The 144179-nt window shown below is 37.4% G+C and overlaps 11 protein-coding genes and 1 non-coding gene across 13 annotated transcripts; 2 read left to right on the top strand and 10 right to left on the bottom strand.

Annotated features, from left to right (window-relative positions):
* Window positions 1-3232: 3232 nt before the first annotated feature.
* LOC141641752 (protein FAR1-RELATED SEQUENCE 5-like) lies at window positions 3233-3778 on the top strand. The gene has a single exon (XM_074450401.1). It carries the CDS (start codon window positions 3233-3235, stop codon window positions 3776-3778), a length of 546 nt encoding a protein of 181 aa, XP_074306502.1.
* A 7019-nt stretch (window positions 3779-10797) lies between these two features.
* Window positions 10798-16604, bottom strand: LOC141643618 (glycine-rich domain-containing protein 1-like). 2 transcript variants are annotated; one of them, XM_074452834.1, is made up of 9 exons: window positions 16516-16604; window positions 14568-14733; window positions 14084-14204; window positions 13733-13987; window positions 13189-13650; window positions 12455-12954; window positions 12186-12384; window positions 11952-12107; window positions 10798-11543 (listed from the first exon to the last, which is right to left on the bottom strand). In XM_074452834.1, the coding sequence occupies exons 2-9, from the start codon at window positions 14723-14725 to the stop codon at window positions 10995-10997; spliced, it is 2400 nt and encodes a 799-aa protein (XP_074308935.1). In that variant the 5' UTR covers window positions 14726-14733; window positions 16516-16604; the 3' UTR covers window positions 10798-10994. The 2 variants fall into 2 exon arrangements, with proteins under 2 accessions (XP_074308935.1, XP_074308936.1); XM_074452835.1 differs by lacking the exon at window positions 16516-16604 and adding an exon at window positions 15196-15359.
* Window positions 16329-17964, bottom strand: LOC141643619 (mediator of RNA polymerase II transcription subunit 32-like). Its single transcript, XM_074452836.1, has 2 exons — window positions 17828-17964; window positions 16329-16966 (listed from the first exon to the last, which is right to left on the bottom strand). The coding sequence occupies exon 2, from the start codon at window positions 16933-16935 to the stop codon at window positions 16516-16518; it is 420 nt and encodes a 139-aa protein (XP_074308937.1). The 5' UTR covers window positions 16936-16966; window positions 17828-17964; the 3' UTR covers window positions 16329-16515.
* Window positions 17965-41353: 23389 nt separating this feature from the next.
* Window positions 41354-46503, bottom strand: LOC141643614 (glycine-rich domain-containing protein 2-like). The gene is made up of 9 exons (XM_074452829.1): window positions 46295-46503; window positions 45713-45878; window positions 44807-44927; window positions 44477-44731; window positions 43945-44406; window positions 43127-43626; window positions 42523-42721; window positions 42284-42439; window positions 41354-42170 (listed from the first exon to the last, which is right to left on the bottom strand). Exons 2-9 carry the CDS (start codon window positions 45868-45870, stop codon window positions 41478-41480), a joined length of 2544 nt encoding a protein of 847 aa, XP_074308930.1. The 5' UTR covers window positions 45871-45878; window positions 46295-46503; the 3' UTR covers window positions 41354-41477.
* Window positions 46504-48241: 1738 nt separating this feature from the next.
* LOC141643612 (glycine-rich domain-containing protein 1-like) lies at window positions 48242-52147 on the bottom strand. The gene is made up of 6 exons (XM_074452828.1): window positions 51215-52147; window positions 50019-50518; window positions 49497-49695; window positions 49253-49411; window positions 48995-49097; window positions 48242-48913 (listed from the first exon to the last, which is right to left on the bottom strand). Exons 1-6 carry the CDS (start codon window positions 51593-51595, stop codon window positions 48429-48431), a joined length of 1827 nt encoding a protein of 608 aa, XP_074308929.1. The 5' UTR covers window positions 51596-52147; the 3' UTR covers window positions 48242-48428.
* Window positions 52065-53155, bottom strand: LOC141641751 (glycine-rich domain-containing protein 2-like). The gene is made up of 3 exons (XM_074450400.1): window positions 52692-53155; window positions 52438-52558; window positions 52065-52340 (listed from the first exon to the last, which is right to left on the bottom strand). Exons 1-3 carry the CDS (start codon window positions 52847-52849, stop codon window positions 52065-52067), a joined length of 555 nt encoding a protein of 184 aa, XP_074306501.1. The 5' UTR covers window positions 52850-53155.
* Window positions 53156-55099: 1944 nt separating this feature from the next.
* Window positions 55100-74496, bottom strand: LOC141643610 (organellar oligopeptidase A, chloroplastic/mitochondrial-like). Its single transcript, XM_074452826.1, has 18 exons — window positions 74090-74496; window positions 73751-73918; window positions 67748-67871; window positions 65558-65634; window positions 65153-65296; window positions 64722-64952; window positions 64549-64639; window positions 63807-63928; window positions 61868-61975; window positions 61539-61784; window positions 60921-60973; window positions 60688-60780; window positions 60018-60135; window positions 58363-58522; window positions 58234-58265; window positions 57045-57110; window positions 55622-55693; window positions 55100-55520 (listed from the first exon to the last, which is right to left on the bottom strand). Exons 1-18 carry the CDS (start codon window positions 74213-74215, stop codon window positions 55434-55436), a joined length of 2118 nt encoding a protein of 705 aa, XP_074308927.1. The 5' UTR covers window positions 74216-74496; the 3' UTR covers window positions 55100-55433.
* A 4664-nt stretch (window positions 74497-79160) lies between these two features.
* Window positions 79161-85856, bottom strand: LOC141643611 (serine hydroxymethyltransferase, mitochondrial). The gene is made up of 16 exons (XM_074452827.1): window positions 85478-85856; window positions 85285-85323; window positions 85019-85105; window positions 83698-83819; window positions 83534-83610; window positions 83184-83308; window positions 82953-83045; window positions 82531-82623; window positions 82190-82387; window positions 82001-82105; window positions 81219-81284; window positions 80976-81053; window positions 80411-80522; window positions 80213-80323; window positions 79722-79888; window positions 79161-79414 (listed from the first exon to the last, which is right to left on the bottom strand). Exons 1-15 carry the CDS (start codon window positions 85565-85567, stop codon window positions 79743-79745), a joined length of 1542 nt encoding a protein of 513 aa, XP_074308928.1. The 5' UTR covers window positions 85568-85856; the 3' UTR covers window positions 79161-79414; window positions 79722-79742.
* A 6018-nt stretch (window positions 85857-91874) lies between these two features.
* On the bottom strand, window positions 91875-91945 carry TRNAG-GCC (transfer RNA glycine (anticodon GCC)). The gene has a single exon. It is a non-coding gene; the product is annotated as a tRNA-Gly (tRNA).
* Window positions 91946-93239: 1294 nt separating this feature from the next.
* Window positions 93240-95827, top strand: LOC141643617 (glutaredoxin-C3). The gene is made up of 4 exons (XM_074452833.1): window positions 93240-93654; window positions 95036-95109; window positions 95205-95303; window positions 95475-95827. Exons 1-4 carry the CDS (start codon window positions 93494-93496, stop codon window positions 95528-95530), a joined length of 390 nt encoding a protein of 129 aa, XP_074308934.1. The 5' UTR covers window positions 93240-93493; the 3' UTR covers window positions 95531-95827.
* Window positions 95828-96117: 290 nt separating this feature from the next.
* LOC141643615 (putative methyltransferase PMT24) lies at window positions 96118-100505 on the bottom strand. The gene is made up of 8 exons (XM_074452830.1): window positions 99027-100505; window positions 98693-98842; window positions 97912-98182; window positions 97678-97788; window positions 97365-97539; window positions 97011-97283; window positions 96718-96912; window positions 96118-96638 (listed from the first exon to the last, which is right to left on the bottom strand). Exons 1-8 carry the CDS (start codon window positions 100323-100325, stop codon window positions 96431-96433), a joined length of 2682 nt encoding a protein of 893 aa, XP_074308931.1. The 5' UTR covers window positions 100326-100505; the 3' UTR covers window positions 96118-96430.
* A 678-nt stretch (window positions 100506-101183) lies between these two features.
* Window positions 101184-110502, bottom strand: LOC141643616 (uncharacterized). Its single transcript, XM_074452831.1, has 13 exons — window positions 110212-110502; window positions 109919-110077; window positions 108475-108726; window positions 108274-108393; window positions 107870-107950; window positions 106436-106531; window positions 106155-106250; window positions 105644-105697; window positions 105355-105558; window positions 103852-103977; window positions 103117-103182; window positions 102176-102478; window positions 101184-101997 (listed from the first exon to the last, which is right to left on the bottom strand). Exons 1-13 carry the CDS (start codon window positions 110272-110274, stop codon window positions 101524-101526), a joined length of 2094 nt encoding a protein of 697 aa, XP_074308932.1. The 5' UTR covers window positions 110275-110502; the 3' UTR covers window positions 101184-101523.
* Window positions 110503-144179: the final 33677 nt, after the last annotated feature.

The raw sequence follows: 144179 nt of genomic DNA, 5'->3' as shown, positions 1-144179 counted from the left end.
GGGGGAGGAGTTTATTTATGTTGTGTGATTTATTTCTGTTGTGTGCTTTTATATCAAAAATACATAAAAATTAAAAAATTTCAAAATACAAAAACATGTTTTATTTATTTATTTTAGGTCGAGTCTTGGTGAATTTAATAACTATGATGTTAAATTGCATTGTTTTTGCATTTGAATCCCAAATAGTTGTCCATATACATTGTTTTGACTCGTTAGCCATGAAAACAAAGCTCATAATTCAAGTCTTAACCATATTGACATGCCTTATGTTGATTAGATTTGACACAATTACGTTGGTAAACTACTTAAATTCTGAGGTCTATAGAGCTTCCTAGGCCAGGAACATCAATAAACTGGTCTCATTGTCAATTAGGCTTGAGTGTGGTTTCTCCTTGTGGAATATGTAATATCAAATTGCATAAGTGTGATATTGATTTCTTGATACTTTTATTGCTTTCATTTGACTAAGTACATGTGAATAGGCGATTCTTATCGTTCAAATAAGCCTTACATTACCTTTTGTTAGCCCGTTTGAACCCTTGTAGCCAATCTTAAATTACATCTTATGAGCTACAATCCAGAATTTGCCTACCTTTTCGGGACAGTCGCAGTTGCTTATTTATCATGTCTATTTTTCTATTATGGTTGGGTTGGGACTTATTGTTGTCTTGTGGGTATAGCAAAATACTTTTAGCGATTGTGTTGTATCCTTGTGTTGGAAAAAGAAAAATATGAAGCAAAAGAAAGAAAGAAAAAAAAAAGAAAAAGAAATAGAAAAAAGAAAAAAAAAAAAAGAGAAAAAAGAAAAAAATCGAAAAATAGAAAAAGAGGAAAGAAAAGAAAAGAGATTGCTTCATTTGGTTTTGTCAAGGATAAAAAAGATGGTTGTTAGAGTCTAATGTATAATTGGAGAGTAGTTTGTTAGCTCTCATATGTTGTAAAGTTGAGATCATTTCTCTAAGTTGGGTTCATTTGTTATTTTAAGATTTAGATTTGGTTTGGGTTAGCGCTGCGACTACCGTCTTAGCTCCACATATCCATAACGTGCTTTGGCACAAACCATTTCTATCCCTTTAACCTATTTGCCACCCTTATTGTTCTTGATACATGTACTTTTGTCTACATATGTGATTGCATATTAGTTGGGGAAATCTCTATCACATTAGATTGCATGCATGTTTCATAAGTTGAGTGAGTGTTTCTACTTCTTTCTATCTTCACATATAACTCACCCTATATACTTATGAGTGCATGAGTGAATCCGCGAGAATCCGACTAATTTGTCTTGCAAGATCGAAAGGTATTTGGCATTTGTATCTAGTATGGTGACTTGAGACTTGAGCTACGTTTTCTATTTCCCGTACCTTTGAATTTGTTTTATTGGTACACTTTAGTCATTACTTTGTTACAAATATGGATAGCTTGGGATTTGTATGTGCATTAAACATTAGCTCTTAGTCGTTTATTCGCCATTTGTATGATTGCCTTTTGTATTGTGTGTTGCTTTGCTTGAGGACAAGCAAAGAGATGGTTTGGGGGAGTTTGATGAGTCATAATTATATACATATTTATGCCTCCCCCTAATTACTTTTGATACGGTTTTCGTGCTAGTTTATAGCATTTACATGCCTTTTAAGTTAGAATGTCGATACTTCCGCCTTTTGATGTTTGATGCAGGATTGATGCATTTGAGGAGCAAAGGAATGAAATGAGCATCGCGGAGTGGGCATGAAGGGATACACGAAGTATGACACGAGAATCCATAAGAATTAAGGAAGAGAAGTTAAGAAGAAAACACGAAGAAAAGAGCTTCTTATTACAAGTGCCTACTTTGAAGAGCCATATCTATAGTTCTACAATATATTTTCAAGTAGTTCCAATTGGAGGTGAAAGCTTATCTTCTTAGCTTTCCAACGCCGCAAAAATCGCTTGTTTCTAACAAGTAACGAAGAAATGACAGTCGTTTGAAGTTCAGTGCGCGAAGCAGGAAATTGGTGCCTCGATCGAGTCAACCTTGGCTCGATCGAGGAACCAACCTAATCAATAAACTTTGCAATGTCGAGAGTTGGGTGTTCTTGAACTTTGGTGCCTCGATCGAGCCAGGCCTGGCTCGATCGAGGAAGTGGTTCCTCGATCGAGTCCACCTTGGCTCGATCGAGGAACCTTCCAGTTTTATAATTCCCGCAACTTTCCTTAAGTCGGTTATGTATTGATATAAATACCAAAACTCGTACCCTAGGTTATTTATGCTTTATTTTACATAGGTTTAGTATAGCTACCTTAGAAAACTCTCTCAAATACTTAGTTTAGTTTATTTATTGTTCTTACTTCCGGATCTAGCTATTTACGGTATTGTTCTTAATCTTTCCTTTATTATTAATCATTTATTTCATTGTTCATCTTTTATGCTTGCAATCATGTTTCTTATTATTGTTATTGTTGTTCTTATTTCTATTATGCGTAGCTAAATCTCTTATCTAGGGTGAAAGGGGATCTAGGTTGTTAGAAAAGGGGTTACTTATGAATTGATTGTTAAATTGCTTTCTATTGTTGTTCAATTATCGTATTACTTCTAATTAGTTGATTACTGATCAGAATTGATTAATTAGTCTTGCATAAACTAGGATTATCACCGACCGGGCTAAGACTAGTATAGGCCACGATAATTGAATTAGACCAACTTAATGATAGCGATCGCATGTTAAGTTAGATCTAAAAAGACATATTAGAATCGACCGATCATATGACTTTCGACAATATAAATTGCTCAATCAATGAATTAAATTCTACCCTTTGATGACTACCTAGTGAACCCAAATCCCTAGACTCTTTAATATTATTGTTTATCATCTTTATTTAAATTGCTATTAGTTGTTTAGAAATCAAACTCAATCAAACCCCATAAAATTGTTACCTTTAAGACAGATTTAAATAACAACAAACTAGATAATCACCGCCTCCCCGTGGATTCGACCCTAACTTACCACTAGCTATTTTGTTAGTAGTAGTATAGGATTTATTTTGATTAAGGCAAACGACTGAAAATAACCTTATCAGTGGGAAGAGCAATCTGCAATGACATGGATTTTATGACAGACATAAATGCTGTTGTTTGGGATGTTGACTTAGAACAAGAAGAATTTAAACAAAACTGGCAAACCGTAGATCTGAAAGTTCAAACAGCTATTTCAAACGGTTTGAAAGCCACTTTGGAACCCTTGTTGAGTTCTGGATGAGGTACAATTCTGCAATAGAACAACAAAGGCATTCACAAAGGCGGATGGACACTGCTAACGAGCATAATATGCTCGAGAAAGTAGGACCAATGAAGGTAGAGATGCATGCGTCACTTGTGTACACACATCCTATCTTTACAGACTTTCAGAAGGAAGTCATACATGCGATATGCAGCATGGGGGTCGGGGGTTTGACAACAGTAGGGATAGTGGAGTACCATGATGTTCGTGATGGACTGAAGCACATAAACTTCCGAGTGGAATTTAACATCCAAACTAACGAGAACAAATGTGCATGTAAGCTGTTTGAGAGGCATGGCATTGTCTGTCGACATATATTGTGGGTGTGGAATGGTAGGCAGGTATACAAGATACCTGAGCCTTATGTCCTTGCTCGATGGACAAAGAAATCCTACAGATCAATTGTCCAAGATGAAACTGGAAAGGTCATAGAAGACATTGACGAAGCTGACATCAAGAAAGCTGAGATGTCAAAGGTTTGGTCTGAGATTTATGCAATTGTCGTTTGTCGAGGTGATTGATGAGTAGTATTTTACCCTTCATCTATAAATATTATTAAAAGGGTAGATCTTAAAAGCCACGTAGACAATGCCATCTCGCATTAATAAATGCCACCTTGCATTACCAAAATTCCACGTCACCAATCCTCCATATAATATGACGTGTTTAATTAAGAGGATAATTCGTGTTCGTATAATCTATAAAATATTATTAAAAAGCTAGCATTAAAATGCCACGTAGACAATGCCACATAGGATAAAAAAAAGCCACGTACACAATAATAATGTGACTTGGCAAACTAATATGACATGGATTATCAATTTATTATTATATTGCATTAATTTAATTCACTTATTTCCTTTAAAAATCTATCCATATTCCATTAGTTTTAAGTTTAATTAACTAAAAAAAATACAATAAAAAAATCTATATGTATATATAAAAGAGAGTTTTTTCGAGCGATCTGAGAGCGTCCACATCATCAAAAATTAATTTAGGAAAGTATCATAAATAATAATTTTTGATGTAAAAAATAAAGTGAAGAATCTTTTAATTATTATAATATATATATTTCCTAAATTATATTCAAATGATATTTCCAATTTTTATATCAAACTTTTACATTTCATTTGGCAAAAAAGTATCGTTTAAAAAATTATGAAAATAATATACTTAGCTTCGTGGTAAAAAAATGTTATCATTAGAGTATAGATTTCATATTATTTGCACATATTAAAGATGATGTACTTCTTAATATGTAAAATTGTGTAATTTTTAGTATGTTTTGTCCCACATTGGAAAATAACGTAGATGTGGTGAATATACTACATATAAATAGTAGAATTGTCCCACATCGAAAGATTAGTATAAGGTGATGTGATCCTATAATTATAAATAGGAGGCATATTTGGAACTTATGTATCCACCCAAAAAAAATTGTTTTAAAGAGCTCTTAAGATTTTCTATCATTATTTACGATATGATATAAAAAATAAAGTGGAGATCGTGTATACAATAGTGGTGAACATACTACGTGGTTTTTTTAAGAAGAGACATGTACTTCTTGGTATGTTATATCTTTCACATTGAAAAATAATGTAGGCGTGGTGAACATACTACGTCTAAATAATTAAATTATATATCTCACATCGAAAGAATAGTATATGGTAGGGTGATTATATAAATATAAATAAGAGGCATCCTTAAAACTTAGGTATTAACCCAAAATTTTTTGATATAAAAGATAAGTACTTTTTAGTATGTTATATGTCTCACATTGAAAAATAATGTAGATGTGGTGAATATACTATGTATAAATAATCGAATTGTTCCATATATATACATTTTCTATATTATATTAAAGTGATGTTTATAATTTTGATATAAAAACTTTATATTTCATTTGACAAAAAAGTATCGTATGAAAATTATATAATTAGATTGTGACAAAAAATGCTATAATTAGAGTGTAGATTGTATTATTTTCTCATTATTAAATCGGGTTGATGTCAAAGTAGATGCCAAAAAATGGTATACTTAGTATGTTATTTGTCCCACATTGAAAAGTAATGTAAGTGTGGTGAATATACTATGTATAAATATTAGAATTGTCTCACATCGGAAGATTACCATAAGGCATGGTGATCTTATGATTATAAATAGAAGTCATCCTTGAAACTTAGATATCAACCCAAAATCTTTTAAGTCTCTTAAGTATTTTCTTATAGAGAGCTCTTAAAAGTTTTTAAAAGCTTGTTCTTATCGCATAATAATCTATAAATGGTTGGTAAAATTTTTATGAAAAATAATCTATAAATGGTTGGTAAAAATTTATTTGTATTATTACTTTTTTGTATATTTTTCAATTGTCCCACATCGAAAGATAGCATAAAGTGGGTGATTCTATGATTATAAATAGGAGGCATCCTTGGAACTTAGGTATTAACCCAAAATCTTTTGAGTCTCTTAAGTATTATCTTGGAGAGCTTGTAAGAGTTTATATCATTATATTTTCTACCCATAGATTTTATATGTCTCACATTGAAAAATAATGTAGGGGGTACCATGGGCAAAAAAATGGAATCTCAAGGGTACTATAGGCAGATTCTTAAAAGTATGGGTAACATGGAAAACCTGACAAAATTAAGGGGTACCACGGGAAATTTCCGTATCTCAATTATGATAAAAATTTTTTTGAAGAAAAACAACGTACAAATATTAATGGAGAGTATTTGATCATATTATTAAATTTAAATATAACTATTAGATATAATGAGTAGCAATTGTCCGTATTCGGTATTCGGGATCTGGTTGGATGTCGAACTAAGTGCAAAAAAGATTGTGTAATTCTGAGTATGTTATTTATCCCACATTGAAAAATAATGCAGGTTTGATGAATATATATTACGGATAAATAGTAGAATTGTCTCACATCAGAAAAATAATTCAAGTTTGGTGAATATATTACTTATAAATTGTAGAATTGTCCCACATCAAAAGATTAGTATAAAGTATAAGGTGAGGTGATTATATGATTATAAATAAGAGTTAACAACCCACGTATATATTAATCTTCATTTTTTTAAAGAGATATTTTAATAATATGTAAACAAATCATTAGACATAGAATGTAAACATTAAACCCTTATAACGTTTTCTTCCATTATAAATAAGTTAATTACCCCGTTGCAACGCACGGGCATTCAAACTAGTATGCATTAACTATAAGTTAATAATTTCAAGATATTTCATATGGAGTAGTATTATATGTATTCGAAATAAAAAAACTGAATACATAAGAAATTAAGAACGAAGAAGAATAAATGAAGTTGAAAAAAAAAATTATTGTTACTAATTCACTACTTTTTTTTAAAGGCACTAATTCACTAGTGTTTTTACTATAACTTTGTTGTATATAGAAGATATTTTACAGAACTAATTAATCAACAAATGAGTATTAAAGATCATATAAAATATTTTCTTAGGAAAATATAAAATATATGGAAAAGAAAATATTTATTTAATTTAAGTAATTTACAAACAAATTCTTTAAATACTTAAGTGAAATTAAACACTAATAATAGAATTTTAAAAGGGTATAATACCACGTATTTAGTTCATGAAATTATTTCACGTAAAGGATAAGTTTTTGTAAAAAAAATTGCATTGTTTAGCAATATATTTAGTAAGTAAAACTAAAATATTTATATTTATAATTTTGTGTTTATGGTGAATTTGAATGAGACCTTCTCCATTCCACTTTTATTATTTAATTATCCTTTAAAATTTATTCCAAATTAATTGTTTTTTTTTTAAATTTAGTATGATAAATGACTTAACTATTAGTATCTGTACAATATAATAAAAAGACAAGATGAGTAGTTTATTATTTGACGTGTGTCATGTTAAGCAATTTTAAGTGCAACATTTTATGTTATTTTTCTTTGCATTTTATTAGGAATAGTAAGAGACTATGAGTTGGTATGTATAAATTATGACACAATGATTTATTATAATTAAGTTTATTAGTGAAATTATGATGCAATGAATTTGCATAATTAAGTGTATTAGTGGTGACTTTTCAGTTGCTCACTGAGTTTGTATAAATACCTCCTAATTAATAGAGAAATAAGAGAATCAAGCAAATACAAAATCAATATTGTAACTCTCTAAAGTCAAACACATTTTATACCACTCATTCTTAATTTTCCACGAGTCATGTGAAATGTACATTGAAGACAAACATTCCATCCGCCTCCGTTTTATTGTGCTTTGAAAACCAATGGTTCAATTTCAAATAAATTTTGGATCTCAAAGTCGCTACATTGCTACTAAAGTTTAAACTTTTTAGTTTGTTTGCATGTTGATTTCTTCTGATTGTTCATAGTTTTCATAGTATAAAGCTACAAATTTTAAAAATTAATATTTAAGTTCTGCGTAAAATAAAAAAGTTTAACTTCATAGTTATGAAGTCAAATAACCAACTCTGGTTCCTTACTTTCTAATCTCTAGATCATGTGATTAGTATTTGTAATCTGCTTATAAGGTGATTAATTTGCTTACATGTATTTTTTTTGTTGACATGCAAGTAGTACGTATAGATTATGTAATTGAACAAGCCAATATGGAAGATGTTGTGCATTCATTAAGTAGTTTGATTTACATTGCTAAGACAAATTCGTCATTCAAGATTCCGACAGATTTACAGTATGTGATTAGTCACAACAATTGGTTGGTTTGAAACGTGATGTAGAATATTCGGTTGTTACCCTACAAAGTAATTAAATACAATAAAAATGATTATGCATATGACTTGAGCCAACAAGTTACGTCATCATGTTTAGAATGTTATGTAGATTAAAACTGTAATACAACTCAAATTCACAAGATAGTCCACCAAAATGAATTTAAGTTTTCATACTTTGTCATTAACATAAGAATTTCCACGTAAATAAAATTATGTCTTCCTTATTTGTTTATAATGTCATCAAATTAAGTACACGTCGACTTACTAACAAAAAAGTACATTTCGACTTCGTAACCCACTTTGAACAAACATATGCATGAGTAAGTTTTAAGAAGGATTATACTGTGTATTAAGTTCTTCCCTATTTTAAATCTTAACACAACATGAATTATTTCACAACATATGTCAACCATTTTACATTTTATCTTAAAATCTTTTATTTATAGTTGAAAAAAAAAAATTGGTCTCCATTTTCCTTCCCTTTCATTAAATTTTCATATCATAACAAAGTTTTAAGCAAGCGTCTTGATAAAACCCGTGCATTGCACGGGTCACAAAACTAGTGATTCATTTAAAACGATACACAAATTAAAAAATATTTACATAAAAAATAAATTAGTATAACAAACATTAAATTTTGGCCTTTTTAATTTCTAGATAAATTAGAAAACAATTAAAAATCAAAATTCATACTAAATTTTAACTTTCTACGTTTATTCTAATTTTACGCCGTTTATGAAATAATAAAAGATTCGTAAATATTAAGGGCAAATAATAACATGCTTAACATTAAACATTGACATTTTAATTTTTAAAAGTAGAATTGGTTAACCGGAAAATAAAAATTTACATCACTCTAATTTTATATTATTTATATGTGCAACTCCTTCTTAAATATTATTGCAATAAACTTGCTCAATTTCATTAAATTGAATACATATGTAAATCTATAAATATGATTTATAAATTAAAGGGAAGACAAAATATCTATCATTTTTTAGTTCGTAAGATAACTCCCTAAACAATTCTCATGCAATGTGCATTTTGTAAAAAAAAAAAAAGTAAACCTTTTATATTTCATTTCTCATTACTCTTTATTTATGTCTATATTAAATTTGCTAATAATGAAAATGAATGCTCAAAAGTCATAAAATATTTATACATATTTATGAAGATATTAAATCTGGTAATAATAAAAAAAAAACCAAAAGTCATAAAAGACATCCTCATTTGGCTATAAATGTTTGATGAAAGGCAATATTTTTGAGCCAAAATTGAAGCGAATATTTTTTTACCCCATCGCCAAAAGAATTATATATATGTGTCAATAATCTTTTTTATCATTGTATCAACATCAAGATAAGTGTACTAAGGTTTTAAATTAATAATTTATTTATTATTTTTAAGTCCCATTGGTTATGAAGTAATCTTCACATTTTTAAACCTTCACATATATGTTGTTTTGTTCTCATTTAGGAGCTATCAAGATTTGTGGAGTCGTGTTATTCATAGGTAAATATACTTAATTACATCTTTATGATTCAATACCCTATTTCTTACATTATTTAAGGAAAAACTTAAATTAGTAACGATAATGTTAATATTACATAAATAAAATTCCACCATTTTATTTTTTATTAATCCCTCAGTGGATAATTTTTTTAGGGATAGTTCATTGGAGAAAGAAGACTATTTGAAGAAGAGAAAGACTAGAATTGCTTAAACAAATATTCCCTACATTCTACTCAATACTATGTTATAAATTAACTACAAAATTGACTACATGAATGTGAATGACTAATTGTTTTTCGTTCATAAATAAAATTTAGTATTTCAGAAACTTTCAAATGTATGTTTTATTTGGGTATGTGTTCATTTTTTATTCATCATTTTTCCTTTGAAAAATAGCTCTCATAGAATGAAATTGGAGTTACGAGGATCTCAGTCTTATTAACAAGTTGGACAAAAAATTCTGTTGACATAGATAATGGCTAAATGTAAATTATTATCTAATATTTATGCGTACATGTCATATTATCTAATACATATGTCTTATAAAACATAAGAGATTGCAATGAGATTTGTAGTAGACTATTATTTAACTCATTTTATCATTTATGTAAAAATATAAAATTTAGAATTTTTGAAAATTGTTATAGATGGTATAGTAAGACTATGATTTATTAAAGTTCATAACTATGCTACTATATGATTTATGACAATTAAAATATTGAGAAGATAAAAAAACTTATAATTCTATATCTTTTAAGCTCCTTACATTGTGAGATTTATTATTCTAAAAAAAAGAGAAAAAAAAAAGAAATAATTCACATTATGCATTAATTTGCCCTTTGTCTCTACTTACTAACTTTATTTGCCGGAAGACAAAGCAACGTTTAAACTTTTACATAGAAAATTGAGTACAAAATTTATACAATATAATAAAAAAGCAACCTTAAGCATTTAACTTTTTATACATGGTGTCATGAATTGAACTCAATGAAAGGTACCTTTTTTTAAAACCACATGTTTTTTAGTATAAATCAAAATAACAACTAAAATACAATATATAGTTTTGAAAATAAACCAAAAGTATCAAAGAAATAAGTCATTAACCAACTAACTTTTATGTATTTCAAGACTATATTTTTTAAATGGATCAACTAATTGCTCAGACAAATATATAAACAATACGATAAAAGTAACAAAACTAAAACACATAAACCCGTGAATCTCACGGATCACAAACCTAGTTAGATAATTAAAAACCCAATCAATTTTCAGTCAAAATTATTACCACCAAATTATTATTCTTTATTCTTATAATTATTCTTTATTAATATCTTGGCCGTAGCAAGAACATAGAACATTAGATAATATAACAAACTAACCATCTGGTTTATTTTGGTAATCCAACTTAACATAGCAATAAGTACAACCAAAATACAACCTGAAAGATAGACTTGTTTGCGGAACTTCAACAGTAGCACCTAGCAGCAACACCAACACCTAGCAGCAACACCAACACCAACACCAGCGGCACTGAAGCTCTTAGCACCAACACCAACACCAGAGCCACCATGGCACCAACTGCACCTAGCACCAACACGAATGCCGCTGTCGATAGCAGAATCCTTAACCACGCCTCCATGATCACCTACCTCGTATTCTTCATGAACACACCGTACATTACATAAACAAATAGCATAATTTAACTTAACTCCATGTTTTACCATGTTTTCATTTTCACCAGCAGTAACAACATTCTTTACCATGCCACCATTTTCATCACCAGCATGAACACCACAAAAGTAACATTTGGCACAGTCAGCAGATGCGTCCTTTTTAACCATGGTTCCTAAATGATCACCACCTGAACCACATTCATTACAGAGTGGGATGCTTGAAGTTACCACAACTCCATTTTTCACCATTTTTTCATTTTCACCAGTTTCGGAGATGCCTTGTACGATATTTCCTGTTTCAGATAGTACAAATGCCATGGTAATTCCGGGTAAGATTATCCATTCTTCTGTTGCCTGTTCACATGGATACATGTGAGGAATAAGGGTCGTTTAGGATTCAAAACAAATATTTTCGTTTTCAATGAAATAAAAGACTCGTTATTATTTGACTTATGATAAGACGTAACATTCAACAAGTTACTCGGAATAAAAGACTCGTTATCATATGTAACCGCGTCTTGGATAAGTTTGGATGCTATTGTCAATGAAGGTTATCATGTAACCGCGTCTACACATCTTATATCATGTAATAGATGATAGATGCAATTTTGGATGCTATTGTCAATGAAGGTTATCATGGAACCGCGTCTTGGATAAGTATGCATACATCCTAAGGGAAATCTTGGAGGTAATGAATAAGGTAATAATGTTTTTGTCGTAGGGCTTAGAAACAATATTAGTTATGAAGGTTCGAAGAAAAACCTTGATAGTTTGCGACTTGAAGTCGATCAATGCAACAGCCTTTCCATAAGGGTCTTCCATAGAGAATTCGACCAAAGTCATGAAGCCTTGTCCAAGGGCTTGCTTTTCTGTGGGTACGGTTTCAAAGTCTAGCCTCCTTCCAGGAAACATCTTCACCTACAAATATGTTTTATTGAACAAAATTATATTTCTATGTATGCTCAAGTTCAAACAAGATTATGAAACGGATTTTACCATCTTATAGCCAACAAGCTCAAAGAGGCTATCGTCATTTCCAGAACTGTTTTGAAGCTTGAACGACCCGTTGGATCCCTTTACACACCAGTGATTCCCCACTAATTCAGCTAATTTGCGAGTTTCACCAGCGTCTGTAATGCAGTAAACCTCCTTCACAAGATCAGGGGTGCATTTTGTTATATCCTTCTCGATGTTCCTGGAAAACAATAATTATTCAGACATATGGAGTAACAAACAATTTATTAACTTATAAACATAAGGTTTACCTCATGTCAAGCGTACAGACTAGTTTTCCGTCTTGGTCCAAGACTTGAGTAAGTATCTTAGCATCTTCACCTTTCGGGAAAGACTGAGGCCTAGCCAACCGAAATACTTGAGGTGCTGGAATTGGAGGAGTAAATGAAATAGAAGCCTGAAGAAGAATTGGCCCAGAACTTGTAATGTTGTTAGACACAGGTTCGGGAGATAGCCACATATCAGCCGAAAGTTGAGATCCAGAGGCCGTTAATTCTTGCAGAGAAAGAGAGTATGATGCAAGAAGCTTCAACTTATGTGAACCAGGATCATTGGACATCAACTCAAAGAGAAACTCTCCTGTAGGTTCACATTGAAAAGAAGCAACCTCTTTTTCACCAGACTCGGATGAAATGCTCACAGATCTCATGCCGTTGAAAAGCTTATCAGGCTGTTTCTTACTCAAGCGGACAACGAGGTTTCCTTTGTGCCCTTCTGGTAAATTCTTGATTTTCACAAATTCTATAAATACCTGTATACAAATATCACAATTTTAGTCTCCTAGGATTCGGATTTACCAACATAAATTTTTTATCAGTGACTCAAGGGTTCCCGTCTAAGTAGAAGTGAGGGACCGGGTTTAAGCAGCCTTATCCCTATGTTAGAAAACACACAGACGTTTCCGAACAACAACAACAACAACAACAACAATAATAATAATAATAATAATAATAATAATAATAATAATAATACTGTTGTGATTTACCTCCACAAATTTCATTGATGGAAACTGAATTGGGTTGCCAAAATTGTTCGAAGAGCTTAGCTTCTTGTCCTCAATATTACCAATGAAACGGACAGGCGACTGAGTGACTGGAGTTGAAGGTTTTCCTCTATGAATTGTACCAGCCATCCAATAATTTTTGCCATAAGTCTCTTCCCACAGCTTAGTAATCTGCGAAAATCCAGATTCAAGTGGGTTCTCTGATTCTCGATCAGAAACATTGTCATTGTGGTGGCACACCCTGCCTACAGCTTCAGTCAGATCTTTGCAGTAAGAATCTGGATGTAACTGGTGTGTGTGCCACATTAGGTCAATATCGAAAGTAGGGACACAGAAACATTTTCTGTTTAGCTTATCGTTCGTTCTGATCATATGCAAAAATCCTTTGTATCTGCGCACTGCTTCTTTGAGATACAGATCATCTGTTGCGTATGGTGTGGATATCTGTCACACAGGCATTAAATTAGTCTCGCAAGTATATGACCGCCGTTAAAAAAAAAAAAAATCTGTGCATAACTTTTGGTACCTGGTATTTGAAAGACATTTGTCTTTTGACAGCGGCAAGCAGATCATATTTGGTAAATTTCGCATTTTCAGAACCTTTTTGCAGGTCATCCTCCGAAAAGGGTTTGGTCATGTCAAGCTCATAGGGTTCCTCGGGATACATTCTGTTCCATATCTCCTCAGTTTTGCTCTTTGATGTCGCTTGAACAGACGATATGACATTCTGATTGCCAAGAGTTTTTCCAAACAGCTTCTCGCAGTCAAATCTGTATCTTAACTGTGTCGCAAATGCATGTCAAAGATAAACCATCATTTCGATTCCAAATATCTAAAAAGTGACACAGTAAAATCTAAATGTATTAAGAAATCATACCGGGTTTAGCCTATGGCAATGCCATATCCATTCACAATCAAGAGGAACAACCAATGGTTCTTCCCCGGTAACAGGGTTCTCCAAATGTTTGGCAAGCAAAGGAAGCCAAAAGGCATTGTACCTGAAACAGACAATGTAGCACGACACGAGAGATCAAGAACAAGAAACAACAATTATCTTACAAAGTATTAAGAAAACAATCAGATTATTGCTTGCTCCATTGAATCAGTACAAACACTAGAAGGCTTCACTCGGAAGTCACATGAGATCTACGGACACTAGAAAGTACTCCAATCATCCCAATCATTTGTTTACCTTTTTTTTTTTTTTTTTTACTTCTTTATACTCCGTAAGTGGTATTTTAATTAAAGATAAATAAATAAATTTTCAGGGTCCGTCACACAAATTGGGTTCTAATTTCTCACTCAAAATCGAAAATTTGTCGAAAAATTGCAGATAACCGAAACAGATAACGATGCTTCACCTGAAGATAGCTCTTTTTAAAACATGATCTTCATAGAGATCACGATTTCGATCAACAGCAGCAAGAAATTTCAGGTGTGTTTTGGCAGCCTCAACCAGATCAATACTAAATGTTATTGTTTGTGCCTCAGCCCACTCAATAGCTTGCTCCTTTTCCATTTTGCAGCCTACATCGAACAAAATCTCAGTATTTTCAATCTTACTCTGTTTTAGACACAGTAAAGCCGAGTGCATACAATTTTCTTAACCCGCCACAGGCGAAGCCTGGGCATTTATACTCTTATCTAACAAGAAAAATAGAGAGAACCAATTTAAGTCGAGTACTTTCAATTTTATGTGTGTTAGACACACGTAAATTAAAGCCGAGTACATTCAATTCTCTTAACCTGCACAGGTGAGAGCCTAGCTAGGCATTATATTTCATGTAACAAGAAAAATAGAGATACAAAATTTATTAAGCCAAGTACATTCAATTCTACTCAGTATGTGATTTAGACACGCGTAAATTAAAGCCGACTATATTCAATTCTCTTAACCCGTCACAGGTGAGAGCCTAGGGAGACTAGGCATTATACTCTATATAACAAAAGAAACACAAATAACAAATTTAAGTAGGTAAAGCGACTCACAACGAAAGGTAAATATTAATAACTTTTAGAGTAAATTGCTTGTTTAATTATTGTATTTGTGGGTGTTGTATGAAAATGTTGGTGAGTGCATGTGTTTATATAGTACAGAAAACGCAAGAGTTAGAGAGCAGAAGATGTAGAATGTGAACTTGCATGTAATTCCTTTTGAAAAACCAGATAATAGGGCTTTTCAACCTTGTTTTAGGCAGTTACAATGGACACTTAGGTAACAATTGCTGTCCCTTGTGATTATGGATAAGTACATCCATCACACTTTCACACTAGATCAAGTTTCTTGGGGATTTTTTTTAAAGAATATAGGGGAATTTGGTTGGTTAAGAGTTTGACGGAAGTACGGAACTAAATTAGATAATGTACGATTTGGAAATGCGGAATTGATTTTATTTTCATGATTTCTACATATCCTGAAATTCGATTTCGAATTTCAATTTCTCAATGGTGTTATCGAATTTCAATTTCTCAATGGTGTTTGGGAAACCCATGGAACTGAGCTCACACAACAATTTTTACAATAACATTATCCCAATGCCTCAATGACTCCCGCAAAGGCACAAATTGTGGGAGGGGGGGTAGGATGTATGCAGCCCTACCCTTGTATTAGTGACACAACGAGGCTATTTCTGAATGACCCATGATGAAAATTGCATCGAGAATGACATTGAAGGACCGCTACTTCATAAAAGAAAGAAGCGCATTCACTTTAGTGAGCCATTTTTATTTATTCCATTATAATCTCCATAACCAAAGAGTAATGAGTCTTTGACTGTATTGGAAATATGAAAAAGTCGCATAATATTTTTTATTTGAAAAATAAATAAATATTGTGACGAAAAATATATGCGATTGGAAAAAGAATCATAAATAAAAATATTAAATGAGAGAGGATCGGAGCCTACGAGAGAAAGCAATTCCAGAACACAAAAACTCCGGAGAGACGGTCTCTCAATAATGTTATTGAGAGATCTCTCACATGATGGGGTGAGGGGTCCACTAGATTTATTTTTTTCCCTATTATATCTCCCACTAAATTAGTGAGAGACGGTCTCTCATGAGACCTGCTGGATTCCAGAAACCCTTTCCCACGCTCTTGGTCTCTAAATACTCCGAATATCTCAAGATAACTTTCAAATTACATTTCGGACAGTAAGGAGGTTGTCGGGTTTGACAAAGGATTAATGACTAGCAGTTGTAATACTGCTATATCATAAATTCATAACTTACATTCATAACAAATTGAAAGCCAAGCCTTTTCTTTACTCGAAGTTACACTGCTTTGCTATAGGGTGGCATACCGCATACCTATTGAGTTGTATCCTCTTGAAATCTGGTATCAAAGGGAGCAGAAGGGATTGCATTTGATGCCCCAGACCCGGAGTCCTGCTGCAACTCAATAACAAGCCATCTCACTGCTTTGCTCATTTGCTCTAATCTCACAGCGCTAATTGGTGGAAGGCCAGGAACAGGTTGACCGGACTTTGACCCAGTGGCCTCGTCCACCAAACACTCTGACCCAATTCTCTGCTTAACTGACTCCACAAATTCCTCTGCTTGATCGCATGCTATCCTAAATAATTCCCATCGCTGTTTCAAGTTCTCGAGAGCAGCATCAGTCAATGCTGTTTTCTGACTTCCTGATGCTTCTTTAGCTTCTAGCACCCCGGCTGCAGCAACAATAAAATTCTGATACGCGTTACTTAATGCATCAACATCGTTGTCCATTACCACAATCCCGAGCTATTTTCAGTCCCACCTGAAATAATATTAAACATGAATCGGTAACAGAAAAACAAAGAATAATCAAAAACACTGGTGTACATTGCCAGAATCCTAATCTGCCGAAAAACAAGTGAAATAACATAATTCCGCATTATCTTTTTAACATAAATCACTACTAAACAAAGTCAATATAAAAGTAATTACAGCTTACAATTGATACATATTTTTCTCATTAAAATCCACATTATATTTTTCACATGTTCCGGAATGTTACCGAGAGGCTGACGAATCGAGAGCTAAAGAAACTGCCAAGAACGTGGCTCAACACAAGGTAAAGAAGCATCAGGAAGAGTAGTCGTTTTTAGCAAATGATTGGGACGGAAAGAGTAGTCGTTTTTAGCAAGGCTATACTATATCTTCTTTAGCTCATGACATTTGGTATCGAAATAATGAGAACCTAAGAAACAATGGCTCTTACTGCCTCGCAATGTGTACAAACGTAAACAAATGACCAGGACGAAGGAAATATTTTTCTCAATTGTAAACAAATGATTAAGACGGAGGGATTTTTTTCTCAATTAATAATTACTCCTAGTAAATAAATGACTAGGACAGAAGGAATATTTTTCTCAATTAATAATCGTCTAGAACCCAAACCCTAATTAGCATCGTCTTTCATGATCATCCTCCCTAGCGCGATTTCTCGACTCGATGAATTTTAATTTATTAACAATTACTGAATTTATTGAGTTAGAACCCAAACCCTAAATTAACATCAGTGTTTTGCTCGAAACTTGGAAAAGCAATCAATATCCATTAATTATTATTCAACTAATAATCATACAAAAAGAAGATAGCAAAATCAATTTAGTTACTGAGATAACGAATGAATTACCGATCACAAGCTCCAATTCTGCAATTGATTGAAATTGAAGGACGAGGGAAAGAGTTGATTGAAATTGAAGGATTTGGGAGAGTCGGAGAGAGTTTATCAGAATTGACGGCAAAAGGGTAATGTTATCCGAAGTCCCAACGGTTGTGATTTTACAATTAGTTGCACATAATTTTTTCACAATTTTTAAGGATCCGTCAACATGTAAAATCCGTGTATGAAAAAAAGTAATTCCTTATTGTAGTTGAGACTTGAGAATCTTGGGATCACAAGAAATCAAGGATCGGAATCAAAAATTCCGGACCAGAACCCTTGACAGTGTCACGGACTCACGGTAGAAGGATTTGTACTAAGGTTCTTAACAATTTCATGGCTTAATGACGTTAGTTTTACAAATGTTCGGAGATTAACAGTAAGGCCCCGTTCTTTTGGACTTAAAGTTACTCTCTATAAGTTAAGTTCAGCAAAATTAAGCTAAGTTCAGAAAAGTTCAGCAAAATTAAGTTAAGTTAAGTTCAGCAAAATTAAGTTCATAAAAGTTTAGCAAAATTAAGTTCAGCAAAATTAAGTTCAGAAAAGTTCAGCAAAATTAAGTTCAGAAAAGTTAAGCAGAATAATAAGTTTCATAATATTGACGAGTTTTAAAAAATAGATACAATTTTCGTTCAAATCGGTTGTATAAACGATCCGAGATTAATTATTATTCTATATAATTTTTTCAAAAAAAAATACATTTATTTAAAGCCGAATTCTTACCTATCCCCCGAAGGTATGTTAGAGCATTTTAATTACCGACATTCGTCATTGAGAATGAAAGTTGAAATGGGATTTGGTCAATTGAAAAAAAGGTGGAAGGTGTTAAAAGTTATGCCTCAAATGTCACCTAAGTATCAAATGTTCATTATTGTTTCTAATTTCACACTTCATAATTTTATACGGATGCACACTCATGGGATACCTGTTATACAACATGAGAACGTTATAGGGACAAAAGATTTAGGCATGTTTGATAAGAAGCGGAAAAAAGCTATGTACAAGGTGCGAAATAACATAGTCAAGAACATTTGGCGAGGCAATGGATTTGACGGGGTGAGCTCAAATGAAGATGAAGAAAATGACGAGGAAGATGATAATATGGAACCAGATGATTAGAAAGAAAAAAAAAAGTAATGTGATTTACTTTTTATTTTTATGTATTAGGTAATGTGTATGAAAATATTAACTTATATAAACAAAGTATTTTATAATCTTTATTTGTGTTTTTAGTTATATTTCTTTATTATTATTATTATTAAATATTATTATTATTATTAAATATTATTATTATTATTTTTTTTGAAGGGAATTATTATTATTATTGTTCCGGGTGTAATTCCAGAGCAAGTATCGTTACCACCCGTGGCTTGTAGAATAATGTCTTGAGTTGAACCCTTCTTGCCTTTATCGTTCCTCTCGGCCTCTCCTGCAACAATGAACGAACTGAGGGCTTGGCTTTGTGCCAAGCGTACTCACTCCGACGCTCAAGTCAGTAAACTTAAAGGATTAAGTTGTGTTACTTGGCTAGGTATGTATTGTAGAGAGATAAGGAAGATATTACCAGATGAATAGTGTATTTAGGTTCAGTTGTGGGATCCTTTCCTCAATGAAGGTTGAGGAGTATTTATAGGCTTTCACCTTTTGTCACGTAGTGGCCAAGTGGCCAAGTGGCTAGCGGTGGAAAGATCGATCTACCCCTCGGCCGAGGACCTATGGCGGCCGGCGGGCCATGTTGACTCACCGCCGAGGGGTCTTGGATATGAGTACGCGGTATGTGTCCCGGGGCGGTTGTCACGCCGAGACCCAGGCTATCGAGCCGATGGGTCGCGGCGGCTAAGCGATGCCTGGTTGTTGACTTCTTGGGATATCTTTGACCTTGTTCGATATGTTGACTTGGTCAGCGGTGCAGAATATGCCCCATCAATTTGCCCCCAGCGTAGTTTATGCCGTGGTATGGGCTCCGATGTACGTTTGAGCGTATATTCTGCGCGCAAGTAATTTGTAACAAGTGTTACTCAGATCGGCTTCTTCTGCGGCGGCCTCTTTTACCTCGGCCTGGTCTACCTTAGGCCGTACCATATTCCCCCTCCACATGGATGCGTAAAGGGCATCCGATGTGGAAAAGAAAGTGACGCCGGCCGAGACCAGGGTTGAGAGTGCCGGTTGCTTTTGATTGCCCCGGCCGCTACCTAGCTTGGTTGATCGAGTGGACGGCGGAGAACAGATGCTTGGGAATTTGTTGAGGAAGGTGAATAGGCGGAGAGATATGAATGGGCGTGTTGAAGACGCTTGGTCACTGTTGCATTGATTGACGTCTAACTGTTGCAACGATTGACATCCCGTGGTTGCATGTCCGACACGTGTCTCGCACGCCGATTGGATGACGCTTCATGAGCATTTCACGATTGGTCCTTCTTTATGGGCTTTTCCCTATAAATAGGGCGATTATTAAAGTGAAATTGGCCACCAATTTCAGTTTCTCAAATTTTTCTCCAAAACCTTCATCTTTCTAAACTTTCAAGAGCTTCCTTTTCTTCCAATCTTGAGTCTCGATCCGTGAGTGTTTTTCTTCGAGGTAAACAAACAAATTTCTTCACTTTTCATTTTGTTAAATAATTATTGCTATTATGTCTTCAGCTGACGCCGGAACTAGCACTTCTGCGCCGGAGGGTTCTCCGTCGCGTCTTGATGTGGAGGGGATACTAGACGCCATCCCGATAAGGTTTGGGGGCCCTAGGTCTCCTTCTCCCGTAGTCGATCCACCAATTTTGGAGGAAAGGGAGGATGAGGATGAGAGGACTCCTTCTGATGGTGGGAGGCTGTCTATCCCGGATCATGGCGAGCCCTGCACGACTGGTCTTGACCGTGCTTGGTCTTATAAGTTCGCCAATTGTTCCGTGAGACATTTTTCGGAGGCCATTTCTTCCTCGGTGAGGGGTACAAGATCGTTATCCCTAAGAAGGGTCGGGTGATGCATTGCCCTCCACCGGGTCACACCGGCGTGTATATCGGCACCGGAGTATGGGCTGCGGTTTCCTCTGAATAAGTATGTCATGCCCATCATCAAAGCTATGAACGTCGCTGTGGCCCAACTACATCCGTTGGCCATGAGGACGATAGTTGGCTTTGTGTGGCTCTGTCTTTTTAGGGGGGAGATCCCGACAGTCAACTTATTCCGCCGCCTTCATCATTTACGGCCGTCAATTGCCGGTAAAGTGGGGTGGTACAGCGTGCGACGGAGCTGGCTATATCTCCGTGAACAAGCTTACTTCTTGCAAAGACGGCAACGGCGATGGGTGTACGTTCGGGTGCCGGAGGACTACCCATTGCCTCGGTCTTTCGAGCCCCCTGTTTACTTGCGGTGTGAGACCCGGAAGAATACGAGAAATGTATCTCCCGGGTAAGGTTAAGATGGACGCTTCGTTGGTCCCCTACCGCGGATGAGAAGCGGGCGATGCATTTGTTTGACGAGAAAAGGATGGCTGCCCCCAACTCAGATCATTCTTCAAGACGAGCTGCTTTGCCGCGTCGGCCTCATACCGACCCTCAACCAGGGTGAGTGGGGTCGGTGTGAGGCCCACCTTTGCTTGCTATATTCCTGTTTTTGGAGCCTTGTTTTACTTCTTTTATGTAACTTTTGTTTGATTTCTTGCGGATCGGTTTGGTCGGGATCATGTCGAGAGGGACTTGGAGAGGTTAGGGCTTGACAAAGACGGGAAGGTCGTTATACTGACATCCTACGGTGACTTGCGTGATCGTGAGACCGTCTCCCAACGAACTCATGGATAAGCGGTGAAGTCGGCCGATCCGGCGGCGGCCCAGCAAGGGTTCTCGGGGCGTGCCAAAGAGAACAAGGAAGGCGCGTCCGAGGTTGGCGGCGGCGTCGCGCCAGCTCCCTCTTCGACCCCAGTGGTTCGGAGCTGTGGAGGTCATCGAAATCGGATGGGGCGGTGATCCGTTGCTAAGGCCTTTTCTCCGAAGAAGAGAAAGAGCCTCCGTCTGCTTCCATCGCTGGGGAGAAGATCGACTCACCCCCCTCGAACGAAGAGGGTCCAGACTGGTACGGATCTAACTTGTGGTTCGGATTTAGCTGGTTCGTTGGACATCCCGGATGACCGGCTTTACGATGTGTCAATGCATGGTGACATGGATTGTCTGTGTAAATTTTTTGTAGATCCTCCTTCGGCAGCCGCCGTTCTCACTGAACGGCAATTGGGGAAGCAGCCTGAGAAGGCTATTGAGAAGGCGGGTGACAGAAATGTCATCGTCGACTCCTCGGCTCAGAAGATTCCTCCCTCCGAGCTTGTGGCGGAGGGTGTGAAATTATATAAGAGGATGGCCAAGTGGACCCAACAAGCCGGCTCCTACATCTTGGAGCGAGGAGAAGACCATGGGCCAAGTGCGCCACCGATCGCGAAGCTTAAACTTGATCTCTCCGCCGCAAGGGGGAAGCCGCGAAGGCTAAACTGGATCTCTTTGCTGCCACCCGGCGGAGGAAAATTGAGAAGGCGCTAGGGGCCGAGAGGGCCAAAGTGGAGGAAGGCGATGCCGCCACCGCCAAGATGATGGGGGAGCGGGACAAGTACAAGGATGCTTATGACGCCGTGGTTGCCAAGGGAGAAAAGTGGAAGGATCTGTTCCACAACCAGGCGGAGGCGCTCGGGATGCGCAGTCGCCCTTGCTCAAAAGGAGAAGGATATTGAAATGCTTCAAGATGTTCTTCTCCCTAAAATGTGCGCCAGATTCGGGACCGGGCCGAGGAGGCGGCCAGGGAGGCAATAAAAAGACTCGTCCCCGAGGGCTCTTTCCGTGGGATAAATTTGACCAGCTTTTGGACGAGATAGGCGATGCGCGAGGCGCGGAGGCAGCGGGCCGCAGAGAAGGCGGAGACAGCAAGGCGGCTCGGATAGCCGAGGCCAAGGCGGCCTATGATGCGAAGGTGAAGGAGGGTGAGAGGTCAAGTTACTTGAAAATGTTGAGCCTTCCTCAAAGTCCACCAAGATCTGCTGCCACCGACGGAGGGCGGAACGAGCATAGGGAGACGGGCGGTCGTCACCGGACTCACCCGGCGTCTCGGATAGCTTTAGCTGTTCGGGGGCCAATTATTGAGCCTTCTCTCCCTGCCATCTTTTTGGCGCTTCAAATCCCAAGTCTGTAACCTTTTGTTTTTTTTTTGTTTCCTCGCTTTTTGTAAAGCTTTGGTAGGTAGAGTTTAGGCTATCCTTATGGGGACGGCCGTCGTCTGTACTCTCCTTGCAATCATCTTTAATAAAGTTTCATCTTTTTGGTCCTCGGCTTGGCCGGGACTCTGATCACGATCCTTTACTTGTCTTCTTGCGTTATTAATTGAGTGCCTTCGTTTTTACCGTCGGCATGGCCGAGTCAGTTAGAATGCACATCTCAACTGCGTAACGTCTTTATCATTTCTTCTAGCGTATCGGTCATTGTGTCCCCGTCGCTCTCGGCTAAGGCCGAGGTAATCGGGGTTATGGCTCGATAGCAATTCTTCTAGCGTATCGGTCATTGTGTCCCCGTCGCTCTCGGCTAAGGCCAAGGTAATCGGAGTTATGGCTCGATAGCAATTCTTCTAGCGTATCGGTCATTGTGTCCCCGTCGCTCTCGGCTAAGGCCGAGGTAATCGGGGTTATGGCTCGATAGCAATTCTTCTAGCGTATCGGTCATTGTGTCCCCGTCGCTCTCGGCTAAGGCCGAGGTAATCGGGGCTATGGCTCGATAGCAATTCTTCTAGCGTATCGGTCATTGTGTCCCCGTCGCTCTCGGCTAAGGCCGAGGTAATCGGAGTTATGGCTCGATAGCAATTCTTCTAGCGTATCGGTCATTGTGTCCCCGTCGCTCTCGGCTAAGGCCGAGGTAATCGGGGTTATGGCTCGATAGCAATTCTTCTTTTTGAGTTCCTGCCTGGTGGCAATTTGTGGAGGGGACAAACACTTTGATGGAAAACTTGGGCGATTAATTTGTTTGTTATGATCGTGCGTTGGGGTGTCCACAATGGGTTTGGACACCTCCGCCGCTATACAAAGTATTTTCTCAAGTTATCGGTGTTTCAATGGCTCATCAAAGGCACACCTCCCATGTCTCGGCCCGGTATGTACCCGCCTCATCTCTTCGACCACTTTGTAGGGACCCTCCCAGTTGGCCGTCAGTTTACCATGAATATTTCCTTTGTTAGTGGCGGCCGACTTCCTTAGGACTAGGTCTCCCATTTTTAAGTCCCTTTTGTGGACTCTTTGGTTGTAGGCTTTCTTCATCCGGTTTTGATATACGGCCAAGTTGAGGCGTCTTTGTATTGGCTTTCTTCGACCAGGTCTAGGAGGCTCTCGAGCCTTCCTCGTTTTCAACCGGGTTAAAGGTAGCCGTTACAATGTTGGTACCGCCGCTTCAATTGGTAGGACTCGCCGGAACCGTAGACTAGGTGGAAGGGGGTGTACCCCGTTGCTTCTTTCTCCGTGGTCCGAAGGGACCCAGGACGCCGGGTAGTTCATCGCCCACCTTCCTTAAGGTCTTCAACTGTCTTCTTCAAACCGTTGAGGATTGTTTTGTTGGCGCCTCCGCCGCCCGTGCTCGTGGGTGGCGGACGGAGGAATACGCAAACTTGATGCCAAGATCTTCTAACCAGTTCATTATCGTCGCTCCAAAACTCTCGTAGTGGTCAAATACCATAACTTGGGGTAATCCGGCGAGTTATAACATTTTCCCAGTTACCTTTCGACGGCCGTGGTCTTCGCTGCATCGCTACGGCTTCAACCCATTTTGTGAAGTAATCAACGGCGACGATTAAGAACTTCCTTCCTCCGGAGGCCGTTGGGAACGGCCCTAGCATGTCCATCCCCCACGGTGCGAAAGGAAGGGGACTAAGCACCGGTTGTAGGTCCCCGGAGGGAGCGTGTATCACCGGGGCATGCATCCGACGATTCGTGCACTTCTTGGTCTTCGTTCGGAATCTTGAAGCATGGTGGGCTGTAAGTAGCCAGCTCGGAGAGCTTTGTGGGCTAGTGTTCTTGCCCCCATGTGATGTCCACATGCCTTCGTGAATCTCTGTCGATGCTCGATTCTGCGTCAAGGTGGACCGACACACTTCAAGAGTGGTCTTATTACGGATCTTCCGTACGCCTTCCCCTTCGAACACCAAGTACCCGCGGCGATCCTTTTTATTTTGGCCGAGTGATCGGGTCCTCCGGCAATTCACCTGTAAGTTTGTATTTCATTATCGGAGTCATCCACGTTGTCTCGGTCTCTATGTTACCCACCATGCCGACGGTCTCAGTGATGCTTTTCGCATTCCTGATATCTACCAGCACGGTTCGGCTGACATTCTTGATGGTTGAGCTGGCCAGTTTGGAGAGAGCGTCGGCCCGGTTGTTCTCGGATCTGGGAACGCACTGGATTTGGAAAGATTTCAACTTTGCTATGTCGGCTTTTACCCTCTCTAGGTACCTTACCATTCCGTCGTCCCGAGCCTCAAACTCCCCTCGATTTGGTTAGTAACCAACAAAGTGAGTCTATCTTCAACACAATGTGTTCTGCTCCGTGACCCTAGCTAGCTCGACTTCGGTTATCACCGCCTCGTATTCGGATTCGTTGTTCGAGGCCGAGAAGGTGAATTTCAAGGCGTACTCAAACTCGTCCCGTTTGGGGCTGATGATAAGGATGCCGCTCTCTGAGCTGTTCGTCGTGGAGGAGCCGTCGGTGTAGACCTCCCATATGCCTGGTTTGGCTCTTCCCGATACGTGCATTCGGCCAGAAATCTGCAAGTGCTTGCCCCTTTATCGAAGGCCTTGGTTTGTCCTGAATGCCGAAACCGGAGAGTTCCACTGCCCATTTGATGAGCTCGCTTGGATTGTTCGAATTTTTCCAAAGCTTTCTCCAACGGCTGATCGGTTAGGACCGTCACGGGGTGTGCGTCGAAGTAGGGTTTTAACTTCCTTGTGGCAACGACGACGGCGAAAAGTCGCTTTTTCAATTAGTGGGTAATTTCTCTCGGCGGCAACAGTGTATGGTGACAAAGTAGATTGGTCTTTCTTTGCTTGTCTTCTTCTCGACGATCACGGCCGACAATTGTTCCGGTGTAATTCCGAGCAAGTATCGTTACCACCCGTGGCTTGTAGAATAATGTCTTGAGTTGAACCCTTCTTGCCTTTATCGTTCCTCTCGGCCTCTCTGCGCAACAATGAACGAACTGAGGGCTTGGCTTTGTGCCAAGCGTACTCACTCCGACGCTCAAGTCAATAAACTTAAAGGATTAAGTTGTGTTACTTGGCTAGGTATGTATTGTAGAGAGATAAGGAAGATATTACCGGATGAATAGTGTATTTAGGTTCGATTGTGGGATCCTTTCCTCAATGAAGGTTGAGGAGTATTTATAGGCTTTCACCTTTTGTCACGTAGTGGCCAAGTGGCCAAGTGGCTAGCAGGTGGAAAGATCGATCTACCCCTCGGCCGAGGGACCTATGGCAGCCGGCCATGTTGACTCGCCGCCGAGGGGTCTTGGATATGAGTACGCGGGTATGTGTCCCGGTGGCGGTTGTCACGCCGAGACCCAGGCTATCGAGTAGATGGGCCGCATCGGCTAAGCGATCAGGTTGTTGACTTCTTTGTGATATCTTTGACCTTGTTCGATATGTTGACTTGGTCAGCGGTGCAGAATATGCCCCATCAATTATTATTATTATTATTATTATTATTATTATTATTATTAGTAGTAGTAGTAGTAGTAGTAGTAGTAGTAGTAGTAGTAGTAGTAGTAGTAGTAGTAGTAGTAGTAGTAGTAGTAGTAAGTGAAATTAAATTAAGTTAATTTAGTAAGATTATTTTAATTTAGAAAAGTTAAGCTATTATAAGTTAAGTTTAGCAAAGTTCAGCAAAATTCAGCAAAATTAAGTTCAGAAAAGTTCAGCAAAATTAAGTTCAGAAAAATTAAGTTCAGAAAAGTTCAGCAAAAATAAGTTAAGTTCAGCAAAATTAAGTTAAGTTCAGAAAAATTAAGTTAAGTTCAGCAACTTTAAGTCCAAAAGAACAGGGCCTAGTGGATTATACATCTGATGTAGTACATTAGATGGTATAGTTTTTGAATATTAAGATAAAAATTTTGAGTTTTAATCTAAATTTTTTGAGTTTTATTATAAATTTTTTGAGTTTATTTACTTAAACTTTAATATCAAAAAGTTACATTATAACTCAAAAAAATTACATATAAGCTCAAAAAAAATTGATTTTTGACATCATAAAACTAAAATGTAATTTATAAACTCTACAGTACTCGAAAAAAATACACAAAAACTCAAAAAATCATTAAATATGATGTAGTACATCTGATGTACAATCTTTTTTCTCGGAGACCAATAGTACAAATATGTACTCCCTCTGTCCCGGTCATTAGGGCTGAGCAAAAAATCTGAGTATCCGAACCGATCCGATATTCAATCCGCATCCGATCCGAAAAATCGGATACCCGATCCGAAAAAGACATTCGGATCGGATATCCGATCCGAAAATTTCGGATACGGATCGGATATCGGATATCATTTTAAAAAGTTTCGGATATCCGTATCCGATCCGAAACTTAACTTTTTACCTTTTTTCCAAAAAAAGTTGAAATCTACTCATCACTTTTGGGCCATCAAAAGCCAGGAATTTATTTACCTTAACTACGTTGGGCCTTAATCTAACAAAGCCTACCTTATATCCTGGCTGCTAAAGGTCGTCGACAAATTACTAAATATCGTCGACAATTTTAATGAACTTCCAAATTTGCCCCTCCCTCACACTCCCCCTTATATTTTCCTTTTTATTCAATAACAACCTTTCACATTCGAAATTTTGAAAAAAAAAAAAACCCGACTCAAATTTCAACAAAAAAACGTATCGACCGCATAATTTCCGTCACAAATTCAAACATTCAACAAGGTATGTGATTACTATTAAAATTTTTTTTGTAGTATTTTGTTAAGGTTGTAAATTTGTGACGGAATTAGGATAGATGCCAAATTAGTGACGGAATTAGGATATGTGCTATGATTTCAATCGGATTTAGTCGTGTTTAGGGAGTATCAAACGCAATTATCGTATGAATTAATCGAAAAAAAAAAAAAAAAAAAAAAAAAAAAAAAATACCTGAATCTGGGCCTGGACGAGGGGGTTCTTCGTCCAAGGCCAAGCCCAGACGAAGGATTCTCTCGTCTGATTTGGGCCGTGGACGAAGGAACCCTTCGTCTGGGCCTGGTCTGGGACGAAGAAATCCTTCGTCTGGCCCAGTGTTCACGTTTTTTTTTTTTTTTTTTTTTTTTTTTGTTTTAGAATTTCTCGAGACTTTTTTTTTTTTTTTTTGAAAATAAATTTTTTTCCGTCTTGTTTTGTTATCGTTATAAAGTAATAAATTATTAATAATAATTCTCGTCCGTGCCGAAGGCGTTGTAAATATATATTATTTCCGTCTCGTTTTGTCGACGTAAAATATTAATTAATTATTACTAATAAACCCCTTTTGTTTTATTAATTTAATTAATCAAGTTGTTGTAAATATATTTTTGTTGCGTCTCGTTTAGTTTACGTAAAATATTAATTAATTATTATTAATAAACCCCGTTCCGGGTTATTTTGTTTTTTTTTTTAATTTTTAATTTACTTAAACTTATATTTATAAATTGTTTGTTTTATTTTTTGAATAGATGGCCGGTGGAGGAAATGACCGTCAAGTTCGAGCTCGAAAGGGGATCCAGTTCGAGTCTGAGGTTGGAGATGGTAGTACCGATTCGTGGACTGATGAGCGGTTGGAGGAGGAGCTGGTTCGGTCAGGTGATGTGATAGGTGAGGAGGGGTCGGGTTATGAGCGAGTGCGTAGGGTGCCACGTAGACGGAATGAGGAGGGCCGTTTCCTGCGGAGGTCGGATGGTAGTTCTAGTAGTGTGGTGGCTCCGAAGAAGAAGTCGGGTAAGGATGTCTCTTGGTTGATCGATCATCGTGTTCCTGGTGGTCCTGACTTTCCCCACGTGATTCCTAGCTTTGGGGGCCACATTGCCAACACCTTATGGTCGACTCCTAATGAGGTCGGTCGACCCGCTTTGACGGTTACCACCGGTTTGGTAAGACGAGGTTGTTGAGTTGTTGGCAACTCCCTCCGGCCGTTAAGACTATTTATGACGGTACTGGTCTTTCTCACCTATTAGATTCCATGGCCGAGAATTATAACATGCCCCTTATTTCTGCTTTTGTTGAGAGATGGCAACCCGACACCAACAGTTTTCACATGCCTTTTGGGGAGATGTCCATACTCCTTCACGATGTTGCGCAGATCTTAGGCGTTCGGGTTGATGGTAATCGTTGTAAGGTGGAGAATAATGACGGGACGTTGGCGGATCCCCTTATGCATGTTTGTGGCTTTTTTTGGATTTCATCGAGCGTTGAGGTTGCCGTTAAACTCTAAGAAGAAGGTCCCTATTTGCAAGAGTAGGGGTATATTGGTAGATGCAGTTTGTGAAACGGCGAGAGCTAATTGTGATGTTGTTTTTGCTCGGGGGTTTTTGGTCAGGGTGTTGGGGTCGACACTTTTTGTCGACAAATCGGTGATAGGTTACGTCCTCGCTTGTTTTCTTTAGTGTATGATGTTGATGATGTACACCACTACGCTTGGGGAGCCGGTGTACTTGCCTTCATGTACCGACAGTTGGGGGTGGCTTCACGTGCTTGTGTGAAGACTATTGGTGGTTGCTTGACTTTGTTGCAATCGTGGATCTATGAGTATTTTCCTATGTTCAGACCCGGTCCACCTTTGGCAATTGACCCTACTCAGCCTCGGTCGTGTTCTTGGAGATCCGTTGGTCCCTTCGATCAAAATGCGGAGAAATTGTTGGAGTATCCGAGGTTGTTAGATGGGCTTACTTGTGCTTCCATTAGGTGGGATCCGTACGGGCCGCGTCAGGAGCAGTATCATCCTCGTACTTTGTATACCGGTTGTATTCGTTTCATGGACATAGCGGAGCCGCCGTACCACCGATCGGTGTTTACGACAGTTTGGGTATGTGCAGATCATACCCAATCCCATTATGAGATTGACAGCGCATCGTCCTGCTTCGGGGATAGGGTACGAGGTTAGGGCTGAGGTTGCGGAGACTGATCATCTTTGGGATTGCTGGGAGGATCACGTGGTTCAGCTTTCTCGTAAATCGAGACCAGTTACTATCCCGGGTGAGACGGAGCCAGATTATGTGACTTGGTATAATGGGAATTCTCACCCGTTGATCATTGATCCCGACCACCATGACGCCCTCGCGCCACATGAGGATTTTGATATCCCTGCTGAGGTAATAATATTACTTACAGTTCTTGTAATTATTGTTTAACTTTCTTACTGTTCCTCGATAATGTTTATAATGTTTTAGTTGTTCTTGTCAATTTGCAGACTGCACGTGCTGTAATGTTTCAGTTTTACGAGGCCAAAAAATTAAGGATGATAAGAAATGACTTGCCTTCCTCCGCAAGATGATGAAGAACGTCGACCCATTGATTGAGAGGGTCAGGGATATCATACGTCAGCGAGGACCTCGTCAAACACCCGGTGATGTTGTTCAGCGTAGAGCAGATGGTGTTTATACTGATAGCGAGGAAGAGGATAATCAGTAGTGGGAGACTAATTTGTGTTTGTTTTCATTTATTTTGTACGTTTTTGAAGACATTATTTATGTTGGATGATTATGGTAGTTGACTATTTGAACGTTGTTTATTTCAAAAAAATTGACGGTTTTAAATTCTGAAATTTCTTAAATTTCTTGAATACATAGCAACTGATGCAAATTCATACATTTCTGGAAATAGTAACTACTTCATGACAATGGCCAACATAATGAAAACAAACAAATACAAGATACACTTGAAATAAAACTTCATCATCCTTGTCATTTCCGAAATCTCCTTTTTTATACCTATCACTTGCTCTTTCATGACATTTCCACTTGATGCATCATCACCTTCATCTTGACATGCTATATTCAACTTTTTTGTTATTGTTAAATGATCTTGATCAACCACGACACAAAAACGATCGCAAGTTACGCACTTAAAAAAGCTTTCTTCTGATTAGTAGTTGTCCCGGAAATCATGATGATAGCGTTTCTTTGACAACGATTGCAAATTTGATTCTTAAAATCAAGGCCTTCAATTGGTCGGGTTCCCCACCTTGAGGATGATGTTGACATAAGTAAAGATTTGAAGAAAAAAATGGAAGATGATGAAGATGATTGGAAAATAGAAAAGGTTGAAGATGAGTGCAAAATTACAACATTATGTAGATGTTTATATAGGGAAAAATGTGACCGTTATAATATTATAATTCAAAATAACCGTTACAATTCAAAAACAGCCGTTATAATTCAAATTTTACCGTTATAATTCAAAAATAGCCGTTATAATTCAAATTTTACCGTTATAATTCAAAAATAGCCGTTATAATTCAAATTTTACCGTTATAATTCAAATTTTACCGTTATAATTCAAATTTTACCGTTATAATTCAAAAATAGCCGTTATAATTCAAATTTTACCGTTATAATTCAAATTTTACCGTTATAATTCAAATTTTACCGTTATAATTCAAATTTTACCGTTATAATTCAAAAATAGCCGTTATAATTCAAATTTTACCGTTATAATTCAAATTTTACCGTTATAATTCAAAATAGCCGTTATAATTCAAAATAACCGTTGTAATTCAAAAATAACCGTTACAATTAATAGGTTATAAATAGGCCATTCTATGTCAATTTCAATCACAACATCCAAATCATCTTCACTCACTACAATACTAATTATTCACTCACAACATCCAATCCTAAAATGGTTCTCACAAATGCTCAAAAAATCAGAGTTTATCAAATAAGAATCGATTTAATTGTTCAAAATTTACCAATTCTAATTGAGCGTCTTGAATCAGTGGTTCCTAGTGACACTGTATGGCACCTGCTTGAAGAGCCTCCAATTGGTACCCTTTGTATAATTTTACAAGGAAACCCGGATCATGTTCTAACTCCAGCAGTTAGAGATGAGGTTGTTTCTGATGAAGTACTAAACGAGAAGATGTGGGAGTTTCGTAGGTTAAAAAGTGATATCTTTACATATTTTGAGCGCATTCTCACCGTGATTGATTACCCAAGACTATCAGACTTATGTGCTGGTAGAGTGCCGGGGCAAAGAATTCTTTATCTCTACTTGAATGATTTATTGACTCAATATATGTCTACCCAACCTGAAGAAATTGAGATTCAAGATCATGAAGAAGATGAGGAATCGTCATCTTCATCATCGGAAGATAATTAAGTTCGGTAGTTATTTAATTATGTTATGTTTTAAGTAATAATCGTTTATGGTATGGGTTTGGGGTTTGGGGTTTAGGGTTTGGGGTTTAGGGTTTAGGGTTTGGGGTTTGGGGTTTAGGGTTTGGGGTTTAGGGTTTAGGGTTTGGGGTTTGGGGTTTGGGGTTTGGGGTTTAATTATGTTTTTATTGGTTTATGTTTTAAGTATGTCAAAACGCGTTTTAAGGAATGTTTTTATTAAAATATGTCAAATTATGTTTTAAGGATTGTTTTAATTAAATTACGTTTTAAGTCAATTAATCGGATGCAGAGGATAATAAACTACAATAATCGGATAATTAAATAAAAAAAAATATAAGGTACAATATTCAGATATATAAAATAGAAGGTACAATAATTGGACAAATAAAAGCTAAGAACACCTCGCGAAATCGCGCCATAATCGGATCTGATGTCGATACAGGCCATTATAATGATCTACGCTTGCATCATGTACCCAACAAGGGGCTATTGGAGGCATAGGTGACAAGGGGCGTACTCGGAGCCGCAAATAGTGGTTTCCCGGATGTAATACCCATAAGACACCATATGGGGCACGTACTCCGGGGGGGGCTCGTAGAGGCAAATAAGTAAAACTACCATTCCAATGTCGCTGACTTAACTGATCGTCAAATGCAGAAATACAACATATCACCCAATTGTACATCGTAGCATAACCATATAGATCGAAACCGTCCATCCAATTACCCGAGCCACACGGTATCTGATCCATAAATGTAATTCTAGCTACCTCCGCATCAAATCTCCCTGGGCCATAGATATGATCACGGTAATCGGGACTAAGAATTTCCCTAAGTAAATCTGTTCTAGCCATCGTGAAATGAGATTGGTAGACGGTGTACCGGGGGCCCGTTTGAGTGGACCGGGGGGTTCGATACGGAGTAAAACGAACCGACGGAGTAGAACGGGGAGTAGACGACGGAGTAACAGGAATCGTCGGAGTAGAACGGGGGGTACTAGACGGAGTACGTTGGGAAGACGAAGTACCTACTCGAACACGAACCCGTGCATGCTCAACGGCGGACGGATCTCTACGAGTTCCCCTACTCGGACGTCCTCTAGGGTTCTCGTTGACCCGAGGCTCGTTTACATCCTCCTGATCCGGATGTATCTGAGAGTAAAGGGCATCGAACATGGATGATCTCATACTCGGATCTGCATTCCGAATTTCATCGAATAACTCCTCCAATCGATCATCATCACAAGTCGGCATTGCCTCCGAACCATCGTACTCCAACTTCCTCCAAAATGCATGTAACACATCAACAGGGACCCGAGATCCGTTTCTAGAAATGCGGTGAAGTGAACAAGCACATAACAAACCAAGTGTAGTAGCCTTTACACAACCGCAATCGATCGTCAAGGCATCTTCCGTCATCTTGGCACCTCTTTCGAATTCTTCACGCAATTCACTGATGGCATTCTTTGATATTTTGCAAGAAAGTCTGGAAAATAATCGCTGAATCCCCGTCAACCGCCTCGATCTAGATAACTCCAACGAGTGTCGGATCTCAACATGTTGCGTTTCCATCAAAGAATGAAACCGACTCCAGATGCTATCAATCGCCGCCACATATTCACCATCTCTTCAAATTCGCATGAGCCGACTCAACCCGGGATGTAGAAGTATTGCCAAAATGAGTTATGTTGTTCGTTCTATACTTGGCCCATTTTTCCAAGTGCGGGAACCATTGCCTCTCAATATAAGCCGCCACTCCCGCCCATTCCCTTGCCAATTTGCCCCACGCAACATTAAACTTATCTTCGGTCTCCGCCTCGACAACCGCAAAGAAACAAGTTAAAAGTTACGTGCTTAGCCCAATTATCCTGTTTCGTGATATCAAGTGCTTTCGTCTCCACGTTAGAATATATATGCCAAAGACATAGCAAGTGAGACGAACTGAAAAACAATGGGAATCGCGTTCAACAAACCACCCTCGCAATCAGTAACAATAGCAATAGGTTGAACGACATCATTGAGCAGGGCCTTCAGTTTCCGTAGGACCCACAGATATTTCTCCTCCGACTCATGCGTCACAAGAGCATACGCGATGACAAAGCTCTTCCCGACGGGTGTGACTCCAACCATCTCAACAAGCGGAAGACGGTATTCATTTGTCTTGTACGTGGAATCGATCTGTACCACATAATAGTATGATCGAAACATCTTAACCGCTTCTGGATGAGCCATGAACACGTGGGTTAGCTCATCGGTCTCCTGATCAGTGACCCAATAATGAACGTACTTATGCTGAACCGCAAGTGCTAACATCTGTTGTGCCGGGTTTCTCCCATCTCTTTCTGTTAGGAATTTGTGCCTTGAATTTGTGTCGAAGACGGAATAAACTGAGTGTAAGAAGAAAATAAGCAAACACTAAGGAGTAAGTGTGAAACGTGCGAGTCGAGTCGCTCGTGTATCTGATGCAAAGGTTGAGTTCGTGCCCTGCTGCTACGTACATATGTTTAGGAAGTTGGTGGAATCTTGGTTTCCTATTATCTTAAGCATAGGTTGTTACGTGATTCCTTTTTTGTGGGTAGTCTTTAACTTTGCATTGGTTTTTACGGTAATTAGTGCTTGTTTTTATATTAGGAAATTAGCTTAATTTCCTAATAGTTTATTTCTTATTTAGTCTAGATATTTTATCTTGGGTGGAATAAATATATAAAGACCCAAGTATTATTCTAGGTTAATTAAGAGGGAGATTTGAGAGCACAATAAAGAGGGTCAATTTGTGAGGTTCCTTCTGGAGAAGAAAACTCAGTTTGTTCCGGGCTCTATTATTGGTGTTCGTCTGTCTTTGAAGATCGGAGGAGTTTGTTCAGATCTTGCTGATCTCAAGATTATTTGTCCTTCGTCTTATTGGGGTAGTGTCTTTTATTCTTTTGAGACTACTATATTTGTTGGTAGAATAGGGTATACTTTTGGCTCATATTGAGCGCGTGTGTACCGGTCTACTGTTGTACTATTTTCTCCACAATAGTGAAATTTGATCTCCTCGCAAGGTGGACGTAGCCAGTTATTTTACTGGTGAACCACGTAAATCTTTGTGTCAACTTTATTTACATTCGTTATTTATTGTTCTTATCGCCTTATCAATTAACTATTTGGGTAACGGGACGCCTCCGTTACAACAATTGGCACCAGAGCTAAGGTTTTGATTTGGGATCTGCTTCCGCGTTAGTTGTGTTTTAGGCGTTATTTGGGTTTCTTGATTTTCAGGTGAAAAGATGTCGTCTACGAATGTTTTGAATGTTGAAAAGTTCACTGGGAGAAATAGTTTTGGGTCAATTTGGCGATTAAAGATGAGAGCTTTGCTTAGACAAAGAAGGCGTCTGGTCCGTTATCTCAAAGGGAAATTCAAAGCGGTAGTTAAATCGATGCAAAAAAGACGGCAAAGACAGATGCAGATGTAGTCTTGGAGGAGAAGGCTCATTCTTTAATTCTGTTATGTTTAGCTGATCATGTTATGGTTGAGGTTGCCGATAAGGAAACTGCTATAGGTTTGTGGTTGAAGTTGGAATCTTTGTATATGACAAAGACTCTAACCAACAAGTTGCTTCTTAAGCAGCGTTTGTTTGGTCTTCGTATGCAAGAAGGTACGTCTCTCAAGGACCATCTAGACCGTCTTAACTCTATTTTACTTGATCTTCGTAATTTAGATGTTAAGGTAGATGATGAGGATGCTGCCTTGATTTTGTTAGTTTCTTTGCCAAATTCGTTTGAGACTTTTGTGGAGTCATTTGTTGTTGGTAAAGATTCTTTGACCCTAGAGGAAGTGAGGTCAGCGCTTCACACTAGGGATTTGCGCCGAGTAGCGTCTGGTGGTGTTGTAGACAGTAGTCATGTAGGGCTTGTTGTGAATTCGGAGGGTTCTAATAAGGGTAAAGCAAAGTCTAAGGGTCCTCGTAAGAATGTCTGCAATTACTGCAAGGAACCCGGTCATTGGAAAAAATCAGTGTCCTAAGTTGAAGGAAGCTGGTGTTTCTGCTGTTGCACAAAAGGTTGCTAAATACGATTCTGAGGAAGATTATGCTCTCGTTGTTGATGTTGTTCCACGTTCTTCGGATAGTTGGATTTTGGATACGGGATGCGTTTATCATATGTGTCCTTTTAGGGAATGGTTTACTTCTTATGAAGCTTCACATGGGGCTAATGTTGCTATGGGTGACGGGTCTATTTGTGAGGTGCTTGGAGTTGGTACTATTCGGGTTAGGACATGTGATGGTGTTGTTATCTTTCTAGAAGGTGTTAGGCATGTTCCACGTTTGAAGAGAAATCTTGTATCACTTGGAATGTTAGTTGATCAGGGCTACAGTTTTCAAGGTGATAGTGGATCGTTGTGCGTTGGTAAGGGTTCTTCTGTTACTTGGAGGGGTGTTAAGGAAGGAACTATTTATGTCCTTCAAGGCACCGTGTCTTTGTTGTTGAGCATCGTAATCATTCTTCTGTCTCTCTCGAGTCTAAGTTGGGGCATATGCAACTTGGATATGTGAATGATACTTTGAAGCACATCCAGTTTGGGTCACTTGGGTCACTTGGTGATATTCTGGATAATTCGGGTTTGGATAGCTTTAGTGAGAATGGTAGTGTTGACAGTAAGGTGGAGTCTATTCCGGTACAGGTCAAGCTACAGGGTTCTCAAGACAAGCTATCTACTTTTGTCTCTTCGCCTCAATGAGGCGGTCTGCGCCCCAAGAGGTGGGGCGGTTTGGGGCTCCAGGTGGAGCTGTTGTGGCTCTTGAAAGAGAGCCGTTTGGGACCTCGTAAGGGGTCATTTGAAACTTCGACGGGAGTTTATTCTTTGGAGCTTTTGGGTTGGACTATCTTGTCTAACAATTTGTACCTTGATGGAGGTAATTTGTGCTCGCTTAGAATGTTGTTTTTGTTTGGTTTCGACTTGAGTTTTGTTGCCTTGGTGTAGGCATTTTCGTGGTGGTCATGACACCTAGTATACTCAAGTGAGACATTTGTTTTGTTCATGGCGTTTGTGTTCTTTTTTGGACAGTTTGGTACGACGGTACATTTAGCCATGTAGTTTGGAGGAGATTTTGTTTTGGAGTCTTGTGTGTGTTGTTTTGGTACACCGTTCCATCTTAGTGACGTTTGGTATCTCATATATTTGTGTTGGCGTTATGGTAGCTTTTGTCCTCTTCGGAGTTTGCTGCGTTTGGCCTTCCTATTGGTATGAAGATATGTTGGGTACTTAGTACAATTGGTAGTTTTTCAGCTTACTACATTGGGTACTTCATATATTGGTCACATTTGTTGCACACTTGGTTCGTTTGTCCGTTTTGAGAGTTGTGTTCAAGTCAAAGTGGAGACTACCGGGACAGGTAGTGACTTGAGGATCGACTCTATTGAAGCTGATTTGAATTTGATTCGGTTTTTTGGGTAATTCAAGTCAAGGTGGAGATTTGTTAGGAATTTGTGCCTTGAATTTGTGTCGAAGACGGAATAAACTGAGTGTAGGAAGAAAATAAGCAAACACTAAGGAGTAAGTGTGAAACGTGCGAGTCGAGTCGCTCGTGTATCTGATGCAAAGGTTGAGTTCGTGCCCTGCTGCTACGTACATATGTTTAGGAAGTTGGTGGAATCTTGGTTTCCTATTATCTTAAGCATAGGTTGTTACGTGATTCCTTTTTTGTGGGTAGTCTTTAACTTTGCATTGGTTTTTACGGTAATTAGTGCTTGTTTTTATATTAGGAAATTAGCTTAATTTCCTAATAGTTTATTTCTTATTTAGTCTAGATATTTTATCTTGGGTGGAATAAATATATAAAGACCCAAGTATTATTCTAGGTTAATTAAGAGGGAGATTTGAGAGCACAATAAAGAGGGTCAATTTGTGAGGTTCCTTCTGGAGAAGAAAACTCAGTTTGTTCCGGGCTCTATTATTGGTGTTCGTCTGTCTTTGAAGATCGGAGGAGTTTGTTCAGATCTTGCTGATCTCAAGATTATTTGTCCTTCGTCTTATTGGGGTAGTCTCTTTTATTCTTTTGAGACTACTATATTTGTTGGTAGAATAGGGTATACTTTTGGCTCATATTGAGCGCGTGTGTACCGGTCTACTGTTGTACTATTTTCTCCACAATAGTGAAATTTGATCTCCTCGCAAGGTGAACGTAGCCAGTTATTTTACTGGTGAACCACGTAAATCTTTGTGTCAACTTTATTTACATTCGTTATTTATTGTTCTTATCGCCTTATCAATTAACTATTTGGGTAACGGGACGCCTCCGTTACAACACTTTCCTCGACCCTTACTTTCTGAGAACGGTTGTAGATTTGTCGCCGATTAGGTCTTGACTTTTCCGGATTCCGCTGATGTAAACCCGCACTAATAATTGCCGGTCTAACGTGAGCTCTAACTTGGGCATCGATATAAGCCAACTCCTCGTCATCAAACTTTGCAAAGTATCTGTCGCCGTCACAATACAACGTTAAACCATGATTATGAAACCCGGATCTCATCACAAGCTGCCACTTATTCTCTTCTAATTCAACAACTTTCATTGAAAATTTGCAATTGCACCACGCGGTAGCGGTGTTACCCCTCATTAAAGAATCGGCATCCTTTTTTACGGGACCTTTTCCACCCATCCGACAAACAAAATAACGTTGTCTCAAATTCGTGTTACGACCAACTTTCTTGTTGCTTGATTTTTTTATACCAAACCCGAGTCGGAGCCCGATCTCATATGCCCAATTAAACGCTTCAGTACTAGATGCAAAAAATCTGGTTGTCGTAAAATGATCTGAGTAATCAACACCGTCTCCATCGTTAATCACCTGCGCACGTATTTCAACAAGTTCGTTATTAATTCAATTATTTGCTACGGGACTAGTCGAAGTAAATATAAAATAATATAAAATTAATACAAACACGGTAATAAGTTATTTTTTACAAAACGAGTCGGAAATGTTAAAGATAAAAATTTCATATAAAGACGGTAATTAATTAATTCAATTGTTTTATAATACAAAAACGGCATTTAATTATTTTGTACACAACGAGTCGGAAACAAAAAAAAAAACAAAGAAAAAAAAAAAAAAAGTAACGAGAAACTCTAAAACAAAAAGAAAAAAAAAAAAAAAAAAAAAACAATGGGCACGGGCGAAAAACCTTCGTCCAACACTTGCTTGCCCGCACGGCAAGGAATCCTTCGTCCAACACTGCCCCGCACGAAGGATTCCTTCGTCCATGGGCCATATGAGACGAGCCCATGCTTCGTCTGGCCTGGGTCTGGGACGAAGAACACCCACGTCTCAGCCCAGTTTCGTCTTCTTTTTTTTTTTTTTTTTTTTTTTTTTTTTCCGATTAATTTTTCATATAAATCCGTCACAAATTCTATCATAATTCCGTCTACATTCATGGCATCTATCCTAATTCGGGATTCAAACGATAATAAAACATAAATTTTTAACAAAACTAAATCGTAAACTAACCTCGTTACTATCTTCATTGTTGAAATCGTTGTTAAAATCGTTCCCGTTCATGTTGTTAATTGCAAAACCCGACTTTTTTTTTTTTGTTTGAAATATTTTAGTGAGACGGTGACTTGTGTTTTAGTGAGACGGTAATTTCATTTCTGTTTTGAGACGGAAATTGCATTTTGGTGAGACCAATATGGAGTCATGATATGGAGGGCAAACTTGGAATTTTACGTTAATTGTCGACGATATTTAGTAATTTTACACATGCCTTAACCCTTGAATTTACTTTCACTTTTACAATTGTCTAAACCTACATCAGCCGCACTTCTCTTCACTTGTGCTTTCTTCTTCTCTCTCTTCACTCATTCACTTGTCTCTCCTTCACTCAATTTTTTGTATTTAATCATTCGAATGGTTTTAGCAAATTGATCGCCATTTCCAGATTTTCATCCTCACCATGTACAATTTTACATTCGTTAGAGGTTTCCAGTTGGTTTCTCGTCACCCCTCTGCTCCGCCTTTATACATCACCATCCAAGGCGGCACAACCAGATTTCACCAGCCATATCATTTAATTGATGGTTTTGTTTTAGAGTTTCTATAACCCATTAAATTCGAGTAGATTTAGGTTTCTTTGTATTATAGTATTGTGCCAAATTCAAGCAATATGTAATTTAATTTGTTTAAGTTCATTTAAAAAAAAAAAGAAGACCGTGTGTATGATAATTTCTGGGAAAAGGAAGACAAGCTCTTGTAGAAAAAGACGAAGGATTTGGGAAATTTCAATTGTAATTAAAAAATCATTTTTTTTCTCATAATCGGATCAGATATTGGATAATCGGGTATCCGATCCGATATTTTCGGATACTTAAAGTCGGATATCCGAAAAGTTCGGATCGGATATCGGATAGTGAAAATATGAATTTTCGGATCGGATATCCGATCCGAAAATCCAATTCGGATCGGATATCCGACCCACGCTCTGCCCTACCGGTCATTTGTTGTCCTTTTCCATATTGGGGTGTCTCAGTCATTTGTTGTTCTTTTTATTTTAAGAATGAATTTGATGACTAATTTGATCATTCTCATTCAATTTGTTCCACTTGTCATTTAGTTATTGGTCCTCATCTCTTTCCTTGGTCTTTGTGCCAAAACGAAAGGACAACAATTGACCAGAACGGAGGCAGTATATGTCATGGATTTCAAATTGTTGCATATTGTGTTTTACTCCAATGGATTTTAGTATATTACATCGGAACACCGTGCATTAAGTGTCATATCGTACCAATAACTTGAGTTAATCAAAGAGCTCAAATGTGCAAATTTTGTATACCTTAGGTGTACCTGAGATTTTTTAGAATTTTGTTTTCATACTTAGTACTCCCTCTGTCCCGGTCATTTGTTGTCCTTTTTCATTTTGGGGTGTCTCAGTCATTTGTTGTCCTTTCTATTTTAAGAATGAATTTGATGAGTAATTTGATCATTCACATTCAATTTATTCCACTTGTCATTTAGTCATTGGCCCCCTCCTCTTTCCTTGGTCTTTGTGCCAAAACCAAAGGACAACAAATGACCGGGACGGAGGGAGTATCTTATTATTTTGCTCGTTTTAATTAATTTCGATTATGTAGTTAAAACCCATTAAAAGTACTTGAAACTAGATACTTAAAACTCCAAATCATTTTTCAACACCAAATTAACACCACCATATTATTGATCTCTGGCTTATTATGTTGGTAACCTAATATAGCAATTAGTATAACCATAATACAACCAGAAAGATAAAATTGTTTGTTGAACTTCAACTCAAGCACCTCGCAACACCTTCGACGGTGGGTACGATTTCAGCAGCAGCAACAAGGGGACTAAAACATTGGTGACAGTCAGCACATTCGGAACCACGTTTACTATCATCAACATAATTTATAATAACTCCGTTCTTTACCATGTTTCCAGTTTCACCAGGAGTAACAACATTCTTTACCATACCACCATTTTCATCATCAGCAAGGGGAGAAAAACACAAGTAACATTGAGCAAGTCCAACCTTTTTCACTGTATTTTCTAAATGAGCAAATCCTGAACCACATTCATTATCGTCAGCATAATCAGCAGCAGCAATGGGACTAAAACATTGGTGACAGTCAGCACATTCTGAACCACGTTTACTATCATCAACATAATTTATAATAACTCCATTCTTTACCATGTTTCCAGTTTCACCAGCAGTAACAACATTCTTTACCATGCCACCATTTTCATCACCAGCATGAACACCACAAAAGTAACATTTGGCACAGTCAGCAAATGTGTCCTTTTTAACCATGGTTTCTAAATGAGCACATCCTGAACCACATTCACTACTACAGCGTGGGGTGCTGGAAGTTACCACAACTCCATTTTTCACCATTTTTTGATTTACCTCTTGTTTCATAATGTCAGATAGTAAGAATGCCATGGTAATTCCGGGTAGGATTATCCATTCTTCTATTGCCTGTTCACATGCATGGATACATGTAGTTAAAATACGATACAAAGTAACATTCAACATAAAGGTTTTTGACAGAGAATAAGGTAATGATGTTATAAGAAGAATTGGAGAAAAACCTTGATAGTTTGTGACTTGAAGTCAATCAATGCAACAGCCTTTCCATAAGGGTTTTCCATAGAGAATTCGACCATAGTCATGAAGCCTTGTCCAAGTGTTTGTTGTTCCATGGGTACGGTTTCAAAATCCAATCTCCGTCCAGGAAAGATTTTCACCTACAAATATGTTTTGTTGAATGAAATTATATTTCTATATTATATGCTGAAATTTGAACTAAGATTATTAAACTCATGTTTACCATCTTATAGCCAACAAGCTCAAAGAGACTATCATCATTTCCGGAACTGTTTTGAAGCTTGAACGACCCGTTGGATCCCTTTATAGAGCAGTGATTCCCCACAAATTCAGCTAATCTGCGCGTTTCACCAGCGCCTGTAATGCAATACACCTCCTTCATAAGATCAGGGGTGCCTTTTGTTACATCCTTCTCAATGTTCCTGCAAAAAAAAAAAGTAACAATCAATTTATTTCCGCTAACCGGTTGTGTAACACTCCACGTAAATTGAAGAGGTCCAGTGATAGGCTTAAATGACTAGTGCTTAAAGGGATTGGAGGTACTACTCATATCAACAAAGTGCACTTTCTTTTATGGTCATCCATGCAAAAGAACTCCATAGTTAAGCGTGTTTGGCTGGGAGTAGTCTGGGTGACCTCCTTCCTATAAAAGACCCGTGTTGATCTGTGGGCCATGTACACAGCCTGGTAAGTCATCATAAGTAACCGCTCCTGACCCTAGGTTTGGGCCGGGGTGTTACAGGTTGTTCTTAATTTCTAATCGCCAAGTAATAGAAAAAAGCTACTAGTTAGCTAGAATTCGTAAAACTCAAAAACAAAAGGTTTACCTTATGTCAAGGGTACAAACTTGTTTTCCGTCTTGGTCTAAGACTTTTGTAAGGATGTTAGCATCTTCGCCTTTTGGGAATGACTGAGACCTAGCCAATCGAAATACTTGAGGTGCCGAAATTGGAGGAGTAAATGAAATTGAAGCCTGAAGAAGGATTGGCTCAGAACTTGTAAGGTCGCCAGACACAGGTTCGGGAGAAAACCACACATCAGCCGAAAGTTGAGATCCAGAGGCCACTAGTTCTTGCAGAGAAAGAGAGTATGATGCAAGTTGGTTCAACTTATCAGAACCAGGAGCATTGGACATCAACTCGAAGAGAAACTCTCCTGTAGGCTCACATTGAAAATAAGCGACCTCTTTTTCACCAGACTCGGATGAAATGCTCAAAGATCTCTTGCCCTTGAAAAGCTTATCAGTCTGTTTCTTACTGAAGCGGACAACAAGGTTTCCTTTGTGCCCTTCTGGTAAATTCTTGACTTTCACAAACTCTAAATGAACCTGTAAACAAATATCACAATTTAGTACTCTCCTAGGATTTTGATTTTTTTTTTTGATGACGAGGGGTTGAATCCCCCGGGCCCATGCATTCCCGCACCACCACATGGATCATGTAAGCCACCCCCTTCGGGGATTGCAGTGACCAAGTGATCATCGCCTCAGCTGGTAGTCGAACCCGGGACCTCTCAACTCCTGCATTTCTGCAAGCTTTAAGGTTTAACCCGGCTACCACTGGACTAACACCACTTGGTTAAGATTATTATTTTAACTACCCAGCGCCTGAAAGGCAGGGGACGGATCCATAATAGTCGAGATTACCTCCACAAGCTTCATTGATGGAAACTGAATTGGGTTGCCACAATTGTTGGAAGAGCTAAGCTTCGTGTCCTCGATGTTACCAATGAAATTGACAGGAACCTTGGTGACTGGAGTCGGAGAATCTCCTCTATTACGTGTACCAGCTGTTGAATAACTTTTGCCATAAGCCTCTTCCCACAGCTTAGTAAATTCCGAAAATCCAGTTTGAAGTACGTTCCCGGGGGATCGATCAGAAACATTGTCATTATGATGGCACACCCTGCCAACAGCTTCAGTCAAGTCTTTGTAGTAAGAATCTGGATGTAACTGGTGTGTGTGCCATATTAGGTCGATATCATAAGTAGGGACACAGAAACAATGTCTGTTTTTCTGATCATTCGTTCTAATCATATGCAAAAACCCTTTGTATCTACGCACTGCTTCTTGGAGATACAGATCATCTGTTGCGTATGGTCTCGACATCTGTCACACATGCATTAAATCAGTCTCGCAATAGGAAAATCTGTCACACAGGCAATAGATCATTTGGTACCTGGTATGTGAAGGACATTTGTCTTTTGACAGCGGCAAGCAGATCATATTTGGTAAATTTCGCATTTTCAGAACCTTTTTGCAGGTCATCCTCCGAAAAGGGTTTGGTCATGTCAAGCTCATAGGGTTCCTCGGGATACATTCTGTTCCATATCTCCTCAGTTTTGCTCTTTGATGTCGCTTGAACAGACGAAATGACATTCTGATTTCCTAGAGTTCTTCCATACAGCTTCTCGCAGTCAAATTTGTATCTTAACTGTATCACAAAATGCATGTTCAATATAAATTGGATTCCAAATATCTAACAAGTGACAGTTAATTCAAATCATACCGGGTTTAGCCTATGGCAATGCCATATCCATTCACAATCAAGAGGAACAACCAATGGTTCTTCCTCGGTAACAGGATTCTCCAAATGCTTGGCAAGCAACGGAAGCCAAAACGCATTGTACCTGAAACAGACAATGTAGCACGACACGACAGATCAAGAACAAGAAACAACAATTATCTTACATCCATTGAATCAGCACAAACACCATCTAAAGTCACATGAGGTCTAGGTAGACCTGGCAAAAGCAACCCGACCCGATTGACCCGTCCCAAAAAGGCTGACCCGAGACCCGAACTACATCACCCGAAGCCCAAAATGACCCGGCCCGACCCGAACAGGACCCGAGCTTTCTTGTCCCGTACCGACCCGGCCGAAAATGACCCGATCCGAAACCACCATACCCGAAAATGACCCGACAAAATATAAATCTAATTGAACCGAAAAGACTTGAAATGGCTAATTCTCTATTATTCATTGACCCGGAAATGATCCGGCCCGAAACTGACCCGACCCGTTTGACCCGAAACTGACCCGACCAACAACCCCGAAACCCAAAATGACCCGTCCCGGCCCGAATTAACCCGAAATCAATGAGAAACCCGAATTGGCCCGACCCGTTGACCCGTTTTGCCAGGTCTAGGTCTAGGTACACCGGAAAACTAGTTTTCTTTTTTTTCTTTCTTTCTTTTTTTTTTTTTTTTTTTTTTTGGTGCGAGGATTTGCTAAATTTCGTGCTAGAATTTTTCCGAAATGTACGACATATGAATAATTAGTTTCCAATTTTTCACCGGAACAGCATAAACAAAATTTTTCGAATCTGTCACATTAACCGGTTCTTGTTTCTTAAGCAAAACCGAAAATGAGACGAAAAATTGCAGATGACAGAAACAGATAATGATGCTTCACCTATAGATAGCCCTTTTTAAAACATGATCTTCATAGAGATGGCGATTCCGGTCAACAACAGCAAGAAAATTCAGGTGTTTTTTTGCAGCCTCGACAAGATCAACACTAAATGTTATTGCTTGTGCCTCAGCCCACTCCCTAGCTTGCTCTTTTTCCATTTTTCAGCCTACAATGAGCAAAATCCCGGTTTTTTCAATTTAATTAGAAATCGCAACTAAACGTACTACTTACATAGATTTTACGTAGTAAACATGGTAAGAGTCTATGCAAAATGAAATCTCATGGTAAATCAATAATTAGAAATCTCTTAACATCCTAATCAAGTACATTCTATTCTCTTAATTAACCCGTCACAGACTCACAAGTTAGAGGTAACGAGAAAAATAGAGATAACAAATCTAAGCCGAGTTCATTCAAATGATTCAAATTCTATGTGTTTTAGACACTCAATAAAGTCGAATATATTCAATTCGCTTAACTCGTCACATGTAAGAGCCTAGGGACTAGGCAGTATACTCTATGTAACTCGAAAAATAGAGATGAACAAATTTAAGTAGGTAATAAAAGCGATAAGCAACTCACAAAGAAAGGTAAATATTAAAAAGTTTAGATTAAAATGCTTGTTTAATTTTTGTATTTGTGTGTGTTGTATAAAAATGTTGGTGAGTGCATGCTTTATATAATAGGACTGAAATCAGTAACGTAGAATTGAGAGCAAAACATGTATTTGTGAAGCTGCATTTGTTTCCTTTTGAAAACCAGATTACAGGGCTTTTCAAGGTTTTTTTTGGGTATTTACAGACTTACAGTGGCCACTTGGAAAGAAATGCCTGTTACTGGTGAGTTATGGATAAGTCTCCACTCATAAAACCGTCACGAACCATCTCAACCAAAAAAACTTGTAACGGTTAAAGCCCAACTAATAATATTTATATTATATTATGTTCCCTCACTAGTTAGGCTATTGAGTTTGAAGAGTGGTCAGTGCAAAGCTTCCCATACCATGTGCTGAAATTCCACTTGTGAGATATTAGAGGCTCGTACGATTTACGTGATATCACGCTGACTATGATAACTTGTTGTGTGAGACCATTTTATGCATAAGACCAGTCAAATAACACAAAGTCTAAGTAAATTAGTTAATATAGCAGTGGCGGCTCTATGATTTGGATAGAAGGGGTGCGAAAAATCAACAAAATATGAAATATCAAGTTAGTTGGAGGATGATATTTGATTGCTATCAATAAAAAGTGATTTTTATATAGATGGACAGTCATACCGTAAAAAACCGTCTCACACAATAATTACTTAATTTGTTATATTATTAGTATCAATCTGGTAAATATACTATTGGCCACCATTCTATACTTCTATTAGCAAAAGAATTAAAAAACTACCACCAAAAACAATGTTGCTATTTGAAGATGGTCTTAAATGTCGCCGCAAAGGTTCGAACACAGAGTCTACTTACCCTGACATCAAACAAACAGAGTCTAAGGTAGATATACATGCATTGCATTTGCTACCAACTGAGCTACATAGATTTGATACAATTAAGCCGGACTGTTTGGTATACTTTGTTACTACTGCATTTCTAGAAATTGGGCCTCCGAAATTCGGGGGCCCTGTTCATTTGAACGGGCTGTACACCCTTACATTTGGCCTTGGTTAGAATATAAATAGTCTGTTCTCGGATGACCCAAGATAAAAATTACTTCCTACGTTTAACTATTTGTTTATCTTTTTTTGGGTCCTGATTTTCGCAGTACACATTTTATTCAACGCAGTACATTGTTGACAATTTTACCCCTCTCATTTCCCCTTCCATTTTCTCTCCCTAACCTCTCTCAAATGTTTTCTCTCTAATGTCAAAATATCAATTCATGTCAAATTTTTCTCAAATTTAAAATCTCAAATCCCATTTCCCCTCCCGTATCAATTCATATCGAAATTTACGATAGGGTGTATAGGGTAGATGTCGTTCGTCGGCCGCCGACTTGGTCGCCGCCAGTAGTGGTGCGTCGGTAGAGGGGAAATGCGCCGGTGGTGATGACGTGGTGGTGGTGGTGCGTCGACGGTGATGACGTAGGCGTGGTGATGATGCGGGTGTGGTGATGGCAGGTGTTGCCGGCAGTGATGGCAGATGGTGCGTCGACGGGTAGTGACCGGCCGTTGATGTACTACACTTATACAATTTTTGTGTTTGTTGCAGTAGTACCACGCCTGTACTACATTGAATATTTTTTTATTGTTTTTAGTTTGTAATTTACAAGTAGTAACCGTATTATGTGTTTGTATTGCGTCATTATTAACAATTAATTACCTATTCGTCACTTGAATAATCGATTATAATTGAAGAATTTTAATGTGATTGAAGATGGAGGCTTTCAATAGTAGAGAGAAGGGGAGAGAATTAGGTTTGAATGTTTTTTAAGTGAAGGGCAAATAAATGGAAAGATAGGTGCAAAAAGTACTGTATTGAGTAAAAAACGTACTGCGAAAATAAATTACGCTTTTTTATTACTCACATTTGTGAAGTGCATTCTAATTAAACGTAAACAGATAATTAAGACGGATTTATTTCATTATTTGGTCTTATTTCATTATTTGGTAACCCAACTAACATAGTAACCAGTACAACCAAGATACAACCAGAAACAGCAGCACCAAGCACCAACAGTCATCACTACTCGTTTGCACCGTCTTCAACCATGCCTCAATTATCACCATTGCCGTCATCTCCGTCACCAGATTTGACTCCACATTGGTAGCATTTGGCACAGTCAGCAAATTTGTCAGCAGCAAGGCGCCCAGTACATAAGTGACACGTAGCACAGGAAGCAGCTCCATCAGTTTTGAACTTATTTCCTAAATCAGCATAATTTTCCATGTTTCCAATTTCTCCACCACCGCCTACCACGCCTCCAAAATCACCTTTGATGTCATTTCCGCCACCAGATTTGACTCCACATTGGTAACAGTTAGCACAGTCAGCAAATTTGTCAGCGGTAAGGCGCCCGGTACATAAGTGACACGTAGCACAGGAAGCAGCTCCATCAGTTTTCAACATATTTCCTAAATCAGCATAATTTTCACCGCCTGCCATACCGTCATTTTCACCACCAGCAAGGACCCCACATTGGTAACATTTCGCGCAGTCAGCAAATCCATCCATCTGTACCATGTCCAAATGATCACAACCTGTACCACAGTTACGACAGTCGTCAGAATTAACTACTCAATTTTTTCCTACGTTTTCAGTTTCACCAGTTTCGGAAATACCTTGTATGGTGTTCCAGGCTTTGAAGTCTATCTCTTCTTTCAGAATTTCGGTTACTAAATATGCCACAGTAATTCCGGGTAGGATCATCCATTCTTCTGTTGCCTATAGGATATATAGTTTGAAATAAGAATTGTTAGGGCTACGAAACAGTTGCATTTCCAATGGAATTAAAGACTCGTTATTCTTTGACTGTAAAATTTGATAACATTCAATAAATTGGGCCATTATGTAATGAGTGATGCGATTTTAGACCTTACCTTCATAGTTTCTGACTTGAAGTCGATAAGAGCAATAGCCTTTCCGTAAGGTTTTTCGACAGAGAACTCGACTGCAGTCATGAAACCGTGTTCAAGAGTTTGTTTCTCCAGAGGTATTTCGGCTTCAAAGTCCAGCCTCCTTCCAGGATAAAATTTCACCTACAAAAATCCCAAAATGTATTGTTGAACAGAACTATTTTTTTTGTTACGCGGAAGTTGAGCACATTATAGGACTGATGTTTACCATCTTACACCCAACAAGCTCAAAGAGACTGTCATCATTTCCGGAACTGTTCTGAAGCTTTAATGACCCATTGGATCCCTTTATAGACCAGTGATTCCCGACAAATTCAGCCAGTCTATGCTTTTCACCAGAGTCGGTAATGCAGTACACCTCCTTCGTCACATCAGGGGTGCATTTTGTTACATCCTTCTCTATATTCCTGAAAAACATTAAGTTTCAGACATTTTTTTTTTATGACGAGGAGGGTTGAATCCCCCCGGGCCCATGCATTCCCGCACCACCACATGGACCATGTAAGCCACCCCCTTCGGGGGCTGCAGTGGCTAAGTGATCATCACCCCAGCTGGTAGTCGAACCCGGGACCTGCTTCAAGGTTTAACCCGGCTACCACTGGACTACCACCACTTGGTTGTTTCAGACATATCATATAACAATCAATTTATTCCTTCGGAATTCTGATCAGCGCGTAATAGACAGAAGGCTACTAATTAGCTAGAGAACTCAAAAAAGCAGAAGATTTACCTCATGTCAAGGGTAAAAAGTCGTTTTCCATCAAGGTCCGTGACTTGTCTAGGGATCTTAGCATCTTTACCTATCGGGAAAGGCTGAGACGATCCAGCCAGTCGAAATACTATAGGTGCCGGAACTGGAGGAGTATACGAAATAGAAGTATGAAGAAGGATTGTCTCAGAACTTGTAATGTTGCCAGATACAGGTTCCAGAGATAGCCACGTATCAGTCGCAAGCTGTGATCCAGAAGCCACTAATTCTTGCAGAGAAAACAAGTAAGATCCAAGTAGTTTCGGTTTATTAGAAACAGCAGAATTGGACATCAGTTCAAACAGAAACTCTCCCTTTGGTTCACAATGAAACGAAGCAACCTGTTTTTCACCAAGCTCCGAAGATATCCGCAATGATCTCTTGGTTTTGAAAATCTTATCAGCTTGTTTCTTACTGAAGTAGACAGTAAGGTTTCCATGTCCTGCAGGTAAATTCTTGATTTCCACAAACTCTAAAAGAACCTGTAAAAAAAATCACTATTAACTGTCATAGCAGTACTGCAGAAAGATTATACGCAAAGGAGTGAATTTTACGCTCCTAGTACAAGAAGCTAGACCTGGCAAAAGCAACCCGATCCGATTGACCCGACCCGAAAAGGTTGGTCTGAGACCCAAAGTGACCCGAACTACACCACCCGAATGTGACCCGGAAACCCGAATTGACCCGACCCGACCTGAACATGACCGAGCTTTCTTGACCCGAACTGGCCTGACCCGAAAATGACCCGATCCGAAACCACCGAACCCGAAAATGAGCCGACAAAATATAACTTGAATTGAACCGGAAAGACTTGAAATGGCAATCTCTATTATTCATTGACTCGAAAATGACCCGACCCGAAACAACCCGACCCGTTCGACCCGGAACTGACCCGACCAACAAACCCGAAACCCAAAATGATCCGTCCCGACCCGAGTTAACTCGAAATCAATGAGAAACCCGATCTGACCCGACCCGAATTGACCCGATCTGAATCCGACCCGTTGACCCGTTTTGCCAGGTCTACAAGAAGAGCATCCCGTTTAATGAGTCATTTTACTTTATTCCGTTATATTCCAAAGCCAGAATGACTTGTTTTATATCCATTGAAATTAAATTCATCTTTGCCACAGATATCAATATATGATCATATAAGAAAGTCGAAATGTCAAGATTACCTCCACAACATTGAGTGATGGGAACTGAATCGGGTTGTCAGACTTGTTTAAAGAGCTTAACTTTTTGTCCGCGATGAAATTGACAGGAAACCGAGTGACTGGAGCTGGGGGAGTTCCTCTATGAAGTGAACCGGCCGTCCAATAACTTCTGCCGTAAGTCTGTTCCCACAGGTCAGTAATATCACAAAATCCAACATGAAGTAGCTTCCCGGGTGTTCTATCTGAAACCTTATCGTTATGGTGGCACACCCTACCCACATTTTCAGTCATGTCTTTGCTGTAAGAAATTGGATCTAACTGGTGTGTGTGCCACACTAGGTCGATATCATAAGTAGGGACACAGAAACATTCTCGGTTCTTCTGATCGTTCAGTCTAACCATATGCAAAAATCCTTTGTATCTACGCACTGCTTCTTGGAGATACAGATCATCTGTTGTATACGGTTTGCATATCTGTCACACACACATTAAATCAGTTTTTATAAAAGAAATCCGGACTTCCATTTTAAAACCTATAAGTTTACCTTGACTTTATATTATGTTTCGCTCTCTGTTTTGTTTTTCATTTTTCCTTTTTTTTTTTTTTGCATTTTGAGGTGTGCGTTCACACATGGACGGTTCTAAAGGATGATTCATGTCAGCCGACCCCAATCATTTTGGGATTAAGGTTCTGATGTTGTTGTTGTTGTTCAAGTATATAATCACAGTCAGAAAATCGTCACACAAGCATTACATCATCTGGTCTGAATAACTGTTATTTCGGGTTATGCTATTCGGGTCTGGTTATATGAGTCGGTTTAGTTTTGCCAGGTCTTATCTTAATAGAAAGTACAGAGAAACTTTTATCAAATCATACAATTTTCGGTACCTGATATGTGAATGACATTTGTCTTTTAACAGCAGCAATCAGATCATAACTGGTAAATTTCGCGTTTTCAGAACATTTTTGCAGGTCATCCTCCGAAAAAGGTTTGGTCATGTCAAGCTCATAGGGTTCCATGGGATACATTCTGTTCCATATCTCCTCAGTTTTGCTCTTTGTTGTTGTTGCTTGAACAGACGATATGACGTTCTGATTGCCAAGAAGTCTTCCATAAATCGTCTCACAGTCACGTATATACCTCAACTGTGACACAAATGCATGTCAAAGATGTACTATAATAACACTATGATCACTTTCAAAGAAATCTAAATATATAGAGATGATTAATCAGAAATCATACCGGGTTTAGCCTATGGCAATGCCATATCCATTCACAATCAAGAGGAACAACCAATGGTTCTCCGTCAACAACAGGGTTCTCCAAATGTTTGGCAAGCAAAGGAAGCCAAAAGGCATTGTACCTGAAAGAGACAATGTAGCACGACACGAGAGATCAAGAACAAGAAACAACAATTATCTTTTTTATTAACACTTGAAGTCAAGAGACCGCAAAATCAAAAATGTGTCGAAAAATAGCAGATGAGAAAGTTTGACCTGTAGACAGCCCTTTTTAAAGCATGATCTTCATAGAGATAGGGATGCTGATCAACAACATCAAGAAATTTCAAGTGTATTTTCGCAGCCTCGACAAGATCAACACTAAATGTTATTGCTTGTGCTTCTGCCCACTCTCTGGCTTGCTCTTTTTCCATTTTTCCTGGCACACAAAAAACCAGGAATTTCAATCTTATTAGGAAGCGCAACTACATGTACCCTCAACCCTCCGTTCATTTCATTTTCCATGCGTTTGTTCAATATACGCAAGGTACATTTTCATCAAACATTGGGAATAAAATGGAATGAATAGAGGATGGACAATGGTAACTGTACATTATATGTATAGCATGCATGAAATTTGAAAGTACAAACTCTTAAGTAGATAATGAAAAACATGAACAGATGTCAAATAGTTCAGTTGGTAAAGTCAGGAGTATGGTACTTATGAGTTATGACACATGGGTTTCAAATTTTGTCAGTATCAAAATCGTCTTGTGACTCCCTTTACACAAAAAAAAAAAAATAATGAAAGAAATGAGCCAAGTACTCACAAATGAAGGCAAATATTAAGAACTTTTAGAGTAAATTTCTTCACTAATTTCTGTAATTTTGTGTGTTGTATCAAATGTTTTAGAATGCCTTATATATAGTAAAGGAAGGACTTAGTAATGTAGAGTTAAAGAGCAAAACATGTACAACGTGAATTTCTTGATTAACTTTTTAAGATTTTTGTGCAACTTGCTTGTATACTTTAGAAAACAAATTATGTTCCTTCTAAATTATGGATAAAATTATGGATAATTAAGTGACTAGTGGCTATTTTATACTAAAAATGTTATTAAAGACTATTTTGTACCAAAAAAAGTTGGGGGATTCGATAACCTTTTTTGGTATGGAATAGGCTCTGGTAGTTTTTTCTTGGTATAGAATACTAAAATAGGCTCTGATAATGTAAATATCCATAACTATGGAGGAACTTCAATTGTTTCCATGTATGCAAACCGAATGCCAAAAAAATGTTATCGGAGCCTATCACGCACCTAAAAGGTTATCCGAGGCTATTAAGTTATGAGAGACGTGTTACACGATTATGTAAATACAAGCAAGCTATTAACTACTCAGGTATATGATATATCCGTTGCAAACTTTTTGCAATCCAAGTGCTCAACTCTATTTTTTTCCATTTATATACTCTTTTTATTTTATTTTCTTAACATTTTCCTTATTATGGTCAAAGAGAGCAAACATTGACCATAAAGAAGTCAAAAAGTTGAAATTATTAATATATGAAACTAAAATATTTATATTTATTGTCAAAAAAATTCAGAAAATATTATCTTCAACAAAAAGAAATTATATACATGTCAAAATGGAGAAAGAGAGTTTTCCATTGTACAAGGAAAAATTATTTTACATTTTATGAGGGAAATAAAGGGGTTTATTTCCTTTCATCCAAATCATTATCACACTTATTTACACCTTATTTTGCTAGCAAAACAAAACAAATTTCTCTTTTCCTCCAAACTTTCCAACCCAAACAAAGGCTAAATAGTGTATGAGAACTTTTGCCTAGAATTTGGAAATATATATTAAAATATTGAAAAAATGAATTGTACAAAACAAAAGAGGTTTTTTTTTTTTTTTTTTTTTTTTTTTTTGTAAACTAATTCAAAATTATTTTATTCATCGAGTTCAAATTTAACAAACTTCTGAAATTGGTTTACAAAAACAAGGTTTGTTCGTTAAGTGAATGAGACGTGTTTTTATTGATCAATCAAGGGTGACCCGCTACATCATGCAACTATTTTAACTTGGAGTTACTACTCCATACTTCAATAAAAAAACATGTATCAATTACTTTGAAAAATATATTAAAATACTTTAGTTATGCTAAAGTCGAAGAGTTTCCCGTCAAATTAATTTGGAAGAATAGGGTAAGTCGCTTCTGTTTTAGCTAGCACTTTTGATTGTATTCAATTTAACCTTACTCGTAGAGATGGTAACGTTGTGGCTCATGAATTGGCTAACCTGATATCGATTGTTTAGCTCTTTTGTTGCTTTGGAGTTTGGACGCTACCGATTTACCAAATTGTTGAATTTTCAATAATTTGGTAAATCAATTTACCAAGAATATCGACTATTGCGGCAATCTCCATCGAAATCAGGGACAATTTATAGGGTGAACTCCTAAGTTTGTTTTTTCAATCATAAGAATCAGAAACCAAACTCGAACTGCTTGTTTAAGAGATGAGAATGAACACACTCCGACATTTGATTTTTCAATCTCCATCGAAAACAGAGACATTTTATTGCGTGAACTTCTCCCAAGTTTATTAAACCTCTTAACTCGATTTAAAGGAAAAGAAATCGGAGTAACTGGACTAGTCTTCCTATACCCATCATCGTTTACCAACAAGATTACCATATAGTTACTCTAATGTATCCATCTGAGTTTTGACAATAGCGACTCATGCAACCGTTATGCGCAAGACCAACTGCATTCCTTAAAATGCAAATGTTTCCTTAAGCACAGATGATTCAGATACAACAGTCTTAATCCCAACATAGGATTCAAATGATTAGTGAAAATAATCGAAATGTCCTATTTTAACTCGGCCAGTTGAACCAGCATACCCTATTCTCATCCGAGTTGTCAGAGGAAAAGAAGCAATTTAAGGACGATCAGCCACGAACCTCCTCAACACACAAAAGGGCAATGGAAGCCAGCAGGTCGGTCAATCACGCTGAAGCTGTAGCTGCTAATAGACCATTGTGATGAAGAAGCGCTTCTGGTGATGGTTCACGGCCACGGAATTCCACAAAAACCTATCCATCAAAGAACGAACAGGTATTGTGAAATTGAGGGATGAAGAAATGAAAGAAAGCAAGGGCTATTGAGATTATCCTGCTTTTAACTTCCAACTCACCTCTAATGGAGCTTTACCGCCACCGAGAGCAAGAATTGTTTCTCGGAACCTGCGTCCTGTTTCTATGACAGCCTGACAAATGAAAATGAACTTCAGATCGGATAACAATTTAACAGGCCCATGTCAACACATAAAACTACGGTAATTGCTAAACACACTTTCCATCGCCGCAAAATCTTGTAAAAGACAGTTTTAAGAGTAATTTATAGTAGAGTTTTTGTCAAACACTGCCTATAATTTAGGTCACTTTACGAAGAACTACCTCAAGTTGTATTTTTTTGTCAAACGATACCTGAAGTTAAGATTTTTTTTTGTCAAACCCTACCAAAATCACTATTCACGCATGAAAAGTTCAAAATTAGCAATTTTAACTTGCCGATATCATAGTCGTGGAGTTAATTTGCTAAACTATACTAATGCTTAACCTTTTCTCTAAAAATATAGGCTCGTATCACTAGGATAAAGGTAATTATGGATGATGAGGTCGAAGATAATTAAAGTCGTTTCGCGGAAAAAAGGACGAGTCTTAGTAACTTCAGTTAAACATTAGTATAGTTTAGCAAAATAAACTCCATGGCCATGATATCGGCAAGTTAAAATCGCTTATTTTCACATTTTCATGCCTGAATAGTGATTTTGGTAGTGCTTGACAAACAAAATCTAAACTTTAGGTAGTGTTTCACAAAAAATCTCTTTATGTAGCTCCTTGCAAAGTAACCTAAATTTTAGGCAGTGTTCAACAAAATCACTCTTAATAGTAAGACCACTTTGCTAAATTTTTAAGGTCATCCCTGATTATGTTTCTCGGAATAAACCATACTTGTATCTATTTTTAGTTAACGTTTTTAATGCAGACAATGACTTTTTCTGTTAGGAATTACAGAATTATTATCAAAATGTTGGTGACCATTTTATCATTATCGATAATCCTTTTTATATACAAGATACACCATGCTCCGGAGAGTAAAGTTCATACACCAGCGGTGCACCCTAAAAATTTTGTTTATGAGGTCCCATGGAAAATTCTTTGAAGTCATTGTTATATAAAAGTTGTGAATTTTAACATTTCCACCACCAAAACTGGGTAGGTATAGATTTTGTCCTATGGTTTCCTGACTCCTGAGACCGCATTTTATACATTGATACATCGGTACATGAGTACATCCCTGTCATACACTCTACAAGTTTACACGCAGCACCACCGACGATGAGCTTACTATATGTGGATCTGAATGGAAGTTTTAAACATAACACAGTCTTACAATTGTATCCCGAACTAATCTCATGCGACTTTTAGAGAGCCAGTTCTTGACAAGCACCAAAAATATTCTACACTGGGGAGTAAAAGCCAGGAAACCCTAAGATCGACATCTCTAGGGAAAATAAGGGGAACAGAAAACAGGAATGTGTTTTTAGACATTACCTCATCATTATCTAGTCCAACATCCTCAAATGCTGAAAAGGCATCAGCAGACAATACTTCAGCCCACTGAAATACGCAAAAACCATTAGAAGACCCAAGATCACGATTTTTAAACAATATAAATCAAAAGGTAACCCTCACAAGTTCACAACAATATAAGAAGAGACCAGTATGTCCACTCAAGAAAATGACGCGAAGAACAAAAATCGATAGTAATATATATCAAGAAAAAAATGTAAAACTTTTTGTGGCTTGACCTATATTAATTGTTGTAAGGCGATAATTTTTATATTTAGTGTTTCCAATTATTCGGAGGTGGGAAGAGGGATATAGCCTATACAGGTAACATGCAGATTTCAAAAATTAGCTCCAGTCCCAGTGCTTCAACCAAAGACGGGGGCAGGCTAGTGCTTCAATCAAAGATATCAACACAAAGCCTTAACTCGGAAATATTTGGGGTTGGCTAACTTGAATAGACGAATGGAACCATCATTGTTAAATAAAACAATGAAAAAAAATAATAGGCAAAAAAAAATGTGAAGAAAAGAAAGGCAAAGACATAAAATGATTTTTAAACAAAGTAATATAGAAATTCAAATGGGAAAAACAAGTGTCAAGAAAACAAAGTGAAAAAAATAATACAAAAACATTAGAAAAAATAACAAGAGACTCAATGAGATGAAAAACTATTGAGATAAACAAACTAGAGTAGTAAAATGAAGCAAATAATATGACTAACAAAATCAAATTACATCCTCGAAGTGAGCTCTTTCACTCTTTCCTTCTCTCATCATTTTCGATTCCGTATATTCCTCAATCCCAAGTTATAGTCACTACAAAGCACTCTTATCCTATGTTACTCCAACTCATTTAGGGGTATACAACACAGGTGTATGTCCTGTTGGACTCCGCTATTAATGAAAAATCTGCATACTTTGGCTTAAAATGGTGTCCGAGTGTCACCCATGTCAAGTGCCGCGTGTGAGACATTAGTACGCGATGGAATAAGAAAAGTTGGCGTAACATAGCTTTGATCCATGCTTCCTTAAGTCTTCCCCAACCCCTCATATTTTAATTACTTCTCATTTTTCAAGTTTCTCAATTGGTCTCTGTTTCACCTTGGTCCAAACAATGGAAAATAGTATAATACAAAGTCAATCATATGCACTAGAAAAGACAGATTGAGTACCTTGTAACTGTAGTATCCAGCTGCATAACCACCTGTCCAACCAAATATTAATTAGAACAAAATTACTAGAAGCACTTTCACTGTTCCAATGCATACAAACTGAAGTTTTTGAAGGCACTAGAGATGAACCTGCAAATATATGGCTAAAACTACAAAGAAAGCGATCCTCTGGCAGCAGAGGTAGAACTTGTGTACGATTGCTGACACGTTGATCAACATCGTATATGGATTCTGAGCCTCCTGGAACATACCGTGAGTGCAACTCCAAATCCAAAGTAGCAAATCGTAGCTGTGCAATAAAGCAACGCTTAGAAATAATCGATATTCTATTCCGTAAACCTAGAAAAGATTCTCAATGGTAGTAGTTAGTACTCCTATGAGCTATTAAATAGCGGAGTACTAAAGCACAAGAAAGGAAATACAGAGCCAAGCAAATAAACACAAATTCGCCAGGATTATGGAAGTTTCACATGGATCAAACGAGGGAATACCCCACACACGACTATATATGTAACTCTACCAGTCTGGCCCTAATAGCATCCCACATAAAAGTCACTAGACTCACAATACAGCCAGTTGGCATTAACAGCGACAGGATAGAATCAATAAATTGTTAGTTTGGGCCTGATGACATCGACATGAAACTACTACGTTACAGGTGGCCCTAACTTGGAATCAATCACTATTTTGATACGATCCCTCTGAGGGTGAATAAGAGTTATAATCTTGTCGTCAGGGGAAAAATAGTTCAAAAATGAAGAACAAATCCAAACCATAGCAAAGGCTGAAACACCTGAAAGTGGCAACTCATAAAGTGACGATGAAATAAAGACAGGAAGAGAGAGAATTAATGACGCAAGCCACGCAACTTATGCTTTTTGTTTTTCTACGTCTAAAAGTGGATCTAGGAATTGAGCATGATTTCCACCAGAGATGACAGATGTAACAGCCATAATCTAGTAATAGCCACGAGAAGTGACTCAAAACCTTTCAGTAAGTTTGCAAATTCAGCAGATGTTCAAACAAGAAAAGGAGGATGGCAATCGAGCATGAGAGGAAGTTGGGAAGACAAGAGGGTGATAGAGGATGAAACAGAGCAAGTTGATCGTTTATTTCTTCAGAAATTTAATACACAACGACCCATCTACTTTGCATAGGCTTGGGGTTCTAATCGCATACACTATTTACCCTCCTTTGAACTATGTGTCATCCATTTATATTGCAAGTAACGGCTTGAAGACAATTTCACCTTCAAGGTCACCCCTTTTTTACAATTTACACTATTCCTTGAGGGTGATAAGTTCACTTAAAACTGGTCGGTTATTTATCAAAGGGTGCCTAAACTTAAAGCTTCAAAGTTGTAGATACAAATTGATAATAGAAACCAATGGAATACTCAACAAAAGAGCTCCTAACTCCTAAGTGGTCTATACGCATAACCTGACGGACCTCCACCAACTAGGACCGACAGATTACTGGGTAAGGCTATTCATGAGTCATATAAAGAGCCTTTCCCAGACCTTGTAACTCATGAGAAACCTTCCTTGCAAAATCGCAGAACCAACAAAACCAATGGAAGGAGTCTCAAAAATACTAGAGTAGACTAATACGGAAAAGCTTTTAATAGAGATATGACACTACGAATAAATAGCGGAACCAGCCGTAAGAAGATGAACATAAACTACTAAGATTGTCAAATTGAATAGCTAAGCACATCGAACTACGACATTAACTGTCATGAAATTATGCGAACATGTTAACACAACAGACAGGATAGCTCTTACCTGTCTCAGGAATAAAGAACCGGCACGAAAAGTTTTGGCTGCAAGGAGTTTTTTGTAAACATCCTCTGGAAGGATCTCTCCACTTTCATAGTGTTTTGCAATGCCCATTAAGGTGTTTCTGAAGCAAGACACAAAAGAAGTCACTCACACAAAGATTAGATAAAATGCACTTAATAAGCTCAAAGTTGACGGGAGGAGCAACTGCTTGGTTTATGAAGTGATTGAACTGTCCTTTTTTACTAGTGTGGCACTCACACGTAGCAAACATACCACTATAGGAGTAAGTTAACACTCTCCTCACATGTTATAGCCGAAGTAACCATTGATAGCCCTCAAGGCCTCAACAGAAGCCATACTCCAACTAGATAAATGGCAGTCCAAATTCATCAAGCTAAAGTCATACCATGGATTTTGATACCATGAGAAATTCCACATAAAACGAGTATAATTTGTACTCGCAAGGATGAGAGAAAACCCACTTTCTAGGCCCTAAACTCCTAAAGGAGGTTTCATCCCAAAACTGACTGCCAATGGAGGCAGCAAAAATTTGATTTGTAAAGGGATCAACCCCTTCCTCCTCTTCCCATGTCCGACTCCCGCACATGGGAAAACATTTCACCGTAGTATCATAAAAAAAAAATTCTGTAAAATTACATATAATAATCTCCACCTATGATAACACCAGTTTTCCATAAATTGCGAAGGAAGCTCCACAGCATCCCACTCTATTCCTCGAAGGCCAGCCACAAGGCTCTCATCTTGCCTGAAAACATCATTTTTTGTGAGTAAAAACCTTTTATATGACTAGTTTAAAACTTCATAAAAAAAGAAGCTTTATCTAACTTAACAAAAACAATAAACATATATAGAGCTGCTGAAGAGAGGACTGCAAAAGAGTGGCACCTGGTAAGCATGTGCTGAAGTGCATGACCAAATTCATGGAAAACAGTTTCAACCTGTATATTAGCAAATATTAAGAACAGAAATAGCATTAATCCACCAATAAGGGTATGTTTAAGGGTATGAAGCAAATCCGTTCAAAAGGAGATAACTCTAATCAGAACTCATCAAGCTGGTACTTGTCGCAGAAAAATACAATCAAGAGAACTGCCATTGCTTCGGCAGTTCTTCTAAATACGATGACCTATTCATTACAATAACTACAAGTTTCTGTCTACTACCTCAAAAGCCTAATATGACCAATTTAAGGGCAACAGAAAGTGTTTCAACTATTATATTTCTTTGCTCGACTATTCCATTGATTTAAAGAACTAGACATAACATATACCTATATGAGAATACCCTCTTAGCACACCACTCAACAGTTGAAATAATATACAATTTTATCATGAAGCCTGATTACTTGCTTATAAATGTAATCTTGCTTATCAAGAGAGAGATAAATCAGTAGCCCAAAGGCATTGCAGATCATAAACTTGATTGTAAAATTTTAAAAAAAAAAAAAATAAGTAAAAAAAAATTAGATCATAAACTTGAAATATGAGTAGAAATTTAGCTCACTTCATAAAATGTCATAAGACTTGGTTTTTCGCCAACTGGGGGAGTCTGATTGCAAATGATATGCGCAACAGGCAGCCTCACAGGAGATCCACCACGTGATAGCACTCGGCTTCTTGAAAAAACCCCAGCCATCCATGCACCACCTCGTTTTTCTGAAGGACGAGAGTATGGATCAAAATAGAAGTATGCAATAGGAGCTCCAAAGGTATCCTTGACACAATAAAACCTAACATCTTTGTTCCATACCTAGAACCACCACATAGTGTTATGATCAAATCAAGATAATATTATGAAGGCTACAAATTAAGTAAAGTATATATCAAACTCACAGAAGCTAGACCATCAGCAGGCTCGATGTTGATTCCAAATAACTTCTTTGCTAGAGAAAACAAGCCATCCATAACCTTTGGCAATGAAAAATATGGCCGCAGCTCTTCCTACAAATAAAACACGAGTATAATTGACATATGGCCATAGTGTTTACTTGCAACCATAGCTCATGATGAGTGGCTTTTGTATGCATTTATTCCATTATTTTGCACACATTTCTATGCATATTGAGTAGCGATTAGCTACTATTCTCCCTTGAATTGGCTACTTTGGGTTATTTTGTAATCTATGCAGGTTCTGGGCCCAAGTTATTTTCTAATCATGAATTCTCTCCTTATTATTAGTATTGCAATTAATTTCGTTATTATGAATATGCGTAGCTAAATTCCCTTGCTAGGACTAGGGAAGCCATGGTTATTTGACGGTTTTAATTTAGGTTATTAGATCTGGCATAATTAGTTGAGTGCGCTTAATTGATTAATTGAACCGGTAAACTCCGACCTAAGATCGAAAGCCTGGTGAGAGTGAGAGTTAGACCTGCTATAATCAATAGAGTGCCCTAATAACTTGCGAGAGCCCGTTAGAAGCATTCTAGGACGAACAGCGATCCGAGAGGACCTTTTCACTACCTTGCACGGCTGCACTCACCTTTGACCCTAGACTTACCGTTGTCCTGCCATGGTAACCCGATGTCCTAGCTCTTTCTCCTATTATTTTTAGACTTACACTTTAATTCTCTTTCCTTCACTACTTTAGTTTGGCAAACAAACAAACCAACCCCGAATTTGTTACTAGACGGACTATAATCTAGCAAATAGAACTGTTCCGGGTGTAATTCCAGAGCAGGTATTGTTACCACCCGTGGCTTGTAGAATAATGTCTTGAGTTGAATCCTTCTTTCCTTAATTGTTCCTCTCGGCCTCTCCTGCAACAATGAACGAACTGACGGCTTGGCTTTGTGCCAAGCGTACTCACTCCGACGCTCAAGTCAGTAAACTCAGGGGATTAAGTTGTGTTACTTGGCTGAATGTATATTGTAGAGAGAGAGGGAAGATATTACCAGATGAATAGTGTATTTAGGTTTTTTTGTGGATTAGTTGGATCCTTTCCTCAATGAAGGTTGAGGAGTATTTATAGGCTTTCACCTTTTGTCACGTAGTGGCCAAGTGGCCAAGTGGCTAGCAGGTGGAAAGATTGATTTACCCCTCGGCCGAGGGACCTATGGCCGGCGGGCCCTGTTGACTCATCGCCGAGGGGTCTTGGATATGAGTACGCGGGTACGTGTCCCGGCTGGCAGGTTGCCATGCCGAGACCCATGCTGACAGGCCGACAGGATGCATCGGCTAGGCTGTCGGAGGCTGTGGATATCTTTGACCTTGCTCAATATGTTGACTTGGTCAGCGGTGCAGAATATGCCCCATCAAGAACATTTTAGTCTCCCTATGTATACGATCCCGACTTCCGACTTCCTTTAGTGCATAGTTTAGGCCTATAGGCCTGTTGGTTATCTTTGATAGATGTGCAATTTAGCATGTGAGCTCACTGAAAATTGAGTCACACCATTCTTTAAAGATAATACTTGGTATCTTTCTAATAAATGATTGGAATAAAATAGGTATGGGCAAGTGGACATCACAGACACATTACCTAAAAAAGGTTCAAAACAAAGACAAAATGACAAACACGATATGTCATCAACTACATCATAAACAGACCTTGTTAAATCAGGTATTTGCATATTCAAACTCCTACCAAATCTAAGTCACAGAATGAAATAATTAACCCTTTGCAGATTCATCTTTCACAAAAACACTGTAGATTAAGATCACTGATGGATACTTTGAGACGCATAACAAAAAGGAAAAGTGATAGAGAGAGCACTCATAGCAGGCTAACAGCTCAAAAAAGGAAACAGAAGTGAAAGAAAAGCTGTCTGACCTCATTTATGTCATACTTAGACTCACGAAGCCTCTCACTCCAAAAGCTAATATCCCAATGATTCAAATTGTCAGCCTCGGCTGCACCTTGCTGCTTGGCAAAACTTCTAATTTCTTCCATATCTGCAACGTCAGCAAAGACAAATTATCATAAGGAAATCACAATTGAGAGCCTTGAGATAAGCAAAAACACAGTAGAGTCTATAATAAACTTCTCAATTAGGGGAAAAAAACAATACAGTATAACAAAGATCCTAACTTAGGAGCAGACACCCACAGTTTTTACGGTGAAAGGATCACTTTTAACGCAAATCTGAAAGTTTCCTTGAGACAGTAGAGTAATGCTGTCTTTTTGTTTTTTGCGACTCAATTTTCTGTAAATAAAGTGTCTCATTCTAAACTAACAAAATAAGGAGTACAGACAAACTCGTTAAACTAAAAAGACCTACGCAGCCAGAAAAAGTATATTTTATACACCCTCCTTTCAAGTCATTTCCATATGTTTGTTCACATTTCCTCACACATAGTTTGAACAAATATATGGAAATAACTTGAAAGGAGGCAGTATCCTTTTTAGGTTGTTACTCCGTACATTTCTATCTTCCAACTTCATTTTAATAAAAAATTTGCTGATGCCAATTGCCATACTGTCCTTCCAAATTTATCAAATACAACATTATTGCTTTTTCCAAATTCCAATTACATCTCCTCTTCCTCTCCTTCCTTCTAACCCACCGAATTACCTTGAACGGCAGGATTCCAGGAAGCAGCACGAAGCTTTTCTAAGAGTTCTTCTGCTTTATCAACAGTAGCCATTTTCATTGCCATGCTCACCTACAAGAACAGACCTTATTGAGCTCAAATATGCCAGATTTGGTAGTTTTAAAGCGTTCGTAAAAAGATAGCAAATAAATACCTCAGCATAGTTCTCATAACCAAGTAGTTTCGCCATTTCTAATCGGAGTTTCAATATTTGGTTGATAATTTCAGTGTTATCGAGATCACCACTTGAAGCACGGGTCACATAAGCCCGGTATATTTCCTCTCGTAAAGACCGATTTTGAGCATGTTGCATAAAAGACATAAAGCTTGGCCCATCTAATGTTATAATCCATGGCCCATCTTCAGCATTAGCATTTTTATGTCCCTAGTGTACAACATTAGTTTAGCAAGCTGATTTTTCACTTCACATTTCATAAAGATAAAGGAAAAGGCGTGATAAGAAGGGAAATATTTTTGTGGTCCCAATGGCAAACTAAAGTCCAATCAAGCAAGCTCCAGCATCCGAGTAAAGTCAACGAAGAAAACTAACTAAAACAATTTACATTAGTAAAAGCCGGTGAACACCTTTGATGCAGCTGTCTGGGCAGCCAACCCTAGAGCCGTTGCAGGCAATCCTGCAATTTCTTTCTTGTCAGTCACTAATTTCTCAAATTTCTTTGTTGCATCCAGTACATTTTCACCGAACTTTTGAGAACATTTTTTCAATTCCTGCAATAATATCATAACATATATAAATAATAAACTTAATTATCACCACCACAAGAAAAACCATTGGCAGTACCAGTTTCCAAGGTTCTAGAGTAGACAGGGGAGAAGTAAGGTAAGAGGTTTATTGCAGTATATAAAGAAGTATTAAAGTCCCAATTGAACCTACACATGGGTAAATCAAATGGGAAAAGAAGAAAGGCACAAAACAAAAGAAACATATAGGATTCATATAGTAGGATGATTGGTAGTTTGAGAACCAACCTGTTGAATTTGATTAAATTGCTCTCTCTTATCATCATCAAGAGAAACACCACTAAGAACAGCCTCCTTTAGTTGGACTGAAACACAACAAAACAAGTTTAGAACCTGAAGCGCGAGGTATTTCACTCAAATGGGTTTTTGTGAACTGTGAAACATAGATTGCACCAATAATCTTCCAGAATGTTTTGTGCAACCAATTTAAATTCAGAGCCCCCGTGACGTTTTTGCTGAACATACAAGATCTTTTTTTTTTATAAGTAAATTATAATATTAATTAAGAGACACCAAGGGAGTGACGCCTAGTCGCCTATATACCAAAGATATCATAGGGATGGCGCCCTTCTACAAAAAGACACAATGGGAGTGACGTCCACATACGAAAACATATAAGATCTTTTTATGACTTTTTTGTTTACCATATAAGATCTTTTACAAAACGAAACGAAAGTATGCAGTTTAAATTCAATTCAATAAACAAACAAGGTCCTTATTCAAATCAGAGTGCGACGTATGGTAATGCCTTGACTATTTATGTATAAAATTTTCTGGTTGAAACACTGATTAGGTTCTACAAACTAAAGCAGTTTCAATTTAATACGATGAAAGTAAAAATAATATATTCATTCGTGTTTAGACCAAGAAAAACTGACCCATCCCAAAGGACCCAACCTGGATTCCAAAACGACAAGCTACAGTGAACCAGAACCCAAGTTGGCCCGATCTAAAATACTCCCTCCTATTCTAGATAAAGCTCCCTATTCATGGGGGGCACTAGAATTAAGAAGGGGAATTAAAATAAGGTAAAGTATTGTAGTGGGATTTGGTAATTGGAGAGAGGTAAGGTATTGTGGGGTATTATTGTGGGTGAAAGGATTAAAATAAGTATTGTTGTGGGGTAAGTTGATTAAAATAAGTATTGTTGTGGGATGAGGTGGGGTTTTGTTGTGGGGTAAGTTGATTAAAATAAGTATAAAACTTTTCTAAATAAGGAAATAGGGAAGGTATTGTGAATAGATGAAAAAGGAAAGAGGGAAGTTTATGTAGAATAGGAGGGAGTAGTCTATATTAAAAATGGTCCGATTTGAAACGACTCGGAAACAGTTTAAATGACTAACTTGAAATTAAAACCTTAAAGTCATGACGTTAAATGACCTGAACCACCTAACTCTTAACCACCCTAATTGAAATAACATGACCTAAAATGACTCAAATCTAAACTACCTTTACCCCAACTGGCTCGAGCTGAATGTGTGTAATACGTTTCAAGCAAAGAAAACAGATTGGTTGAGAAGCATCCCTACTGAAACTTACTCTTCGAGTCTACACATTTTGAAAGAATTGTCCAAGCAATATAAAAAGGACAACAAATCCGGCAGTTAAACCTATGGAGCTATATAACTATGAGCAATGCTATTTACTCTTCTCTTTCCAACTTCATCTCAGACCTTGTCCTCTCACATAAACATAAGATGATATATATTTTGCTTAAATAGATGACAAGACAAAACATATACTCAATATTACTATATGTTTGTGAGAAGAGAAAGTCGAAAACACAGTCTTCATAGCATTGATCATATTAGTAGTTTGGTATACATGCTGGCAAAGGACACCAGTCATTTAAATGGATTCATAACAGAACATGTCATAAACATCCAAAGGCATCATACAAGAGTAATTTATGTAAATAACTTTCAACTCCAGCCCATTAGGCAGACGGGCAAAATTAGCATTGAAAAATAATTGGCAGTGAAGGAAGAAAAAACGGAAAGAGGTATTCCTCATTTGACTAGAGGCTAGATTTAAGAAATAATGACAAAATATAATTATTATCCCTTGACTTAGAATTACCACATTACCATTGTCATTCTATCTCCTCTAGAGTACCCTTATTTAACTACGAATAGTATTGGACGCTCTCCCTTTTATTTTACTGAATACTAATGGAGCCAATTATTTAGGGATGAACCAAGAAGAAATGGGTACGATATAAATGGCCTGGAAGGAGTATCTCACATAATAAGTTTAATGTGAAAACTAAACTGAGTCTCTAACCAACAGGTTTGAAGCCCACCATCTATATGTCGACCATTTGTACTTAAAAAGAAATGTAAACCACAACTAATCTTTAATCTGTTTCGCTCTGATGCAAGGCCTAAATCAAAAGAAATCAGAAATTAGAAGTCTCACTTTCAACAATCCTTTTCCGGGCTTCACTCAGTTGCGGCCACTCAGAGGATTCACGGATCGCTTTGAATGCATTGTAAAGGGGTTTGCTTTGGCCCAACCTTAGCTCAAATTTCACCTTCTCAGGCTACACACAGTCACACACAACTAAAAAATATAAGAGGCCAGAATACTACAGAAGTCACACCAGAAGTAACAAAACTAAGCTATGACTCTAAGAACTCAACCTGCTGACATTTAAAAACTCAAAAAAGTTGAGAAAACAGGACGGACATATTAACTCAGTCAAAGAACTAAGAACACGGGGTGAATACTGAATACAGCCTCGTCATTATAATTTCAGCTGAACCAAGTAGGCAAGTAACCACAACCAAAAGACAACCACATTGTAGATTCTGATACTGACTTGCACAACACAAATAAATGGAACAATGGTTTCTAAAAGCAAGCACTAACCGAGTGCATAAGCACAAGTACAACCATGACTAATAGATTGGCAGCAAGCATGATTAGGGATGGCAATGGATCGGGTTGGATCAGGTTTTGCAGGATCCAAATCCGATCCACTTACATTTGTATCATTGATCCACATCCAAAATTCCAAACCCGATCCATATCCAAAATTTATACATCCATATCCGAAATTTTAAAATCCATATCTGATCCATTCTATGTTTTTCCATAATCATACCCAATCCACAATATAATCCAAACCGAATCCTAAACTTAATTTGACAATAAAAAAATTCATCTCATATGACAAAAATTGAAATTTTAAGTTTAATAAAGCCTAAATTTTCAAAAAATAATGATTGGATCGGGTTCGGGTTCGGGTATGAGTGGATCAATAATGGATTTGGTTTGGTTTTCCCAAAAATGGGTTTGGATATGGGTTTTTAAATACAGGATCGAGTATTGGTATTTATTTAGATTGGATTTTTTCCATCGGTTTCGGACTTTCGATTAGTTACGTTCTAAATTGCCATCCCTAGCCATGAGACCATCTCATCCATGTTTTTTCATACAACTACAATCTAAGGAAATAGTCAATCAGATAGGATTGTGTAATCACAGTCAAACTCATCAAAACAGTACAAAATGGAAAAAAAAAAAAAAAAAAAAAAAAAAAGGCATTACTAAAAGAAATTACACCCTTAGACATAGAACATAGTTACTATAACTATCATTAAACATGGTACAAAAAACACAAATGAGACTATTGCATCCATGCAACGTTCTTATTTGCGAATGTTCGCGAAGTATGGAACTCCATTCCAAAACACTCCAACCAAACATTAGAATGGACTAAATCTATTCCATATTAACCAACCAAACACCCCCTTATTTCCCCTTCGACTCTCCCAATATCTATTTCATACCCTATCTTTCCTAATTCCTTAGAACAACTATTAATTCCATCAATCTCACAACTATATAAACACATTACACTATTACTTCTGTTCAACAATCAATTTCCGAAATTAATTTTCCCCAAATACCTAGAAATTACTGATTTTCTAGGGTTTGCCTTTCAATTACAAAATCTGATTTTGGGGTAATTAAGGGTCTGATTTTTAATTCTTAATTATTATGGAATACTTTAGGAGAAGGAGCAAGAAACGAAAGGGGAGGCATTTACATACTCCCAAACTAAAGGAAGAGTCTCCTCCAAAACTGTCACCGCCTCGGTCTACGCAACAACCCGCTATCTGTCTTATTTGCGGCTTCGAGGAGGTCGAATTTTCATTTTTGGAGCAACGAGCTAAGTTCAAGCACCTCAAAGGTAAACCCATCATAAACACTCCGCTTCTTAGCCATGCTTATTTAAACCGCATGGGGACAAATGTAGCCATGGAGAATTTGTGTACCGGTGTCGGAATGCGTCGTTTGGCCCATGTCATAGAATTTACTTACACAAGACTCATTCTTAAGCAACTTCAATCGTCGGTACCGTCTAATGAATACGGATTTTGAGTATGAATTAGTTGCATTTGGTAACTTGGTGGTGTTGATTCCGGTGGTTATAGTTGTTTCCCAGAAGATACAAGAGAAGCATGTCTCATGTTCGTATCTTCAAATTCACCATCCGACGATACGTATTTGGCAGCCGTTTATTGCCGGTACGATCTTTGGCCGAAAGGAAACCCACAATGTGACGGGCAAGAAGTGGGTATTCTAGGACCTTAACTTAATGTAAGAAGAGAGGAGCGGTATAGCATCAACTAGTCATACTTATACCTGGTAGCATGTCACTTTGAAAGAAGGTGGAGGTAACCTATGAGTTGCTACTTGCTACTCCAGGGACAAGTGACCATCAATTTTCCAAATGGACTTCTCATTCTCCACTTTGATCCACCTATCATCACTAATCCGCTCAAACACGGTCGGAAGAAATCGGTACCAAGCCCTCCTAGAAAAAAATCCTCAAATCACAATCTGAGCCCACATTACGGCCTCCTCCACTCACCTTTTCAAAGTGAAATGCTATCAAGTACCGCAAGTTAATACTAAATCGCTCCTTCCTTCTTATATTAAGGTAGGCTCCTAGAATACCCACTTCTGTCTCTCCCTCATCATACTCTGGGTTTACTTCCGCCCAAAGATAGTACGAGCAAATAACGCTACAAAATACGTACCACCGGATGGTGAATCTCAAGATTACGAACATGAACGTGCGAAAATTCTCCGGTATCACATTACCGAAGGATACCGAGCCAAGTTGGGACATCACCGGAATCAACCAAATTGCAGCTAATTCATACTCGAAATTTGTATTCATTAGACGAAAATAATCCATATGGTCGGATTGGCGATTAACGTGCTCAAGAGTGAGACCCAGGGCATGAGTCAAACGACGCAGACACTATTACGAAAATTCTCCATGACTACATTCATCCCCATACAGTTTGAATAAGCATGGCTAAGAAACCGAGTGTTTAGTATACATAATCTTATGTTTTAGAAACTGTGGACTTTTTCTAATTTTCCTTAACGTTATTCGAAGCATAAAACCTCTGTATTCAAGATTGATTAGCAAACTTTTATTTATTCGGTAATTTATCTTCTCTAGTTCATTTCAATTACTTTGCAATTCATTTTATTTCGTTAATTGTTCTTTATTTCATGTTCTACTTTAATTACATTACATTACATGTTTCCAATCATGAATTGGACTTTAATTATTGTAATCGTTCATAAACCGAGTATGAGTAGCTAATCGTATCGCTAGGATTGAGGGGGATCTACGGGTAGAATTAGGATTGTTAATGTGCCAATTAATTAAACCCAACGTTGAATGTTTTGCCATAATTACATGCCTTTAATCTCCAATTGGTTTATTAAAGTACACAACCTTCCAATTGAATCTAGTAAATAGCGACCTAAAACCTAAGATCGAAAGTCGGGTTAAGATCAGACTATGCATGTATTCATGTAATCGGTAGGATCTAACTAGTAAGACGCGAAAGCCTGCTAGTTTAATTCTAAGGTCGATAATTGATCTAAAAGGACTTATGTTTTGCCTAATTGCTTGTTCGCTAACTTTATCAAATTTTGTCGAATGTAATAGGAAATAAATATAATTGTTGGACCTCAACCATCACCTTAAGGTTTTGGTTGAGATGGTTCATCTACCATCGTATAATAGGAAATAAATATAGAAATAAATATAGTTGTTGGACCTCAACCATCACCTCCTTAAGGTGGTGGTTGACCTCCAACAACTATATTTATTTCTTATTAGAATGATCCATACGAATCCTGTAGTGAACCCGAAATCATAGTTCATCCCCATTATCGTTATTTGCCTTTTAATTTCGCAATTACATTAGATTTAGCACAACAATTAGTCAAACCACCTGATTTCGGAATAATTTACACTTGAGAGTAGTTATAGTAATTTGTAGTACCTATCTTCTCCTTGTGTTCGACCCCAATTATACTAGCCTAGAATAGGATTGTTGGGTAAATCAATAAGCGCTAAGCAGTTAGCAGCATTGCGAGACTACTCTATGTTGTCAAAAGTTGTAAGAGTAAGCAATAACCCGCACATAAACATAACTGCAACAGTGATTTCAACGAAACATAGTAACCAAATTAAACCGCATGGGGACAAATGTAGCCATGGAGAATTTGTGTACCGGTGTTGGAATGCGTCGTTTGGCCCATGTCATAGAATTTACTTACACAAGACTCATTCTTGAGCAACTTCAATCGTCGCTCTGACGATATGGTACCGTCTAATGAATACGGATTTTGAGTATGAATTAGTTGCATTTGGTAACTTGGTGGTGTTGATTCCGGTGGTTATAGTTGTTTCCCAGAAGATACAAGAGAAGCATGTCTCATGTTCGTATCTTCAAATTCACCATCCGACGATACGTATTTGGCAGCCGTTTATTGCCGGTACGATCTTTGGCCGAAAGGAAACCCACAATGTGACGGGCAAGAAGTGGGTATTCTAGGACCTTAACTTAATGTAAGAAGAGAGGAGCGGTATAGCATCAACTAGTCATACTTATACCTGGTAGCATGTCACTTTGAAAGAAGGTGGAGGTAACCTATAAGTTGCTACTCCAGGGACAAGTGACCATCAATTTTCCAAATGGACTTCCCATTCTCCACTTTGATCCACCTATCATCACTAATCCGCTCAAACACGGTTGGAAGAAATCGGTACCAAGCCCTCCTAGAAAAAATCCTCAAATCATGAGCCACATTACGGCCTCCTCCACTCACCTTTTCAAAGTGAAATGTTATCAAGTACCTCAAGTTAATACTAAATCGCTCCTTCCTTCTTACATTAAGGTAGGCTCCTAGAATACCGACTTCTGTCTCTCCCTCGTCATACTCTGGGTTTACTTCCGGCCAAAGATAGTACCAGCAACTACCACTGCAAAATACGTACCACCGGATGGTGAATCTCAAGGTTACGAACATGAACATGCGGAAATTCTCTAGTATCACATTACCGAAGGATACCAAGCCAAGTTGGGGCATCACCGGAATCAACCAAATTGCAGCTAATTCATACTCGAAATTTGTATTCATTAGACGAAAATAATCCATATGGTCGGATTGGTGATTAACGTGCCTAAGGGCGAGTCTCAGAAAATTTCATGGCATGAAGTCAAACGACGCATTTCGACACTATTACATGCCTTAATTACATGCCTTTAATCTCCAATTGGTTTATTAAAGTACACAACCTTTCAATTGAATCTAGTAAATAGCGACCTAAGACCTAAGATCGAAAGTCGGGTTAAGATCAGACTATGCATGTATTCATGTAATCGGTAGGATCTAACTAGTAAGACGCGAAAGCCTGCTAGTTTAATTCTAAGGTCGATAATTGATCTAAAAGGACTTATCTTTTGCCTAATTGTTTGTTCGCTAACTTGATCAAATTTTGTTGAATGTATTCGGAAACAAATATAATTGTTGGACATCAACCATCACTTTAAGTTTAAGTTTTGGTTGAGATGGTTCATCTATCATGGTATAATAAGAAATAAATATAATTGTTGGACCTAAACCATCACCTCCTTAAGGTGGTGGTTGAGGTCCAACAACTATATTTATTTCTTACTAGAATGATCCCGATGAATCCGGTAGTGAACCCGAAATCATAGTTCATCCCTATTATCGTTATTCGCCTTTTAATTTCGCAACTACATTAGATTTAGCACAACAATCAGTCAAACCACCTGATTTCGGAATAATTTACACTTGAGAGTAGTTATAGTAATTTGTAGTACAATTCTTCTCCTTGTATTCGACCCCAATTATACTAGCCTAGAATAGAATTGTTGGGTAAAACAATAAGCGCTAAGCAGTTAGCAGCATTTCGAGACTACCCTATGTTGTCAAAAGTTGTAAGAGTAAGCAATAACCCGCGCATAAACATAACTGCAAGAGTGATTTCTACGAAACATAGTTATCAAATTAAACTCAAATCGACAAATACAAAACGTTAATCGCGACGATTAAAAGGCGAAAAACTCAAACCTGAACTTCCTCAATAGCAGCACGAAGTTCAGAAGAGTCCTGAACAGCCTTAAGATGATTAACAATCCCCCAAACCACAGCTAATCTATCAAGAATCTTCTCCAACGGTTCGACTAACTTCTCCCATGTCGGCTCAACCGTTTTCTCCAACTCATCCAACTCACCTTCCTACACAATCAAGCACTAATTCAGTACTCTCTCCGTCTCAATCATTTATTCACCATCGATCGAAAGCATAAAAGAAACTAAACAAATAATTGGGACGGAACGAGTATTAAATGCATTGAATGTAACTACGGAGTATAATGAAATTAATAATTAATTAAAGGAGATGATTACGAGGTGTTGAAGCAATGCGCGGACGCCGGGACGGACGTGATCGGCTGTTACGGAATCAAAAGGCGGGAAATCGAAGTCGGATAAGAGAGGATTTGAGGGAGCGGCGGTAACGGCGGCGGCGGCCATGTAAGAAGACGGCGAAGAAGTGACGCGGTGGTGGAGACGGCGGAGGAATGTGGTGGAAGCGACGGAGGGAGGGCGGGAGGGGAAGGAGGTGCGGCGGTGGTTGGGAGGAGAAGGTGGAAGGTAGGGAAGTAGAGAGAGTGAAAGGGAGCGAGGTGAGAGTGAGATAAGAGAACGGGAAAGAGAGAGAAAAACGGAGACGACATGGACATTTATTTATATAACGGAGTACTCAAGAGTAGGTACGAGTATTTTATTACTGGATTGTGAAACCTCGTTTAGTCACCAGCAAAGACACTCCTACTAATCGGTCCGGATTAGGGATGTCATTGGGGCGGGACGGTGGTGGATATAGGCTCCCCCGTACCCGTACCCACCAAGAAAAACTCGTACCCATCCCCGCCCCATCACCCGTGGCGGGTACAAATTTCAAAAATCATCCCCGCCCCAACGGGTAAAAATATAAAACCGTACCCATCCCGCCTACCTATTAACCCGCTACACCATAATATTATTCGATAAATGTTTTCATAAATGTTGGTTTAATCACTATTAATTTCCAGTTTTTTGAATTTATCTTTATAATTTTAATTTTTCACCAAATAAATTAGTAAAAAACTTTATAAAGTAGCTATTATTATCATTATATCATAATTATAACTAAATAAGATTTATAAAATTATCATAATCCTACTAATTTTTTTAATGATTGGCCGGTAGGCGGGTATTAGGCGGGTAAGTGCGAAATCCATCCCCGCCCCATGACCCATGGCGGGTACAATTTTTGCAACCGCACCCGCCAAAGCTCTACCCATCCCCGCCCCAACTGGGGCGGGTGCGAGGCGGTACCCACTTATACCCGCCCCGCTGACATCCCTAGTCCGGATTCTCTCCATTACTTGAAAAGAAATGGATGTCCATTACTTTTAGGGTGGTGCTCTTTCATGGACATGATTTACTCTATCATGTACATATTTTCCGCTATTACCCCTCTCATTTTTTTCACCCACACTTACTAAACTGTCATTGACTCTGCTTTTCCTCTCTAGGAAAAATAAAGCTCACCTCAAATCTCAAATAGGGCGTCTTAACACTTTCTATTTTTCCCTAATTAATCCAACTCAAAGCATCTACATTCTGCCCATTTGAGATTTAATTCCCTTCTTCCTATTAATCAATGCTACATTGCTACTGATCATCCTTTGCAATCAACTAACCCTATCTTGGGCAGATTGTTGTAGAAGAAGGGTCGTGAATCTGCTAATGTATGTGCTCATAAGTGTAAATCACCATTAGCCTTTTATTTACAACAATCTGCAATTGACTTCCCTTCTTCCTATCAATTAATGACATACTGATCATCGTCATTTCGATCTGAACATTCCTACTAATACCCTTGAGATAGTTGATTGCAAAATTCTATAGAATCAAGTTTACTACAAATTTTGTTCGTTTTTGAAACTAATTAAATTAAATTAAATTATGTCAACGAGATTTTTGACAATAATGAAGATTAATTATGATGGCGAGATTTCTAACGATTTTAATTATAGTTTGGTAGAAATTTAATTCATTATGTTTCCCCTTCCCATAAACCCTAATTGAAAAAATCAAAATCAATTTGAATAAAATAACAATTAAAGCAACTTAAGCTAAACAAAACTGATGTGGTTTATCATTCAAATGAACTTATTTCTTGTTTAATATGAAAATTGAGATTCATTTGAAAATTTTGATGGGAATTTGATTCTGTTTTGGGGAAGAATAGAGAGAACTTTTGACATTCTTTTTGTGAAGAGAAGGGTAGTGTGTGGAAAAATTATGAAAAAAAGTCCATGATTGAGTAAAGTTTGTACATGAAAGAGCAACTACGTACTTTTAAACGGTGCGGATTAAATCTTAGAACGATCTAGTGGTTGTAATTATTTCATAAAAGTAATGTTTAAATGAATGCAGAGAGAAAATATATTAGAATAAGAGTGTATTAGAGAGGTAATGGAGAGAAAGTAATGGAGAGGATCCAAATTCCCTACTAATCTGTATATCTGGGTCAAACATGATACTCGTCTTCTCGTTGGACACACGTTAAAATGTGTCGGATATTTATAAAGTCGTATTTAACTTTCTTTTTTTTATTTGTGTACGTGTTCATGGTATTTGCCATTTGGAAACATTTTGGACACACAATCTAACGGAATCAAGTTAAATTTAATGTGAATGATGTGGGTTGTTTTATGGTGGATTTGGTGGAAAATAAATTGAATTGGAGGCAAATGATGTTAGATATCGAAAGAGATTGATTATATTTTTATTAAATTTAAATAATTCATGGGATGTCGTGTCATGTGTCCATAGGTAATCAATCACTCTCTAGTTGTCTTGGATTGTCATTTGTTTACATATTACTCCCTCAATTTTTTAATATATGACGTTTTCCTTTTTCGAGGCAAGCCTTTGACTTTAATATTTACAAAAATATATTTGGTAAAAAATTATAAAAATCATAACCTTAAATTCCTTATGAAAAATTCTTTCATATGAGTATACATATCACTATATTTAATCATATAGTTTGAGAGATATTGAAGAGAGAAGTGTGTGTCTCGAAATGTGGGAAAGTCATATATAGAAAAATAGAGGGAGTATATTTTATGGTGTCTCGTTCATTTGTTTATTTCTACTCCCTTCGTCCCGGTCATTTGTTTACCTATTCTATTTTTTGCGTCTTACTCAATTGTTTACCTTTATATTTTGAGAAATCATTTGATGTATAATTTGATCTTATACACTCAATTTGATCAACTTGTTATCCAATAATTAACCCCTGCTATTAATTAGTATCCCTATCGGTGTAATAATCTTACAGTTTTTCATTTAAGTGCTTAATATATGCCCTTATAAACACACTTTTTTCTAGTTATACACATTTGAAAAATTGAACTACTAAATACAGATTGCAGAAGAACCTTTTTGATAAACGCTCTTAATATTGACAAATTAGAAACTTAAATTATGAGGAACACGTCTGAAATGAGTCAAACGACACTATCATAACCTTAAAAAAATGCAAATCCAACCATAATTTCCAAGGCAAGCACATGGTGCACTAACTTTTGAAAGAATATTTTGTGTAGTAACTAGTAAATAATGCTATCAAATACCTTATCATGATTTATGAGTAAGAAAGAGAATTTGATAGCATTATGACACCACTAACTTTTGAAAAAAAAAAATAGTTTTTATTGTGGCCTTTAAGGTAACCAATTTTAAACTAAAACAAATAGAATCATTTAATAAGAATTTGCGTAGGAAAAGCACATCGGATCCAGGTAAACAATTTTATATAAGCGGCCTATAATAACCCAAATTAAAAATATACTCCCTCCTATTCTGAATAACTGTCCCATTTGCCATTTTTGTCTATTCACATAACTGTCCCATTTGCCATATTTGGACATGTTTTTTTACTTTCCTACCCTTGGCTCTTTTCTTTATTTACCACATTAACCACCCTTAAACCATCATATTCAATACTTTTCATTATTTAACTCCTATATTCTTACCATGTACAATATTTTTCATTATTTTAACTCCATTCCTTAATTTTTGTGCCATTATCCAAATGGGACAGTTATTCGGAATAGGAGGGAGTAGTAATTATTGTATAATATTGTTTTTGAAGCAAAAATGGCAATAACACCAAGCATCCTTTTACCCGGTTTTGGTCCTTCATCAAAATCGAAGTCCAACTTCAATTCCGTCTAAGAACACATGCCATTTTCCGGCCTAAGACTCTTCTATGATGAGTTTAGAGCCTTTTTTGCCTAGGATAATTAATCTTGAAAGGGTTTAAATCAGATGCAAAAGACAGCACCAAAAACGAGTGGTCACAATGAATACGGTTTTGGAGTATGTGCTAAACATCGCTTTCAAGCTTTCTTCTTTTGTCCAAGCAAGCTCTAAAGTACTTTTTGCTGCAAGTTTGGGTCTTATACTCCTTATGGACGAGCCCCACCAGCTGCCCAAGAAGTCCTTATAAGATAAATAAGAAGAGCATGCCAAGGAAGCTTGTACTATTGCCAACAATCCTCTTTATGTTAGTTGTCTTGTAGTTTTACTTTTCTGATTTGTGTAAGGTCCTTGGGGCCGTTTTATTGTCATTTTAGAACACTCTTTTGAGCCCTTAGATGCTACTTTAGATGTAGGGCTAGGATTGCAACAATGACTCTATTTAAGGAGCTCTTTTCTCTTTGTAAAAATCAGATTTAAGTGAATTAAAATATGAGTTTGAAACTGAAGTTTTCAATCAATTTTCTTCTTGCTTAGTGCAGAAAACCCCTCATTACTTAGTGTTTGAGGCGGAATTAACTCTTGCTTCGTGATCTTGAGTTTAATTCCAAGGCTTAAACATGCTTCGTGATCTAGTTTAAGTCATATCCCGGTTACTTGTTCTTGTTTTCGTGTCAAAACAGTCCCAAAGTTTCTGTTTTTACTGCCTTAAGTCATTGTGGAAATTGTTATTTGAATGTTTAGTTCATAAGCATTTTAAGTTACAAACCTATTTTCCATTGTTTTCATTCATGTTAATCGTCTCAATTGTGTTGTTTGTCACGTCCCAAATCAGTTTAGTTGTGTCTTAAATTGTGCAAACTTGAGTCTTTTATCTTCTTAATCCTTAAATCATTTAGTTAGTCTTTGTTTGAGTCCAAATCAGTCCATTTGCTGAGTCTAATTCCATCCAATTTAGATTCTATTTTCAAGTCTTATTTATCCAAAAATCGAGTCTTAGTAGTTTTACTTAGTTTTATGGTGTGAAATGGTCGATTTATATATATATATATAGAAAAACTCATTTATGGATAGTAATAAATGAGTTTAAAACCATTTCACACGGTAAAAGGGTTGTCTTGTACTATAATCTGTGAATTCAAAAGTTCCTAAACAATAATTTTACGAAGCAACTCTATTTTCCAGTTAATATAGGAGTATCAGTAACCAAGACCAGTTTATTGATGCAGTATCTCCTTTGCATATATACTTTCACAGTAACAGTAAAAATGAGAAATCACATATACAACATAACGGAGATCAGTAAACAAGTCTCGCATTCTCGATGGATCGGTTTTTGAGAGACAACATTGTACATGAATGTATACACAGTCCATGCCTTTCCAAGTTCAATACCATCAGATCCATGAGTTCCTAGCAAGCGACAAACGACAAACGACATCAGAATTCAGAAATGAGATACTTGTTCAGCTGTTTCTGTTATTCATTATGATGTTTCAAATATTGGGTTAGTTTCACACAAAATCCATTGTTCTAAGCACCATATACAGTTTACGGTTTGGACTAACTAGAGACTCAATTTTGGGCATGGCATTCTTAAAGTCAAGACTGTATTTTAGTCAAGAACAATGTCATATTTATCGCGTAATTAGATATATACGAATAAAACTGAATCATTTGCCTACCAAAGGCGTAGTAGTAGATAATGCAAAACACCTACCTTGTAACGTGTAGTCATACATTAGTTCTTGTACTTCATACTTTCCTTCTCAAATCCAATTGTTGGGAATTGTTTTGCATACTCCTCAACCTCATGGCGGAGTTTTGAGACCTCAGACTGAAAGCCGTCTGTCTGTAAGCTGGCCACGAAGTCCTTCAACTTTGTTCCTGGTTAGTGAAAGTAATCATCATCATTAGCGAGGCTCATTCAAATACTAAAGAATTCACCGGAAGATTATAGTTAGTGTCACTTGAGACGGTCTTACAATGAAATATTGAGATATACAATACAACTGAAACTAAATTAACATTAACTTGTAACTGTCATATGATCACTATTGATATATAGAAGAGAAGGGACGTTGATGGTAATGGTCGTTAACTAATAGGATCATCCACGATGTTGAAAGATTAATTTTTTCACGAGTCGTGTCACATGAGAATGTGACAAACCCAAGTGTTCGACTCATTACAATAATGAAGTGCACGAACCTTTTGCCTCAGCCTTGACTTTCAGAGCTAGTTTCACAGCAGCATCAAAGAACTCAGCCACCTTAACAAAATCTTCCTCAATGAAACCCCTAGATGTTAGGGCCGGGGTTCCTAAAATACAAAAACACTTTGCTTATCAAATATCAACTATTAGGATTTCGAATAATGTAATGCATCCAATATATATAGATCATTTACCCATCCTGATGCCACCAGGGACCATAGCGGACACATCCCCAGGCACTGTATTTTTGTTGGCTGCAATGTGTACAGCTTCCAGAACCTTCTCTACTCTTGAGCCATCAATACCCTGAACAAAAAAAAATATATCTTCATGTAAGTTCAACATCAGATTACCCTTTCTAACAGGTTACACATAAAGGAAATAACTCCAGTCTCCACTGTTTTGCGAGTGTATTATAAATGTTAATTTTCTTTGCACCATCCAATCCGGTTAAATTCGGATTTGAGCCACGTAGGAACATGAGGGAGGCAAAACTTTCCATCCTGAGTGATTTTTAAGAGTGTCACATTCAGAGAGAATCAAACTCGAGACCTCTACATAAGCTAGATCAACCACTTACCAGTTGATGAAGTGCTCAGATTATATTATAAATGTTGGATAAAATGTAGTCATCAGAATTCAGATCATTGTGCAGCATAGTGGAAAGTTAAGTGAAAATAGTAGCCAGGCATTATTGAATCCGGAAGCACAGAAGCAACTTAAATTAAGGAGAGGTAATAAAAAGAAGATTATTATCACCTTACTCTTCAAGTTCACTAAAACTAAATGGTTCTCAGTTCCACCGGAAACAAGTTCATATCCCATGCCGACCAAGGCCTGCAGAATGTTGGCAGAAACAAGATTTTAAAAATTCAGAATGAATTCAACATTTACATTTATGGCTACGTCTTTCAAAATGGTACAGACATGCAAAGAAAGGTCATAATCCCAAATATCTGAATTTTTTAATGAGTAGCAGCCTAACATGGCTTTGTAACTTACATCTGCAAACTTTGAGCTATTGCTCATGACTTGCTCTTGGTATGCTCTATATTCAGGAGTCGTAGCCTGCATTAGCACAGCAAGATTTTCATGATTAAGCTTTGGATAATTTATACAAGCCTTGGGAGCAGCTAGACAACCATACAACAAAAGTTCAAACAAACTGTCAAGGGGAAAGGGGAAGAACCGAGAGTGTAAGCTTTAGAGCACACAGTTAATGTCAGAGGAGAATAATATCTACAATTCTACAAAATGCATGATAGCTAACATAAATGAAACTTAAGCTGATATGCGCCTTGTAGAACTATGTGTCCGTCAAGTCATTCTGTAGTAATTTTATATTGTCCAGTGTGTTAACGAAGAGAAGAAAGCAGAGCCGCCTACGTCAATTGAAATTGAAACTTCTATTTGCTCTCATCTACACTACGGCGTTATTCTTCTGGACTTAATTTCAGTTCAGTTCAATTCAGATAAGATAGTTCCAGTCCAAAAGAATGGCGTGTAAATTACATAAAGCAGAAAAAGACAAACAGGGCTGATACTAAACATAATAAAAGAATGAGATTGAAAGATACAAAAATCAAACTCAAAAGATTGAAAGAAAAATCCGAAAGTTCAAATGTAAACTAGTTTATGCAACATAAAAAAGCATAATCTTGTAGACTTGTAGTGCATAGTCACATTTGGCAGAGAGTCGGAAAAAGATTTAAAGCAATTCGTCCAAAGCAGATATCTGAGTAAATTCAATAATAATAAACACAAGAAAATGTAGGAATAAACACCTGCTTTAGAGCAACTGCTAACGCAGTGATTGTATGATTATGAGGACCACCCTGGAGCCCAGGAAAGACGGCCTGGTTAATTTTGTCCTCAAAGTCATACAGCACCTGCAAAGCAAATTTGTTACTGATAAGTTTCACAAGAACATCTACAAAGAACAGCTGTCAGCTTTGAAGTGACATTATATTTACCTCTTCCCCTTTTTTGTTAATCTCCTTCACTCCCTTCCTAAAGAAAATCATAGCTCCTCGAGGTCCACGGAGAGACTTGTGGGTTGTGGTGGTCACAACATCAGCATAATCAAATGGTGATGGTACAACCCCAGCAGCTACCAGTCCACTAATATGAGCCATATCTGCTAACATGACTGCTTTATGTTTGTCACACACCTGGTGAGAGAGCATTGAATCAAACAGTAAGATAAGAATATAAGATCAAAATCGGAGCTCATACATGGAGACAAGGTGACCACCGCTATGCAAAAAATATCATGCAGTAAAGCTAGAAACCAAAGTTGCATCAATAATGTTACCTTGCGGATACGATCATATTCATAAAGCCTTGCGTAAGCACTGGCTCCTGCAACAATTAGTTTTGGCCGGAATAGAGTGGCACTTTTCTCCAACTGCAAAAAAACTCTCCCAGCAAAATTAGTAAGGCTAGATGCGTGTGAAATGTTTAGATTTTCGTATCAGCATAAAAAAGATCTTGAAACCAATGACCTTGTCTACCTAGGATAAAAGATTACACCGGGTGTACCTTCAGAAAGCTTGAACAAGAATTAAAAACGAATTACAATTATTACTCTTAACGCAAACAGTTTTGGTGACTATTACTGCACTTGCAGAAATAACAGCAATTTATCTTCATTGCTAACAGCGCAAAAAAACAACAAAAAAGCCTGAGGTCTCAAAAGCATGAGAAGAACTCTTTAGAGTAGAAACAATAGCCCACCTGATCATAATCAATATATCCAGTGCTTTCATTCAATCTGTACGGCATCGTCTCGAAAAATATAGACACAGCTGATATCTTCTTGGTGTCGGTCTGCAACATAATAAAGCAATTACAAGGTCAGTTAAGTTGATCTTGACTATAAATTAACTATTGGTACAGAGTGAAACCAGAAACATCTTTACAAGAATCATTAAACTTTTCAAAGATAAGCAAGCTGGAGCAACAGACCTGATATCCATGTGAAAGATGTCCACCATGTGGCAGATCAAGTGCCATGATTCTTTCGTGAGGCTTCAGAAGAGCGGTGTAAACATGGAAGTTAGCTGGTGATCCAGAAAGAGGCTGGACATTCACTGTATGAAGATAAAATACAGTACCTCAAAATCAAAACAATGTACACGAAAGACAACTGAATATATATTTCTGTGACAAAAATGACATTCTTTATTTTCAGGAACTAGTCTATCTACTTCCATGGCAATCACACAGCAACAAAATGTATTGACAGATGAATTTTTGAAGCATCCATGCATCAAGGAGAAAAGGAATATTCATTCATCAGAATACAAACAGTGTACCTCCCCATTTTGCAGGGTCCAACCGAAATGCTTCCAAGGCACGCTTTTGGCATAAGGTTTCAGCCATGTCAATATATCTGTGAGAAAATTACAGTAGCATTACTAATGCCCGGTGGAAGAGGGGAAAAAAGCTGCTGGTACAAAAAAAAAAGCAAGAAACATACTCATTCCCTCCATAATATCTGGCTCCAGGATACCCTTCACTATATTTGTTGGTCATAACAGACCCAACCGCTTGCATCACAGAGACTGAAGTGAAATTCTCGGATGGAATAAGTTCTAGACCCTGTTATTTGAATATTAAACCCAAAAAATCAGAACTTGTGAGAAAACATAAAATGACCTACACACAAAATAGTTACTTAAACAATCTGAGATATGTCATACTTTTACGGTTATACCTGACCTCTCACGCCACTCATTCTCAGATAGCAGATACATTTATTTATCTTAATCACCAGAAGAAAAATCATGGAAAGTCTTCCTATGTTCCATTTTGCAAAATTGTTGATTATTGGACATTGTAAGATAAAACAAACCCTTTTACACTTCCAGACTTACATATTGAAAATTCGATCATTACACGATACTCTAGAAGAGATATCAATATAACTTCTATTCACCAGAAATTATAGACAACATTTACTTTGGTGGTCAAGGATGTCAACTTTGACCATTAATATCTTCAAATATATAAACAGATAACAATATAAAATCGGTCATGTTTGATTTATCAAAACAACTATTTTGACATTATAATTTCTATAACATTATAGCACTGTATACGGTGAGAAGTCATCTGTCCAAGTAGATATCGACTGAGCAGCAAAGCTTAATAGGGGTAAATGGGATGGAGGGAGTAATAACTTGTCCCATGAGGGAGTAATATTACAGTTGCATCAGTATTAATACGAATATACCAAGAGTGGAAACATTTTTTCAATTTCGGGCCACAGTCGTCGTAGGTTGCTAACTTGCTATAGATGCAAATAGCTTCAGTTCACCAAACATCAGCATTTATGTTCAAAGAGTCCCACATAGCACTTGCAAATTTCAGTTAAGGATGCAGTCATTAAATTCAGTCCCTTCTCCAAAATTACCTGTCCTTTTTAATCATTGTTTGATTGCAACTGTCTTGTATAAATACCGAAAACTACACTACGACTGAAATTTTTTTCCACTTGTAGTACTGAACTACCACAAAAATCGCTCATATTCACACAATATGTCAAAGCAGAAACTCGGATACTCCCTCCCTCCGTCCAAATCATTTGTTTACCCTTTTTATTCTGTGTGACGAATAATTTTATCAAAGTTGAACAAATGATTGAGACGGAAGGAGTAAATAACAATTAGGTATGCAAACAAGTCAATTCAAACTTAAAATCGACTCGATTACACCCTAATCTAAACCAGTGAATAAAAACATGGTGACGAGAAATTTAAAAAATAAAACAATTAAATAAAAAATAAGAGAGATTAAACCTTCCATTGCCTGGTCTTCTCGTGCTCAATAATATCAGCAATCTCCGGATCAACAAGCTCAAGCGGTGCATTCAATTGCTTTGTCCACTATTTAATTAAAACAAAGCAAAATCAAAATTTTCACACGATTAAACAATTCAATTATCATGCAAAAGTAGTTATCAAAAGAGCAGTTTCACAATCTACTTGTAAAACCGTCTTACACAAGTATTTGTGATATGAATTACTAATAATTAGGTAAATCAAACAGAGAGAGAAGTACTAACAGAAACGCGATTCTCCGTATCGTACGCAGCTTCAGAAGACTGATGAAATAAACAACACATCAAAATGTCAAAAATTCAATTCAATAAATTCATTTCTATACGTTTATCCAAAGTTCTCGTCGCATAATTTAAACAAACGTATGAAAATGAAATGACGGAGAAAGAAATTAAAGAAGACAAGAGAAGAAAGTACCATATAAAAGGAAGGAGCGGCATTGAAGGCATTACGAAGAGGTTTATCGACGGAATTAGAGAGTCTGCGAAGCGCCATAGCCATCGCCATTGTTGAAGCTTGTTTTCTCTCTCTCGCGAACGAGCGCGGGAATGAGTGGTAAAGAGGGAGTTTTAATGGTAAGATGATTTTTGGGGTGGATTTTCAGTGGTTGCTATTTTAAGATTTTTGTAGGAATTTAAATTACATTTATTTTTTTGTCGTTTTTGTTACTCTTTTGAATGTGTGTGTTGCTCAATTGTGCTTGGTGTTATTGCCTTATCTACAATGTCTATGGAGTGATGGAGTGCTTTTTTTTTTGAGCATAAGCAAAGGTGTGATTGAGCAATTAGTAGATTATACAACTGGTTGTATGTAGTTTATGTATAATCTTTTCAATGTTGTCGAGTTTTATTATAAAGTTGTCGAGCTTTACTAACAAAATTGTCGAGTTACAATACAAAGTTATTGAGCTTAAGAGGAATAATTATTAAACTCAATAACTTTTTAAATTAGTTCAATAACTTATAAAATAGCTCGACAACTTTGTGTAAAGAACTCAACAACTTTGAGGCGGTTGTACAATGCTAATATACAACTGGTTGTAAGATAGTATTTGTGGTGATTGAGATGTGATTTCACCAACCACACAAAAAGGTATTCCTTACGAGTCGGAGCTTTAACGTTTTAGTGGTCCTATTCGATTTGAAACTGGATAAAATTATAGAGTACTTGCTATGTAGTCGTATCAATTAATTGTCCCTCTTTATATATTATTTCAGGTATGAAAATTTATGGATTATAGCCTGATTCTATGAAATTTACATTTTTTCAAAATTTATAGTGAGAACTTTAAATAAATGGGATAATTTTAGAAAAGAATAGGTCTCCTGAGAAATACAAATAAAAAGGGTACGAAATACAAATAAAAGGGTACGGAAGTTTGGTCTCTCAATAACTTAGTGAGAGACCTTCTCTCACAAGTTTTAGTTAGAAAATTAAAAGAAAGTATGTCTTATTGTGTAAGAAATTTTTTTGGGGTTGGTGAGGTGGTTGTTGACGACAATTTCACCCGCACTCGGTCAAAAATCGATCCACCTGATTAGAGATTTAGAAGTCCTCATTTTTAAAACTTTAAACATGCGTATAAACAATCACTGTTTATCGCCCAATCCACCTATTTAATCCATAAAATGATAGGTGGATGGATGACGGATGATTAGTTTTACAAATGACAAATGAGTTGGATGAGATTTTAATGAAACGGATATGACAAATGAGCTCACCCGACCCGAACCCGATACACAACCATCCTTAAAGGTGGTCTACTTTAGGTTGTAATGGGCTTGGGTGAGTAACCATAATGAGATAATGCGAGGTAAGGCCCGCGTAGGGATGACAAATGGTAAATTTTGGTTAGGATAGATCATTATAAAATTCAAATTCATATCAGCATTCATTGAATCCAAAATATTTATTGTGATCCAGATTTAGCCCGTTTAGATAGGATCTGGGATTCATTTATATCCCCATGTAAGTTAAAGTGGCATTTTGTTAAATTGACTCAATGTAAACAACTTGTTAAATTAAATATGACTCAATGTAAACAACTTGTTAAATTAAATATTATATCGGTTTTTCTAACATGTGCCTTAAGGATACACATTAATAAGCTAAATATGGAAAGAATATCCCCAATCTAAGTCTTAATTCATGAGTAGTGTAATGTTAGGGCAACCAATGTTCCCATGCCACATAAGCTAGTATACAGACTTATCTACCTATAAACTTCATTCCAACAATAAATAAACCTCTTTAAGGTTCATCACATGACCCACCATATTATTTATGGAAAACGAGATAGCGCCACCCGGTGGTATTCAAATTGAGTGCCACCGAGGGCACTATGGTAAATTATACATAAATTTTCATTTCCCTTCTACAATTTTTGAATTTTAAAATGATTTACAATAAAGGGTATTTTAGGAATTTCAATTTATAAATTTGTTTTCAGAATTATTCAAGTAAGAATGATACAAGATCTTTGCCAGTTTCCATGAAATTTGTAACATGTTGATCAAATTTCCATGATAATTTGATCGCTACTGCCAAAAATTAGAAGCAAAACTATATTACGGAGTATACGTATCCACAATCCTACAAGTGACGTTTGATACGTGCATTTTATATAGTCCTTTTTGGCCTTTTTATCCACGTATTTCTATGCTATTATCGTAGTTTTATGCTACGAAATGCCCCGAATTGTCTACTTTGGTTTTTCTTGTATTATTTACATGTATGAACCGGGAAGGAGCATAAACAAGCCTAAAATATGTCCATATGCATGCATTTAGGAGATGAGTTGAGTCGGAGCTTGCAAACTACTATTTTGAGATGCACAAAGAAGTAAGATAGCTAGGCAAGCAAAGAAAGAACTTCAAATTGCTAGTGCCTACTTTAAAGAGCCATATCTCGAGTTCTACAACATATTTTCAGGTGATTCCTATTGGAGATGAAATTTTGTCCTCTTAGCTGTCCAACGCCACCGGAATCGCCCTGTTTGCCCAAGTAACGAAGAAATGGCAGCCATTTGAAGTTCAGTGCGTGAAGCAGGAATTGTGCGCTGGAAACCACTCGATCGAGTACAATTGTGTTCGATCGACCCCTTTTTCTACTCGATCAAGTATTGCCTAATTAATAAGTGTACTCGATCGAGAGGTTCTAGCTTTGTTTTGCTCGATCGAGTGATATAAAAGTCCTCGATCGAGTATTTAGCTATTATACTCGGGATTTTTAACTCGTGTTAGGTTTATTTTATGTTAATAATGACTTTCCTATATAAAGGAAGTCGGGATTAGGTCATAATTATCCTGGATACTACTAGGACGACGCTTCTATCACACTTCATGCTTTTCCTTCTCTCTTTTCACTGTTAAACACTTTTCTACCATTCTTTTTCGGATCTCTTAATCAGTAATTCCTTTCCTTACTCTTTTTCTTCCTTTACTTTATTTTTAATTTATGATGTTTATTCCTTTATTTTTCGTTCTTGCTCTTCCCTTATCTATGTTTAGCTAATTCCCCTGCTAGGATTTAGGGGAGTCGATGAACCGATGTTAATTGTGAATTAGGTTTACGGATTTGTCGTTGTTGTTAAGTCTATGTTGTTAATCACTGCTTTAATTGTATCTAGCTAATTGAATCGATGCATTTAGCCGTTTTTAACCTTGGTAAGCCTTGACCTAGACCGGAAGGTTGGAAGGGGTGAGACCTGCAGTGAACATTAGGATGTTTTAGTGAGGGCGGAAACTAAGCTAATAGTATTTTAGGGCGAATTGAGACCGGAAGGAGATATTCATTGCCCCTTAGACCGACACATCGACTAATCTGTGACTTTACCTGCAATTGACTGACGTTCATTGATGAACCGACATCCTAGTTTCCTCTTTCTCTTGCTAATTTCTCTTATCCTTATTTCTCTTACCTTTATCTTATTTAGTTTAGTTCAAACATTTCAAACCCCCCAATCGTGACCTTAGACGGACCGAATAGACAAGTAGATAGTGACCGCCTCTCTGTGGAGATCGACCCTACTTACTGCCGGCTTCTGTTAGTGTAACTATGTATTTTATTTTTGGTACCTGACGGCGGTATCAACGTTTAGATGTATAATAATTGGTTGGATGATGATAAACTTAACGATGATGATGAACATGTTGCCAATCTGCATATACATACCAAATTAATCAAAAATTTCCTTCTTATGATGTATCCTAATTCTTAATTAATGTTGAGTATTGGAACAATTAATCAATAAGTGTTAAAAGCAATCCACAATTTGCATCAAATAATTAAGTATGCCTGTATTAACATCAAAGTCGACATCTTTGTCAAATCTAAAAGATAAGATAATTCTTCTTATGATATTACAATTTTACCCAAGTGTGTTAGGCGCTAAAATGAAAAGTCAGTTTAATATTTTTTCTTTCTTCCAATCTTTAATTAGGGTGACGCCGAGATTCGATACCACCGGATGGCGCCCTATCGCTATCCATTATTTATTCTCTCTCCACAAACCTGGATACTATATTGTAAGAGCATCCACATTGAAGAGGATGGACCATCCTCTTAGCACCCTCTCTCATCTAAGAGGATGTCCTCTTCAATGTGGAAGCATGGTTACATGTCCTCTTAGAAGGAGGAAGAGGAACACTTCCTCTATTTTTAGAGGATATGCAATCTTGGCCCTTGTGCCCACTAGTCATCCAATATCTAGCATGTGGCATAACTTTACTTCTTTTTTTATTTTTTGGGTATAAAAAATTTGGGAGAGTAGAGGTAAGAGGATCCTCTTTGATGTGGAGTTTTTTTAAGAAGATTAAAATGAAGAGGATGAAGATAGTGGAATATGAGTGAAATTGAGGTGTCAAAATTAGAGAAGGAAAGAGAAAAAATAAGAGGATAATATCATCCTCTTGGATGTGGATGCTCTAACCCCTCTCATCCATGAACTTCAACACCCATGTCCAACAATAGAAGGTTTGTAGACAAACCTCTAAAATAATTGACACATCATCTTATAAACTTATTGACAAACCTCTATTGCTATTGCTTATATTGTACCATGACCATGACCTTTAGGGTGACTTGAAGCGACCCTCAAAATCATTTGGACACATGACTTTTAAGAGATGGATGATGTTCCTCAGACAATAGCCCTAATCAAAATTATGACATAACAATTCACTACTCACGATTAGGCATCTTCAACGTCATGTGCCCAGCCGATCTTGAGGGTCGGTCCAAGTCACCTTAAGGTCATGGTATAACATTGCACTACTCGCGATTAGGCATCTTACTATACAAATTATTACCATGTTATGTTAATTATCAAATTAAAACAGGATGGTACGGTACAATTGCTTTTTGTCGAGGCGGGGGTTGTTAAATTTATCAAAAACGTTATTTAATAAGTAAAATTCGTACTGTAAAAATAAACACTCGTGAGTTATGACTAAGTCTCCTATAAAACGATTTTACAATATCACATTATAAAAAAAAACATATAATGAAAAATCTTAGTACACTTATTATGAAAAGTAGTACTTCGTAATTGCTACAAAATATTTTAGTAGAGGATTTTAAGTAAATAATCATTTAATTTTATAATAATGTTTATGTAAAACGATTTTACATAACAAATATTGATAACTCTATCCCATTATCGCTCAACACGTATGTATGGCAGGACGTATACATGTCAAGTTGTAAAGAAACGAGTTACATTGCATGCAGTGACGGTGACGGTTAAGTAAACTAACGGTAGTACACTAGTACTATAAAACCACAGTTAAGCCGAAACCAGCCACATATCGTTCTCAAAAAATTGCTGCGGAATAACTCTACCCCTTGATTTCTCACCTTACCAGAGTTACCACCCACAGTCGCAAAACAAAACCACCGGCCACTTCCTTCTTATTTATACCCCAAATTAAACCCCCATCATAATAAAATCTATAATCCACCATTTAAAATTTGAAAACTCATAAAACCGTTTTACAGGAAACTAACGGGTCGTAGTTTTTATTGATGGCTGGGAAAGAGGAGGCTAGTAAAGAGGTAGACCGACAAGCCATGAAGATATCAGAAAATGAAGAAATAGAAGAGAAACTACCGGTGTCCACTCAGCTTCACCTCTCATCGACATCGAAATCGCTAGAAAAAAACGTTATATTACGGAGAATACGGCATCGGAAATGCGTGAACAAGGTTAAGAATACCTTCACCTCGCTCTTGAGCTTGAATGATGGGTCGTCATCGAACGGAAAGGCGTCATTTAATTTGGATCAAAGTTTGGTTGACCTTGGAGATGTATTTTCTTGTCCCTAGATAGACTAGTCTTGTTCATTTTTTGGTTCTTGCTAATTTGTGTATTGTAAAATTTTAGTTTGTATTTTGTACTTGTAAAATCATTACCTATTCTAATTCTAATTATTACATTTTTTTTTTTTTTTAAATCAGTATTACGCCGCCATTTGTTCCAAGCATGTGTTACCTTTACTTGAAATATTAATCGGAATAAAAAATGTAAACAAATAAATGGACCTATCAAATCATTAAAATTGTTTTTTGCAATTTTTACTAGTGACGGAGTAGATAGTGTTTTTGCCTTTTGGTGGCGGTATCAAGATTTGTTATTTAACCGAGCATGCATCAAAATAGTAACTATGTTCTTCTGTAACATCTAAATCAAACTCTTCTGATTGCTTAAAAAATTAGTCGATTGCAGCAAAATCTGAATTAGAAATGTAATCATCAAGGTTTAACAAGCTGCTGTCAAAAAAAAAAAAAAAAAAAAAAGGTTTAACTAGCCAAAAAATGCAACAGCCGGGAATCGAACCCGGGTCTGTACCGTGGCAGGGTACTATTCTACCACTAGACCACTGGTGCTATTATTGCTTACTCATTGACTCACGTTTATATTAATAGTATGAAACTATGAATAGTTTTTTATACTCTCAATTTCAATTAATAATAAGATAACTCTGCATTCACATTTTACCATTTCTAATAATTTTATTTTGAAAAAAAAATGTTAAGGAAATGAATAAGTATCAAAGGAGAGTTCTCGTGCCATCAATTGGACATTTGAGAGAGTTTCAATGATATTTACAAAATTAGCAAAATCGATAACAAATACATATGTACGATTCGGAAATTTGTGAGAGATAGAACCGTCATTTCAAGAGAGTTTAAGAGACGATTACTCGAATGATCTAACCCATAAGGCTAACTTATGACTATGAATTGAGTCGGACTTTGTTAAACTCAAAATGACTCTTTTAAATCTACTGGATTTCAAAATTACTCAATGCATATGAACACTTTCACAAATGACCCTAATGTGAAGGTGAATTAACTAGGAGTACTACTTTAAAAGCATGCTTACCATTTCTAAATCATAATTTAGGATACATTGTCAAACATTCCGTTATAATTTATACATAAGTAATTATGCAAAAAAAAAAAAAAAAAGACAATCCCATTTTAGTCAAATCAGTTAACAAAATCGCTCTTATTTATGGACCTGAAAATAACTCGAACAAAAAATGTTCTATGGCAAAAATGACTTGGAGTAGTAAGAACATCCGCAAAGGAGAGAAATAACCTCCCCTTTTGCCTTCTCTTTCCTCAAATGAGTAACCTCATTGTTGCACCAATCTCGCCATTATTTAGGGCTCTACTGTTTTTAGGGAAGGCCCCAACAAAAAAGTAAGACAATTTGTACTCCCTCCATTTTTTAATATATGACGTTTTACATTTACGAGGTAAGCCTTTGACTTTAATATTTAGAAAAATATATTTGTTCAAAAATTATAAAAATATTACCATTAAATTCCTTACGAAAAGCTCTTTCATATGAGTATACATATCATATTATTTAGTCTTATATTTTAAGAGATATTGAAGAGAGAAGTGAGTGTCTCGAAATGTGAGAAAGTCATATATAAAAAAACAGAGGGAGTATTACTTTTGGGGAAGTTACCAAATTTTTGTATGTGAATTGGAGAACCCATTGTTGCATAGATGTGGTTATGAAATGAGAAGGGTAAATGGAAAAGTTAGTAAAAAATAAAGTAGACGAATAAGAAAAGGAAAAAGAAAATATAAGGTCTGGCCTTTGCAGATGTTCTAATTACCTATTGTATAATAACAACAATAATAAAAGATAAATTTGAAATGTATAGTCCATGAACTGATCTCTTATCCAACAAATAACCCGTTTACCATACGAAATTACCAAAGGAAATCAATTTAAACCCGGCCCAATTAGGTGATTAACCCGTTTACCACCCCAGGTCACGAAGGGGGTGAACCAGTCTTCAGTCCAACAGAAACGAGAAGTGTCATTGTGTTGACACTGAGGAGAGGAAAGGAGAGAAGGAAGAAAAGAAAGCAAAAGCGGAATTTGAGAAAGTGAAAATTTCAGGAAAAAGTATGAATTTGTGTAAAATGAAGTTAATTCCAATTATATTAATGGCGATTATAATGGTGATCGATCTTAATTACTCAGCAATGGCGGAGAATTCACCTTCGGCGTTCGTCAACAATGTCATCTACTCCAATCGCATCGCCGTCTTCTCCAAATCATACTGCCCGTATTTTTCTCTCTCTTCTATTGTTTTATTCAAACCCTAATTTTTAATTCTATCAATTGCTCGTTATTTCCGTGTTAATTTGCTGAATTGTTTGAATTTCAGTTGTAATTGCCTGATTAAGGTCATAGAACGTGATTTGATCTTGTATTATGGGGTGAATTAGCAAAGAGATGGAACCCTTGATTTGAAGTCCTCCAAATTGATGGATTAATGACATGGATTAGTTAAGTAGTAGTAATTCTCTCGTAATTTTATGGAGCGAAGCTGATATGAGTGTTGATTATTGGTTTTAGGATGAAAACTCGCTTTCGCTTATTTTTCGTTTTCAAATTACAGTTTATAGTTACCCAATTGAGCTCATAAAATGATATTTAATCCTGTATTATGGGGTAAATTGGCAAATTGATGGAAGTATAGAACCCTAGTTTTGGAGTTGATTAGAAAGTTGAAATAGTAGTGATTTTGTTGTCCCTAAATTGGTTGATTAATGATATGAATTAGTCAAGTTTAGAATTCTCTTATTATTTCTGGAGCAAAGCTGATGAGTATCGATAGTTGGCTTTAGGATGAAAACTCACTTGCGTTGATTGGGATGGGGCTCAATTCATATGGTGGTAGCCGTGATAGGTTCATTTTGACATAAATCAATGCCTGATTGACCTGATTAGTATGGTGATTGCTTCGGGATACCAATCAATAACCAATTGATTGTCGGATGAAATTTTACTTTGGCTTATGATGGGACTCAACGCTTAAAACGGTTGCTGAGATGGGTTTGCTTTGGCGAGGCTAAGCACATGTCTAGCATGTTGTTGTCTTGCATACATGCTCCTTAGGGTGATCTACAATCCCATGTTATTGTGCTATATGTACTTGCAGGATTTTTTTATTGGGTGATTCACGCTGGTTTTACAGTGTGTGCTTTGAAGTTTTCCAATGGAGCTAAAGACTCATTATTCTTTGACCTGGGTTATGATGGAATAAAGTAAAATGACTCATTAAATTAAATCCGTTTTTTTTTTTAATGTGAAGTACGGAGTAGCTCTTATTCGATGTAGTTCTTGGCATAATTTTCACTTTGGATCTCGCCAGTTTTGAGAGCCCTAGAGGCATTAGGATCAGGACTATGTTATTTTGATTATATTTGGGGAGGGATTGTTTTTTAAGCTTCACTGTAGGCTAAAGCAATAGGTGCTTTTATGGGTATGCCGATTATGTTTATACAACTGATCTGGCAATTGTTTGCATTCAAGGACTTCTATCCTATTTGTGAGGACTTCTTGCTTTCTGTGTTGCTCTTTGATTTAATAATATTTACTTTTCCTATAGAAAAAAGAATAGAATTAAGAAGATTGACATTTGATAATTTACCTATGACTAGATACTCTTTACGTGCCAAGCGTGTTTTCAAGGATTTTCATGAGAAGCCATTTGTCGTGGAGCTGGACCTTCGAGGTAGGTTCTGAAACAATGTTTGTTTGAGCTGTATGATGGCTGGCGATTTTTTTTTGTAGCGATTTTAACTGTTCCTGTTTTAAACTATGTCTCAGATGATGGCTCGGATATTCAAAATGTTCTTCTTGAACTTGTTGGCCGCCGCACAGTCCCACAAGTTTTTGTGAATGGCAAACATATAGGAGGTTCTGATGGTAGGTCAATTCTTCTATCTGAGGACTGAGATGTTCTGCTCTCCTCAGTAGCATGATATTCATGCTGGATGTTCCGTGTCTTTCTTTTTTTTTTTTTTTTTTTTTTTTTTTTTTTTTTTTTTATCCTTTTTTAGTGTGCATTCCTCATCAGTTTTCTCTTGGTCATCTCAGATCTCCAGAGTGCTGTTACAAGTGGACAATTGCAGAAGTATCTCGCAAGTAGCTAATTGTGCTCGAGGAGTTTAGGACAATCTTATTCTAGTTTTGCCAAAGGACTAATGTTTGACCATTGAGCTTATGTCCATGGGCTGCTTAAAACTCGTAAGTACCATGTGTGGAATTAAAGGATTATATCTCAAACAATGTCATCTGACTCATGTCGCTAAACTTGTTTGTGCCATTGTTCCCTTGATCCACAAAGAGAAAGATCACTGATGTAATTTTACTGCATACATTGTAAATTAAACCGTTTCTGTATTAAAGAATAATTTTGGATCAAATTCTATATTTTGTCTCTGTGCAAATTTTTTTTTGCCTTGTTTTTGGGTACTTGAAGCTATACTTAAGCCAACATCAAATGCGATAGGGTTCCTATCCACAATTTGATGGAAGATAGCATTGGACACAAACTGTCACCTTCTTAAATTTTTGTATGGTTTCAAGATTGAGAAGATAGTAATACTATGGCAGTAGATAAATTACTACTGGATGGGCGTTTTCCTGCATCTGGTCATCAGTCGCAGCTGTTCTGCTAAGAAACATCATAACAGGGTCATTTATCTGGCCACTTTCATCTGGAGCAGAACCAATCAGCTTTCCTAACATTTGGGTAATCCTTGAAATCAAGTGTATATATTCAAAAAAAATTTATGAACCTTTGGACACGGTACAATTCAATTGAATAGCTATGCTAATTCCATTGCTGGAGCTCATCGTCTACTGACTCTACTCACTAGTCCTGTGACTCCTGTGATATAGTGACAGCTGAGTTGCTTTATAGTATGCTATATCGTGCTCTGCATCATCTCCTGCAATATGACAAGGACAAATGTCGAATTGTCCAAGTGGCAGTTTCTTACCTGTTGAGCCAAACCTGGGACAGAATGCAATGCAGTTCAGAATCAGGATTATGCGTAGAGTACTGGTCGCCAGTCAGATTTTGTTGCACTCAGTATCCCTTCTTGGTCTTTGGAGAATGTCAAATGCACCTCCCAATGCAGTGACTTTAACAAGTTCTCAACTTCTCCAATTGCGCTGGACTCATCACGAACGATCAATTTTCCTCCAGGTCTAACTATTCTGTCTATTTCTGCCATCACAGGAGCAAGTTTGCACCTGCTTTAAAGCAGTGTAGGGATGAACCACCTGAATTATAAAAGAAAAGTATGCAGTTATTGCTATTCAATGGCTTTACCTTTCTCTCAGCTTCGAGAAAAGATGATCAGCATGCAGAAGATCGTAGGTCCGAGGATATGTGCTAAAAGATTCACACCAATCGTGGTAGATCCCGAAGAGGCCTCGCTCATAGATGATGGGAAGTGTGTCTGGTGAATTCACGTTGACAACATTGAGGACCCAGATCTTGAGGTCTCTCAGAGCGGCTGCAAATCTGAAGGTGTGTGCTAGTTAGTATCTCTATCTTATTTCCTTGTTACTTGTTAGCATGCATTTAAATTTTAGTCCATAAATCGACAAAGTGATTGTTACCCGCCATAAACAGCTCTCATGTCCATAACATTCCTCACGTCTGACCAACTGATGCCAAGTCCATTGAGATACGACTTGTTCACCACAGTTTGCCAGTGTTCGTAGTCTTTTCCAAAATCATCCGGAGCTGGTTTTCCATAGATTCCCATCTGAGTTTTGTTCAACCAATATGGAGGCGTCTGCAACCTCCTAGGCCACCTCAAGGGCCATTTGCTTCCCCTTGCTGCCTCTTCAGTTGGCACCCGATGCATGCATGCTTGAAGTGGCACATACCTAAGAGAAAACATCATCAAGGATATGACTTTATTTCCCCATTGTTAAGGTAGAAGGGATCGTAATTGGTAAGACGTGTACCATGCAGCATTCGGATCATCATCACTTTTACACATTGGAGGATTATTCTCCTGCCTCTTGTTATAGCAGTCATTGTTGATCGGTTTGCGGAATATGGCTGCTCCAATCTTATTTATAGCATCTTTCTCCTTTTTATCGAGCTTCCAACACATTGATGCAGTGAGCTTGGACATTGCTGAGTAGCAAAACTACATTGTCAATTTCCTACATCTGTCTGACGGTAAAAACTATTTGATGGTTTAAAAAAAACCTTTTGATGTTATATTGTTGATGCACAATTTCTTAGTAAACATTTGAAGTTCAGAGACTATACCTTCCCATATCTCCACATCCTCTTCAAGCTTTTGGTACACTGGTGTAGCTGACCAGACAAAAAATCCCCCAGGTCGTAGCACACGGTTCAGTTCCAAAAGGAGGCGACCACCTTCAGATACATTCCAAACAACTCAATACCTTGTCCTCTTTCAATAATGTGTCTGTTTTAAGAGTGTACGATGTAGAAGGGTAGGGGTGGACTAGAGCAATTAATAGAACCAAGAGTACAGACCTTCTTCATGCCAAGGAACCCTACAACGGGCACAATGAACAGCGTCAAACACTCCACTTGGGAATGGGAGTCTTTGAGTACCCATCACAGCCGATATAGCAGGTATGCCCCTTTCAAGGGCAAACTGGACTTGAGCCTCGTGTTCGTCTTTAGGAGCAAATGACATTGTAAGCACATCTTTGTCAAATAGATAACCTCCAAAGCTTGCAACACCACATCCAACATCCAGTACTACCCTTGTATGCTTGCCCCATTTTATTCCTGGGACAATCTGTAGTAACAAAAAAAAAAAAAAAGCAGCAGTCAGCTGTATGTATGCCTGTACTGTCTGTATTTCACAGAGCGGTTGTGGGTGAATTTTTCATATTTGACTTATTTAGTCAATGTATAGTTAACACGCAAAATGGCTCACTAAAGTGACCGTGCTTCTTTCTACTGTGAAGTACCAGTCCTTTGATGCATTTCTCGACACATTTTTCATCTTGGGTCTTTCTGAAACAGCCTCTTGGTGTTGCTAACGCAAGGGTAAGATTGCGTACATGCCCCACCCCCACCCTGAAACTTGCGCTAGCCATTGAGGCCTTGGGGTAATGTTATTGTTGTTGATACTTAAGAAGCAAAATATTGTTATTGACACATCGTGCAAGAAGCAGCAGTTGCCGCGCCATTAGCTGTGCTGATTTTTATCTGTCTTGGCCTCTTGGGATTGAAGAATTATAAATTTTACTTTCCCTTCCTGAGATTATTCTTTGTAGTACAAACATGGAAATGGAATATGTACCTTTTCAATGAACTCAATGTAATGCAGCGCACCATGTATAAATTGAGTTCCACCTCCTGGAAAAGTCAAGAACTCCCCTGAAACTTTCACCCAGTTCTGGTGACCTTTCACCTTTGCTAGCTCCGGATGCGGTACATTGTGAAACCAAATCTGCCAAATCATCATGAATTGTCAGTGAGTAGTGAAGTAGACAGACACGAAATGGCAGCTGATGTAAGGCCAACTTATTGTTTGCTAATCTGAATGTTTGTCTGTAAAGTTTCTAGTGAACAAAAATGTGAAATTTGCATCCTGTTAATTTTATGCAATAGCAATTATTGATAATGTGATCTACCTTGTCCCTGCTTTGCGGCCATGGGACGCGTTTCTTGTACCCTTGAGGAACTGAAACAAGGCAAGTTGGGGGATCCTCTGGGCAGTGCCTTTCGCGATGCTCATAATGTTTGGTTGTTCGCAATCCTTTGATTGCTTTCTCATTATCCAAACAAGGTATATAGTCAGGACCAGCTGTCACGTTACATAGCTTCCAGCTATAACCATAGAGACTCTTCTCATCTTTCTCCTCGACTTTGTCCTTCCGCCTTTCTTTCTCATTTTGGGACTGGGCTGCCTGAGTCACCCATGAGCTTTTCGATTCATTGGACTCCTTTGGGATTCCGGAGTTAAGGAGTACATTTGAGTCACTTGCTTTATCTTCTCTTACCTGAGTAGTAATAGTATCTGTTTCCTGCTGACGATCAACTACCTTGCTTGTTCCTTCTTTTTGTTGCTGCGTCACCGTTGAATCTTGCTGATTATTATCATCTTTCTCTACTGTTATGTTTGTTTCTTCATTGACATCCTGCTTAAGTGGGTCTTTCTTGGTTTCGTCACTGAAAGTGATTGGTTTATCCGTCTGTGGTAGCTGTTGGTCCTCTGCAGCCTGTTGCTTGTTTTTCTGCTGTTCTTCAGCAATCTGTTGGTTTTCATCTCGTTGTTGTTGGTTATCATCCTTCTGCTCACTGCTTTGCTCATTAGCATTTTGCTGACTTTGTTCGTCTCCTTTGCCCTCTTCAGCATGATCTTCCTGCTGAGGCTTGATTTCTTCCTGATCATTTTCCGGGTCTTTCCTTAGATTATCAATCTCCTGAATATTCTGCTGTTGGGTAAGTGTACTCTCTTCCGAGACCTGTACGTGTTGCGCATTTTGCCTTTCATGCTCTTCATTAGACTCTTCCCGACCCATGCCATGAGCATTTTCATCAATCCGAGGTACTTTTCCATCACTGTCTTCCCTTTTGCCTTCATTCTCAGCCTGCTGATAGGAAGCCCCAATGTTGGTTTCCTGAGAGGAGTCCTTATCAATCCCCTGACTTGAACTTTCATCATCGTTGGGTTTCCGAGAATCATCTATTCTAGTGGCATCCTCAGGAAGATCTCCATGATTGTCTTCAAAAGTCCCGGAATCAGACTTTTCAATTGTTTTAACAGACGCTGTGGTACGATTGGTGGCCTCAGGAGTCACAAGACTGTCGGAGGTAAGCATCCATACACCCAGGGCACAAAGAGCTATGAACATCACGGTTGTGATGGTTGACACATATGAAGTCGAAGAAGACGGTCTCCTGCCACTTCTCACCCTTCCTAGAGCCATTAAAAGAAGGATTTGTAGTAGTGGTGGCGTGGCAGCGGTGTGTTTTGGAGACTGGAGGATATGTGTTATGGTTCAATGAAGGTTTGATTGATGCAGGATTACAGGTTCAGGTGAAATGTCTCTCTTAGATCCAAGAGACTAGGAATTTGTTACAAACATTCCTGACTTCAAGCTAACTGTGGGGCCCTCAATAGTCTTACTTCAAATATAAAGAACACGTTCTTAATTCTCCTAGACAAATACTCCTATTTGGTTATATTTTTGTCAGAATAAACAGGATGACGGAGGGTTCGTGTTGGACCTAAAAATATCGACTAGGTGTGTTTTATCTTCAAGTCTTTCTATATTCGATGATTTTCTTTCTCGTCTATTTTCCTCCTCGTTTACTAACAAAACAAGAGATTTTGTCGTCCATTCCCTTTCCTCGCATTCACACCAAGTCACTAACCCGTCTAGCCAAACAAGCCTTTCCAATACATGTATATGCAAATTTTGAATAACGAAAATTGTATTGAAGATTACCGTGGCCAACAACTACATTATAGAAGAGTGGCGTGTTTTTACGATGGACTGAAGCTGATACTTGCACATCTAGCAGCACAATGCTTACCAAGTTAGATTGTATATCAGGCTCTCAGCTATAGACAAGATTTTTTTTTTTTTTTTAAAAAGAAAAGAAAAAAAGATTGAACTGTAGCTCACCATCATTTAAATTACCACCTCTGAACCCATGTTCAAACAGTTAAACAAAGAATCCGTGTTCCGAACAGAAACTATACTAAAGATCCAAGCCCCCGACTTTGAACATGACTAGTAGCATAGTACGTAGTAATTACCAACTAGTACTGTAAATCTCTAGTAAAACGGTCTTGTAATAAATTAGCATGAGCTGAGTTAAAAGTAAAAGGGGTCAGTAAAATTTGTAAGCGGAAACTAGTGATATAAAATGGTTTACAAAATAAAAGATCTAAGACTGTTTTCACTTTTAATTTAACATGGCAAATATACTTGCACTTCCAATTGACCTTAAGCTCAACTCCAGGAGAGGAAATTTTCGAGCATTGCCCTCCTCGGGCAACCTGGAAAATTCTACCAGCCCATGCCGAAATGTATGCTCTTCTACTACCTTGGGCTTGATGGTCCTGAAATAGTGTTGTCGGACTTGTTACCCGTGTTTCAAAATCAGGCCTTTTGTTCATCACCTGGGAGCACGCGGTTTTCCACTCATAGAGTTTAAATGTTGGGTCACAAAAATGACTCCCATCACAATTATGAGGCAACCCACTAATGTGCTAAAGAAGAGGGCTCCTGGTTGCCTTGATTGAACAAAGCCATACACGCCATTCTCGGTAACCACAATTAAATCGTTTAATCCATCGCTGGAGAAATCAGCTGAAATCAAAGCATGTGTTGGTGGCGCAGGAAGTTCTATTGTTGTCATAACGCTTCCACCAGGAGAAATGACCAAGGCTTCTTGATCTCCCGAGATAAGGATCATTTGTTGGTTATTGTGTTCGTGTACGCTCAGGGAAAATGGCTTCAATGTCGGCACCACCATACCCGATTCCATCATCCCAGATGGCGATGGAAGATTAGACCATGTCGCTCCTGTCAAGATCTGCCATTGCCAAACTGCCTCATGACCATGGTCACCAGGTGAGTAGGATGTCACCTGAAAAATTGAAATCAGAACTCCAAGTAACACAAATGACGCAGCCAACAAACATGTGGCATGTAAGCGTCCAGCTTTCCAAATGAATGTCGGAATACTTGATTGTAGTCTTTCAAAAAGGGCAACAGCGGTAAAAACTAAGACAGCCCATAAAGAATTTGAAGCGAGAAAAGTTTACCTCTCCTCTGTTTGTTAAGAAGATAATATCCCCATGGCTTCCCTTCCAATGTTGATTGCCATCATCTTTAGGGATGAGTATTGGTGTGGCAACCTCTAAGGAGCTAAAATCTTGAGTCCTACCAAAGCCTCGAGATAGTTCACCGTGTTGAAAGAAATTGAGTGGAGAATAATGATGGCAAATAGAAGCATTGAAGAGTTGCTCTCGCACAGGAACTCCAGAGGTTGCTACTGCCCAGCAAGGTCGAAGTACTTCCATAGATCCACTTACAACAGTTTGCTCAAAACCGTTTCCACCCACCACCTGCAGCAATTAAAATCATGCATAGATATTCCAGCACTGAAACATTAACCCAGAGACTCAAATGCTCCCGCCAATGGCGACGTAAAGCCGTAAAGGGGGTCAGATATATGGAGGACCTTTGATGGGCTGTTTCAGGGGGACCTTTGATGAAGATTACGTTGAGAATTGCCTTCAATAATTGCCGAGAGTATATCGCAATAAAAAGAAGCGCAACAAATTTAGTGACCCCTTGTTTACTTTATTCCATCACATCCTAGAATTGATGCAGCAAAATTATACTCCACAAGTTAATGGATCTCTTTCAAAGAAAATTCACCAAACCTTGGAGAGATCTCCCCTTTATATCACTAACATTAGTCATTACCATGTTAAGTTTTCAAATCATCAATCCAACCATAGATGAAATAAAACTACTATTCACGCACGATAATATCCACGTAACACAGTTTTCCGAGCATAAGAAGTTCACTCGTCTTTTAAAACCATTTTATGAATATTCCAGATTATGACTCCTAGATTTAAAAAATGTTGTTTTTCTGTGTAAACTGTCACACGTGACTTCCCCACACCAAGAATTAGAAAAACACATGTTAGCCTGCATCAAATGCACAAATGAGTATCAGGGGAAAATCACATACCTGTACATGATCTAGCACACCATCCCCATTGATATCAGCATGAAGTCCACCTTCTTGAAGATGAAGCTGAATGCGTTATGAATTTGTCAGAAATCAAAAAAAATTATTAAACCAAATGCAGAAAAATGGCATGTCATACATGATTAAGTGTATATAATCCCTTCCCTGGCCATGGAGCATCAAAAGAGTGAGGTGAAAGTTAATTGAAGACTCTTACGTTTGCTTGGTTGAGTGAAAAAAATTAAGGATATTCAAAGTAACCAACGGTCCAACACTATCAAACAACAGGTGACTAGAAGTCAGACCCCAAGTTCCCAACCCACATACCTTTGGGGAAAACAAATAGCACAAAATGTCCAAACTTAGAGAAAGAACCCTATCTCACAACATTCTTTGTCTCCAAGCTAATAAAAAATAAGACTATCTCACAATATTCTTCACGGTCGACCATGCTATTTATTTAACTGTCACTCAAATACTTATTTGCTTGTCTTCACAATTAAGAACATTAAGATGATCTACCTTCAGGGATTAAGCACAAAAAGTTCCCAAGGTATAGAAACGTGAAAAAACATCATTAATGCTTCTTGTATTGTGTGGGTATAAGCATTTGAGGGCTTGGGGATCCTATAAGCTATAACTTTAAATGGACATTACTAAGGCCCCAGGGAAAATCTCAGAATATGTAGAAGCACATATAATCAAAGCCGAAGCAGAAGAACGGATGTTCCAAACCTTGCAAATTGTGCGGCCAGTAGCCAAATGAACAGCTTCAATGCCTTCTTTTTCATGCGCCACGACAACATTAGGAACCCACCAGAGTTTTGTGTGATTTGTTATTGTGGGTACATATGGCGTTATCTGCGCATAATCATCAAGTTTTTTTAACAAGAGATAATCTTAATTAAGGGACACAAAGGCACCATGGGGCCGATGGGGTGACACCCACATAAAAATGAAGTTGAAGGCTAAACAGATAAAAGACATTTGGACAATGATGAGAGATGAAAATAGACACACCCAACCTAATTGATTAATTCTTTTACCCTTTCTATGACAATACATATACACTATCACCTCATCTCATCTCTACCTGGCCTCGCAATAAGTAATTACCATCTACCTAGTATAAAAGCTAGGTTCTTTCTAGCCTTCACATTGGTTGCTTAAAATCAGGGTAAACAATTGCATTTTCTATAGGTGGACCCTACCACAAACTTGCATTGATTTATTTAATTTTCTCTCAATACAATTTTTTCTTTGTTGACAGATTAAAGTATCTTTTAAGAAAAAATATAAAACGTAAGAGAAGCTTGAAGACTAAAAAACGTACATAGAGGCTAAAAAAAATGAAATGCTAATCTACACTTTATTATATTAAAATGTAGGTTATGTGAAATGTCGCGGGTTCAGCATATGTACAATATCTTAATTAATATCTAATGTACGTAATTTATATTTCAAATTTAAAATGTTATATATGACTTGACAGAAAATGTAATCATTTTTTGTATACTTTTAGTTAAAGTTAATGTTTTAAACATCATAATGTGCAAATTTACATGGGTTTAGATTATCATAATAACATAGAAATTAATTCATTTATCAAGTCATTAAAAATACGACTCTCTATTCAACTCTCTATAACTATATCCGTCTGTCTAAAATTTTGATAGTATAATCGTGCATTTTTTGCACGGGACTAAAACTAGTAGGTGAGTAAAGCTGTCACCGTTGACCATCCTTAAAAAAATTTATACAGCTTCTGACTCCAAAAGAAGTGTTCTATCCAATAACCATACCCATGTCTGGGAGTTGAGTATCCAACATAGGTAAATGAGGTAACAAAGAGTCTTACCAACATATAATTATTAAACAATCCTCCGCCGATTGCCACTCAGACATCACCAAGCAAAAAGAGATCTTTCAAAGTAGAAGAAAGACATTGTTTGTCACCGATCATCATAGATGATCATAAGCATGTAGTTTATGAGGAAAATCCCTTTTCGGTTAAATCACGAGAAGGTACTGCATGCAACATTGGCATGTAACACAGGCCAGTCGTATGTACCAGTGTTTGCGCGCGCACGAGCACAAACTGTTTACATGACTGTCGGGTTAAACAAAACAAAGGCATCTTGCACATAAAGTGTTGAACTGTTACAACATATCCTTAGTGCAAAAAGGCTTTCAAGTGCAAGGTCATAATACTGAATCAGAAAATCCACAATTTTGTACCTTCTTTGGTTTTGCCGACCCAGCATAATTTGTAGCTTTTCCAATAAACTTAGAGATCTTATTTGTGGAATCTTTTCCTGGAGGATGATGTTCTTCAGGCTTGTTGAAAGGGTGGTGAGTATTTTTTCCAGAAGTTTTCTTCAATGTTTTTCTCTTGTGACGTCTAAAATGTGCGAGCTGAAAAGAAGTGTCTTCACGCCTATCCTGTTGATAAAAACCAGGTCCTTGTCACAATCTGCAAACAATAGAGATCAATCTAACACCACAGCAAGAGGAGAATACAACTTACCCAATGATGAGGCATTACTCCAAGGATGGACTCTCTAAACTCCCTGCACTCAAACTGAAGGATAACATTTTTTCAGTGAACTTATTACACTTTAGTTTATGCCAGTGAAAAACAATATCCAAGCATACAACTTGACATTTGGATGCTCTCAACGTAGATAAAAATGCACATTATGTTAGATGATCTCCATGATGTAAGGCTATTAGGCTAATAGCCAGAAACCAGCAATGTGCTTTATGAGAACATTATTGACCAGTGACAACAGGTGTTTGACAGAGGTACTTGGTAGAAAGGTGTGTATGCACAGTGATAGATGAACTCTGCAATTTTAAATTAATTGCAATTATCATTTTCATACATGGGCCACTCAGTATTGCAAAGAGGCGAATACCAATCGTCATGACCTTTTTGACAAAGTGGAAAACAAATAAAAATGGTCTAAACTTTGAATAATTCAATAAGTGAGGGCTTGAGGCTAGGAAAATTGAAATAAGAAAATGTATGAGCTTACCTCTCCAGGATGACGACTGTTCAAGGAATGAACATCAAGCTTGTAATTATGCTGTGGCATCGACATGGATGCGTCTGATGACTGGGCTTCAATTTTCTTCACACACAAAAAAATATAGTCAAATGCAGAAGACAATATGAGGCCCGAAGGCATAAGAGCGTTCATCTCTGTACAAAATAGATTGCACTTGAACAAAATTCAACTGCATCCATGCAGTAGTTAGAACATCAAATGTGTGCAATTGAGGGAGAACACAGACATATATCCTTCATTAGGCATACCTCGTTCTTTCTACTCCATCTGAGCTGGCCACTTTTACCCGCAAAAGCATAGAACGCAAAATGTCGTAAATCAACTACTTCAGCATTCTCCACAGGCTGAGAGAACAAATAGTAACATCAGAAAAGGTGGAATTATTGCCTAAAGAAATTGACGATGGACGCTGAAACAATTAGTTCATCTACATCAAAAGTACACATTTTATTTCAAGTATATAGCAGAGAAGGGAAGGGTAACTTCATCCCACAAAGTAGATCATTTGTACCAAAAATGTTATAGCGTCAACAAAGAAAGGTGATATAAAGAAGAATAGGGGTGGAAAAACCATTTTATTAGGTTTTAGGTTTTAGCAAGCACAGACTGCACATTTTTTCTTTAGGTGAGGAGAGGCGATTGTTAAGTATGACAAATATAAGAAAAAAATATATATTTAGTGACATGGCTGAAGAGAACAGGTAATGCCCAGCTGACATTTTTAACAGCAGAGAACTATGTGCATCTCAAAGTCATTCAAGTAACTATATGGCAATTGGTAATCCTCTTTGTAAAGCAACATAGGCAGATATGCTACTGTATGCTTCACCAACATCAGGAAACAAAAGGTTTGGTGCCGAAAGGATAGGCTGAATCAACAATGTTTGTAAGACAGCATGATTTAAATTAATACGATAGAATCTCTAAAAAAATCTGTCTACCTCATCTATGCAATGGAATCAAATAATTATCGTGCTTTTTGGCATTGGATACAAATATACGATGGTCTAGACTAAAATGGCTAGTTATACTATTGTGTATCATGTTTCATGGAGTCAACCCTCTATTATTAAGCGAAAGTAGTGTAAGGCTGAACCCCATAACCCTCTTGGAGCAGCTACTGTGGAAGAAATAATGCATAACACCTTCCCATACCCCTCTTGGAGGGGTTATTGTGGAAGAAACTACCTAGACCTGGCCGCCTGGGTTACCAAATTAGCTAAAACACCAAGCTAACAGTGAATTTGTATTGTGTATTCATATCATGGCACTTGATAATATGTATTGAATATATTCATACTAGGTCTTTGTATCAGGCGTTCTATGAATTAGACAATCAATCTACATCATCACAAGTACCTTTTGAGTGATATTAGTCTTCTAGGTCTTGGAAAGGGCTATCAAAGATACAAGCCAAGAATCCAGTTCATTATGTAAACATAAAAACGAAATAAAAACTGAAAAATGGAACTGCTATAAATGTAAATTGCTAAAGACTAACAGGCTCAATTTCACAAGCTAATAAGCTGGCGTATGGAAATACAACATTCATCTGAAGAAATTAAGTTTCAACACTAGCTTATTCTGCTACCATAACGAGGCGTTCATCCCGGGTAATTCAAGAACCAAATATGAAACACAACTCTCATCAATCTAGCGTTTCATCCTTACACTATTCATACCTCAGTTTCAGCTGCACTTCTCCTATGCTCTTCAGCATTCTTCTTTTCTGTAGCCAACTCTTCAAAAGGATCTAAAAAAATCTACAGCCAGTTTAAAACCAACGATTAATATCAATCCAGCAACAAACGAACTTGTCTGAGAAGAACACCCAGAGAAAATTTTCATAGAATATCAATCAGAAGAAAGAAGCCGAACAACAAAAGACTCAAAAGTACAATTATTCTTCTCCGAATCACAAATACAATCAAAGCAGCCTAAAACTGGAGGTATGTTTCCTTCAACAACAACAAAAAAAAAAATGAAACTGGAGGGATGATGACAAGGACTTGGATGCCTAGATGAATAAGTAACGTTGTTGCTTAGAAAATAAATGTTATAAAATAGTGAACAGAGTTGTGCATACATGCGGCTGCACCTCCATCCTTCCTCCAACAATTACCAATCCAGCATCTCCATGCTTAATGGTATAGTTGCTTATCGAGATAGCAACCTCCCTGTGATGAGCGTTATGAGGAAAATCTTCCTGCAGATCATCCAATAAGATATTAGCACAGCTCAGAACCAGTAACCGAAAGAAAATTTTAAGGGTGCATAATCTTCATACCTGTAAATTCGATTCCCACAACTTTTTGAGGTTGTGGTCGAAACACATCACGGACCATCCAGATGTGACAACCACCAACACTTGTTTCTGTGGTTGACCCGGCTTGTAAAACCTATCAATAACACCTGTTGCCATAGCAACGGCACGTCTCCCAGATGAAATGCGGACTTTGTCAGGCAACAAGGACACTTCAGCAAGAACGCGTGCCTCGCTAAATCCCTCATCAACACGTCTAACATGAGGCTCTAATACCTAGAAATAGACAGTCATTGGTAACGCTCACAAACTAGAACGCATCTAAAAACAAGAAAGGCAGGCAACATGAGGCTCTAATATATGGCTTTCTATGTTGCCAAGCCATATATCTCAAATCGAGAAACATGTGGAGCTTTGAAGCAGACCATCTGAATAAAGTAATAGAAATCTATATTTTGGAACCACCGACAGACAAAGGAAGGAAAGAAGGCAGCAAACACCCCTCTTTTTAAACATAAGACATTAATAAAACGACTTTTCTCGTATAAATAAAAACAACATTTTGTTCCGGAAGCTTATATGTCTCGTATGATTTTAAAAGCCCCCAAAAAAACATGACTTAATCTATGGCAAGTCCCATCAAACCTCCAGATAAACCTTCAGCATTTCTGTCTAAAATAGACCCAATTATCCCCTCAATATTATTATGCACAGTTTTCTTTATTCGTCCTAAACCTTGTTGATAAAAAAGACCCTCTATTTACAAAAAGATATTTCGTAGCCTCATTATTAGAAACTGCGTCAACCTTCTTTCTTTCTCGCAATATGTGTCTCAATCAAGGGTTCTGCCATTCATTTCATTGCAGTTCATTCATGGGATACTGATAGCTCCAATCACTAGACGTAGCCTTTAATGAGATAGTGTCGTGCTCTGTATATTAGGGCAGCCCTATAAAAACCACTAAATTCGAGTTTCAAAAGCTCATCATAAAGACAAACTCGTAAACTAGCAATGTGGTTAGTTACCATTCGTTGTCTCATACAACTAGACATTATCACGCAATATTAATTGGCAAAGCTTCAAAAAACCAATAATTCTGAGTTTCAAAAGCTTATCACTAAGAAAAACTTGTAAACTCGCAATCTGATTCGTTACTGTGAGTTGTCTCTTACAATTAGACGCAACATTATCTGGCAAAGCTCGAAAAAACCAATAATTCTAAATTACAAAAGCTCATCACTAAGACAGGCACGTAAACTCCCAATGTGATTAGTAAATATTGATTGCCTCACACAAATAAACACTATCACACAAAACTAACTAGCAAAGCTTCGAAATTTACGACAATTACGACCTAACCGCATAAATATCATTCCAAATCAACAAAAACAACAAATGTATAGCAACGAAATACAGCAAAAGTACAACAAATATCGCCTAATAAATCAAATTAATAAAAAAAAATACCTGAATTTTGGCATCGTGAGTGGCAACAAGAACTTCCATCTTTCCATCGCCATTAAGATCGGCGACAAGAGGCGGAGGAAGACGATCACCTTCATATTTGATCGGATAATCATCCAATAGATGAAACCACGCCTCTCTAAACGAAAAATCGCCTTCGTGCTAATCAAACAAATTAAACATTCAATTAAACAACAATTAACATAACAAATCAATCGATTGATTGAATTAAGCAGAGGTAAAATTAGGAGGAAAAGCTAGGGTTTAGAGAGGTTTAAGAGAAATTGGGGGAAAACCTGGAGAGAGAAGAAAATGGCGAAAGCGGCGAGCATGAGAATCGCCAAATCCCGTTTTCTCATCGTGTGAGAATTGAGATTATTGATTCCGTTGCTGTGTTTTTTTTTGTTTTGGTTGTCGGAATTGTGATTGACCTGGTGGACTGATCACCTTGATCGAGTGTTACTCGGAATTGTGATTAAGATTTTTTGGTCACAAATTCTCATTTGTCACACAAAATATCGTCATAAGGTTGTGACAATTCAAATAAAATTCACGTGTTTGTGAGTTGTGATTGTGATTTTTTAGGTGCTCGGATTTTTGTCTTTATCTACCCATGTGAGTTATACTTGACCCGTTCCAAACTTTTGACTGATATACCCGTCACAAGGGAGACTTTACTGATGGGGAGTAGACTTTATGAACTCGATCTCAACCTTATTGCATACAATAACATCTCATTTTTAAAGATGTTATTTAACATTTTTTTTTTTGTTTTTCAAGTACTCCGTATTATTTAACATTTATATTCTTTTTCTTAAAATTACCAAATACTTCCTCCATTCAACTCCAAACTACCATATTGGTTTTTGCATACTATTCACAAATGAATCTTCAATTGCAATTTTCTCTCAATATATAAGTGAAAATATATTCTTGTGGGATCTTATTTGATTCGTCTTTACGAGTACATTAAAAATATGTAACTTTTATAATTTTTGCATATACGTAGCTAATGATATTTACCGCGCAAAACATGCGTTGGCAAACGTGAAAAGTGTACTATGGTAGTTTGGAGTTGAATGGAGGAAGTATGTTATTTAGGGAAGAAAAAAATGTCAATATTAACTTACTTTTATTTTACAGAGAACTTCCTAAATTTTGTATTTTTTTTTTCTTACACTAACTAATTTCTTACATTTTCCTCAAAGCCTAAACTACGTAATACTTTGTCCCTAATTTCATTTTCCTCTAAATTGAGTTATCCTTTCATTTACTCCTAAAAATGTTATATTACATAATTTAATTTCTTTATTTTGATTCTCTAAAACTTCTTATTAAAGGTATACGCCGTTTTTTATCCCCAAAGACGTTCTTAATACTCATATTGGTCCGATCTTGGACCAAAATGGACCTAAAATTAGTTTTTTTTTATTACGATTTCGTATAAAATAATTATATTTTAGTTCCGCGAAATAAACTGCATTTGAATAATTAGATGACTCTTTTTATGAAAATCATTGACAATACTAATTTATAATGTCTTTTGAAGATAAAGTATTAGCTTGATTCATAATATTTTAATGACAAGTCTTTAAAAACATGAAATTTGGTTCATTCGGTCCAGACCTAAATTATCCGGTCTTGGACTGGATCGGACCGAAGACCGAAACTTAAAAATGAGGATCGGGAACCGGACCAAAATATTTTGGTCTGGGTTTGGTCAAGACCAAATGGTCTGGTCTGGCCTATTTTTCCGGTCCGGACCTAAGTTTACTCACTCCTACATCTTATTGACATATAAGGCAATTTTCCATGGATGCTTAAATTAACTTAATACATAAACGCTTTATATTAAAATAAATAAAGGGTTTTTCTACATGGTGACCCTGAACTTTTCCAAATCACACATGGTAACCCTGTAAAATAGAAAAAGTTTTTGGTAACCCTGAACTCCCTTAATTGTAATTACCGTGAGCATTAACTTTAATTCCGTCAAAATTAGGCGTTAAGTGGCCAACGTGGACAATGACATGGCAAGTTTGGGCTGAGGTGGATCTTATTTGCTTGACTTTTTGTTGACTTACCATTTCCCTCCAATTTCCTCACATTTTCCCTCCTAATCCCCCTTTATTTATTAGCTTTCTCCCTTATTTCTACACTTACCCTTCATTTCTTCTTCTTCTTCCTGCTTCTTCCTTTTTCCTGCTTCTTCCTTATTTCTGCTTCTTTCTTCTTCCTGCTTCCTTATTTATTACCTAATTTATGTCTTCCTCAAATTGGAAAAACGAGCCAATAGAAGGGATGGAGTTTGTTAACCAACCTTGCAATCAATGTCGGAAAAATGCGGTCATCAAAATCTCTGGGTCTGCGAAAAACCCTAGAAAAGCATATTTTACCTGTGAACATTGCAATATATTTGTTAGTTGGTTAACTAACAATCATGTGATTTTTAACAAAGGAGGATATTTGAAGAACAATTTCGAGGATGATGATGTTTCAAGTGGTATTGTTCAAGGGAGAAATGAAGATATTCAACACTTGAAGAACGATTTAGTCAAATTAGCAAATGCAATGATGTTTTATGTTAAGTTGATTGCTTTTATGTTTATGGTTCTTGTAATAGCTTTCATCATTAAATTGTAATTTTCTGGGCTACACTTCTAAACTTGTAATTTTCTGGGTTGCAAATGTAAGGAATGCAAATTTGGGAATGAAAGAAAGATTTGTTGCACTTCTAATTTTCTGATTCATGACAAAAAAAAAGATTACAACTTATAGTTCAAGTGCAAATTGACATAGTCTTGGGAGTTTAGTCTAAACCTAGCACCAAAAGGGAGAGTAATTGTATTACAAGGTCATAAATGACCATACATAACAGCAAAACAAGTCATTTTGATCATTAAATCACAACTTCTTCAAAAAAATTAGCCTCCCTTTTTTTCTGCAAATCGTATCCATCTTCATTTTGATATTGATGGCAACTTCCTTTTCCTCTCTCTCTTCTGTGGTCCTTCAGTAGTTGAAGCCTGGCTACCCATTATTAATGCCTCCAAATGGTTCAAAGAAGTGGCATTGATCCTTGATGATGATGTCTGACCTTGATTGTTAGGTGTAGGATTGATGTAGTAGAAGCTTGGGTACCCATTATTAATGCCTCCAACTGATTCAATGAAGTGGCATTGGGATTGTTTGATGCCTGACCTTGCCTTGAAGTTTTTGATGATGATGCTTGACCTTGCCTTGAAGTCTTTGTGACTTTGTGACTGACCTTGCCTTGAAGTTGGCTTTTTTCCTTTGCAGTGTAGCCCCCTTTACAAGTTTTGGAGTTGTGTCCCATGCATCCACACTTTCTACAGGTGATGACTATGGATCTTTTCCCTTTTCTCTGCTCACCTGGCTCCCTTCTCCTGTTTCTTGATGGTCTACCAATGGCCCTTTTAAGTGGTGGGGGTTCTAATGTAAGCACATCAAAGGTTGGCCATTGAGCTGAGTCTGCAATTGGGTGGATATTCATGGCATATGCTTCTCTGTACTTCCTCACACTGAACCAGTCACTAACATAATCAGCAGGCTCCTTACCAGCTTGTAGTATAGCCCTAATAGCATGCTTACAAGGGATTCCACTGATTTGCCAGCCTCCACAAACACAGGTACGAAGGTTCAGATTGACTGGCAGATATGAACCACCATCACGCACTTCAAACTCACCATTTCCAGATGAAAATGCAGTACAAAATATTGAATTCTTCATCGACTTTAAGCTTTGTTGATAATGTTAGGACATATCCCATCATCCGGCCAAGTATCACCTTTGCTTGCTCTAGATGCATTCCTAACCATTGACATTCTTCTAATACATATCGAATATGTAATACCTATCGAATATATAATAACATTCTTCTAATACCATCCGAATATATAATAACCATCTCAAATGTTTAAGTTATACATATCTTACCTTCAAGAAGACTCAGAGCTGGATTGCATCTGTGGACTCCAAGAGTTGCATTAAAACTCTCTACAAAGTTGCTTGTGTTATCTTCACAAGAGAGCCTAGGGTCAAACATATATTTAGCCCATGCTTCTTTATCACCTAGATCCAAGAACCACCTTGCAGCACCCAAACCACCATGTTGAACTACACTTTCAAGAGCCTTCTTGAACATAATTTCACTGGTAGCATTTACCACTTTCCAAAACAGACCATGCATCGGTAACCCAGGGTGGTCTTGTTTAAAGTTCTTGCACAAGTGCCTGCAGCAAAACCTCCTGTATGCCTCAGGCCATACAGATTCTAAGGCTGGTTCAACACCCTGTCATCACAAGAACAGCCATGAGTAAGCAGACAAGAATGAATTTAAGAATTCAAAAATAAAGTGAAATTAATACACAAGTACTGACATACCTTTTGCCTATCTGAAATTATGGTCCAGTTATCCCTTCCAGAATCTTTCAGTATATGTTTGAGTTGCAAAAAGAAGTTGGATCAACTTTCTTTATTCTTAGAGTCAACAATGGCAACAGCAACAGGAAAAATCTCATTGTTTCCATCAATGCCAACTGCTGACAACAACACCCCTCCATAATTCCCTTTCAAGTGAGCACCATCTACTCCAATTAGACTCCTACAACCTCTGATTAACCCAGTAACTTGAGCATGAAATTCAATGAAGCATGACTTGAATTGAAGAACACCCTCCTCATTAACAGCTCCAGATGCCAATGCAACACTACCAGGATTGGTAAGCTTGATCATTGCACAATATTGACAAAGTAGTCTATATGAGTCATCATGCCCACCATTAATTTCTTTCAATGCAATATTTCATCTTGTATAAGGATGAGTTAGGCATTTGCAGTCCATACCTCTTCATCAACAAGTCATTGCATGAATGGGCAGTGATTGCAGGGTTAGCTCTTATGTCTTCCATTAATTTCTTTGCCACCCATTTACAATTTGCCATTGGATTGCTGTTTCTGACACCATCACACCCATGCTCAGGATCTTTTATTGTCTTGATTGCCCATGTTTGCCCATCATTCAGAACACTTGCATGTATTCTCCATCCACAGTTTGCAGTAGCACAATTTGCTGTATACCTATTACATTCAGCTTTCACCACAACCAAATTAAACCCTTCTTGGACACAGTAGTCTTTTAAAACATCCTTGAAATAGTCCTTGTCCATGAATATTTGCCAAGGTTTCAATCTAATTGCCCCAAACACTTTGTTTTCATATAACTCACCATTTTTAAACAGTTTTGCATTGTATCCTCCACCCTCCTCATCTAGCCATTCTTCTTCCTCATATGGGTTATAATCATCATCAATGAACTCCAAGGTGGATATTACAACATTGTCCTCTTTCTCAAGGTTAGACAAACCCTGCTCATCATCAATCTCATCATCAAGCTCATCCTCAGCAGATGGATTATAGGACCCATCACTATCTTCTGCATCAGAATCACAAATCACTACATTCCTCAAACCCCTTGACCTAGAACCCCGTGTCACTCTTGAATTACTCTCTTGAGTCTCAACAGGAGATGCCTTAGCATTAGGGATATCTACCCCTTTCCTCACAGTTGTTGTTCTAGAGATTTTAAACTTTGAAATCTTAGATGAAGAAGCTTCAACAGTTGGAGGTGGTTTAAACCTGGGAGATGTCCTCCTATTAGTAGTGGCTAGGGATGTCACAATAGGTGAAGCATGCTCATTGTGTTGAACAGATCTCACAATAGGTGAAATAGGTGAAGTGGGTTGACTGACTTGCCTTGTATTGAACCTAACGCTTCTTCTTGGTGAAGTAACAGCAGTAGCATTGGACAATGGAATACATAGCTCAACCTCTTCTATTGTTTGAATAGGTTCAACAAACACAACATTTTCTAATTTATCAGGTTCAGTAACAGGTTCAGGGACAGGTTTAGGAATAGGCTTCAACACACTTCTCTTACAAGGTATTTTTTTCCCTTGATGTCCCCTGTTTTTTCTTCTCTAAAGTTACCTCAACCTCATCAACATTGTCCTTTTTCCTATAAGACCTAACTTGTCTAGCCATAAGAAGAACATGACAAGGTTTTTCCTCACACCCAATCCATATATCAATTATTTTCTTCCCCTCTAACCTACTGAACATTTGCATAAGATCAGTGTCATCCCTTAACCACACTGATCTCATTTTATAGGAATATGTCAATGAAGGGTTTGTAGGCCATTCAAACTTTTCTGCTTCCACCTCATCGAACATGTCGTTATAAACATCAATAAGCAAGACCTTATCAGTATCTTCAACTAAAACCTCAACAAAATTAGCCCTAAAATGCATTTTCAAGACTATATTCTCCATACTGCATTCAAAATTCAACATTTACAAAGTTTAAGTTCAAAGAACATCATCAAAAACATAATCTGACCGAAAATAACAAATAATCTAAGATATGAATTTAAAAGATTGTAACTTTGCTAAATTAAAGCATAATTAAACACAAAAAAAACATCAAAACCCAAAATTTAAACCAAAAAAATAGGACAAACAACTTACCTTTAATCGCAGATGATGAAAGATGGAATCTTGGATTGAATGCTTCTTGATAATGATGGATGAATTACAATTTTTTTGATCGCAGAAACCCTAATTTTTTTTTTTGTCTGATGAATTGGGAATTCAAAATAAACAGAGTGAAAGTGTGGGGGAGGGGGAACTGAAGGGTTTGATCAGTTAAAAGGGTTTTTTTTTAAATAATATATTTCTTAGGTGTAATAGTCAAATAGCCTAATCATGATCCACCTCAGCCCAAACTTGCCATGTCATTGTCCACGTTGGCCACTTAACGCCTAATTTTGACGGAATTAAAGTTAATGGTCACGGTAATTACAATTAAGGGAGTTCAGGGTTACCAAAAACTTTTTCTATTTTACAGGGTTACCATGTGTGATTTGGAAAAGTTCAGGGTCACCATGTAGAAAAACCCATAAATAAACCTACTAAAATTAATTTTTGCATCAGAAAAAAATGGGAATCAAATATTCAACTTTATTTAAAAGACGATACCACACATATTCACGCCCAACTTTGATGAATGAGGACATGAGATAGAACTTAGGAAGTACTATATTGCCAAGTTGGGTCACATGTACTATATAGTAACTAGTAAATGCAAATAATCTTCATAAAATGTATTCCAACCTTAAATATTCACATTTTCGACGGGAAAGGGAAAACTAACTTCATAATTATAATGCAAGTACTGAAGGCAGTGGCGAAGTTGGGATTTGAGATTGAGGGGCGAAAGGATAATAAAATATGGTACACTCGAAAAACATTAAAAAAAAAATTAACCTTACACTTCGAAAATCTCAACCGCCAGGGGAGCGACCGCCCCTACTAGCCCTCTATCTCCACCAATGACCGAAGGGGTCTTAGCCTAATAGTTAAGATTGAGGTATCGTGATAATGAGCCACGAGTTCGAAAATAGGGATGGCAGTTGGTCGGGTACCCGACCCAGACCCTAAGGGTCGGACTCTAATGGGTCGGGTATGGGTCTCATTTTTTCAGACCCAATGGGTATGGTCCGGGTATGGGTCTTAAGAAAATATTTCGGGTCCGGGTCTAAGATATGAGACCCATACCCGACCCTTAGACCCTTTATTAAAAAAAAAAAGAAAAAAAAATCAAAATCACAACTTTTCTGAATTCATACTGGCAGACCGTAGAAACCAAAGCAACTAAAGTCTCTTTCTCTTCCCTCATTCCATAAAGTGATAAAAACTCAACCAAACTCTTCTAACAATACCACCACTCCACCACCGACACAAGAAAACCACCACCACAGCACTGATACGCGACTGGCAACCACCTCTCTAATAGGCGGCGACCGACAACCACCATTAACGGTAGCCAGCGACGGTAAGATGTAGACGACTATCAAGTACGATATTGATTTTAGGGTTCCGAGTTTGATTCTTTCACATGTATTTGGAGGTAAAATTAATTTAGGTCTTCTTTATCTTTCTTAATCTCTTTGATATGTATATTGGATTTGGTAGTCTACAATAGAGATTAATAAACTCATAATGTTAAAGTAGTATGATTTTTTTTTTTAATATTATAGACCCATAGTTGTTAATCCTGTTATTAAAGTGGCTGAAACTCGAACCCGAGGGTAGACCCAGACCCGACCCTTACCTATAGGGTTCGGGTATGGGTCCTCAAATTTTAGACCCTTACGAGTCCGGGTCGGGTACGAGTCCAGAGGAAAAATCTCGGGTCTGGGTCCGGGTCTGAGTGGACCCTATTCAAAACCCTCCCCTACATTGTATTGGATTTGTGCCTCATTTGACACCAAAAAAAAATTAGAATTTAACTTATTAACCCAACAGGTTAATCGTAATTCTAACTCATTTTGGAGCAAATTTCAATTATTTACAGGATTGGTCTTTTGGGTCCGACTTCAACACCTCATGTTAAAAACGGGTGAGTTTTGGATTGGGCAAATTATTAAAAGGGTTTTTCTAAAGGGCATATGTTAATAAGTTAATTATAGAAAGTTTGTTGAGAATAAATCATGAAAAATAGATGTACAAACTCACATTTACCATAATTAGTAAAATATTTTCAACAAATTTTCTCTAATTAACTTATTAACATGTGTCCTAAGAGTACATGTTAGAAAATCCGTAATTAAAAATATGTCTACTTCAAATATAATTTTCCATTAACACTCTCTCCTAATGTAATTTCCAATATCTTATCCATCTTAGTGCACATAAATCACACTATGTGATGTATTAGGGATGATTAATGTGGATTAATAATTAATTAGATTTAATGCCCGTGCGATGCACGGGCTATCTTGTAAAGTCTATTGTAATACAATTATTTCTTTTTACAATGTAATTAAATATTTCAACCACAAGATCGATAAAATGCTAATGCTTATCTAATAAATAAAATATAGATAATATATGTTTACATTCAAATTTTAAAGTGAATAAGGCGAAGACACACTTTGTGTCTATTTTTTTTTTCTCTGTAATCTATTTTTTCTTTTGCATTTCGTAATTTAAATAAGTGTAATCTCTTACAATAGTTTTCCTAAAAATAAGACTATTGATATTACTTGAACTTTATTAAATAAAACCACTTGAAGATTAATTGATATAAATTGCAATTGTTAAAATTTTTGTAATCGCTCGAAAAAATCCTTTTTTGTATATATGTATAGTCTGCAATGCATGAGCCTAATGGAGTATGAATAATGTCTTCTCATTAGTTATATCTATAGCTGTTCATGGGTCATCCCGTCCATTAGGCCCGCCCGTCCAGCCCGCTTATTACGTGGGCTTGGACAAGTATTTTTTACCCGAAAAATTAACAGGGCGGGCCAAGCCCAGCCCACCAAGTTAAATGGGCGGGTATGGACAACAAGAAAATCCCGTGGGCCGGCCCATTCGGCCCGTTTATTATTTAAATCCTTTACTTTTACTCTTAAAAAAAGACATTTTCAAAGAAAATTGTATCAATTTTATATGGATGTGGAACGCTAAAATAATAGGTAAACTATAACGGTTAAAATATAACGAAAATATTTATATATTGGGTAGCCTTATATTTTAATTAATAAAACATCTAAATTGAAGTTTCGTGTTACGGCCCATTAGCCCATGGGCCGCCCGACTTTTGACTAAAGGGCGGGCAAGGGCAAGAATAATTGGCCCATAATTAAGGCCCGGCCCGCCCACTAAGGTCTTAGGGCAACTTTTTCCTTCATAGCCCGGCCCATGTCCGGCCCAAGCCCGCATTTGAACAGCTCATATCCTTTCGGGGACTTGGAATAGGGACTCCGTATAATAGAAATGCACAAGTCATTACTCGGTTGCCTACAAATAAAACACGAGGAATGTAGTTTCTTAGAATTTTAGATGATAGGAGTAATAGATTGTTCAACTGGCACAATTTGCGAAAACTTAAACACAACCCAAATTGGATTTTTAACTAAATACTCTCTTCGCCCGATTATTTTTTGTTATTCTATTTATAGATGTTTCAGTCATTTGTTTACCTTTTTATATTGGAATTTTTTTTGAAGAATAGTTTGTTCATTCTTATAATATATTGTCCACTTGTCACTCAATAATAACACCCCCTTTCATCTCCTTGTTCTTTGAATTAAAGACAAAGGTAAACAAATGACAGGACAGAGGGAGTAGGTAATATGGACAATTACGTTGTTAGTGATCTTGAGTATTAAGATTAATAAGCTAAACAAAATAAATATGCAGATAATAAAGTTATTCCATGTTGAAGATTAAAGCTATTAAACTTTACCAATCGTTGGTTGGCGCAGTGGTAGCATGGGGCTGCGCTTGGTAGGGAGGTCTGCGGATCGATCCCCCACAACTGCGATTGGGAGGGGTTTAAATACCGTAATCCTTGGACACGTCCCGAAATCCGGATTAGTCGGCCCAATGTGGTTCGGATTACCGGATAATTTAGACAAAAAAAAAGCTATTAAACTTTTGTTACTACTCAAAGTCTTGTACGTAGGAATATATTTTATTATTAATTTTTTTTAGTTTCTCTTTCTCTCTTTTCATTATCTTCTTATAATTATACGTCTTTAATAAATAAAATAATAAAAGTTTTGTTTTATTCAAGTGTTGTCGCAAATATATTCTACGTAAGTTTGCAATATGGTATAAATCCTATGTTTGACAAATTCAAGTTATCCATTTTGTATGACCGTTTATGTAATTTGTGTTTATTATCTTATTAGCCATTACTACTTATAAGAATCTAAAATCTAGGACTCTTTGTATTTTTCATGTAAGATGATAATTTTAGTGATGTTATTAGGAGAATTTTCACATACTGGGTATATATTATTTTCATTTACCTTTTACTTCCTACCTTTTTAATTAGTTTCAAATATATTAATTGTATAAATGTTTTATAAGAATCAAACTTTTGCCTTTTTGAGTTGTTACATAGGATTAGATGCTAGATAAACAAAGCATTAAAGCACCAACTTTGGATACCTTGAGCATTAAACCAAGAATTGAAGAGAAAATTAAGAGTGTGCTTAGGATGCCATTTTGGATTCCTCTACAAATTTTGCTCTCTTATTTCCTATATAAGGGGTGCTAATCACACACCTTTACCTCTTACACCATCTTTACACATATTTTTCCATCTAAATTCTCTCTAAATCTTAGTAGTTAGTTTAGGTTAGCTTAGTTTAGTTTAGTTTGTTTACATTTCCTTTTAGCAATTACATTACAATTACATTTCAAGTTTAATTCCAAGTTACATTTCAAGTTTGTTCTAGTTTCATTGTTCTTCTATTTCCATTTCCATTTTCATTCAAGGTAATTCTTATTCTATTTTCATTGTGTTATTTATCATTTCATGTAGTATTAGTTTAGTTTATACTTTCAACATGTTTGAGTAGTTATATTTGTCTAAGGAGTAAGGGAAACCATGCATGACTAAGTAAATTGTAAATGTTAAAATGAGGCTAAGTTAAATTGATAAATTGTTTCTATCACATGTTTGCGCCACAACGTTTAATCTTTGGTTATTAGCCGTAATCGTAGATTAAGTTTGTTAATTCATTCTATAAGTCGAGAGGCACAGAATCGGATTAGACTAAGCATGTGTAGTAGGACGACCTAGTCATAAACGAGAGTTTCTCTAGGACCCGGTCTATGGTTGACGCTAAGATCGAGAGGTGGGTGTTTTTAAGCCTAAACATTTATCGAGTAATCAACTTCCTAAATTGACATGAGCATTTGCATAGTCTGCGTGTGTGACCCAACCTCCCTAGACATTCTTTTTATTGTTGTTTTCACATTACATTATAACAATCAACCAAAGCAAACGTTAATCTACCAAGGTAAAATTCAATCCATAACAACTAATTAACAACTCCCGTCTCTCCGTGGTTCGACCTCTACGTACTACATTCATTTGTTTTGCTAGGGTATAAATATTATCTTTGCATAGGTACGCGATAGCCTATCAATGGAAACAAATAAACTATAAACTCAAAAGTCAAAACTAATAAGCGTTAATAGAAAATTACCAATAGTCGAACTACAACAATGTCTACTAAGATTGTCAAAAATAAGCAAAAGATTCATCTATTTGTTCATCGATAGTGTTTATTCTTGGTGAGAGGTGTGTTTTAATTAAAGGTAAACACATGAAAGGAGAGAGTACTAATTTAAGAAGAAATAAGCATGAAAAATGCATATACAGTTTCATCGGTTTTTCTAATATGTGCTATGAGGACACACGTTAATATGCTAATTAGAGTAAAATTTGCAAGATTATGTCATGAGAAATGAAGGTGTTTATACCAAGGGGTCGTTTGGTTGCCCACTAAATTACACAGGAACTTTAATTCATGTGAATTGCAAAATGGGTAGGTTGTTTGGTTACCCCAATTCACATGAATTGGAACTTCCCACGAATTCCAATTCCTCCATAATGGAAGAAGTTGCTTACCTAGATCCCTCTAGGTAAGTGGGAATGCCTACATGAATTACAATGCCTACATGTAACCAAACAACATTTTCTAATTCACATGAATTCTAAAATCATGTGATATGACACTTCCTAGGCATTGTAAGTTCCCGTATGTAACCAAACGACTCCTAAAAAAATCTAACCTTAATAGCGTAATTGTCGTGAGCGCCATCAATAAATCCGAATTATTATACGTCATACAATCCTGTAGTCAAAGAAGAAAGTATGAGATTAATTACGAATACATAATATGCTAATGACGATAAACAACAATGGTCATATATATAATGAGATGACTATGAGAGTATTACATCAGAAAGATAAAATACTACCACTAATAATCACAACATGTAAATAAACAATCACATGCAATAGGTTAAGTTCTTAAAGATGAGATTTTTTGAACAAAACACTATCTTAATTGGGAATTTGGGAGTATGGTTAAGAAGCCCGATTCTTTTGGCTTATATTATGTGGAGGAGTAGTTTAATCATTATTATATCAAGGAAATAGTAGATTCCTTGTACACCTCAATTCCTTCATGAAGGATTTTTATCAACACCAAACTTTCCATAGATAGTGTTTTAATGGCTACAAATTACGTTGCATATAAATTATTCTACCATAATAATATATTAATAATTTATTTAATTTTATGTATTAAGCCGTCTAAGAAAGTTGGACTCAATGTAATCGCTCAAAAAAAGGCTTCCTTTAATAATATAGGTAGATATAGATTTTATTAACTTTTGTTTTAAATATTAAGAAATCTAATTTTATCAGGATAATTTTAGTAAATTTGTTTCGAAATCTACTATTGTTAGGATTTATAAAAAAGTTGGACTCTCTAATATCGCTCGAAAAATTTCTGCTTTATATATATATACTAGATTTAATGCTCGGGCGATGCCCGTGCCAGTTTGTAATAATCTATGATGATGATCTAATAATACTCGAGTCCCTGTTCTTTTGCCCTTAATTTTGTTGAGCTGAAGTTATAAGAGCTTACGTTCTGTGAATCACTTATAAGGGCTGAATTGAGCATATAGCTTAGCTTATAGAAAAGGGTATAAATTGAGCTTAACCTTTTTAAACTGAATTTATAGGGGTTGAACTTAACTTGTAGGAGTTTAACTTTTCTTAACTCTTGTATGGGCTTAACTTTTCTCAATTGAACTAAACTTATTATGATGTATGTACAAACGAACCGCCTCACGGTGTGAGACCCACTTATATGGTAATCACTGTTTTGCAGAAGTTCGTGATGAATAATACATTTTGCCGCAAATTCTAAATTAAGACACTTTCACTCCATGGGACGATCCTTTTCTATATAAAAAAAACAATCATTAATTTATTTTTATGAAAAAAAGAGTGAATTTTAACAGCTTTTGTATTTACTTTGCTCAGTTAAAATTACATTTTATCTTTCTATAATTCCATATCATCAACAATTCTATTAAAAATCAGACTCCAGATATTAGCATAATTTTTCTTACTTTCTAATAATTAATGAACCTAATAATCCTAATGCAACAAAACCATATCATCATTACTTTTTCACGTGATCTAACCAACTTCTTCTATTTTAACATGATCAGGAGTATTTTTTTTTATTTTTTTTAAATCTTATGAAGAGTATCATCCAGGTATACATTTGTTTGATCTTATTTTTCGACACTATCGGTATGAGTCCTAGAGCATTGGTAATTTGTATTGCTATAGGGCCGCCTTATAGAGTTTATTGTCACTTTAATTTAACAATGTAATTGAATATTTCAAATCAATGGCTCAAAATAAGCCTCCTTTATATATATAGTCTGCAAAATTTAATTTATGTATAATGCACATGCCTAGAAATAATATCGTTCTATTTAAATTTTCTTTAATGCGACTATACATTAGATCATGAAAAAAATTTAAATGTTATTTGATGGATTTAAACTTTTGGGATTGGGAGTACGGGCATTAGATAGTCTTTTGGATTATTATAAATTAGGTTAAAAACCTTGTTTAATAAAAAAAACCTATATGACTTTAGTTGAAGTGCTTTAAGAATTTTTTTTTTTTTTTTTTTTTTTTTTTGACAATCGGGATAACGAGATCTACATTTTAATAGCACGCTTAGCTATCCTATGAGCGGCTTTATTACAAATTCTAGGAACATAAGCAAAAGAAATGCAATGAAAGTTTGCCGTTAGATCGATTATATCGTCAATAGTATTCCTAGTCCAATGTTTGAGTTGAGAGAACCGGAGGACTTGAGCAAGAACCTGTAGACAATCAGAAAAAATGTTAATATGAAGGATGTTGCGCGAGAGTGCCCACTTTAAGGCTTCCCTGATTGCCAAAGCTTCCGCTTGTTCAGCATTCTCAACCCTTCCTTTGATACAGAATTCAGACACAACATTAGAGTCAAGAATGATGCATCCACCAAATCCAGCATCAAGCTCCTTAGACCACGCCGCATCCACATAAATATGAGACCGAGAGCAGCTCACATAACTCTGAATCAAAGGAAATGATACTCCATTCCTAAGTTTAGTCAAGTCTTCCTCTATAGGTATTTGGGAAACAATGGACCCCGATTTCCCATCATCAACCGAAAGAGCTAAGTTAAGGGAGTCTTGATATAATAAGATAGCACCAATAGGGGAGCACTCGATATTATCAAAAATCTTTCTGCACCATACCACCCAAATAGTCCAAAAGGTACACAAAAAGGAGAGGCAAGCCTCATGCTTATTATCAGCCTTAAAGAGAACAGAGAGCCAATTGCAAACCCAAGACCGGAGACTCAAATTACCACCTGATTGTGCCCTTATCCCCAGTAGACTTCCAGCCCAAACTCTATTAGCAAATGAACAATCCCGGAACAGGTGGTCAGGTGATTCCGTTTCTTGTGAATCACAAAGCACGCAAGTAAAAGGACCATCAAAGCCTCTCCTTAAAAAGCCTTCCCCAGTGGGCAACGATTCTGTGAGAAGTTTCCACATGATAATGGTCCAGCTTTTCGGCCCTGGAAGGTTCCATAGGATTTTCTGAAAAACACCCATATACGCAGCAGGAACTCTTGAACGGTCCTTCGGGGAAGCTGAAGTGTTCCAAGAATTTTGAAGAGCAATGTGATAGCCAATCTTAACTGAGTAATTCCCGGATGACGAAGCCGACCAATAGAAGTTATCTCTGCCTTCAGAGAATGGAATCGGAATAGCAAGAATGTCATTCACGGATGATTCATCAAAAGACATAGACACGAGTCTATGGTCCCACCTGTTACTGTTACAAATAAGATCTTTGATTCTCAAATTAGACAAGTTGGGTGAATCCATTAGAAGCTCTATACATCGTGGTTTCGGCACGGTGCCATGAACCCATTTAGTATTCCATACACCAATATCAGAAGATGGAGTGATGTTCCACGCTAAAAGAGGTTTTATGAGTTGAAGGCCCCAAGCAATACCTTTCCATCCCCACGAAGAATTACTCTTTCCATCATTAAAAAGCAAATCACCATCACACCACTTTAAGCCATATTTAGCACCAATAGACTTACTGAGAATAGAATCTGGGTGAGTGAGCATCCTCCAACCAATCTTTGCTAGGAGTGCTTGATTGAACTCCTTCATACGTCTAATACCCAGACCACCATTCCCTTTGGGTTGGCTTAGGAATAGCCTACTACACCAGCTAATAGAAGGAGATTTCTTATGACCCGCCCACCAAAAATGTGACAAAATAGCATCCAATCTTTTTGTCACACTTACTGGTATTTTAAATACCGATAGAAAGTAAACAGAGAGGGAGGACAAGACAGAAGAAATCAACGCCAATCTGCCCGCCGGCGATAAAAGAATGCAATTCCATGAAGATAATCGCTTCTTAACCTTATCTATGATAAACTCAAAAATTTCCCTTTTACTTTTATTCCCACCTGAGAGTCCCACGTCTGTAGGAATACCCAAGTAAGAACCCAAGTTAGTGCCACACGGTATGTTGAAGGTTCTCAAACATTTTCGAGCAAAGGATAGACTAGAGGACGAACTTATCGTCATAGAGGACTTATTATCATTAATAACCTGGCCGGAGGCATGACAATAGTCCTTAATAACTTTGTCCAGGCTTTCGCAACTCTTAGAACTACCTTCAATAAAAAACATAGAATCATCCGCAAAGAGCATATGGGAGATAGGGATACTGTTTCTGCTGACCTTTATTCCTTGTATAAGTCCCTCCTTCTCCATACGTAGAATGTTTAAAGAGAGAACTTCCGTACACAGAACAAATATGTAAGGGGAAAGAGGATCACCCTGACGAAGGCCGCAACTCGGGTAGATACGTCTTGAAGGAACTCCATTTACCAGTATTTCATAAGATACGGTCGTGATACACTTCATTATCAGCTGAATGAAGTTAGGAGGGAATCCCATCAAGTGCAACGTACGCCTGATAAAGTTCCAGTCCAACCGATCATAAGCTTTGCTCATGTCTGCTTTGAAGGCCATCCTACCCATCCTACCATCTCTAGATGAAGAAATTTTTTGTAATATTTCATTTGTAATTAAAATATTATCACCAATATTCCTCCCAGGAACAAATGCATTTTGAAAGTCACCCACTAGTTTTCCCATGAACTTTTTCAAACGGTTAGTGATACATCTAGTAATGACTTTCATTATAACATTGCATAAACTAATCGGTCGGAAGTTATCAACCGTTTCAGGGGCACTAGATTTCGGGATAAGAACTAAGAAAGTCTTATTCAGGAATTCTGGTGAACTATTACCATTGAGGATAGCCAAGACAGTCCCAACAACATCATGCTTAATAAAATGCCAACACTTATGGAAGAAAATAGCAGGAATACCATCAGGTCCCGGAGATTTTAACGGACCAAGTTGAAACACGGCCGAACGAACCTCTTTAGGAGTAAAACGAATGCCAAGTGCATCTCTGTCATCAGGAGAAATGAACCCTTTATTAATACTGAACAGATTTTTCACGGTAGGGCGATACTCATCAAAAGTGATCTGATTCTCTCCTTCCTTAAAAAGCCTAGAGTAAAATTGGACAAATAATCCCTTAATATCCTCACTGTTAAAATTCCACTCCCCATTTTCCATTTTAATCCCAGCAATGTAGTTCCTGCTTGCCCTTCCCTTAACCCAATTAAAGAAGAACTTAGAGCATGTATCTCCCTCTGCATTCCATTTCAATTTGGCCCTCTGTTTCCAATATTTAGCTGAGACTTTGGCATACTCCACTTGACTAGCATATGCAGTAGTGAAAGTTCGAGTCACTCCCTTCGTCTCAATTTCATGGAGCCCTTTTACCAAAGTGTCATCAAAATCACTCCATTTCTTATTCCATTCTTTCCTCTTGGAAATAGACCACAAACGCATACAATTTCTAGCTCTTGATAACTTACGTATCATTCTGACGGTAACAGAACCTGAGACAGGTTCGGGCCATTCATTGAGAACCAAGCGAATACATTCCTCATAATCCAGGTTCCAAGCCTCCATACGATAAGGTCTTCTACCATTACAAGTGATTAACTCTGTTTCAAAGATAATAGGCGCATGATCTGAAACTTGAATAGGAAGATGAGTAATACCAGAATTCGGAAAAATATCATTCCAATCCCATGAGCCATAACCCTTATCAAGTCGTTCCAACACTACACTATGATCTTCCCTCTTGTTACACCAAGTAAACCTTGGCCCCTTATACGGAATATCCATTAGAAAATGCTCAGCCTTCCATTTATTAAAAAAAGCAGCTCCCGGGATCCGACCTTTACTACCCCCCCATTTATCTTCTTGATAGTCAACTTGGTTAAAGTCCCCTATAAGAAGGAATGGGTTATCAAAAGAGCGAATATATTGACTAAGATCATTCCAAACAGCTTCACGTTTATGAGTGACCGGTTCGCCATAGATAAGACATAAGTACCAAAAACTACCATTGCATTGCATGACTTTGATAATAATGAAGTTTTGACATGCGAGAATACAATCGAAATTGGCATCGGGTCTAAAGCCAAACCAGAGGCCTCCTTTGGTTTCATGAGCATCAACACCAAAACTCCGAGAAAACCCAAAAGAACGAAACATAGGATCAGCCAAAGCTACTTTACATTTAGTTTCAGTTAAGAAAATAAAATCAAAGTAAGTACTCGAAAGGAGCGCCCTAGTCTTTGTGATTGTAGGGGCAAGGGGATTATTAAATCCCCTGACATTCCAACAAAGTCCTTTCATGAAGAGGAAAACCACCACAAGACCAACCAACACCACACCAAACTCATATCGGCACAATCCAATGATTCACCCCAACACTAAACCAGCCCGTAAAGGCTCACCCGACGAGGTCGAAAGAACACAAAAGCCATCCAGGAGTCTCACACTAGACCGGTTGAAAAAGGAACGCAAAGGGCCACCACAGACCCTTACCAAATCAGTCCCAGAAATGCACAACACATCCAGCAATCATTAGAGAAAACCAAATAAAACCCGCAACTAACAGTGGGGTTAGAGCTCGTAAACCTCAAGTGTAACACCCGCGAATTTTCTATTTCGACATTTAAAATTTATTAAACCGTTTGACTACTTTATTTTATAATTTTGAATTATTCAATTTAATTAATTTTATGTCAAACATGATTTTTATAAACGTATTATATAAAAGCTCATTTTTATAAAAATAAGTATTATTAAATTATATTTTGAGGCATGATTTTTATAAGAATATATTTATTCGCATTTTGGTCGGATAATAATAATGACCGCGATAATAATAATTTATGTCTTAAAAGTCCGTCTAACTTAGACCGTCACATTTAAATTAGGAATCTTATCTAAATACGGACCAACCGTATGTCGACACACACACCCCTATCCACCCCACACTCTACATTTATATATTATTATTATTATTATTATTATTATTATTATTATTATTATTATTATTATTATTATTATTATTATTATTATTATTATTATTATTATTATTATTATTATTATTATTATTATTATTATTATTATTATTATTATTATTATTATTGCTATTATACATTATTATGGTTATTGTACTGTGTTTTTACCCACAACCCGCATACCCTCCCTCTTTCTTCTTCCTCTTTCCCCGTACTTCATTCGAAAAAGCAAAGCAACAACCACAACAAATATCAGGAACCATACAACACCATTTTTAGACCTTCAACCCAAGATCTCTTCCTTATTTCTCAACCAAATCTCTTTATTTTTGCACCAATAGCTTCCCCATCTCGTCCTCCTCCTTTATATACAAGAAAGAACCCAGCTTTCGTCCGGTTTCATTTCGACCATCTTTCAAGGATGCGGTTTCTGGGCTAATATCTTCCATTTTTGGGTTTAGAATCACCTTTGGATGGTTCCTTGGACGTTTAAGAGCTCAAAAACAGGTAACGGTGATAGGTTACTCGACAAAGATGTCGAATTTTTGTCTTATGGGTCGTTTTACATGCCTTGTTTGATAAAGTTGGGTCCTTGCGTCTTTGCCCTTTGATATGTTAATTCTTCCATCTTAAATTGTTGCTGATAGTGGCTGTTTTGGGATGGATATTCCGAGTTTTGCCTGAGCGAGACCTTGGTGGTCTTGTCCATGAATTTGTCGTTTTAATTTCCGTCTTATCCATGTCTTCATTGGCTCGTTTTTTTTGAATTGTTTTCGTGCCTGTTGTGGTACCCTTGTGCGCTTTTTCTAGGACTGTTTTGGGGAGGGTTGTGCCCTGTTTCGGACAGTCGAGCACGGTGAACTTGTGGACTGTTTTGAGCAGGAAAAATGGGTTGTGATACGGGTCTTGGTGGCTGTTTGAAACGGGCTGGTTGGAGGCAGCATTTTACTCCGTTTCAGACCGGCATTGGGTAGTTTGCTAGGTGGTTGTTTGGGACTGGGTTGAGTCTTAAGGATGAGTGCTTGAGGTGAGTTTATGAGAACGCACAAACTGGGCATGAACCGTGTAAGTTTCCGGACTGTTTTGGGGCGTAAGAATGAGTGTTATTGGGACAGCTTTCTGTGCGTTTTGGGATTGTTTTTGGACAGCCTATTTACGGCTGCATTTAGACGGGATGGGGACAATTCCCATGGTGAATATGGGTCATACTTGGGACGGTTTCCTATGAGTGTTATATGAGTTGTTCTGGAACTGTTTTAAGGCGGTTTTTAAGCCGAGAAAGGGGCTGTGTTAGGAACCTGTTTTACCGTGTCATGTGACTGACCGCGGCTGGCTGGCTGGCTGTGAGGGGTGGAGGCCTTGTCCGTGGGTGGTGGTCATGGACGGGTGAGGGCTTGTGTTCCTTGTTATCCTTCTCCCTTGTCCTGGTGGTTTTTAATGTATAGTTGCTGGGCTCATTATGCCTTATTTATCGGGCTTAACATGTTCAATCTATCGAACTTGTCATGTTTATTTAATTGAACTTGTCACATGTATTTAGTTGGGTTTACTATGTTTTACTAATTGGGCTTGTCATGTTTTGTGAGCTGGGCTTGTATGCTTCATATTATTGGGTCAACCCAATATCAAGGCTTAGATTTATGATTGACCCATTTGTAGTTAGTCACATTTCATCTCGTGTTTTACATAACGTAATTCGTTAAATATCGCTCATTTATATATTTTCCTCACATGATTTATAATTGTGGAATGCATTATCTAATTATCTCAATTGTATATGAAATGACGTGTTTTCAGTTTAACATGAGACTAAATTAATTATTGATGCCTTGTGACTAGTAAATGCTTTAGCCTACATTTTAGCCATTTATATTAAGCTCTGGTTTTGATTATTATAAATGGTCCATTTCCATTTATTTACATTTTTATTCAAGTGAGAAATATTGAAGAAATGGGTTACTTATTCATTTTTATGATTATGATTTGGCATGATATGTCTCACTTGGATTATCATCGGTTCATTACATGTAGTAGTCTCTTTCCAAGTTGATTCGTATCGCTTGGTTGAGTCGTATTCGTTTGATAATGCCTTTATACTATACCGTATTGCTCGACTTATCTTTACGCCTCTTTCGGACTGTCCTGCCGATTGTGGGTTTAGCTCATATTTTCCGCCTCTTTCGGATCGTTCGCCGATTGTGGGTTCTCGATTTCCGATCTGTCTTCGAGTCTTGGATGCGGACTGCTTCGCCGCATGTCGAATCGGGGACCGTTCGCCCCGAGAGTCGGCGATTTAGACTAGGACTGAGTCTTGGGAGTACCATTGTCGTCCTACCGGGGGAATTATATATTTATATATGAGTAGTAAAGGTCTTGCTTGGTTATAGATATTGGTATTTGTCTGTTGTTCGTCTTGGTCCTATTGGATACTAGGGGTGAGCTATAAGCCCTCTAGTTGCGATATGATCGTCGGGATTGATGTTCCCATCCGTTCTTATGGTGAGATGCAAGCCATAAGTATGAATGTGACATTAGTAGTCACGTCCCGTGCAATGTTTGCTAAGTGGTTTTCCAAATAATGGCTACGGTTTCTAATCTCATATCTATGTTGTAATTCCTTGAAATGAGTACTTTTGCATAAATGACCGTATTCTTGTCTCTCATATTATTTAATTGTCTCACATGATTAGTTGAATCTCCATTATGCTAATATTGATCTATCATATTCCATCTCATTTATTTGCCATGCTCAAATATAAACTTGATATTCATATCTTTTGTAAGTATCTTACATGACTTACCTGTTTTAGTTCTTTGTTATGTTCGTTTCGACATTTTGTGGCTGGGAGAACCTTGAGTTACTCCCCACTGACTGTGGCGTTCATGTTTACATGAATGGCATGTATTAGTTGGTGCATCTATGGGGTGAAGACATGTGTGAGCTAGCGAGCACTTTGGCCTTTTAGTCGATTTATTAGGATTGTTTAGACTCACCTTTTATTGTATTGTCATTCGAGGGATATATTTTCCCTCACCTTGACTATCATAATTGTACAATTTAAACTTTCTTTCCGCATTCTTTATTTATGTTTTGGATTTTAATGTACCCGCGCTTTAAATTTTAAAAGTTTCAAAAATTTCCTAATTTCCGCATGAATTTATAAGTTATGTTTTCCGCTTTATCGCGGGGTGTCACAGTTGGTATCAGAGCCTTTGTTGCTCCCGACGCACACACGTGTACCCCAAATTTAAATTTAACTTGACCTTGAATAATGAATGAGAGATGGGTAGACTTAAGGATCTAAGGTGGTAGTCTGTAGTGTGTTTGCTCTTTGTTAGGTTCTAACATGTTTGTTGATTGCCATTTAATAATTGTCGTGACCTTGGATCAATGACCGTGAGTTTACCTACGTGAAGATCAAGACCTGGTACCTATTGCCAAAGATTGAAGATTTGTTCAACTTTTGAAGAATGCTTCTTCTTCCTTGAAAATGTTTCTCTTTCCTTGTGTACCTTGCCTTATTCTTTAGTTCTTGATGCTTATATCCTCTTATTAACCTTCTTTTCTTTTCCGTGGAAGTTACTCTTGTACACTCCTAACTTGTCGTTTGCTCTTTGCTAATCCTCCTTAACGCCTTCGATAATACTCTTTCTTTTGAGGAATGTTGACCTTGGTTGAAAATTTTGACTTTTGAGGAGATTGTTTGTGGTTGACCTTAACCCTGGTTCTGAGAGGTTGAGATGTTAAGATTTAGGTAGTGTGATGAGACATACTTGATGATTCTTATACCTAGATCCTTGATAAAGTGAGTATATTTGATTGGTGGATTTGGTGTTGTCAAGTATGGGTGGCATTTGTTACTAAGGTTATGGAACTTGGCTTTGTCAGACTAAGCTACATTGTTGAGAAGTCTTTGTTGACCCTATGGTTTTAGAAACTTTGAGGTTGTATTGAGTAATTGAGATGACGGGATGATGTTGTAGATGAGTGTAGTTCTGCTTTTGGGAATCCGTGATAAGTAAAAGGATAAAAGGACTCGAGACCCTATTGATTTTTCAGACTTTGGATTGGCATGTTACTACCTTGTATTGAAATGAAAACCTTGTGGAATATTTGAGGAACCTTTTCTTGGAGTTTAGAGCTGGGTATTGGGATTCTTGATTGAGGATTTTACAATTTTGAGAAACCCGTGGTTGACACTAGTTGGATATGAGTATAGCGTTGTTGGAAACCTTGACCTTGATCTTGTGGAAGTTGTTTGTGGATGTTTGAGGATTTGGAGTGATGAGATCGCACTCTTAGTGGAGTACCTTGTTTCAAGGAATAGCTTAAGATGAAGTAACATGAGTAATTTGAGGAAATCCTTGGGAGTGTTGTGATTATGAGTTTTGTTGTTAAGAAGTTTTCGGAACCGCTTAGGATGATGTTGTTATTTGAGGTTTGAGTACTTGGCGTTTCCTTGTTGTCTAATTCATCTTTTCCTTTGACCATAAGTGTTACCGTTCATACCTCTTTTCCCTACTTCATCATACTCCTCTTTTAAGTTTGATGTTGGTAACCTATAAAGCTCTATCTTTTACATCCTTGTAAATTTGACTTCAATTCTTACCCCAGAAAATTCATCATAGCTCTTTTGATTAGTTAAGTTTGAATCCTTTTAGCATACTTGCACCTATGGTGTCTAAGTTACTTTTCACTTCGTAAAATTTCTAAACATTTCAAGCTACCATTTTTGTTTCGTTGTTAAAAGTTGATGTTATTTTTGAAAAAAAACTTACCTATTCTAAAGATTTGAAAATGAAAATTTGATTTAATTCCGTATTTGTTCCTTGAGTATAGACTTCCCTATCATGATTTTAATTGCTAAACCTGATATTTCTTTAAATTTTATCCAATTTCTGTTAACTCTGATCTATTTATGATTTCTTCGATAAAGTTTAATCTCATATTTTCAGGAACTTGACTCCCTTTTGAGTTTAAGGGTAAAATCTTCATTTCTATTTTGACTTTTGCAAAAGAAAATTTGGGTAAATTACCTTTTCTTTTGATTTTGACGTTGATCGGATGATAGAACTCGTTATTGGAGACGTTTGATAACTTGTTCTACGCTTGTCGGCGAATGATTTTTGTTTTAAATTTGTCTTTGACTTGGAAAGTAAGCGTTCTTGTGTGCACGACAAGAGCAATTTCGTTCCATGAATGAGACTTACACTTTTGAGAACTCTTCATTAATGTTTTTGAAAGTATTTTGATTTTGATTTATGCAAATAAGTTAATTTTCGATCGGGTTCTGTCGTAAAATTTTATTTGAAATTTTTGAAACAATTTTAATTCTTACGATAAGTAACCTTTTAATGTTTTGGTTACCAACTTTAAAAGTTCAGTTTTATTTTATAACCTTTCTTTTTTTTACCTTCAAGTTTCGAGGACGAAACTTTTTAAAAGATGGGGTGATTGTAACACCCGCAAATTTTCTATTTCGACATTTAAAATTTATTAAACCGTTTGACTACTTTATTTTATAATTTTGAATTATTCAATTTAATTAATTTTATGTCAAACACGATTTTTATAAACGTATTATATAAAAGCTCATTTTTATAAAAATACGTATTATTAAATTATATTTTGAGGCATGATTTTTATAAGAATATATTTATTCGCATTTTGGTCGGATAATAATAATGACCGCGATAATAATAATTTATGTCTTAAAAGTCCGTCTAACTTAGACCGTCACATTTAAATTAGGAATCTTATCTAAATACGGACCAACCGTATGTCGACACACACACCCCTATCCACCCCACACTCTACATTTATATATTATTATTATTATTATTATTATTATTATTATTATTATTATTATTATTATTATTATTATTATTATTATTATTATTATTATTATTATTATTATTATTATTATTATTATTATTATTATTATTATTATTATTATTATTATTATTATTATTATTATTATTATTATATGTCATATTATTATTGCTATTATACATTATTATGGTTATTGTACCGTGTTTTTACCCACCAACCTGCATACCCTCCCTCTTTCTTCTTCCTCTTTCCTGTACTTCATTCGAAAAAGCAGCAACAACCACAACAAATATCAGGAACCGTACAACACCATTTTTAGACCTTCAACCCAAGATCTCTTCCTTATTTCTCAACCAAATCTCTTTATTTTTGCACCAATAGCTTCCCCATCTCGTCCTCCTCCTTTATATACAAGAAAGAACCCAGCTTTCGTCCGGTTTCATTTCGACCATCTTTCAAGGATGCGGTTTCTGGGCTAATATCTTCCATTTTTGGGTTTAGAATCACCTTTGGATGGTTCCTTGGACGTTTAAGAGCTCAAAAACAGGTAACGGTGATAGGTTACTCGACAAAGATGTCGAATTTTTGTCTTATGGGTCGTTTTACATGCCTTGTTTGATAAAGTTGGGTCCTTGCGTCTTTGCCCTTTGATATGTTAATTCTTCCATCTTAAATTGTTGCTGATAGTGGCTGTTTTGGGATGGATATTCCGAGTTTTGCCTGAGCGAGACCTTGGTGGTCTTGTCCATGAATTTGTCGTTTTAATTTCCGTCTTATCCATGTCTTCATTGGCTCGTTTTTTTTGAATTGTTTTCGTGCCTGTTGTGGTACCCTTGTGCGCTTTTTCTAGGACTGTTTTGGGGAGGGTTGTGCCCTGTTTCGGACAGTCGAGCACGGTGGACTTGTGGACTGTTTTGAGCAGGAAAAATGGGTTGTGATACGGGTCTTGGTGGCTGTTTGAAACGGGCTGGTTGGAGGCAGCATTTTACTCCGTTTCAGACCGGCATTGGGTAGTTTGCTAGGTGGTTGTTTGGGACTGGGTTGGGTCTTAAGGATGAGTGCTTGAGGTGAGTTTATGAGAACGCAAAAACTGGGCATGAACCGTGTATTCCGGACTGTTTTGGGGCGTAAGAATGAGTGTTATTGGGACAGCTTTCTGTGCGTTTTGGGATTGTTTTTGGACAGCCTATTTACGGCTGCATTTAGACGGGATGGGGACAATTCCCATGGTGAATATGGGTCATACTTGGGACGGTTTCCTATGAGTGTTATATGAGTTGTTCGAAACTGTTTTAAGGCGGTTTTTAAGCGAGAAAGGGGCCGTGTTCGGAACTGTTTTACCGTGTCATGTGATCGACCGCGCCCGGGGTCGGGGCCGTGCTGTGAGGGGTGGAGGCCTTGTCCGTGGGTGGTGGTCATGGACGGGTGAGGGCTTGTGTTCCTTGTTATCCTTCTCCCTTGTCCTGGTGGTTTTTAATGTATAGTTGCTGGGCTCATTATGCCTTATTTATCGGGCTTAACATGTTCAATCTATCGAACTTGTCATGTTTATTTAATTGAACTTGTCACATGTATTTAGTTGGGTTTACTATGTTTTACTAATTGGGCTTGTCATGTTTTGTGAGCTGGGCTTGTATGCTTCATATTATTGGGTCAACCCAATATCAAGGCTTAGATTTATGATTGACCCATTTGTAGTTAGTCACATTTCATCTCGTGTTTTACATAACGTAATTCGTTAAATATCGCTCATTTATATATTTTCCTCACATGATTTATAATTGTGGAATGCATTATCTAATTATCTCAATTGTATATGAAATGACGTGTTTTCAGTTTAACATGAGACTAAATTAATTATTTATGCCTTGTGACTAGTAAATGCTTTAGCCTACATTTTAGCCATTTATATTAAGCTCTGGTTTTGATTATTATAAATGGTCCATTTCCATTTATTTACATTTTTATTCAAGTGAGAAATATTGAAGAAATGGGTTACTTATTCATTTTTATGATTATGATTTGGCATGATATATCTCACTTGGATTATCATCGGTTCATTACATGTAGTAGTCTCTTTCCAAGTTGATTCGTATCGCTTGGTTGAGTCGTATTCGTTTGATAATGCCTTTATACTATACCGTATTGCTCGACTTATCTTTACGCCTCTTTCGGACTGTCCTGCCGATTGTGGGTTTAGCTCATATTTTCCGCCTCTTTCGGACTGTTCTGCCGATTGTGGGTTCTCGATTTCCGATCTGTCTTCGAGTCTTGGATGCGGACTGTTCTGCCGCATGTCGAATCGGGGACCGTTCTGCCCCGAGAGTCTGGCCAGATTTAGACTAGGACTGAGTCTTGGGAGTACCACTGTCGTCCTACCAGGGGAATTATATATTTATATATGAGTAGTAAAGGTCTTGCTTGGTTATAGATATTGGTATTTGTCTGTTGTTCGTCTTGGTCCTATTGGATACTAGGGGTGAGCTATAAGCCCTCTAGTTGCGATATGATCGTCGGGATTGATGTTCCCATCCGTTCTTATGGTGAGATGCAAGCCATAAGTATGAATGTGACATTAGTAGTCACGTCCCGTGCAATGTTTGCTAAGTGGTTTTCCAAATAATGGCTACGGTTTCTAATCTCATATCTATGTTGTAATTCCTTGAAATGAGTACTTTTGCATAAATGACCGTATTCTTGTCTCTCATATTATTTAATTGTCTCACATGATTAGTTGAATCTCCATTATGCTAATATTGATCTATCATATTCCATCTCATTTATTTGCCATGCTCAAATATAAACTTGATATTCATATCTTTTGTAAGTATCTTACATGACTTACCTGTTTTAGTTCTTTGTTATGTTCGTTTCGACATTTTGTGGCTGGGAGAACCTTGAGTTACTCCCCACTGACTGTGGCGTTCATGTTTACATGAATGGCATGTATTAGTTGGTGCATCTATGGGGTGAAGACATGTGTGAGCTAGCGAGCACTTTGGCCTTTTAGTCGATTTATTAGGATTGTTTAGACTCACCTTTTATTGTATTGTCATTCGAGGGATATCTTTTCCCTCACCTTGACTATCATAATTGTACAATTTAAACTTTCTTTCCGCATTCTTTATTTATGTTTGGATTTTAATGTACCCGCGCTTTAAATTTTAAAAGTTTCAAAAATTTCCTAATTTCCGCTTGAATTTATAAGTTATGTTTTCCGCTTTATCGCGGGGTGTCACATCAAGACTACATCCACCACCCAAATGTCGGAAGAACACCAAAGAGACAGAAACCCCTAATACAAGGGCCAACACACACCCTTACCAAATAAAGGCAACAAACAAGGCGTAGAGAATTGGTCAAGAACCCCGCAAAAGACATCCAATTTCACCTAACGACACCTCCCAGGACCACCGCCATATAAGCAACAAGGCCGAACAAAGGGCTGATAAAGACAAAACTCTAGAGACACAAGAAAACAAGAAAAGACAGACCATACCAGGGGTGGGGGGAATGGGGGGATCACCCCTAGGTTGCACATACGGTTTACGGTGACAGGACAAGGGTACGAAGGGACGGAAGTCCGACTCAGATGGGGCAAAAGAGGCAGACCCAACAGACGGTCAAAACCATCACACAAGAACCCCGCAAAAGACACCCAATTTCACCTAACGACACCTCCCAGGACCACCGCCATATAAGCAACAAGGCCGAACAAATGGCTGATAAAGACAAATTTCTAGAGACTCAGGAAAACAAGAAAAGACAGGCCATACCAGGGGTGGGGGGAATGGGTGGATCACCCCTAGGTTGCACATACGGTTTACGGTGACAGGACAAGGGTACGAAGGGACGGAAGTCCGACACAGATGGGGCATAAGAGGCAGACCCAACAGACGGTCAAAACCATCACATTTTACTAAAAAAGGAAACAACCAAAAATAACGTCACACGCCATCCATGAACACCCAAGCCATGGAAGTCCGAAAACCCATCAGACGATCATAACGCAACACACACCAGACACGCACACCAAACCTTCCCGTGACCACTCGCACCAAACACATACACAGAGAACGAAAAACATTATTGATGAAGAAGGAAGGTCGTAACAGCGGAACTGGCGAAAAGCAACAACAACAAGCTCCACCACTTCAAGCTTGACAACAACAAGCTCGAAGAAAACAGGTGCGAAATCCGTTTCAATAAATTGAAAGTTCAGACCGACGGGTGACTGTAGAAGAAGAACTGAGGGATAAGCCTTGAATGCTGGAGTTCGTGATGCAAGAAAAGATTGCGCTAAAGCCACAATAACGACAGACGAGTTGAGACAAGGATGGACCGCACATCGCACACCAAGGTGAACCGCAGTCGGGGCAGAGAAAAACGATTGTGGGGGAATCATTCCGCCGGAGATGAGCAAAGACACCGTCCCATCTCCGGCGGATGGCCGGTCGGCAGAGGAGCGAGAGTGTGGGTTGGTGGCCGTACGTGGTGGATCAGGTTAGGTTATAATTTGGGGGTTTTTGATTTGGGGGAAATTAACTTTCTCTCAGTGCTTTAAGAATTAAGATAAGAATTGTTGTAAATACTTCTTCTTAACCAATATATGTCTCAAATGAACTTAATCTTTATAAGAGCATATAATCAAAACTACATATTTCATCCCCGTCTTACAAAAAAACTCGTAATTGCTCCGACTCTTACCCATCAATGATTTGTCATCATCGTCATAAGGATTTAAGAAAGTGTAGTAAATAATTGTGGACTTGTGCTTTCATTCAATATGGAATTATGGATCAAGTTTCGTGCTTTCTCGAGTAATCAATGATAAAATAAGGTACACTTAAAAAAAAAAAGCAAGGTCAACATATATCATCAAATCTAAGACAATAAAATATTCCATCTATTTCGGTCATTTGTTTACCTAGTATATTCTCTTTTTCTAATTACAATGAAATGAAAGACTATGATACGACAATAAAACATCCAATACGTATATACAAATAATAAAATCACACCCATTAACAATGCTTTCATGTATTAAATTAACGTTCTTGTATAATATAACTATTAAAAATACAAATGCTTTGATGTACAAAACAAATCTGAAATCCATAAAGTACTCCATAAATGAAATATTAGAAGTTACATACAAACCCACCATAGTTGCATTATCATCTCTAAAACTTCACGTACAAATATCATGTGGGTAATGTTCTTCACACTTTAATGTATATTATAATTATATAGAGGCGAGTTAGAGAATCAATGTAAAAGTAGAATACTACCTAATTTATACCATTAAGTTTATTATTGACAAAACAATTCAATTCTAATAATTTAATATTATTTTTATATTTTAAGAAGCCAATTAACAAAAAATAAAATATGCAATAATAGCGTGAAGAAGATTATAATTATAGAGTGCAGACTAATAGGAATATTTATAATAGTTGGGCTTCAACCATCACCTTAAGGTTTTGGTTGAGTTGGTTCATCTATCATAAATATTCCTATTACAGACAATAAAAAATCAATATATTCAATTTTTACATTCTCATGATCAAGTTCATGCTCGACTTTTCGTCAATGTAATTTTTGATGAATTAAAAGTGTAATACTATAATGAACGATTGATGGTCTAATTGAATGGGTGGTTCATATAATGTTAACAATGTTCTTGGTGGGAGGGTGTAGTAACCAACTTACCATTAATATCATCATTATGTTAGTAAAAAGATATTTGTAGTAATCGTATTGCAACTTTAGTTCTTGATCTTTAAATACCCGCCTTTCATTGTTCCTGAAAATTAAATAAAAAAATATAAAATCAATTTATGCAAACACTACCATGCAAGAATACATTACTATTAAAAGAACAAAAAAAAGAACAAAAAAATCAATCAATTTATCCGAAACTGCAATGCAACATTGCATTACAAATTCCACGGAAAGAACAAAGCAAGTTACATATTACAAAATTACATATGGACCAAATTTAATGAAGGTGTATGATATTTATAAGTAGCCATGAAGCAATGTTCCAATTAGTTTAGGAATCTGCTTTGTATATGTGTGTGAGACAATCACGTTTCTATCAGTTTGTACAACTATTAGGATAGAATTGTGGTAGAATTATACCTCAGTTATTCGTAAAGTTTGCATATTAGTTAAAGACTTAGAGTTATTTATTAAGCGGAGATGTTTTGCAAATGTTGGAGACTCTATAATCGCTCGAAAAAAGAGTCCTTTAATAATATAGACTAGAGTTAATGCCCGTGCTATGCACGGGCCTAGCTGTAATATTTTACCGTGCATAACGTTGAAATTAAAAAACGTTCAAGCTATTCTGTATAATTCAAAACTCTTGTAAAAAATATTTAACCTTTCCCGCGTTTGATACATTGACCACAAATAGGATTATACATCCACTTGTATATAAGTATCATACAACCAAGGAATAAGAATCCGAGGTATAAAAATCCGAGCTTATATGTATTTTCTCCATCAAAGTTTATATTTTTAACGTGCGAATTAATTAATTAATGCCGTTATAATTCTACTTGACTTGAATTTGATGGCCTACACCAAAAAGTACAACAGGGGGTGAACCAATTCAAAATTAAGGCTTATCCTACACAACTACTAAATCATAATTTAGCTCAAAAACTTTAAGCTAAATATCTCTAGTACCTAATTGTTTTAATGTTCTCATCTTACCCAAAATTTGGAGTAGAAAATTTCTTCTCTCCCTATTGTTCTCACGTCCTCATCTATATCCAAAATTTAGATATGGGAGTCGCTTTTGACTTGAAAATGATCTTCTTACTACTTGCCATCAATTATTGCCTTTCCTTGAGCTGATCTAATTGGCAAAGCCCGAAAAAGAGTTGAGTTTAATGACAAGAAACTCCTTTCAAAGGAAGGAATGCCAGGCAACTCAAAGGCCAACCCAAGATCAGATTCATGTTATCGCTTCCTCTAAGAATAAATATACCTACAGCCAAACGGGACAACCATGTGGCCAATGCATCTTCGCAGCTGCACTTCTGCCTGTGAAAGCTTACCAAGATCATATATTTATGTCGAGCTTGTCCGATAAGGATCGGATGTGGTTGGAAGTTGTGGCAATAGATATAAAGTTGTATTATGAATCTGATGGGCCATATTCTGCACCCGCTGACCGAGTCAACATATTGACCAAGGTCAAGGCTAAAAGACAACAAGTCAAAAGAAAAGCGGCCTAACCGACGAAGCCCGTCGGCCTGTCACTTGGGTCTCGGCTCGGCAACTAGCCGGCCGAGAGGCATATCCGTATACTCACATCCGGTCCCCTCGGCATGGAGTCAACCAGGCCTGCCGGCCTGCCATGGGTCCCTCGACCGAGGGTAAGACAGTCTTTCCACCTGCTACGACCACTTGGCCACTACGTGACAAAAGGTGAAAGTCTATAAATACTCATCATCTCTCATTGAGAAACGGACTGAATAATCTGGTATAAACTCCCTTATCTCTCTACAATATACTTTGCCAAGTTAACATACAACTTATCTCTCTAAGTTTACTGACTTGAGCGTCAGAGTGAGTACGTTCGGCCCCAAGCCGAGCCCTCAGTTTGTTCATCTTTACTGGAAAGAGAGTAAAAGGAAGAGACGAGCAACGACATCATTCTACAAACTCAAGTGGTCACAATCCTGCTCCGGAATTACACCCGAAACAATTGGCGCCGTCTGTGGGAATACGTACTAGAAGCTAGTCACCTACATTACCAAACACACACAAAAAAAAAAAAACCCATTCAACGAGCTAAGAAGATGTCAAAGCAACAAGAAACTGTGATTGAAGGAACTGCATTCTTCCAGGATGACACGTTCCGTAATTCTGAGATCGGGCAGTCCCCCACCGGCCGAGTCACTGAGCCGGTGATGTTCGGGATGCCGAAAGAGCCAGAAACACCGCTGCCTACCGACCAAGTCACTGTCATGGGACATGTGGTCGATGCGGCCAAATTAAAGCTATTCCTAGACCTGATGGGTAGTACGCCGATTACCCATGTCACGACGACGGTAACGGCAGCGCATCCACAGGTGACCAGGGCCCATAAAGTGACTCCGAACAACTTGTCCGGAGCGATACAAGGAGCTGGGCATGCTAGAACGCCAGCAGAGCCCGTGGTGCCAGTGGCAGACCTGAGTCCTTCCCCCACTCGCGGGAGGACAGCGTCGCCGCGGCAACAACGAGGCCAGCCCCGAAGGAATGAAAGAAGTCCGACTCAACAAAGTCGGACAAGAAGCCCTTCCCACCAGAGGGAGAGAAGCCGGACTAAGGTTGCGAGGAGCCGATCGCCGCGTGTCATTCGACACGTGGTCAGACAGCCCCTCAATACCTATGTCCTAGAGATCCCTGTGTCGACTAAGCTGAAGCTGCCGCCCTTATCATACAAAGGAGATAGCGACCTGACCGACCATGCCGAGGCTTTCGAGTCGTATATGTCGGTATGGGAGCAGCCTGATGAGGTGTGGTGTCGAGTCTTCCCAACAACCTTCCATGGGATGGCTCAGAGTTGGTACAAGGGGCTACCTAATGGCTCGATATACTGTTATGCCGACCTAAGAGACAATTTCATAGCCCAGTATGCTTGCAACAAGAGAAGGGCCGTGGAAACATCAGATCTCCTAACTATCCGACAGGGGGAGGACGAGTCCCTCCGAAGCTACGTGAAAAGATTCGACGCTAAGGTTCAGCAGATCCGTGAGCTGAACACCGAACTGGCGGCCTTCGCGCTGATGAAAGGCCTCCCGAAAGGCGAGTTCAAAAACGAGCTGATCAAGTGCGAAGACCTCAACTTAGACTCCGCCAGAAAGATGGCCGACCGAGCCGTAAAGGTGGAAGACTATCACAAAACCTGGGTAGGCCACAGTGAAGCTGGGCACCCAGAGAGGAAGAGCCGCCGGGACAA

This window comes from Silene latifolia, chromosome 2 (genome assembly GCF_048544455.1).
Source record: "Silene latifolia isolate original U9 population chromosome 2, ASM4854445v1, whole genome shotgun sequence".
Lineage (NCBI taxonomy): Eukaryota > Viridiplantae > Streptophyta > Magnoliopsida > Caryophyllales > Caryophyllaceae > Silene > Silene latifolia.
Note: the sequence above shows the minus strand (reverse complement) of the source record. Positions and strands in the feature narration are given on the sequence as shown.

Excerpts from the sequence above, each read along its gene's own strand:
- LOC141643618 (XM_074452834.1), bottom strand. The coding sequence starts at position 14,725 with ATGGAAAAGGAGCAAGCTATTGAGTGGGCTGAGGCACAAACAATAACA. Across the intron at positions 13,651-13,732 it reads AAATGTCTTTCAAATACCAG|ATATCCACACCATACGCAAC; the intron begins GTACCAAAAGTT and ends CCTGTGTGACAG. Across the intron at positions 12,955-13,188 it reads CATCAATGAAATTTGTGGAG|GTATTTATAGAATTTGTGAA; the intron begins GTAAATCACAAC and ends ATTTGTATACAG.
- LOC141643619 (XM_074452836.1), bottom strand. The coding sequence starts at position 16,935 with ATGGACAACGATGTTGATGCATTAAGTAACGCGTATCAGAATTTTATT.
- LOC141641751 (XM_074450400.1), bottom strand. The coding sequence starts at position 52,849 with ATGGAAAAAGAGCAAGCCAGAGAGTGGGCAGAAGCACAAGCAATAACA. Across the intron at positions 52,559-52,691 it reads TTAAAAAGGGCTGTCTACAG|GTACAATGCCTTTTGGCTTC; the intron begins GTCAAACTTTCT and ends TGTCTCTTTCAG. Across the intron at positions 52,341-52,437 it reads ATTGCCATAGGCTAAACCCG|TTGAGGTATATACGTGACTG; the intron begins GTATGATTTCTG and ends TTTGTGTCACAG.
- LOC141643612 (XM_074452828.1), bottom strand. The coding sequence starts at position 51,595 with ATGGTTAGACTGAACGATCAGAAGAACCGAGAATGTTTCTGTGTCCCT. Across the intron at positions 50,519-51,214 it reads CATCACTCAATGTTGTGGAG|GTTCTTTTAGAGTTTGTGGA; the intron begins GTAATCTTGACA and ends TTTTTTTTACAG. Across the intron at positions 49,696-50,018 it reads CTTTTTACCCTTGACATGAG|GAATATAGAGAAGGATGTAA; the intron begins GTAAATCTTCTG and ends AATGTTTTTCAG.
- LOC141643611 (XM_074452827.1), bottom strand. The coding sequence starts at position 85,567 with ATGGCGATGGCTATGGCGCTTCGCAGACTCTCTAATTCCGTCGATAAA. Across the intron at positions 83,046-83,183 it reads ATCTTTCACATGGATATCAG|ACCGACACCAAGAAGATATC; the intron begins GTCTGTTGCTCC and ends ATTATGTTGCAG. Across the intron at positions 82,388-82,530 it reads AATATGATCGTATCCGCAAG|GTGTGTGACAAACATAAAGC; the intron begins GTAACATTATTG and ends CTCTCTCACCAG.
- LOC141643610 (XM_074452826.1), bottom strand. The coding sequence starts at position 74,215 with ATGGCCGCCGCCGCCGTTACCGCCGCTCCCTCAAATCCTCTCTTATCC. Across the intron at positions 65,297-65,557 it reads AATTTAATCAAATTCAACAG|GAATTGAAAAAATGTTCTCA; the intron begins GTTGGTTCTCAA and ends ATATTATTGCAG. Across the intron at positions 55,694-57,044 it reads TTGGACTAGATAATGATGAG|GCTGTCATAGAAACAGGACG; the intron begins GTAATGTCTAAA and ends TTCATTTGTCAG.
- LOC141643617 (XM_074452833.1), top strand. The coding sequence starts at position 93,494 with ATGAATTTGTGTAAAATGAAGTTAATTCCAATTATATTAATGGCGATT. Across the intron at positions 95,110-95,204 it reads CGTGGAGCTGGACCTTCGAG|ATGATGGCTCGGATATTCAA; the intron begins GTAGGTTCTGAA and ends ACTATGTCTCAG. Across the intron at positions 95,304-95,474 it reads ACATATAGGAGGTTCTGATG|ATCTCCAGAGTGCTGTTACA; the intron begins GTAGGTCAATTC and ends TGGTCATCTCAG.
- LOC141643615 (XM_074452830.1), bottom strand. The coding sequence starts at position 100,325 with ATGGCTCTAGGAAGGGTGAGAAGTGGCAGGAGACCGTCTTCTTCGACT. Across the intron at positions 98,183-98,692 it reads ACATTGAGTTCATTGAAAAG|ATTGTCCCAGGAATAAAATG; the intron begins GTACATATTCCA and ends TTGTTACTACAG. Across the intron at positions 96,913-97,010 it reads ATGAGAGCTGTTTATGGCGG|ATTTGCAGCCGCTCTGAGAG; the intron begins GTAACAATCACT and ends ACACACCTTCAG.
- LOC141641752 (XM_074450401.1), top strand. The coding sequence starts at position 3,233 with ATGAGGTACAATTCTGCAATAGAACAACAAAGGCATTCACAAAGGCGG.
- LOC141643614 (XM_074452829.1), bottom strand. The coding sequence starts at position 45,870 with ATGGAAAAAGAGCAAGCTAGGGAGTGGGCTGAGGCACAAGCAATAACA. Across the intron at positions 44,732-44,806 it reads ATTGCCATAGGCTAAACCCG|TTAAGATACAAATTTGACTG; the intron begins GTATGATTTGAA and ends TTTGTGATACAG. Across the intron at positions 42,171-42,283 it reads TCAAGTCACAAACTATCAAG|GCAATAGAAGAATGGATAAT; the intron begins GTTTTTCTCCAA and ends GCATGTGAACAG.
- LOC141643616 (XM_074452831.1), bottom strand. The coding sequence starts at position 110,274 with ATGAGAAAACGGGATTTGGCGATTCTCATGCTCGCCGCTTTCGCCATT. Across the intron at positions 110,078-110,211 it reads CCATTTTCTTCTCTCTCCAG|CACGAAGGCGATTTTTCGTT; the intron begins GTTTTCCCCCAA and ends TTGTTTGATTAG. Across the intron at positions 103,183-103,851 it reads CTGGCCGCACAATTTGCAAG|CTTCATCTTCAAGAAGGTGG; the intron begins GTTTGGAACATC and ends TAACGCATTCAG.